The sequence below is a fragment of the Coenobita brevimanus genome, chromosome 3 (genome assembly GCF_032717465.1).
Source record: "Coenobita brevimanus isolate Jiangsu-jjx chromosome 3, ASM3271746v2, whole genome shotgun sequence".
NCBI classification, from domain to species: Eukaryota; Metazoa; Arthropoda; class Malacostraca; order Decapoda; family Coenobitidae; genus Coenobita; species Coenobita brevimanus.
Window position 1 is genome coordinate 9,820,785 of NC_136956.1, and position 144,179 is coordinate 9,964,963.

Consider the following 144,179-nt stretch of genomic DNA (forward strand, 5'->3'; position numbering starts at 1 on the left):
TATCTTTACGTAATGATGGCGAGCAATATAACAGCTGGGCTTGTTTAAATGTCCTGTCTTTCCCGGATGTCCTGCATGTGGGCTATCGTGTATCGTTCGTAATACTTGCGGTATCATGTCATTAGGTACGACTAACGGTTTATTATTTCTTCGGCATTTCGGTTGTCCTGGGTTCATCCTGTATAAGGCATTATTGATTATTGTGAATTGTCCGAGTGGTATATGTAGCTTGGGTAATTGTACGTCATATCCACTTTCTAACTTGCATATAACTTTAGACCACGTTGGATCAAGTCTCTGTGCTTTCTCGATTTCATGATGGTTTGGGATGTTTCCTTTGATATCTAATGCCGCGACATGAATTGTCTCTGGGTTGGTAGATAATGCATCAGCTGCTAAATTCATTTTGCCTTGTATGTAGTGAATATTTTCATTATAGTTTTTGACTGCACATTTCCATCATGCTCTCCTCCCAGACAGTTTTTCTTTGAACATACCCACTAGGGGTTTATGGTCGGTGAATAAGTGAATTTCGTAACCATATACCAAATCTCTCTCTTCCTTTTATTCATCAATGATCTTCAAAGCTGTACATGTAACCCTATCTACTCGTACGCTGATGAATCCACCTGTCACCTTTCCATTCGGTTCCCGCAACGTCCATCCCAGCAGTTGCTTCAACAAACAAGGGCTGAGGCTATGGCACACCTAATGTCTGACTTGGTTCGTATCTCTGACTGGGATAAAAATAATCTTTTTGTTTTTAATGCATCAAAGACTCAGTTTTTACAACTATCAACCCACCAGAATCTTCCATGGGAGTACCCACAAATGTTAAATAATATCCAGCTCAATCCTGCATCATCCTTGAACATGCTTGGGGTTTCATTCACTCGAGATTTATCTTGGAAAGATCATATTACATCTCTTGTAAAATCAGCTACCAAGAGATTAGGTGTGCTAAGCCGACTCCGTACCTTCTTTACCCCTGCACAGTTGTTGACTTTATACACGGGTTTTATTCGCCCCTGTGTAGAGAACAACTCTCAGGTGTGGGGAGGCTCCCCACATACAGCACTTCTCAATACGGTGGAGTCAAAGGCTTTTTGTCTCATTAACTCTCCTCCTCTTACTGGCTCCCTTCAACCTCTGTCTCTTCGCCGCACTGTTGCTTCTGTATCTCTTTTCTATCGCTACTTCCATGGTCACTGCTCCTCTGAACTGTCTGCTTGCATCCCTCCATCTCTATGACGGGCGTGTAGCACCCGTCTAGCAACAAACTCTCATCCCTTTTCTGTCCAACCCTCTAATGCAAGAGTTAACCATTACTCCCAGTACTTCATACATGCAACGGGTCAACTCTGGAACTGTCTCCCTCTGTCTATATTTCCTGCTTCCTGTGATCTCCAGTCTTTTAAACGCAGTGTGTCCGGGCATCTCGAAATGAACAGATCTTGAATTTGGCTCATTTTTGTATTGTTTTTGTTTTTTTCTTGGAAGGAATTGTTTGCAGGCTCCTAGCCTTTGGTTCCTTCTTACTCGCATTAAAAAAATCTCGAAACTTTGGTAATGCAAAGACTACTGCAAGTGCCTCTAAGTATGTAGTGCAATAATTTTTCTCTGCGCCTTTTATTTGTCTGCTGGCAAGTGCAATTGGTTGATTCTTTCCTCTTTTATCTTCTTGCGTCAATACAGCCCCTAATCCTTTAGCAGATGCGTCTGTGCAAATTATAAAAGGTTTTGTGAAATTAGGATAGGCCAAGCATGATGCATTTGTAAGTTTATCTTTTAATTTATTAAATGCTTGTTTTTGTTCTTCTCCCTATTGGAATATAGCATCTTTTTTGAGTAGCTGGAATAGAGGAAAAGCTATATGGAAGAATTGTTGTATAAAAGACCTATAGTATCCTGCCAGACCTAGAAATTGTCTAACTTCGTCTATAGTATTTGGTTCAGGGAAGTCTTTCATTGCCTGTATTTTATCATCGGACGTATGTGTGCCTTCTGCATCAGTTTGTGGCCTAAGAATTTTATTTCCATAAAGCAAAATTTGCATTTAGACAGCTTAATTTTTAAACCAGCATCACCAGGCTAGTGTAGGAGTTGGTCTAATTTGTGGAGATGTTCTTTTAGGTCATTATTTGCGATAATTATATCATCAAGATAGACGAATATTCCTTGTCCTAGAATTCCGGACAATACATAATTCATTAAGCGTTGAAAAGTGCCTGGTGCTGTCTTCAGTCCCATTAGCATTCTCATGTATTGGTAATGTCCTGTATTTGTGGAAAAGGCAGTGTATTTACGTGACTTCTCATCTAATGGTATTTGATAATATCCACTAAGCAAATCGACTGTGGAAAATACATTATTTTCTGGTCCAGTATTTTGCAGAACGTCACTTAGCAATGGCATGGGAAATCGGTCTGGGATTGTGTAATTATTTAGTTTACGTTAATCTACTACCGTACGCATTTCTACATTTCGTTTGGGCACGAAAAATAATGGGACATTGCACGGGGAGACTGATGGCTCAATAATGCCAAGTTTTAGCATTTCATCGACATACTTTCAATATTAATAATAACTATACAAGTCCTCTTTTTTAACTGTACTTCCCCATTCACGTGATCAATTAGGAGTACCTGAGTATGCCCATCGTTATTCATCTGACATAATGCGTTTTCTGCTGACAATCCTTTCATTTTACATAATTCTTCCAAGACAAGAACAGTACTAGTCTTCATTTTGCTCTTTATGGTGACTTTCATGTATGAGTTACGAGGAATAACAACCGTAAATCATTGGTGAGATGGGCGGGAAAAACTGATGAGTCAGTACTGTTACCTCGGTCTCTAGTGCCGGAGGCTGGAGGGGAGAGATGTGAATGGACCTGTACACTCGTCTATTTGTGTATGTTTGGTTAGTCCATTAATATTTCTGTTTTACTAATCGGTGAGAAATCTGATGGTAATTCTTCTGTGAATTTATTGTTAAAATCTATTCCATTCATTTGTGGGAGTAAAGTTATTTTCTCTGTTCTCATGGATCTTAAGCCCAGTAACATAAAAGCTTTTATTGCTAAGTTTTCAACAATATAGAAAAATGCAGAAATTGGTCTTGTAGTCTATGTGAAACTGATGTTAAACCGTAGCATGCCTTTTACTGTAATTTGTTTGCCATCTACTGTATGCAAACCCTTTTCTGTATCCTCCTACTTTCTCTTTACTCATTTCAAAGTCAAAGATGGCTGTTGTATATATATATGCAACGACTTATCTTGCTCTCGTGTTCCTGAACTTGATTCTTCTGAATTCTCCACACTCTGGCTTCGGCTTTCCTGTCATTCTCTGACTAAATATATATGCGCTGTTTACATATCCCCTAATCCTACTGACTATCAAAAATTCTTCGACTATCTTACTTCTACTATGGAACACATTCTATCCATTTCTCCCTTCTGTGAAATCTCAATTCTAGGAGATTTCAATGTTCACCACCACCTTTGGCTCTCCTCTCCTTTCACTGATCCACCTGGTGAACAAGCCTACACCTTTTTCATCCTTAATGACCTAGAGCAGCTAGTACAGCACCCTACCCGTATCCCTGACCGCCTTGGAGAGAGCTCCAACATACTTGACCTCTTCCTTACAACTAATCTTTCTGCTTACACTGTTAATCTTTTCTCTCCATTGGGTTCCTCCGATCACAACCTTATCACCTTAACCTGTCCTATCACTCTGGTAAGGCCTGTGGACCCTTCAAAGAAACGTCGTCTGTGGCACTTTGGAGCTGCGGATTGGGAGATCCTCAGGCAGTATTTCTTTGATTTTCCATGGAATGATTATTGCTTCCATGGCCGGGAGCCATCTGAGTGTGTCTCGTGCATTGTGGAGATTGTTCTCTCGGGCATGGAAGCATACATTCCTTTCTCATATCCTTTGACTAATGCAAGAAAGCCTTGGTTTAATCACGCTTGTTCTAGTGCTACCCGCAACAAGGAGAGGGCCTATAAAAGGTACCGGAGCCAACCCACCCCTGAATCACATCTTTTATACGTTTACCTGGAATTGTGCTAAGTCTGTTCTTCGCTTTACTAAAAATAATTTCATCCATACTAAATCGTCTCAACTCTCCAACTCGAATTCTTTCCGCTCCTTCTGGCACCTTGCCAAAAACCTTTCTAACAACTTTACTGCATCATCCTTCCCTCCTCTTTTCTACTCTGATGGCTCTGTAGCTGTTTCTTCTACTAATAAAGCAGATCTTTTCGCTCAGACTTTCTCCTCCAATTCCACCTTAGACGATTCCGGTGCTGTTCCTCCATCACTTCCTCCCACTGACTTCCTCATGGCTAACATTAAAATTTCTTCAGCCGATGTATTTTCTGCCACCACAGGCCTCAATCTAAGAAGGCATATGGGCCTGATGAAGTCCCTCCTGTTGTACTCAAGAACTGTGCTTCTGTGCTTACAACCTGCCTAGGTAAACTCTTTCGTCTTTATCTGTCAACTTGTACCTTTCCTTCTTGCTGGAAATTTGTTCTCATTCAGCCAGTTCCAAAGAAGGGTGACCATTCCCAGCCCTCTACCTATCGTCCAATTGCTTTAACATCCTGTATCTTAAAAGTTTTCGACTCATTTCTTAATAAGAAAAAAAATTAAAGCATCTTTCCTATCACAACCTTCTTTCCAATCGTCAGTATGGGTTCTGTCAAGGACGCTCCACTGGCGATCTTCTCACCTTCCTTTCAGACTCCTTGCCATCTTCCTTTCGGGACTTTGGAGAAAGCTTTGCCATTCCACTTGACATCTCAAAGGCTTTCGATCGAGTCTGGCAAAAATCATTAATTTCCAAACTGCCCTCTTACGGTTTGTATCCTTCTGTCTGCGCCTTCATCTCTAGGTTCCTTTCTGGTCGTTCTATAGCCGCTGTTGTGGACGGCCATCGTTCTTCTCCTAGATCTATCAACAGTGGTGTTCCTCAGGGCTCTGTTCTATCACCAACTCTCTTCCTTTTGTTCATCAATGACCTAAGCTGTACATCTAACCCTATCCAATCATACGTTGATGACTCCATCCTTCACCTTTCCATTCGGTTCCTGCAACGCCCATCTCAGCAGTTACTTCAACAAACAAGGGATGAGGCTATGCCACACCTAATGTCTGACTTGGCTCGTATTCCTGACTGTGGTAAAAATAATCTTGTTGTTTTTAATGCAACAAAGACTCAGTTCTTGCACCTATCAACCCAACAAAATCTTCCATAGGTGTACCCACTAATGTTTAATAATAATCAGCTTAATCCTGCACCATCCTTGAACATGCTTGGGGTTTCATTTACTCGGGACTTATCTTGGAAAGATCATGTTACATCTCTTGTAAAATCTGCTTCCAAGAGGTAAGGTGTGCTAAGACAACTCCGTTCCTTCTTTACCCCTGCACAATTGTTGACTCTATACACGGGTTTTATCCGCCCCAGTGTGGAGTACAGCTCTCATGTGTGAGGAAGTTCCCCACACACAGCTATTCTCAATAGGGTGGAGTCAAAGGCTTTTCGTCTCATTAACTCTCCTCCTCTTACTGACTCTCTATATCCTCTGTCTCTTCACAGCACTGTTGCATCCTTATCTCTTTTCTATTGCTACTTCAATGGTCACTGCTCCTCTGAACTGTTTGCATGCATTCCTTCACCTCTTCGACGGGCGCGTAGCACCCGTCTAGTAGCAAACTCTCATCCCATTTGTGTCCAACTCTCTAATGCAAGAGTAAACCGTTACTCCCAGAAATCATTTATGCAACAGGTCAACTCTGGACTGTCTCCCTCTGTCCGTATTTCCTGCTTCCTATGATCTCCAGTTTTTCAAACGCAGTGTGTCCAGGCATCTCGAAATGAACGGATCTTGAATTTGGCTCTTTCTTGTATTTTGTTTTTCTTTTGGAAGGAACAGTTATTGCGGGCTCGTGGCCTTTGGTTCCTTCTTCTTCACATTAAAAAAATGTAAGTCTAAATCAGATTCTTCCAGAAAAGTTTCTTTCTTCTTATTTCTAAAAATCCTATCTAATTCTTCTTGTGTTATTGAATTTACTGGAAAGCCTGTGTCTAAGCACAAAGAAACGTTTTGACCCTCACATACAGCTGGTATCAAGATACACTCACTTCCCAACAGGCCTCCTATGTGAGTTTAGACTTGGTTTTCTTTACAAATGGTCGTTTTTTGTCGTGACTTGGCCTTCCCCCATTCTGAATATGGAAACTAGTTTGTCTACTGTCTTATAACTGCTGGTCCAATGACCTTGAGACCAGTGATGCCTACAGTATGGATCACACCCTTGCGTCTTTTGTTTTTCTTTTGTTTTGATAAAGCATTCATTCTTTGTGTCCCAAGTTCTCACAATAATAACATAGAGTGGACCTATCTCCCAACTGTGATACTCGAGATGACCTCCGATTTTCAGTGATATCTGTGGTGTGGCTTCTGCTCAGACTGCGTGCAGTCTTATGTGACTGCCTGGGGCTTGGTGTGTGAGAATGCTGCCTCGAAGTGTGTGGTTGTTTGTTCTGTCTGGTTTCGGGTCACGATCGATTTTGTTCTTTGTTTTGGGTAGTTGTAGCTAATACTGTCATTCTAATTCTAGTAGAATTTGACTGTGTTTCGGTCACCCCTGCTTTGCTACAATTCATCTCCACCTTGTTCATAAAATCTAGCAAGCACATTCCTGGGGTGTAAGGAATCGTCTAAGCTATCTTGAGGACCCTATCAGGTAATTTACACAAGGCAGCCACATAACCAATGATGTCTACGACAAGCATTGGTAAGATTTTTCCATCCTCTGTTATCCAGTTTGAGTTTGCTAAAGTAGCTAATAATGTTCTCTTAATTGTGGAAACATCTGCTGTTATTTCACTCAATACAGGATTTGTTGTGTGTTGTCGTACAAGATCCACAATCTTATGTAATTCTGGGATTATACCTGGCAAAAAGTTTATACCTCCAGAGAATTTTTTCAGGAATTCTGTTTTAAACTCATTATATGTCTTAGCTCGAAGAAGCATATCTGACCTGAGCAAATCACCTGCTGGACATCTTCCTTGATCAATCCAGGAGGATAATATTGCTATTTTCTCCTGCTCATCTGTTACATGTCTCCTAACAAATAATTGTTCACATTGGTTGATGAGAGACATTACATCAATGCGGTCTTTATCTATGCCTAAGAAATTTGGGATGTTTTTATCCTCATGATAAACGTAATCATGAGGTGGGGTTGTCTGATTTGTGGCACTGCCTTCGTTATTCAGTTTGGTTGGTTGTTTTGTTAAGTTCACGTGGAGTTCTTCATTGTTGTGTGAAGGAATAGTGAAATAAGTTCTACCAGATCTATGTACTCTGTTAGGTAAATTTTCATAGATATGTAATGCAGAGCTAAAGTCCTCACTTGCTACATCAGATGGAGTCTCCCAATCATCTAGAAATTATGTGTTTGTTTCTTTATCTTTACTTTATGGAGAATTTTGTAGGGTCGGTGTGTTCTCCTGCTGTTCTCCTAATTGTGGATCTGCAGTGGCTGCTAACTGTGTATCATCTGGCACTAACACGGGCGGTGTCGAAAATATTCCTGTCATGTCACTCAGCTAAAATAAATTCATTTTGCTAGGGTATGGTGTTATGAAACACTTATTTTATGTATGTGTTAAATGAATAGATGAGTAAATGAGTATTAGTGAATGAAAGGTTTTAAGTATGAATAAGTAAAGGAGGTGATTGTACCTAATTTTAAAGCACTGGGAAGAAATTAGTAAGGTATAATCACCCACACGAATGGCAGATGATGTCACTCTCGGACACTCAGAGGCGTGTTGATAGAAGATGTCGCTCTTGGGAGGTAAGTGCAGTATTGATAGATGATCTCACTCTCGGGAACTCCAGGGCTGTGTTGACAGACGATGTTACCCCTGGAAATTCCAGGGCTTGGTGATCTCAGTGTTGATTGCAGTGCGAAATAGCCACTGTCACAGCCGAACCTCACCATAAGACGTCGAATTCCCACTCAGTAACTGTTGAGAATCAGTGAGTATGAGTAGGAATGTGTGAATAAAGATGAGTAGCAAGCAGTGGATGAGAGGTGTTTGGTGTCAGACACAAGTTGATTGACATGACGTCATCTCAGCAAATGTGCACAGCAATGTCGACTTCCCACACTCTGGTAGCTGTGGTGAACAATGAGTAGCGATGAGTAACCTGAGTGAAGAAGGGTGAATAAGATGAGTTGTGATTGTGGGCTTTGGTATTTGCTGCTGTCGTCTTGACCTCTTCACTCCTACGTCAGCGTGGTGACGGAGACAGAGGTGGGGGAGGGGGCGGTTGTCAAGAGGAGGGTTGGGGTCAGGTGGTCATATCTCGCTCTTTTGCTTGCTTGATTTGTGTTTCCTTCTTCTTGTGATTTATTCATTGTGGTTGTATACTCGCTTGTGTTTAATTGATTGTAGAAGTGACGGTTTGTAAGCGTTGGTTCTTACGTTACTGCCACCAACTATGATATGTGAATCTTGACCCTATAATATGTAAATCTTGAGACTGATTTAAGTTATCGTGTAATGAAGACAGGAGAAGTCTTTTGTTGATCAGTTATGCATATATTGTACTCATGGACATGCAGTAGTTATACATGAGTAGGTTTGTAAGTAGATAATCTTAGCTCCTTTTGTCATGCAATGACAGGAGAAATTAAAGTTAGATACTGGGTCTTGGTAAAACTCAAGTTGAAAAAACAGAGTGTAACATAAGAGCTAACTAACTTCTTGCTGGACCCCTCTTCTCTTTCCCTTTCTCCACAACCCCTCGCTCCTGTAGCTAGCCTCTTTCTCACTCTCTACTCCTTCCTTCCTTCTCTAGGAGGGCTAGTGTCACGTGTAATGGCCGTGTGTGAAGTTTCTAAAGCCTGTATGTCTGTGTGTAGGTAGCATTTCCAGTGCACCTCTAGCATTCCTTCACTAAAATCTTGCAAGCTCATTTCCTTTCCCCACCCCTAGCTTGACTGGTGTTCCTATCAAGTATGCTATCTATTATGAGTTGTATTATGATAATATAGATTCCTATATCTATCATGCTATCTATTATGATTTGTATTATTATAATATGGGGTCCTGACATGTCAGGCACTGCGGTCAGTTTTTTTTTTTTTTTTTTTTTTTTATGCGAGGAAGAAGGAACAAAAGGCCATGAGCCCGCAGTAACAGTTCCCTCCAAGAGAAAAACAAAATACAATAGAGAGCCAAATTCAAGATCCGATCATTTTGAGATGCCTGGACACACTGCGTTTGAAAGACTGGAGATCATAGGCAGGAGGAAATACAGACAGAGGGAGACAGTTCCAGAGCTGACCTGTTGCATGAATGAAAGACTGGGAGTAACGGTTAACTCTTGCATTAGAGAGTTGGACAGAAAAGGGATGAGAGTTTGCTGCCAGACAGGTGCTACGCGCCCGTCGTAGAGGTGGAGGAATGCAAGCAGACAGTTCAGAGGAGCAGTGACCATGGAAGTAGCGATAGAAAAGAGATAAAGATGCAACAGTGCGGCGAAGAGACAGAGGTTGAAGGGAGTCAGTAAGAGGAGGAGAGTTAATGAGACGAAAAGCCTTTGACTCCACCCTATTGAGAAGAGCTGTATGTGGGGAGCCTCCCCACACATGAGAGTTGTACTCCACACAGGGGCGGATAAAACCCCTGTATAGAGTCAACAATTGTGCAGGGGTAAAGAAAGAGCGGAGTCGGCTTAGCACACCCAATCTCTTGGAAGCAGATTTTACAAGAGATGTAATATGATCTTTCCAAGATAAGTCCCGAGTAAATGAAACCCCAAGCATGTTCAAGGATGATGCAGGATTAATCTGAATATTATTAAACATTAGTGGGTATTAGGAGGTATTATCTGAGGAGGGTAAGTAATTTTTTTCTTCCTATTTGAAAGTGAGGTTTGTGAATGAAGTACAATACAAAGTTCGCAGAAAGTGGTATATAATAAGGAATAGAGAAGTGAGCATGGAAGTTAAGAAGTCGCTGCATGACGGTACTTATTGTGATCCTCACCCTGACGTTCAGAAGTGAAACATGGATCTTGTTAGAAGGACGCAAGTCAAGAGTGAGAGCAGTGGAAATGAATTACCGGTACTTGAGAGGAACATATGGAGTTACATGGAGACAAAGACTGACAAATGAGGAAGTGAAGGAGTGCTGTGGCATTGATGTGGATTTCATAAAGTTAAGAGAAATACTGTATGCTGAGGTGGTTTGGACATGTGGAGAGAATGGAGAATGAAAGACTGACTAGGAGAATGTGACTGCATCGATCGCATCGGCTCATCTAGTTATACCACCAAGTTAGCTCTCAAGAAGGACTTCTGGCAAGTGCCTTTGACTGAACGGGCTAAGGAAGTCTCATGTTTTGTGGCAGACGGACAAACATATCAATGTAACGTGATGCCGTTCCAATGGTTAATGAACATGGTTGTCAGTGGTATGAAACATTATGTGGTATACTTGGATGATGTAGTAGTCTTTACCGATGATTGGGAAAGCCACTTAAGAGAACTAGGTGTTTTGCTGTCCAGGCTTTCCGAGGCTCGCCTTGTAGTAAATTAAAAGAAGTGCGAGTTTGTTTGTGCACAAGTTCAGTACCTTGGTTATGTGGTCAGTCATGGTCGTGTATGCCCACCTGACTCTAAGGTGGAGGCAATAAAGAGTTTTAAGGCACCACAAAACAGGCGCGAGCTTTGGAGATTCCTTTGCGGTATTGGTTGTGTTATACTACTGTCATTTTTTGAAGAACTTTGCAACAATAGTGGCCCCTCTCACTGAACTGCATAAGAAAGATAGAAAATACTTCCGGACTGATGTGTCTCAGAATATTTTGATGCAGCCAAGGAAATCTTATGTAATTATCCAGTTATGGCTGCACCAAACTTTAATAATACATTTAAACTTGCCGTAGATGCTAGTAATGTTGGTGTAGGAGCTGTGTTAATGCAGGATGACGATCATGGCGTAGAGCACCCTGTTTGTTATTTCAGTAAGAAGTTTTCTGTTTCTCAACGTAATTATTCTGTAATCGAAAAGGAACTATTAGCCCTGATCCTCGACCTGCGCACTTTTCTGTGATGTCCCTGCGTTTGGACCTACTGTCATTGTATATACTGATCATCACCCACTCAAATTCCTAAACGATTTGAAGATGAAGAATCAGCGATTGACACACGGGACTTTGTTCCTTCAGCAGTTTCATTTGGATGTTAGACATATTAAGGGTGTTGACAATATCATCGCTGATTGTTTGTCGCGTTCTTAAGAACGAATATTCCTAAGGGAAAATTCTTTCTTAAGTGTGGGTGTGTTATGTGTGTAAGAATATATATATATTTTTGTGTATATTGTGCATATATGTATAGTGCGTGCATGTCGCTGGGCGTGTGTGTGTGTGTGTGTGTGTTTGTGTGTGTGCATCAGCGCTGTGTATGCTGGCATCTACGCACATGCACTCGCTATCATGTTGTTGCCTGTTCGGTGCATACACATTTATAAAGTCTTAGTTCATTCTGTTTGCTCTCTCGACGCGGGTGTGACTAAAATGGTTTGTAATATCAGTGACTTCCAGTGGAGCTTAAACTGGCGACAAAAAGATTTGTATACACCAGCGATATTCATAACGTTTGGAGTATGGGGGAGAGATTAATTTGCTTAACTCTATTTTGTATATTTCCCGTCTGCCTGTAGCTGTGTGTTGATGCGTGCACACCGCTGGAGGGTATATAAGTGGGAAATTTCGGATCTGTGGGATTGGCGTCAGGAGAGGAAGTGTTTGGACTGGAGATCAGAGAGGGAGGAGAAGCAGTATTATGTGTGTTGTATATATTTCTGAACATCTTTTCACTTTGTATCAGCATCCAATCGCAAGTATTATTGTTATTATTATTATTAGTGGCAATTACAGAGTGCAGTGTATCTCTTTTTGTATGCTTTTATTTCTTCTGTCTGGCAAGTTTGTTTCCAGACTTTAGGGTGATTATTCAGAGTATTATCAAGTGAATTGTTTTCACATTCTTTTTGTTTTATTATCTTATTGTAAACTTTGTAAATATTATTAGCTTGTATTATATTATGTATTTTTTTCATTGTGTTTATTTTGCCCTTGCTAACGTCAGCTAATTTTATTAACTTTCGGACCTGTGTTGCGAGATTGGAGTTAGTGTTTGTACTGTTTTTCATAATTATTTGATCACTTCCCTTTTCACTTTGTTTTTCTTAGTTTTCTCATGCAGAGTTGTTGCCTACTCCCATCTCGTAACAATATATATATATATATATATATATATATATATATATATATATATATATATATATATATATATATATATATATATATATATATATATATATATATCATCATCATTAGCCGTTGAGGTCCACTGCAGGACCGGCCTATCCCTACCGAAGCAGGGACGATACAGCCAATGTATCTCTACCAAGTGGCTTAGGCTGTCTGGCAGAGACTGTATGTAGGGTGAGAAGTGCTTCTGAATGTAATTGTAGTGTTGGAGCGGTTTTGGATGTGTGTGTAGTCTGTGAACCAAGTGTAATCGGCCCGCCTTAAGTAGAAACCAAACGCACATTGTGATGGAAAACGTATGTGGGGAAGTATTACCAGAAAAGCCCTGTATGGTGATGATAGACCTTCAGTCGTTTCAGGGGGATTGAAAGAAAAACCCTCTATATATCCAACACCTTGATGTCTCCGACATCATTATTCACATCAATGGAACAGCGGCTTCTGCTATCAAGGGTGAATTCCCCCATAGATATGAGTAGTTATACTACACCACACTGGCCAGTCTCGGGCTCGAAAATGAGGGCTTAATAAACTATGAGAATTTTACAGAGGGGAGAAGAGTGAGTGTGTTTTCTTTCGTACCTGAACAATTACATGACACTGTCGCCGTGCAGATAGATGCAGACTTAAGAATCGAAGTAAGTTTGGGACAATTGGATTCAAGCAATAACGTAATTTTGCTTTTGGTGAAACACACGGCGCTATTAGAGTTAACTACGATAGGTCAATACAGGTGGATGTGAGAGCTTAAGTCACCCAAAGTATGAATTTGCACATACTATGCGGGTTTTGAAAGATAATCTGGGGCGCAAGGTTAAGTTTTGGGGTGTATTTAGTGCTGATGAGGTGGGTAAAATGGACTTTCGTAACTCCGCCAGTGACAGACCATATTTATTTATAGCTAATACTTCACCCAGTAACACCTATAGTTTGGGGCATTGGGTTGCGTTTCATGTAGATACAAAAATCAAGCAATGCTATGTGCTCAATTCATATGGCTTGAACCCTCGAGTGTATACACAGTATTTTAATAAATTTGTTAATAAACATCCTGGTTATACACTGCACTACAACATGAAAAGATTACAAAACAAGGAATCATACGTATGTGGATTATAAGCAGTACACGCATGAACACTGATCACGAACAAAGGCCTCCACTGTTTTATCAGCGACGTCATTCGTAACTGGTCATCTAATAATTGTCGCTCCAGTGACAGAAAAATAGTCAGATTGACTAATATCCAGACGATACCTAGTGACTGTCATCGAACATTTTGTCCGCACATTACATTCCGTGAGTGTCAAAAATTATATTGTTAATGATAAGGTACACACACACACACACACACACACACACACACACACACACACACACACACACACACACACACATACACACACTCATAAGAAGAGAAATGAGAACAGTACTAAGGGGAAATTACTCATCATGGAAAGAAGTGACTAGTGGAATACCACAGGGCTCAGTGCTGGCACCAATCATGTTTTTAGTGTATATAAATGATATAGACAATAACACTGGAAATGAAAGCTATTTAAATATGTTTGCAGATGATGCAAAAATACAAAGGAGAATTACTAACACAGACTCTTGTAAAGAGCTACAAGAAGAATTAAATAAACTTCATGAATGGAGTAATACATGACATATGGAATTCAATGTGGACAAGTGTCATGTAATCAAGTTTGGTAAAAGTGGAAAAAGACCTGATTGGGATTATACGTTAGGAACTAAAACTCTACACACATCAGAAAGAGAGAAGGACCTAGGTGTGATTATCAATAACAGACTATCTCCGGCTGACCACATCAGTGAGAAGGTACGGAACATGTATACACTGCTTGCAAATATACATTGCTTGCAAATATACATAAATGAAGACATGCTAAGAAAGATAATAGCATCATTCATCAGACCGACCCTGGAGTATGCATCAGTAGTCTGGAGTCCTCATCTCAAAAAACACATAGACAAGATTGAAAAGTTCAATGGGCCGCTACAAGATGAGTACCAAGCTTAAGGGATCTAAGCTACGAAGAAAGACTAAATAAACTGAATCTACCAACACTACAGGAGAGAAGGAAAAGAGGTGACATGATTATGATATATAAATGCATAGCGGGGAAGGAGAAAATAGACATAAATGATTACTTAACCTATGGGGAAGCATCAGCAAGAGGACACTGCAAAAAACTGCATAAGAAGAGAGGTGATAAAGACGTAAGGAAATTTAGTTTCCCAAATAGAGCAATTGATCAGTGGAATGCACTGCCGAATGAAATAGTGTGTGCCAAAACAGTTCGCAATTTTAAGGATATGTACGATAAATATGGTTTAAGACACGGGACAGTACGAGGTTGACTCATTCCTGTAAAGATACAATTAGGTAAGAACAATTAGGTATGAACACACACACACACACACACACACACAAGCCATCACCCCTGCCCATGTGATCCCGAGCTACCCTGATGCTCATTAGTACTCCTCCCTCCTGCCCCTCCACCACCACCCCCATCCCTGGTGGGCATATAACTCGCAAGCTGCCCATTAAATTAGCATCAGTACCGATTCTCCTGTGTGTGTGGGGGGGGGAGCCATGCCTACCGGTACTATTACCAACATGAGTGTAGGTATGTGTTATCATCTACACATAAAAACGGGTTACCGTAAAAATAATATATCCTGTGAGATACTCTTATAAGTGAGTGTGAGAATAAAATGCAATAGTTATCAAATTGCCTGCTTGAGGGAAAATGGCTATATTCCTGCCTATTATATTTCTAAAACACTCTGCAGTCAGCACATCCCGACAGACAGAGGCATCGTCATCAGCTCCAGTTTTCCAATCAGATGAGTTTACTTCATGTCTATGATTTCTACTTAAAAACATGGTTGACTATTGCAGTGAGTTTTCATCGCCCGAACCTCCTTTCCCACACTAGGGCAGGGCAGGGCAGGGTGAGGAGTAGCAACGTCCAGACGCCTCCCCCCCCACCTCCAATTCAATAGACCACAAGCCTCCGGAATCCTGGTTTTCTTTTAAAAGCTTTTTTCTTGTTTTGATTTTTTTTACGAGTTCATTACATGTAGGTTTTTTCCTTTTCTCCCACACAGGTCCCCCCACCTTATATGTGTAGATCGTCATCCTATCCCCCGAAATGCCCAACACCAATACACATGGGGGTGCGGGTGCTGGCAGAAGGTGCCCGTGTGCGAAGTCCAATATGCACTCGACCAGAATGTACTGGTGAATTTGATGGACCTCGCGGATAAGACAGTGGACAGTGGGTGCTTGCGGGCCCCCTACAGAACACGGACAAGGGAATTCAGGCGCCACCCACACACACATCCACCACAATGCAGACATCACACCTGCTCCTGATAAGCCAAGCACCCATCCTCAGAGAACAACAACACCCGCTTCAGCAGAACAAGGTATTCCAAGGAGTGGGGCCACTCCCATATGGGGGGATACTGAGGGGGCGGGTCAGGAAAATACGAGTACGAGGCAGAGCAGCAGCAGCAGCAACAGCAGCAGAAAATACGACAGGGATACCCAGCTCCGACTTCAAGACTCCTCCCAACCCCCTGGGGCAGATACGAATGCACCAACTGGGCGTGGGGGGGCATGGTAAAGGCATACGGAGGGTCAGGTCATTTCAGGATCACAATGCCCCAGCTGGCTCGACCCCAGATCCCCCTCTTCTGCGACGACTCAACTTCACACAAAAAACAACAACACCACACACACCTTGAACCTTCACCTAAAACACAAAGGAGTACCGAAGTCATTGATTTAACCAACCTCACAAAGACTCAAAGGTCAACCTCGGGATCCCCCCAACGTTCAGATACGTTCTCAGCGAAACGGATGCAATGGCTCAGTTTGCGGAGACATGGGACAGCAATGTGGACAGCCTGACGGAGGGTTCCCAAAATGCAACCCAAAATCTGCTGTCGAAAATTGACCCCGAAGTGTTTGATAAATCTCAGAGCATGGACTGAACTGAGTCTGACATATATCGAGAGGGTAATATTTTTTAGGATGGAATATATTTCTAGTCTTTTCGTGGCGTAGAAAAGTAGGACTAAGAGTAGTTCATTAAGTGCAGTGAGTTGTGTAGGTGGTGGGTAGATTTCAAGGTCTAGAAAGTAATTTTTATCATTTTTATGTCATTACTCTCTTCACTTTAACTAGGGCGCAAATCACAGTTTTGATAGCTGAGTTGTAGTATTGCCTTAGGCTAACATTGAGCTACAAAATAATATCCTGCAAAATGATGGAAATCATGGCCTAGTTAATACGAATGGACTATAGGGGTGTGTGAACTTTACCAGTATGTGTAATTTTCTCTGGTGTGCTGGCTTATAATTTTTAGATGGAGTCCCTCGATATTTCTTATGTGTTTGTGGTGGGACAAAAATACCCTCATATTATTAGTTTTTATTAGTGTGAGTCGTGATGATTTTCGCACCCATTACAGTTATGGATGATTTTGTTAGCTATTTTTAACTAGGTCTACAGTGTACACTTTCTTTGTACCTCACAACATTTCTTCCTGGGTGGATATACTTTGATAGTTTTTTAGTTGGTGCGGTGGAAGGGTAGCGTACGGTATTAATGATTTTCACTCAATAACAAATACGTGAACATTATGTTAGATATTTTTGACTATGATGCAGTTTATATACAATGTACTTTACTCCATATACTAACTACAAAATCCAATGGGGGTTTTCTTTCCTTTGAGTGTGTGTGTGTGGGGGGGGGGCGTGGGGAGCGCGCGTTTGACGTCACGTAACTCCTCTGTGTGTGTTCTTACCTAATTGTTCTTACCTAATTGTATCTTTACAGGAATGAGTCAAGCTCGTACTGTCCCGTGTCTTAAACCATATTTATCGTACATATCCTTAAATTTGTGAATTGTTTTGGCACACACTATTTCATTCGGTAGTGCATTCCATTGATCAATTGCTCTGTTTGGGAAACTAAATTTCCTTACGTCTTTATCACCTCTCTTCTTATGCAGTTTTTTGCAGTGTCCTCTTGCTGATGCTTCTCCATATGTTAAGAAATCATTTATGTCTATTTTCTCCTTTCCTGATATGCATTTATATAGCATTATCATGTCACCTCTTTCCCTTCTCTCCTGTAGTGTTGGTAGATTCAGTTTATTTAGTCTTTCTTCATAGCTTAGGTCCCTTAAGCTTGGTATCCATCTTGTAGCGGCCCTTTGAACTTTTTCAATCTTGTCTATGTGCTTTTTGAGATGAGGACTCCAGACTACTGATGCATATTCCAGGGTTGGTCTAATGAATGATGTTATTATCCTTCTTAGCATGTCTTCATTTATGTATGTGAATGCTATTCTCATATTTGCAAGCAGTGTATACATGTTCCGTACCTTCTCGCTGATGTGGTCAGCCGGAGATAGTCTGTTATTGATAATCACACCTAGGTCTTTCTCTCTTTCTGATGTATATAGGGTTTTATTTCCTAACTTATAATCCCAATCAGGTCTTTTTCCACTTTCACCAAATTTGATTACATGACACTTGTCCACATTGAATTCCATTTGCCATGTACTACTCCATTCATGAAGTTTATTTAATTCTTCTTGTAGCTCTTTACAAGAGTCTGTGTTAGTAATTCTCCTTTGTATTTTTGCATCATCTGCAAACATATTCAGATAGCTCTCATTTCCAGTGTTACTGTTTATATCATTTATATACACTAAAAACATGATTGGTGCCAGCACTGAACCCTGTGGTACTCCACTAGTCACTTCTTTCCATGATGAGTAGTTTCCTCTTAGTACTGTCCTCATTTCTCTTTTTATGAGAATGTCTTGCATCCAACAAAACAGTTTGCCTCGAATTCCTCCTTGATGGTACAGTTTCCATAAAAGTCTTTGGTGTGGTACTGTGTCAAAAGCTTTCTTGAAATCTAAATAGATACTGTCCACCCATCCTTCCCTTTCCTGTATTGTGTTTGTTACTCTGTCATAGTAGCTTAACAGATTAGTAACACATGATTTTCCTTTTCTGAAACCAAACTGTCTTTCTGTTATCATACTGTGTTCTTCTAGATGATTTACCCAAGCTTTTCTTATAAGTTTTTCTAATACCTTGCTTACAACACTGGTCAGTGATACTGGTCGGTAGTTGAGTGGATTTTGTCTATTTCCTTTCTTGAATAAGGGGACAATATTTGCTTTTTTCCAAATATCTGGTAGTTTACCTTGACTCAAGGATTTCTTGAAAATTAAAAATAATGGTTTACATAACTCCTTTGCACATTCTCGTAATACCCAACATGAAATTTCATCAGGACCACTTGCTTTTCCTCTGTCTAATCTACTTAACTTCTCCTGTATTACTTTTTCTGCTATTTGTATATCTGGTAGTTTGTGTGGACATGCGTGTTCCAGATAGTCCCTCTCAAAATTTTTTTCTTCTGTAAAAACTAATTGGAAATTCTTATTTAGTGCTTCACAAATATCTTTCTCTTGTGTATAAGTGATTCCCTCGTCCGTAATGGATTGTATTATATCTTTTACTTTAATTTTGCTTCTGATATAGCTGTAAAACAGCTTTGGTTGATCACTACTTTTATTTATTATATCCTCCTCAAACTGTTTTTGGGCTTCCCTCCTAATTCTTGTATAATCGTTTCTTGCCTGTTTGTAATTATTGTACGCCCTTTCACTATTGTGTCTTCTGTATCTATTCCACAACAAATCTCTTCTTTCTTTTGATTTTTTACATTCTATATTGAACCATTTCTGTACTTTCTTATCTGCTTCTTTGTGCTGTGGGATGTACTTCTGGACTCCTATTTCATAAAATTCACAAAATTTTTTATATACAGCATTTAAATCTTGTCCTCTAAGCTCATTTTCCCAATCAACTTCTAAGAAATACTTCTTTAGGTCTTGATAATTTCCCTTTTTATAGTTTAGGCTCTTTTTGTAACTATCATTGCTGTTTACTATGTCATATGCTATCCTGAAGTTATAGTTTAGTACTGCATGATCGCTTTTGCCGAGTGGAGGGTGATATATTAAACTGTCAATATCATTTTCTTGCCTTGTAAATATTAGATCTAGCACTGACGGTACATCAATTCCTCTTTTTCTGGTGGTTTCCCTCACACGTTGCGTTAAGAAAAACTCTTGTACGAGATCCAGGAGCTTTTGGTCCCAACAGCTTTCTTGGCTATTTATATCTAGAGTATTCCAATTTATATTTGTATTGAAGTCCCCAGTTAGTATAATTCTTTCCGATTTCTCTTCCATTTTATGTAGCAATGATCTTACACTCTGAATTGTACTCTCTGCCAGGTCCTCATATTCGTCTCTTTCCCATGTGTTTGATCTGGGTGGCATGTACATATTGGCTACAATTACTTTACCTTCAGATGTGTCGATCTCTACTGCAATCAGTTCTACTTGTGATGGTATATCTAGTTTTATTTCCTTGACTTTTAGATTTTTCTTAGTTAATATTATAATTCCTCCTCCTTTTTTTAAATTTCTGTCTCTTCTCCATATATTGTATTCCTCTAAGTTTATTATGTCATTTGATATCCTTGGTATTAATTTTGTTTCAGTTAGGCATATTATTTGTGGTTCATTTTGTCTGACATAATCATTCATCTCTAGTAATTTAGATACCATTCCATCCACATTTGAGCACATCAACTTTATCATCTTTTTTATATACTTGTCCTGACATGGTTCTACTACCTTCCTCCTTTTTCTTCTATCCTGTTTGTGTACCGCTTTCGTACCTGCAATCCTATTACTTTGTAAAAAAAAAATTTCTTCTTGTCCTCTTCTGATCTTCCCTCATTTTTTGTTTTTGCTTCCTCCCGTTTCTCTTTCAGTAATTCCATTTCCTCTTGTGTTAGACATCTTTTTATCCATACAATTTTGAACTCCTCTTTTTCCTTAAGATTCTTTGCATTTTTTAGTATCTCTTCCACAGTGTTTACACTCTAGAAAGTCACCTTTAGAGGTCTTGTCTTGCTTTTCTCGTATTTCCCTAACCTTTTGTGTTCCTCTATGTCTTTACTACAGATTTCCTCTGATACTTCTTTCAGTAAGCTCATTACATTTGCCATCTCCTTTTTGTCTCTTGTGATCTTGTTTTTAACTTCATCCTCTTCTATACCAGTGATTACTATTGATTTGTTTATCTCTACTGAATCTCTGACTAACTTTGGATTGTTTTGGATTATTCTTTTTACCTCCTTTTTAATGCTTTTTTCCTCCACCCTTGTTTCTAAGTCTTTCTTTACTTTCACCATTTCTGCATACGTGGTTTCTACATCATTTTTGTAGCTTTGCACAGCTTCATTTACTTGTGTTATCTTCTCCTCATTATCACTGCTCTGGTCCATAAGACTGCTAACTTGCCTAATTGTCTCTGTGTCATTTTTGAACTCTTCCATAACACTCTCGTGATTGACTACTGTACTTGCCATTTCACTCATTTTCTTCCTAAGTGTACTCAATTCCACTGTTAGTTCACTGATGGTTGTGTCTTTCTTATTGGCCTCCCTTCCTAGTTTTTCTATTTCTTCCTTTTGCAAGTGCATCTGCTTCTTTATTTCATCAATTTCATTTTTGAAAGCCATTTCTAGTTTGTTTACACGTTCAACCAGTCTATTGTGGGTCTCTACTTCAACCAGTTCTTGGTAGAAATCATCATTTTGCTTTTTACCTTTATCCCTTTTCTTTTCCAAATTTGTTTTACTGAAGTATGTATCCATTTTGCAATACTTAAAGTGCAAAGCATATACTTACAATCTCCGTCTTGTTGTAAACAAACCTCAGAGATGACTCAGCGTATTCTTTCGTCTTGGTTCTATTTCCTGTTTTTACAAGTCTTGTTGAAGCTTATTATTTTTTTCCTTTTTATAATGAACAATCATTTAGTCTAACCTGGTACTGAGCTTGACTCATACAAAGATACTATTTAGGTAATGCCACTGGCCGTGATTGGTACGGAGCGCCGGTGTCACACGTCCACCTAGCTTGAATCCCTGTGTGTGTGTGTGTGTGTGTGTGTGCGTGCGTACGTGTGGGGTGGGAAGTGTGCGTTTGATGTTACATAAGGGTACGTCCACATTAAGGTTACATAATCCACGTAACAGTAACATGTTACAATAACAAGGTTACGCGAAGTTACTTCACGTTCCGGAACACTGTCAGGAACAGTATGGAACCAACCCAGTCCACACTGGTTTGTGAGGTTACAGAACAGTTACAGTGAAAATGTCGACAGAGAAGGCGGTGTTAGCCAATGCATGCAACGTTGTCCTCAATATATTGATGAAGAAGAGAAGTAAAAGGAGGACATGGATGAGAAAAATGCTGCAAGAGAGACATGCATGCTGTGGACTGAAAATTATGAGTGATCTTTCAATTGACAGAGAGGACTCAAGACCACTCCATAGTAAAGGATCACTTGATACTGGCTGCACAAGTGAACAACAATTCACGTCATTACTTCTTGTGACGGTCGGGTTCGAATGTGCCAGTAGCCTTGCTAACTGGCCTCCTTATTATACTTTATGTAATAAATAATGCCCATGACATTTGATATGCGGGCTGTGGCCTGGTTACAGAACTCCATAAATATTCCGGAACTGTTACGAAACATGCCATAACATGTTACTGTAACCTTGTTTCGTAACACAAAGTTACGGAATATTCCGCAGGGTGGACATACCCTAACTCTTTGTGTGTGTGGGGGGGGGAGGGCGCATTTGATATTACGTAACTCCTCTGTGTGTGTGTGTGGGAGTGGGTGGGTGGGAGAGTGGGTGGGGAGTGCATGTTTGATGTAACGTAACTCCTCTGTGCGTGGGGTGGGGAGCGCGCTTTTGATGTTAAGTTACTCGTGTGTGTGTGTGTGTGTGTGTGTGTGTGTGTGTGTGTGTGTGTGTGTGTGTGTGTGTGTGTGTGTGTGTGTGCGCGCGCGCGTGTGGGGTGGGGAGTGAGCATTTGATGTTTAGATGTTACGTAAAGTCCTCTGTGTGAGCTGAATGCACTCGCCGCCGCTTTCCTGGAGACGCTCAATTCTACGCCTGTAATGTGTGCTTTTTGCCAAACACAGAGTCCCATGTTTGTTAGCGACACCCATCCCTAATCTTGCATGTAAATGATGTTATGTAACTCCTCTTTGTGTGTGTGTGTGTGTGTGTGTGTGTGTGTGTGTGTGTGTGTGTGTGTGTGTGTTTGTGTGTGTCAGGAAGCACACGTTTGATGTTATGTAACCTTTGTGTGTGTGTGTGTGTGTGTGTGTGTGTGTGTGTGTGTGTGTGTGTGTGTGTGTGTGTGTGTGTGTGTGTGTGTGTGGGTGGGTGGCGGGGAGTGAGCGTTTGATGTCTAGAAGTTACGTAAAATCCTCTGTGTGAGCTGAATGGACTCACTGCCGCATTCTTGAAGACTGCTCAGTTCTACTCTTGTAATGTGTGTTTTTTGCCAAACACAGAGCCCCATGTTTGTTAGCGACACCCATCCCTAATCTTGCATCTAAGTGATGTCATGTAACTCCTGTGGGGGGGGAGGCAGGGAGTGTGCGTTTGATGTTACGTAACTCCTGTGTGTGTGATTGTGTGTGTGCGTGTGGGGCAGGGAATGCGTGTTTGATGTTAAGTAACTCCTGTGTGTGTGTGTGTGTGTGTGTGTGTGTGTGTTCTCTGTATGTCTGACTCTCTCTCTCTCTCTCTCTCTCACCACAACTAAGGTAGGAGGGTGGGTGGGTGGTACGCCTTCCATCGGGGAATATCCCTGGCTCATCTGATTCGCTCAGTATGGGGCAGACAGGCCAGATCTTTAACCATTACAGGGATGATTCGGGCGGCGCAGGGCCGACGGGGCAAATCTTTTACCGTTACAGGGAGGGAGTGGACTGTCTAACTACATATAACCCATTAAACCATGCATGAAATTTTGAGATGAAACAAATATGTTTCGAGTACACACCTGATTTTTTTTTTTTTACCAATAGGATAAACATGGTCTGTGTTCAAACATCTCTGAACAGGATCCAAGGATTAACATACAAATAAAACACCATCTGTCTACAAACTGAACCTCTGTTTACCAAATGGGAATGCAATACCTTTATTCTCACTGGAACGTGTACAAACAGGATATAACATGTTTCAACCTGTATTTACCAGACATGATTCAATGCCTTGGGGGACCAACGTGTACAGACACGATGTAACATGTTTCAACCTGGATTACCAAATATGATGCAATACCTGGGGGACAGTTGAGGAGAGGGATACGTTCCGGATGTGGGTACGCTCACATAGCTTACCCTACATTGCACAGGGACAAGAGTCAGCCTCAAGCCTGACCCACCTTCAAGGTCACTCTGCACCCTTTCAAGGTCATTGGGTATGCAAAGATCAATGACTTTAGTTTAAAGATCAATGTCCTCTCGGCACCCTAAAGGGCAATGACCTCCCTGTACCCTATGACTTTCAAGGTCATGGACTAAGCAAGGGTCATGTCAGGGTCATACACAAAGGTCAATGACCTCTGGGACACTTTCAGCCTCAGTTTAAAGCTCAATGTCCTCTCTTTACCCTAAAAGTCAATGACCTCTCTGTACCCTATCACCTGAAAGCTCATTAATACAGTATGCATAGTGCATGTGTACCAAAAAGGTCAATGACCTCTCTGTATCCTAACACCTGCAAGCTCATTAATATGCAAAATGCGTGTGTACCCTAATGGTCAATGACCTCTCTGTAGCCTAAAACCTGTAAGCTCATTAGTATGCAAAGCATGTGTGTATCCTAGAGGTCAAAAGGTCAAGGTCATCACTCATGTGGCATTTGGTGGTGGTGGCTGTAAGAGGCTAATATTGGTAACCATCTGCAAAAGTATGGTAATGGTACCCTGCCAATAGCTATACTATGGCATTTTTAGTTTCCTGGGAATGGTACGAGTTAGAGAGAGAGAGAGAGAGAGAGAGAGAGAGAGAGAGAGAGAAAGATATATGTATATTTCCCATTGGAGCCCAGTGTCCCAACCATTGGAAAGAACTGGGATTTTTCAAGTCTTTATAAAGTAGGGAACCCCCGGCTAGGGACCTATGAGCTTTGCGACTATCAACCGATAGGTGGAGGGCGGTACGCTTTGTATCCTCCCAGCGCAATGACTCATCCAGCACCCCTGGGATCCAATGGCATAATGACTGGCAAACCCATAAGTCTCTTTAACCCATTGGAGCCCAGTGTCCAGAGTACTGGACAGAACTGGGATTTTCCAAGTCTTTATGAAGCAGGGAACCCCCGAGTAGGGACCAATGAGCTTCGCGACAATGAGCCGATAGGCAGAGGGCGGTACGCTCTGTACCCTGCCGGCACAATGCCTCACCCAGCACCCCTGGGATCCAATGGGTTAATGACTGGCAAACCCATCAGTCTCTTTAACAAATTGGAGCTCAGTGTCCCGAGTATTGGAAAAAACTTGGATTTTTCAAGTCTTTATGAAGTAGGCAATCCTCGGGTAGGGACCCATGAGCTTCGCGACTATGAGCCGATAGGCGGAGGGCGGTACGCTCAGTAACCTCCCAGCTCAATGTCTCGCCCAGCACCCCAGAGATCCAATGGGTTAATGACTAGCAAACCCATCAGTCTCTTTAATGACTGGCAAACCCTTCAGCCTCTATAACCCATTGAAGCCCAGTGTCCCAAGTATTGGACAGAACTGGGATTTATCAAGTCTTTATAAAGAAGGGAACCCCTCGGTAGGGACCTATGAGCTTCGCGACTATGAGCCGATAGGCGGAGGGCGGTACGCTCAGTACCCTCCCAGTGCAAAGCCTCGCCCAAGAACCATGGGATCCAATGAGTTAATGACTGGCAAACCCATCAGTCTGTTTAACCCATTGGAGCCCAGTGTCTCGAGTATTGGACCGAACTGGGATTTTTCAAGTCTTTATAAAGTAGGGAACCCCCAGGTTGGAACCTATCAGCTTTGCGACTATGAGCCGATAGGCGGAGGGGGGTACGCTCAGTACCCTCCCAGCGCATTGCCTCGCCCAGCATCCCTGGGATCAAATGGCTTAATGACTGGGAAACCAGTCAGTCTCTTTAATGACTGGCAAACCCATCAGTCTCTTTAACCCATTGGAGCCCAGTGTCCAGAGTATTGGACTGAACTGGGATTTTTCAAGTCTTTATAAGGTAGGGAACCCCCGGGTAGGGACCGACGAGCTTTGCGACTATGAGCCGATAGGCAGAGGGCGGTACGCTCAGTACCCTCCCAGCACAATGCCTTGCCCAGCACCCCTGGGATCCAATGGGTTAATGACTGGCAAACCCATCAGTCTGTTTAACCCATTGGAGCCCAGTATCACGAGTATTGGACCGAACTGGGATTTTTCAAGTCTTTATAAAGTCGTGAGCCCCTGGTTAGGGACCTATGAGCTTCGCGACTATGAGCCGATTTTTTTTTTTTATGCGAGGAAGAAGGAACCAAAGGCCATGAGCCCGCAGTAACAGTTCCCTCCAAGAGAAAAACAAAATACAATAGAGAGCCAAATTCAAGATCCGATCATTTTGAGATGCCTGGACACACTGGTTTGAAAGACTGGAGATCATAGGCAGCAGGAAATACAGACAGAGGGAGACAGTTCCAGAGCTGACCTGTTGCATAAATGAAAGACTGAGAGTAACGGTTACCTCTTGCATTAGAGAGTTGGACAGAAAAGGGATAAGAATTTGCTGCTAGACGGGTGCTACGCGCCCATCGTAGAGGTGGAGGAATGCATGCAGACAGTTCAGAGGAGCAGTGACCATTAAAGTAGTGATAGAAAAGGGATAAAGATGCAACAGTGCGGCGAAGAGACAGAGGTTGAAAGGAGTCAGCAAGAGGAGGAGAGTTAATGAGACGAAAAGCCTTTGACTCCACCCTATTGAGAAGAGCTGCATGTGGGGAGCCTCCCCACACATGAGAGTTGTACTCCACACAGGGGCGGATAAAACCCCTGTATAGAGACAACAATTGTGCAGGGGTAAAGAAAGAGCGGAGTCGGCTTAGCACACCCAATCTCTTGGAAGCAGATTTTACAAGAGATGTAATATGATCTTTCCAAGATAAGTCCCGAGTAAATGAAACCCCAAGCATGTTCAAGGATGATGCAGGATTAAGCTGAATATTATTAAACATTAGTGGGTATACATGTGGAAGATTTTGTCGGGTTGATAGGTGTAAGAACTGAGTCTTAGATGCATTAAAAACAACCATATTATTTTTACCCCAGTCAGAGATACGAGCCAAGTCAGACATTAGGTGTGCCATAGCCTCATCCCTTGTTTGTTGAAGTAACTGTTGAGATGGGCATTGCGGGAACCGAATGGAAAGGTGAAGGGTGGAGTCATCAGCGTATGAATGGATAGGGTTAGATGTACATCTTAGAAGATCATTGATGAATAAAAGGAAGAGAGTTGGTGATAGGACAGAGCCCCGAGGAACACCACTGTTGATAGATCTAGGAGAAGAATGATGGCCGTCTACAACAGCGGCCATAGAACGACCAGAAAGGAAGCTAGCGATGAAGGCACAGATAGAAGGATAGAAACCGTAGGAGGGCAGTTTGGAAATTAAAGATTTATGCGAGACTCGATCGAAAGCCTTTGAGATGTCAAGTGCAATGGCAAAGCTTTCGCCAAAGTCCTGAAAGGAGGATGACCAGGAGTCTGAAAGGTAGGTGAGAAGATCGCCATTAAAGCGTCCCTAACGGAACCCATACTGACGATCGGAAAGAAGGTTGTGATAGGAGAGATGCCTTAAAATTTTTCTATTGAGAATTGACTCGAAAACTTTTGAAATACAGGACATTTAAGCAATTGGACGATAGTTGGAGGGTTGGGAGTGGTCACCCTTCTTTGGGACTGGCTGAATGAGAGCAAACTTCCAGCAAGAAGGAAAGGTACAAGTTGACAGACAAAGGCGAAAGAGTTTGCCTAGGCAGGGTGTAAGCACAGAAGCACAGTCCTTGAGAACAACACGAGGGACCCCATCAGGCCCATATGCCTTGTTAGTACTGAGGCCAGTGATGGCAGAAAATACATCAACTGAAGACATTTTAATGTCAGCCATGAGGAAGTCAGAGGGGGGAAGTGATGGAGGAACAGCACCGGAATCGTCTAAGGTGGAATTGGAGGAGAAAGTCTGTGTGAAGAGATCTGCTTTATCAGTAGAAGAAATAGCTACAGAACCATCAGAGTAGAAAAGAGGAGGGAAGGATGATGAGGTAAAGTTGTTAGAAAGTTTTTTGGCAAGGTGCCAGAAGGAGCGGGAAGAATTCGAGTTGGAGAGTTGAGAGCATTTAGTATGGATGAAATTATTTTTAGTAGAGCGAAGAACAGACTTAGCACGATTCCGGGCAGAAACGTAAAGATGATGTGATTCAGGGGTGGGTTGGCTCCGGTACATTTTGCAGGCCCTCTCCTTATTGCAGACAGCATTAGAACAAGCGTGATTAAACCAAGGCTTTCTTGCGTTAGTCAAAGGATATGAGAAAGGAATGTATGCTTCCATGCCTGAGAGAATAACCTCAGTAATGTGCAAGGCACACTCAGATGGCTCACGGCCATGGAAGCAATAATCATTCCAGGGAAAATCAAAGAAGTACTGCCTGAGGGTCTCCCAGTCCGCGGCTCCAAAATGCCACAGACGACGTTTCCCTGGAGAGTCCACAGGCCGTACCGGAGTGATAGGACAGGTTAAGGTAATAAGGTTGTGATCGGAGGAGCCCAACGGAGAGAAAAGATTAACAGAGTAAGCAGAAGGATTAGTTGTGAGGAAGAGGTCATGTATGTTGGAGCTCTCTCCAAGGCGGTCAGGGATACGGGTAGGGTGCTGTACAAGCTGCTCTAGGTCATTAAGGATAGAAAAGATGTAGGCTTGTTCGCCAGGTTGATCCGTGAAAGGAGAGGAGAGCCAAAGGTGGTGGTGAACATTGAAATCTCCAAGAATGGAGATTTCAGAGAAAGGAGAAATGGATAGAATGTGTTCCATCGTAGAAGTAAGATAGTCGAAGAATTTTTGATAGTCAGTAGAATTAGGGGATAAGTAAACAGCACAGATATATTTAGTCAGAGAATGACAGGAAAGCCGAAGCCAGAGTGTGGATAATTCAGAAGAATCAAGTTCAGGAACACGAGAGCAAGATAAGTCGTTGCGTATATATACACAGCAGCCACCTTTGGCTTTGAAATGAGTATAGAGAAAGTAGGAGGATACAGAAAAGGGTTTGCTGTCAGTTGCCTCAGACAGCTGAGTCTCCGTTAGAAAAAGAAGGTGAGGTTTAGAGAAGGAGAGGTGGTGTTCAACAGAGCGAAAGTTAGAGGAAAGGCCGCGAATGTTGCAGAAATGAAGAAGAAGAGAGTAAGACAGTGGTTCCAGGCAACTCGAGTCGTCACCGGGAGAGGGGCGAATGGTGAGGGCATTTATGGTCCCCCCCCCCTGGGGACTCCGAGGCTTGATGAAGCAACGCCATTTTTGGTGAATTTTGAATAGGAAGTGTAGTGTGTACTGTGTATGTAGTTTGGTGTAGATAGTTAGAGAAACTTGTACTGGAGAGCATTCTGGCCTACTCTCTGTGTAACTGAGACACTGAAAAAGTTCAGCAAAGGGGGATGGTCAGGAACTAGTCCTGAGGGCTGATGAAACAGGAGCTCCAGCACTCCCTGTCATCAGCTTTCCATCCACCTCGGGAGTACTGCCCTGCCCGACTGGTGCTACAGTCTACTCCCCTGATTGGCGGAGAGTGGTATGCTCAGTACCCTCCCAGTGCAATGCCTCACCCAAGAACCATGGGATCCAATGAGTTAATGACTGGCAAACCCATCAGTCTGTTTAACCCATTGGAGCCCAGTGTCTCGAGTATTGGACCGAACTGGGATTTTTCAAGTCTTTATAAAGTCGGGAACCCCCGGGTAGGGACCTATGAGCTTCGCGACTATGAGCCGATAGGCGGAGGGCGGTACGCTCAGTACCCTCCCAGCGCATTGCCTCACCCAGCATCCCTGGGATCAAATGGGTTAATGACTGGGAAACCAGTCAGTCTCTTTAATGACTGGCAAACCCATCAGTCTCTTTAACCCATTGGAGCCCAGTGTCCTGACTATTAGACAGAACTGGGATTTTTCAAGTCTTTATAAAGTAGGGAACCCCCGTGAAGGGACCTATGAGCTTCGCAACTATGAGCTGATAGGCGGAGCGTGGTATGCTCAGTACCTTCCCACTGCAATGGCTTGCCCAAGAACCATGGGATCCAATGGGTTAATGACTGGCAAACCCATCAGCCTCTTTAACCCATGGAGCCCAGTGTCCAGAGTATTGGACCGAACTGGGATTTTTCAAGTCTTTATAAAGTCGTGAGCCCCTGGTTAGGGACCTATGAGCTTCGCGACCATGAGCCGATTTTTTTTTTTTTATGCGAGGACGAAGGAACCAAAGGCCATGAGCCCGCAGTAACAGTTCCCTCGAAGAGAAAAACAAAATACAATAGAGAGCCAAATTCAAGATCCGATCATTTTGAGATGCCTGGACACACTGCGTTTGAAAGACTGGAGATCATAGGCAGCAGGAAATACAGACAGAGGGAGACAGTTCCAGAGCTGACCTGTTGCATAAATGAAAGACTGGGAGTAACGGTTAACTCTTGCATTAGAGAGTCGGACAGAAAAGGGATAAGAATTTGCTGCTAGACGGGTGCTATGCGCCCGTCGTAGAGGTGGAGGAATGCATGCAGACAGTTCAGTGGAGCAGTGACCATTAAAGTAGCGATAGAAAAGAGATAAAGATGCAACAGTGCGACGAAGAGACAGAGGTTGAAGGGAGTCAGTAAGAGGAGGAGAGTTAATGAGACGAAAAGCCTTTGACTCCACCCTATTGAGAAGAGCTGCATGTGGGGAACCTCCCCACACATGAGAGTTGTATTCTACACAGGGGCGGATAAAACCCCTGTATAGAGACAACAATTGTGCAGGGATAAAGAAAGAGCGGAGTTGGCTTAGCACACCCAATCTCTTGGAGGCAGATTTTACAAGAGATGTAATATGATCTTTCCAAGATAAGTCCCGAGTAAATGAAACCCCATGCATGTTCAAGGATGATGCAGGATTAAGCTGAATATTATTAAACATTAGTGGGTATACCTGTGGAAGATTTTGTCGGGTTGATAGGTGTAAGAACTGAGTCTTAGATGCATTAAAAACAACCATATTATATTTACCCCAGTCAGAGATACGAGCCAAGTCAGACATTAGGTGTGCCATAGCCTCACCCCTTGTTTGTTGAAGCAACTGTTGAGATGGGCGTTGCGGGAACCGAATGGAAAGGTGAAGGGTGGAGTCATCAGCGTATGAATGGATAGGGTTAGATGTACATCTTAGAAGATCATTGATGAATAAAAGGAAGAGAGTTGGTGATAGGAGAGAGCCCCGAGGAACACCACTGTTGATAGATCTAGGAGAAGAACGATGGCCGTCTACAACAGCGGCTATAGAACGACCAGAAAGGAAGCTAGCGATGAAGGCACAGATAGAAGGATAGAAACCGTAGGAGGGCAGTTTGGAAATTAAAGATTTATGCCAGACTCGATCGAAAGCCTTTGAGATGTCAAGTGCAATGGCAAAGCTTTCGCCAAAGTCCTGAAAGGAGGATGACCAGGAGTCTGAAAGGTAGGTGAGAAGATCGCCATTGGAGCGTCCCTGACGGAACCCATACTGACGATCGGAAAGAAGGTTGTGATAGGAAAGATGCCTTAAAATTTTTCTATTGAGAATTGACTCGAAAACTTTTGAAATACAGGACATTAAAGCAATTGGACGATAGTTGGAGGGTTGGGAGTGGTCACCCTTCTTTGGGACTGGCTGAATGAGAGCAAACTTCCAGCAAGAAGGAAAGGTACAAGTTGACAGACAAAGGCGAAAGAGTTTGCCTAGGCAGGGTGTAAGCACAGAAGCACAGTTCTTGAGAACAACAGGAGGTACCCCATCAGGCCCATATGCCTTGTTAGTACTGAGGCCAGTGATGGCAAAAAATACATCAACTGAAGAAATTTTAATGTCAGCCATGAGGAAGTCAGAGGGGGGAAGTGATGGAGGAACAGCACCGGAATCGTCTAAGGTGGAATTGGAGGAGAAAGTCTGTGCGAAGAGATCTGCTTTATCAGTAGAAGAAATAGCTACAGAACCATCAGAGTAGAAAAGAGGAGGGAAGGATGATGAGGTAATGTTGTTAGTAAGATTTTTGGCAAGGTGCCAGAAGTAGTGGGAAGAATTCGAGTTGGAGAGTTGAAAGCATGTAGTATGGATGAAATTATTTTTAGTAGAGCGAAGAACAGACTTAGCACGATTCCGGGCAGAAACGTAAAGATGATGTGATTCAGGGGTGGGTTGGCTCCGGTACATTTTGCAGGCCCTCTCCTTGTTGCAGACAGCATTAGAACAAGCGTGATTAAACCAAGGCTTTCTTGCGTTAGTCAAAGGATATGAGAAAGGAATGTATGCTTCCATGCCTGAGAGAATAACCTCAGTAATGTGCAAGGCACACTCAGATGGCTCACGGCCATGGAAGCAATAATCATTCCAGGGAAAATCAAAGAAGTACTGCCTGAGGGTCTCCCAGTCCGCGGCTCCAAAATGCCACAGACGACGTTTCCCTGGAGAGTCCACAGGCCGTACCGGAGTGATAAGACAGGTTTAGGTAATAAGGTTGTGATCGGAGGAGCCCAACGGAGAGAAAAGATTAACAGAGTAAGCAGAAGGATTAGTTGTGAGGAAGAGGTCATGTATGTTGGAGCTCTCTCCAAGGCGGTCAGGGATACGGGTAGGGTGCTGTACAAGCTGCTCTAGGTCATTAAGGATAGAAAAGATGTAGGCTTGTTCGCCAGGTTGATCCGTGAAAGGAGAGGAGAGCCAAAGGTGGTGGTGAACATTGAAATCTCCAAGAATGGAGATTTCAGAGAAAGGAGAAATGGATAGAATGTGTTCCATCGTAGAAGTAAGATAGTCGAAGAATTTTTGATAGTCAGTAGAATTAGGGGATAAGTAAACAGCACAGATATATTTAGTCAGAGAATGACAGGAAAGCCGAAGCCAGAGTGTGGATAATTCAGAAGAATCAAGTTCAGGAACACGAGAGCAAGATAAGTCGTTGCGTATATATACACAGCAGCCACCTTTGGCTTTGAAATGAGTATAGAGAAAGTAGGAGGATACAGAAAAGGGTTTGCTGTCAGTTGCCTCAGACAGCTGAGTCTCCGTTAGAAAAAGAAGGTGAGGTTTAGAGAAGGAGAGGTGGTGTTCAACAGAGCGAAAGTTAGAGGAAAGGCCGCGAATGTTGCAGAAATGAAGAAGAAGAGAGTAAGACAGTGGTTCCAGGCAACTCTAGTCGTCACCGGGAGAGGGGCGAATGGTGAGGGCATTTATGGTCCCCCCCCCCCTGGGGACTCCGAGGCTTGATGAAGCAACGCCATTTTTGGTGAATTTTGAATAGGAAGTGTAGTGTGTACTGTGTATGTAGTTTGGTGTAGATAGTTAGAGAAACTTGTACTGGAGAGCATTCTGGCCTACTCTCTGTGTAACTGAGACACTGAAAAAGTTCAGCAAAGGGGGATGGTCAGGAACTAGTCCTGAGGGCTGATGAAACAGGAGCTCCAGCACTCCCTGTCATCAGCTTTCCATCCACCTCGGGAGTACTGCCCTGCCCGACTGGTGCTACAGTCTACTCCCCTGATTGGCGGAGAGTGGTATGCTCAGTACCCTCCCAGTGCAATGCCTCACCCAAGAACCATGGGATCCAATGAGTTAATGACTGGCAAACCCATCAGTCTGTTTAACCCATTGGAGCCCAGTGTCTCGAGTATTGGACCGAACTGGGATTTTTCAAGTCTTTATAAAGTCGGGAACCCCCGGGTAGGGACCTATGAGCTTCGCGACTATGAGCCGATAGGCGGAGGGCGGTACGCTCAGTACCCTCCCAGCGCATTGCCTCACCCAGCATCCCTGGGATCAAATGGGTTAATGACTGGGAAACCAGTCAGTCTCTTTAATGACTGGCAAACCCATCAGTCTCTTTAACCCATTGGAGCCCAGTGTCCTGACTATTAGACAGAACTGGGATTTTTCAAGTCTTTATAAAGTAGGGAACCCCCGTGAAGGGACCTATGAGCTTCGCAACTATGAGCTGATAGGCGGAGCGTGGTATGCTCAGTACCTTCCCACTGCAATGGCTTGCCCAAGAACCATGGGATCCAATGGGTTAATGACTGGCAAACCCATCAGCCTCTTTAACCCATGGAGCCCAGTGTCCAGAGTATTGGACCGAACTGGGATTTTTCAAGTCTTTATAAAGTCGTGAGCCCCTGGTTAGGGACCTATGAGCTTCGCGACCATGAGCCGATTTTTTTTTTTTTATGCGAGGACGAAGGAACCAAAGGCCATGAGCCCGCAGTAACAGTTCCCTCGAAGAGAAAAACAAAATACAATAGAGAGCCAAATTCAAGATCCGATCATTTTGAGATGCCTGGACACACTGCGTTTGAAAGACTGGAGATCATAGGCAGCAGGAAATACAGACAGAGGGAGACAGTTCCAGAGCTGACCTGTTGCATAAATGAAAGACTGGGAGTAACGGTTAACTCTTGCATTAGAGAGTCGGACAGAAAAGGGATAAGAATTTGCTGCTAGACGGGTGCTATGCGCCCGTCGTAGAGGTGGAGGAATGCATGCAGACAGTTCAGAGGAGCAGTGACCATTAAAGTAGCGATAGAAAAGAGATAAAGATGCAACAGTGCGACGAAGAGACAGAGGTTGAAGGGAGTCAGTAAGAGGAGGAGAGTTAATGAGACGAAAAGCCTTTGACTCCACCCTATTGAGAAGAGCTGCATGTGGGGAACCTCCCCACACATGAGAGTTGTATTCTACACAGGGGCGGATAAAACCCCTGTATAGAGACAACAATTGTGCAGGGGTAAAGAAAGAGCGGAGTTGGCTTAGCACACCCATTCTCTTGGAGGCAGATTTTACAAGAGATGTAATATGATCTTTCCAAGATAAGTCCCGAGTAAATGAAACCCCATGCATGTTCAAGGATGATGCAGGATTAAGCTGAATATTATTAAACATTAGTGGGTATACCTGTGGAAGATTTTGTCGGGTTGATAGGTGTAAGAACTGAGTCTTAGATGCATTAAAAACAACCATATTATATTTACCCCAGTCAGAGATACGAGCCAAGTCAGACATTAGGTGTGCCATAGCCTCACCCATTGTTTGTTGAAGCAACTGTTGAGATGGGCGTTGCGGGAACCGAATGGAAAGGTGAAGGGTGGAGTCATCAGCGTATGAATGGATAGGGTTAGATGTACATCTTAGAAGATCATTGATGAATAAAAGGAAGAGAGTTGGTGATAGGACAGAGCCCCGAGGAACACCACTGTTGATAGATCTAGGAGAAGAACGATGGCCGTCTACAACAGCGGCTATAGAACGACCAGAAAGGAACCTAGCAATGAAGGCACAGATAGAAGGATAGAAACCGTAGGAGGGCAGTTTGGAAATTAAAGATTTATGCCAGACTCGATCGAAAGCCTTTGAGATGTCAAGTGCAATGGCAAAGCTTTCGCCAAAGTCCTGAAAGGAGGATGACCAGGAGTCTGAAAGGTAGGTGAGAAGATCGCCATTGGAGCGTCCCTGACGGAACCAATACTGACGATCGGAAAGAAGGTTGTGATAGGAAAGATGCCTTAAAATTTTTCTATTGAGAATTGACTCGAAAACTTTTGAAATACAGGACATTAAAGCAATTGGACGATAGTTGGAGGGTTGGGAGTGGTCACCCTTCTTTGGGACTGGCTGAATGAGAGCAAACTTCCAGCAAGAAGGAAAGGTACAAGTTGACAGACAAAGGCGAAAGAGTTTGCCTAGGCAGGGTGTAAGCACAGAAGCACAGTTCTTGAGAACAACAGGAGGTACCCCATCAGGCCCATATGCCTTGTTAGTACTGAGGCCAGTGATGGCAAAAAATACATCAACTGAAGAAATTTTAATGTCAGCCATGAGGAAGTCAGAGGGGGGAAGTGATGGAGGAACAGCACCGGAATCGTCTAAGGTGGAATTGGAGGAGAAAGTCTGTGCGAAGAGATCTGCTTTATCAGTAGAAGAAATAGCTACAGAACCATCAGAGTAGAAAAGAGGAGGGAAGGATGATGAGGTAATGTTGTTAGAAAGATTTTTGGCAAGGTGCCAGAAGTAGTGGGAAGAATTCGAGTTGGAGAGTTGAAAGCATGTAGTATGGATGAAATTATTTTTAGTAGAGCGAAGAACAGACTTAGCACGATTCCGGGCAGAAACGTAAAGATGATGTGATTCAGGGGTGGGTTGGCTCCGGTACATTTTGCAGGCCCTCTCCTTGTTGCAGACAGCATTAGAACAAGCGTGATTAAACCAAGGCTTTCTTGCGTTAGTCAAAGGATATGAGAAAGGAATGTATGCTTCCATGCCTGAGAGAATAACCTCAGTAATGTGCAAGGCACACTCAGATGGCTCACGGCCATGGAAGCAATAATCATTCCAGGGAAAATCAAAGAAGTACTGCCTGAGGGTCTCCCAGTCCGCGGCTCCAAAATGCCACAGACGACGTTTCCCTGGAGAGTCCACAGGCCGTACCGGAGTGATAGGACAGGTTAAGGTAATAAGGTTGTGATCGGAGGAGCCCAACGGAGAGAAAAGATTAACAGAGTAAGCAGAAGGATTAGTTGTGAGGAAGAGGTCATGTATGTTGGAGCTCTCTCCAAGGCGGTCAGGGATACGGGTAGGGTGCTGTACAAGCTGCTCTAGGTCATTAAGGATAGAAAAGATGTAGGCTTGTTCGCCAGGTTGATCCGTGAAAGGAGAGGAGAGCCAAAGGTGGTGGTGAACATTGAAATCTCCAAGAATGGAGATTTCAGAGAAAGGAGAAATGGATAGAATGTGTTCCATCGTAGAAGTAAGATAGTCAAAGAATTTTTGATAGTCAGTAGAATTAGGGGATAAGTAAACAGCACAGATATATTTAGTCAGAGAATGACAGGAAAGCCGAAGCCAGAGTGTGGATAATTCAGAAGAATCAAGTTCAGGAACACGAGAGCAAGATAAGTCGTTGCGTATATATACACAGCAGCCACCTTTGGCTTTGAAATGAGTATAGAGAAAGTAGGAGGATACAGAAAAGGGTTTGCTGTCAGTTGCCTCAGACAGCTGAGTCTCCGTTAGAAAAAGAAGGTGAGGTTTAGAGAAGGAGAGGTGGTGTTCAACAGAGCGAAAGTTAGAGGAAAGGCCGCGAATGTTGCAGAAATGAAGAAGAAGAGAGTAAGACAGTGGTTCCAGGCAACTCGAGTCGTCACCGGGAGAGGGGCGAATGGTGAGGGCATTTATGGTCCCCCCCCCCTGGGGACTCCGAGGCTTGATGAAGCAACGCCATTTTTGGTGAATTTTGAATAGGAAGTGTAGTGTGTACTGTGTATGTAGTTTGGTGTAGATAGTTAGAGAAACTTGTACTGGAGAGCATTCTGGCCTACTCTCTGTGTAACTGAGACACTGAAAAAGTTCAGCAAAGGGGGATGGTCAGGAACTAGTCCTGAGGGCTGATGAAACAGGAGCTCCAGCACTCCCTGTCATCAGCTTTCCATCCACCTCGGGAGTACTGCCCTGCCCGACTGGTGCTACAGTCTACTCCCCTGATTGGCGGAGAGTGGTATGCTCAGTACCCTCCCAGTGCAATGCCTCACCCAAGAACCATGGGATCCAATGAGTTAATGACTGGCAAACCCATCAGTCTGTTTAACCCATTGGAGCCCAGTGTCTCAAGTATTGGACCGAACTGGGATTTTTCAAGTCTTTATAAAGTCGGGAACCCCCGGGTAGGGACCTATGAGCTTCGCGACTATGAGCCGATAGGCGGAGGGCGGTACGCTCAGTACCCTCCCAGCGCATTGCCTCACCCAGCATCCCTGGGATCAAATGGGTTAATGACTGGGAAACCAGTCAGTCTCTTTAATGACTGGCAAACCCATCAGTCTCTTTAACCCATTGGAGCCCAGTGTCCTGACTATTAGACAGAACTGGGATTTTTCAAGTCTTTATAAAGTAGGGAACCCCGTGAAGGGACCTATGAGCTTCGCAACTATGAGCTGATAGGCGGAGCGTGGTATGCTCAGTACCTTCCCACTGCAATGGCTTGCCCAAGAACCATGGGATCCAATGGGTTAATGACTGGCAAACCCATCAGCCTCTTTAACCCATGGAGCCCAGTGTCCAGAGTATTGGACCGAACTGGGATTTTTCAAGTCTTTATAAAGTCGTGAGCCCCTGGTTAGGGACCTATGAGCTTCGCGACCATGAGCCGATTTTTTTTTTTTTATGCGAGGACGAAGGAACCAAAGGCCATGAGCCCGCAGTAACAGTTCCCTCGAAGAGAAAAACAAAATACAATAGAGAGCCAAATTCAAGATCCGATCATTTTGAGATGCCTGGACACACTGCGTTTGAAAGACTGGAGATCATAGGCAGCAGGAAATACAGACAGAGGGAGACAGTTCCAGAGCTGACCTGTTGCATAAATGAAAGACTGGGAGTAACGGTTAACTCTTGCATTAGAGAGTCGGACAGAAAAGGGATAAGAATTTGCTGCTAGACGGGTGCTATGCGCCCGTCGTAGAGGTGGAGGAATGCATGCAGACAGTTCAGAGGAGCAGTGACCATTAAAGTAGCGATAGAAAAGAGATAAAGATGCAACAGTGCGACGAAGAGACAGAGGTTGAAGGGAGTCAGTAAGAGGAGGAGAGTTAATGAGACGAAAAGCCTTTGACTCCACCCTATTGAGAAGAGCTGCATGTGGGGAACCTCCCCACACATGAGAGTTGTATTCTACACAGGGGCGGATAAAACCCCTGTATAGAGACAACAATTGTGCAGGGGTAAAGAAAGAGCGGAGTTGGCTTAGCACACCCAATCTCTTGGAGGCAGATTTTACAAGAGATGTAATATGATCTTTCCAAGATAAGTCCCGAGTAAATGAAACCCCATGCATGTTCAAGGATGATGCAGGATTAAGCTGAATATTATTAAACATTAGTGGGTATACCTGTGGAAGATTTTGTCGGGTTGATAGGTGTAAGAACTGAGTCTTAGATGCATTAAAAACAACCATATTATATTTACCCCAGTCAGAGATACGAGCCAAGTCAGACATTAGGTGTGCCATAGCCTCACCCATTGTTTGTTGAAGCAACTGTTGAGATGGGCGTTGCGGGAACCGAATGGAAAGGTGAAGGGTGGAGTCATCAGCGTATGAATGGATAGGGTTAGATGTACATCTTAGAAGATCATTGATGAATAAAAGGAAGAGAGTTGGTGATAGGACAGAGCCCCGAGGAACACCACTGTTGATAGATCTAGGAGAAGAACGATGGCCGTCTACAACAGCGGCTATAGAACGACCAGAAAGGAAGCTAGCGATGAAGGCACAGATAGAAGGATAGAAACCGTAGGAGGGCAGTTTGGAAATTAAAGATTTATGCCAGACTCGATCGAAAGCCTTTGAGATGTCAAGTGCAATGGCAAAGCTTTCGCCAAAGTCCTGAAAGGAGGATGACCAGGAGTCTGAAAGGTAGGTGAGAAGATCGCCATTGGAGCGTCCCTGACGGAACCCATACTGACGATCGGAAAGAAGGTTGTGATAGGAAAGATGCCTTAAAATTTTTCTATTGAGAATTGACTCGAAAACTTTTGAAATACAGGACATTAAAGCAATTGGACGATAGTTGGAGGGTTGGGAGTGGTCACCCTTCTTTGGGACTGGCTGAATGAGAGCAAACTTCCAGCAAGAAGGAAAGGTACAAGTTGACAGACAAAGGCGAAAGAGTTTGCCTAGGCAGGGTGTAAGCACAGAAGCACAGTTCTTGAGAACAACAGGAGGTACCCCATCAGGCCCATATGCCTTGTTAGTACTGAGGCCAGTGATGGCAGAAAATACATCAACTGAAGAAATTTTAATGTCAGCCATGAGGAAGTCAGAGGGGGGAAGTGATGGAGGAACAGCACCGGAATCGTCTAAGGTGGAATTGGAGGAGAAAGTCTGTGCGAAGAGATCTGCTTTATCAGTAGAAGAAATAGCTACAGAACCATCAGAGTAGAAAAGAGGAGGGAAGGATGATGAGGTAATGTTGTTAGAAAGATTTTTGGCAAGGTGCCAGAAGTAGTGGGAAGAATTCAAGTTGGAGAGTTGAAAGCATTTAGTATGGATGAAATTATTTTTAGTAGAGCGAAGAACAGACTTAGCACGATTCCGGGCAGAAACGTAAAGATGATGTGATTCAGGGGTGGGTTGGCTCCGGTACATTTTGCAGGCCCTCTCCTTGTTGCAGACAGCATTAGAACAAGCGTGATTAAACCAAGGCTTTCTTGCGTTAGTCAAAGGATATGAGAAAGGAATGTATGCTTCCATGCCTGAGAGAATAACCTCAGTAATGTGCAAGGCACACTCAGATGGCTCACGGCCATGGAAGCAATAATCATTCCAGGGAAAATCAAAGAAGTACTGCCTGAGGGTCTCCCAGCCCGCGGCTCCAAAATGCCACAGACGACATTTCCCTGGAGAGTCCACAGGCCATACCGGAGTGATAGGACAGGTTAAGGTAATAAGGTTGTGATCGGAGGAGCCCAACGGAGAGAAAAGATTAACAGAGTAAGCAGAAGGATTAGTTGTGAGGAAGAGGTCATGTATGTTGGAGGTCTCTCCAAGGCGGTCAGGGATACGGGTAGGGTGCTGTACAAGCTGCTCTAGGTCATTAAGGATAGAAAAGATGTAGGCTTGTTCGCCAGGTTGATCCGTGAAAGGAGAGGAGAGCCAAAGGTGATGGTGAACATTGAAATCTCCAAGAATGGAGATTTCAGAGAAAGGAGAAATGGATAGAATGTGTTCCATCGTAGAAGTAAGATAGTCAAAGAATTTTTGATAGTCAGTAGAATTAGGGGATAAGTAAACAGCACAGGTATATTTAGTCAGAGAATGACAGGAAAGCTGAAGCCAGAGTGTGGAGAATTCAGAAGAATCAAGTTCAGGAACACGAGAGCAAGATAAGTCGTTGCGTATATATACACAACAGCCACCTTTGGCTTTGAAATGAGTATAGAGAAAGTAGGAGGATACAGAAAAGGGTTTGCTGTCAGTTGCCTCAGACAGCTGAGTCTCCGTTAGAAAAAGAAGGTGAGGTTTAGAGAAGGAGAGGTGGTGCTCAACAGAGCGAAAGTTAGAGGAAAGGCCACGAATGTTGCAGAAATGAAGAAGAAGAGAGTCAGACAGTGGTTCCAGGCAACTCGAGTCGTCACCGGGAGAGGGGCGAATGGTGGGGGCATTTATGGTCCCCCCCCCTGGGGACTCCGAGGCTTGATGAAGCGACGCCATTTTTGGTGAATTTTGAATAGGAAGTGTAGTGTGTACTGTGTATGTAGTTTGGTGTAGATAGTTAGAGGAATTTGTTCTGGAGAGCATGCTGGCCCACTCTCTGTGTAACTGAGACACTGAAAAAGTTCAGCAAAGGGGGATGGTCAGGAACTAGTCCTGAGGGCTGATGAAACAGGAGCTCCAGCACTCCCTGTCATCAGCTTTCCATCCACCTCGGGAGTACTGCCCTGCCCGACTGGTGCTACAGTCTACTCCTCTGATTGGTGGAGGGTGGTACGCTCAGTACCCTCCCAGTGCAATGCCTCACCAAAGAACCATGGGATCCAATGAGTTAATGACTGGCAAACCCATCAGTCTGTTTAACCCATTGGAGCCCAGTGTCTCGAGTATTGGACCGAACTGGGATTTTTCAAGTCTTTATAAAGTAGGGAGCCCCCGGTTAGGGGCCTATGAGCTTCGCGACTATGAGCCGATTGGTGGAGGGCGGTACGCTCAGTACCCTCCCAGTGCAATGTCTCGCCCAAGAACCATGGGATCCACTGAGTTAATGACTGGCAAACCTATCAGTCTCTTTAACCCATTGGAGCCCAGTGTCACGAGTATTGGACCGAGCTGGGATTTTTCAAGTCTTTATAAAGTACGGAGCCCTCGGTTAGGGACCTATGAGCTTCGCGACTATGACTCGATAGGCGGGGGGCGGTACGCTCAGTACCCTCCGAGTGCAATGCCTCGCCCAAGAATCATGGGATCCAATGAGTTGACCCCTACACCGCAGGCTTGTTTACCAATGTTTTGCGTGTCCCGCGGGGTTATTCGGGCTCCGACAGACTCTCAAAAATTATTTGCCAAAAATCAGTTATTAGTCTTAGAATAATAAAATAACATATGCTTATGGCACATACCTTCAGCTTTCTCCTGGAATGTTTGTTGAGCCTTCGTCGGTTACCGTAGGACTTGTGGAGATCTCTGAATTAGGGTAACGAAGTCTCCACTTTACACTTCCCGACAACCCGTAATATGATTACCACAGCCAGATACAAACACTATTAACACTATTCTATAATTTTGAAGTAGTTTGGGATCCATACTCCAAAAAAAAAACACTGTGAAAGCAATGGAAATTACGAGCGCGTCTGATCGTCGCACTTGCGCTAGTTCGCTCTTGGTACTCTGTCATTTATTATTCATAAAACCCCTCCCACTTTATATTTCTATTACTACACCACACTTATATATATCTGGAGTCTTTCTCCATAAGTTTCCTTCAGTCCTATTAGTTTATTGTCACTGAAGTCATTCAATTTTTCATTCAGTAAAATACGTAGAGAGCCACGGATTCACTTTCACTGTTATAACATAAATTATTTGTACTCATATTCTTTTATTACTAATTACTTACATTACTATTTACATTTTCTATTCTATTTTCAATATTTACTCTTCTATTTTACTTACACTATGTTATCCACTGTCACTTTCAGTAAGATAAAACTATAATACACTGTTCAATCATATGAACTGAACATCCATTGCTTTCACCTGCTATTTACACATTATTTACACATTATTTCCAAATCATTCTGCTTCCACACTTGCACTGTTAGAACTGCTTCTGGCTGTAGTAATCGAAGAAGCAGGTAACACAGAGGGGAACCTGGCACTCAGCGCACTGCCAAGAGGTCCGTTTATGCTCAGGTGTGCGGTGGGTGGTATGCGCACATACCTGACACCTGCGAATTGCAGCCTTCCTTTTCCCTGTGGCAGGCATAAGCTCAAGTCTGTGCCGATCCATATACGCCCTCTGCTCAAGTCGGTCGGGAAGTGTTACCGGATGGCGCCTTGGAGTTGCTGCTGTCACCCTACCATATCTTTCCAGCAGCTGCTGGACACAAGTCCTGGCGAACAACCTCAGGGAGAAGGACTTGGGTGGCTTGACCTTCATCTTGTACAGGATGAAGGCGTTCAGCATCGTCATATCTATGAGATGCAGAAAAACTTTCCTGTACCACCTAGTATTCTTCCTGAGGCAGTCGATCTCACCAATCATCATGTCGGACTTGTCCACCAGCCCCATGTTGATATTATAGTCCAACACAGCATCATGTTTCATCACAGGTTCGCCTGTCCTACGGTCGACCTTCCCACTGTCTCTCATCTCCCCCTTATGTACAGTGGTGAGCATGTGCACGACCCTCTTGTCATGCCACCGTATTGCCAGCATCTTCTCACACTTGCATAGGTGCACGTCTCCTCGCTGCGAGGTTCCCGCCTCTGGGAATTTGGGGAAGTGGGCACGATTACTTTTCACAGTGCCGCAGGAGCCAATGCCGTGCTCAGAAAGGTATTTGGCAAGTTTCGGTGCTGTATAGTAGTTGTCTGTATACAGCACATGATTCCCACCAAAATACTTTTCTAGGAGCACTTTCACTACACAGCCTGAGAAGCCAAGGGGGTGTGTTTTATCCAGATCGACAGTGCTGGCTGAATATATGACGAAGTCAAGGATGTACCCCGTCTTACAGTCGCACAGTACAAAGAACTTAATTCCAAAGCGATGGCGTTTGCTTGGAATATACTGAACAAACCGAAGACGTCCTCTGAACAAAACCAAGGATTTGTCAATGACAACCTTCTGAAAGGGGTGGAAGAATGACATAAACTTATCCTTCATTCTGCTCAGAATCTCCCGGATCTTCCAGAGTGGGTCGGTTTGGGAAGGTACATCATTGTCGGCAAAGTGCAGGTTTCCCATGATGTTCCGGAAGCGATCTCTGGCCATGTACTTATTGAAGGTGGGTGAGGGTAGTAAGGGGTCCATGGACCAGTATTCTTCCAACTCATGCTTCTTGGAGTGTGGCATGAGAAGCATGAGGGCAAAGAACACATACAGCTCCTGCACTCCCAGCATGGACCATTGTTGCATCTTGGCTGCACCTGTACCACTTGCAGCATGTTGTGATTCATACCTGTTGGTCTCATCACATATGTGCTGCATGACTTCGTCATCTAGGAAGGCCAAAAGGTAGTCGACACACTCAGCATTTTCGTCCATAGTGAAGGCAGGCTGAACTCCTGAGGAGCTCTCATCAAAAACTAAATTTTCTGGCACAAAATCTGACCTTTCCGTCCACGTGAAGGCATCCAGGATTCCCTGTCGTGGTGGTGTAGGGCGGGTGGTGGTGGAGGTTGGCTGTGAGGCAGATTTATCTCGGTCAAGGTCACTCGCACTGACCCTAGGTTGCCGTACAGCACTAGCAGCCCTTACCCTACTAGCTACACTACTTTTCACTCTCCTTGATTTACCTCTACCTCTACAGCCTGCCTTCACTGTTGATGCTGGTGGTGACTCCAACGACGAAGACTCCGGAGATAACTCAGCCGACGATGATGAAGAAATGAGTGAAGTGGTGCTTGGGGAATGGGGAGGTGAATGCACTCGTGACTCATGGTGGGCTGGGTCACGTGGGGACATTGTTCTGGGGCTAACACGCCGCCTTTTCACTCCCTTCCCAAATTCCTGTCCTTGCTGCACTAAAGGCTCTTTTCCCTTGGAGCTAGACACTGATTCACACACTGTAGCACTCGTTGTTGCTGTTTCTGGCACGATAACCTCACCCGGCTCATCACAAGATTCAGCTGAATCGTCATAGTCACTGTCCATCATAATCATGGACAATTCTGCCAGTTCACGTGCCACTGCAGAGTCACTAAGGCCTTTCCTGCTTGCCTCACTACTTTTCTTAGGAGTAGAGGTCACAGGGCCCTTTGCAATGGGCGCAGAAGCGGCAGGAATGGCAGGGCGTGAGTGCGATATCGTTTCTCTACAGCGGAGGACAAGGAACTAAATGCCGCGGCTTATCTGAGAAGGGAAGGGTTGACAATGACACTTTACGCTGACTGCTGCTAACTTACAGGCTAATTTTTTATAGGTAGAAAATCTCGGCAATACATAAAGAAATAGGTAGTTCCAGGTGAATGTAAATGTCAAATAGGATTCTCCCTTCCTTTCTGATATATATTTTTATTACAGACATCGATTACAAGGCATAAATCAAAGGGGAAATTACCGTGGTAATGTAGAGAATGAATGCACGTGAGGTTTTGTCAGGTGATAATTAGCCAATTTCTGGTGTATAACACTATCACTTACCTGTTTTATATATATATATATATATATATATATATATATATATATATATTATTTTGTATAAGTATAGGGCATAGGGCTTATTTCAATGGATGAAATCTGTGGAAAAATCCGGGGGAAATTTGCGTAGCGCAGCGCGGCGTGGGAGGTGAGAGGACAGGGTAATGGAGGGCAGGTAGGGAGGGGAGTCACGAAGGGGGTAAAATCGCTAAATTGTCAACAATGGATGGGAGTACAGATGAGATTTGGAGTGCTGACTAGTGTTGGACATTGGCAGTACTGATAGATGATACAAGCCACCACTTGACAGCCCGGGATAATTCAAAATAACACAGAATCACAAAAGTGACGCCCCGCGGTATGATCCATTGTGGCCGAGCGTCACGAAAGTGATGCCCCGCGGTTTAGGGGTTAATGACTGGCAAACCCATCAGTCTCTTTAACCCATTGGAGCCCAGTGTCTCGAGTATTGGACCGAACTGGGATTTTTCATGTCTTTATGAAGTAGGGAACCCCCGGGTTGGAACCTATGAGCTTTGCGACTATGAGCCAATAGGCGGAGGGGGGTACACTCAGTACCCTCCCAGCGCATTGCCTCGCCCAGCATCCCTGGGATCAAATGGGTTAATGACTGGGAAACCAGTCAGTCTCTTTAATGACTGGCAAACCCATCAGTATCTTTAACCCATTGGAGCCCAGTGTCCTGACTGTTAGACAGAACTGGGATTTTTCAAGTCTTTATAAGGTAGAGAACCCCCAGGTAGGGACCAACGAGCTTTGCTACTATGAGCCGATAGGCAGAGGGCGGTACACTCAGTACCCTCCCGACGCAATGCCTTGCCCAGCGCCCCTGGGATCCAATGGGTTAATGACTGGCAAACCCATCAGTCTCTTTAACCCATTGGAGCCCAGTGTCCTGACTATTGGACAGAACTGGGATTTTTCAAGTCTTTATAAAGTAGGGAACCCCCGTGTAGGGGCAGACGAGCTTCGCAACTATGAGCTGATAGGCGGAGGGCAGTACGCTCAGTACCCTCCCAGTGCATTGCCTCGCCCAGCATCCCTGGGATCAAATGGGTTAATGACTGGGAAACCACTCAGTCTCTTTAATGACTGGCAAACCCATCAGTCTCTTTAACCCACTGGAGCCCAGTGTCCTGACTATTGGACAGAACTGGGATTTTTCAAGTCTTTATAAAGTAGGGAACCCCCGTGTAGGGGCAGACTAGCTTCGCAACTATGAGCTGATAGGCGGAGGGCAGTACGCTCAGTACCCTCCCAGTGCAATGCCTCACCCAGCACCCCTGGGATCTAATGGGTTAACCCGAGGCATCCCATCAACATATGGGTATGTCGCAAAGTTTTGTCACAGCTAGACCTGTCGTCGTACTGGTACGTCGCGCATTTGCAAGGTTCATAATTTGCACAGTTTCCAATTTTCGCACGTGATTTTTGGTGAGTATACACGGGATACCTTCCACTATTCCTCTACAAGATGCCAGGCAGGGACAATGCCTTACCCTGCATCACCTCACCCCCCTGCACGCCATTGTCTCGGCAATTCACCTGTTACCAGTGACTTGGCCAATAAAGACATTCAGGGCCAGAGTGATTCCCCAATCGATAACAATGTGGAGGACAAAGAGTACATAGCATTAGAGGAAGAAACAGTCAGAAATGATGATCAAGTAATGTTGCCAAAAAAGGTCAGGTATGTTGATGTGTTAGTGAGTGAAACAATGCTTATATTGCCTATATTACTGTTTGAAAACCAATATACTCTCATACTACATACAAATTCGTACCAAATAAATAAATAAAAATCATTTATGAGTGGTGTGGGATAGTTACCCTCCCATAGAGCTCGTTTTCTTTGGAGCCAGCCTGATAAAAAACCCAGTAAGGTAAGGAGTACTGCTATCTGTATCGAGTATTTTAAACCTCAGGTGAGTTGTTTCTCTATGAATTTTCGATGTTTCTCACCAAAAGCGGAGGTTTGAGCCAAAAAAAAAAAAAATCCAAAAATTAGTCGGGACTGGGGGGTGTCAGCGGTGGAAAATCAGTCGGAACGTGTTGGGTTTAACCAAATTCTTTGCAACACTGCAACTACAACTGCTACTACTACTACTACTACTACTACTACTACTACTTCCACTACTACTACTATACTACTGCTACTACTGCTACTGCTACTACTACTACTACTACTACTACCAAACAATAATTATCAGTCCGTGTGTGTATTTACCAAACTGTCTTTGTATTTTCTCTCCTTCATTTCTTGTCCACTTACTTCATTGGTGGCAAATGGAAAGTAGGTTTACACCGATACAATATATATAGTTTTACGAGAGAGAGAGAGAGAGAGAGAGAGAGAGAGAGAGAGAGAGAGACGGTTTTTGTTTCAAAGCATGATCATAATTTAGTAACCCTTTCAGTACGATTACATCACAATAATTCTCGTTACATCAGACAACATAATCCATGTGGCAAACACCTCCAGAATGAAAAGACAAAAAAAAGAAAAAGAAAATGAAAAATGCACAACACATTTCAATGTCCAGTGTGATTGGCCATTTTCCCTTTGGTAGTAGTGGTTAAATCTGAATTCAGATATTTTTTTATGGAAGAGCAGTAGCCAGAGACAAAATCACATACAATTTTTTTTTAATCTGCTTTAAATACATGGGTGCAAAAAATTACTGGAAATATAACAATAATCAAGATAGCAAAACACATACAAACACCGCATGTGGAATTTCGCCATCATCCACCCATTTTGTGTAGCGGTACTCTATGTTAGGGTAGCTGTACATGGAGTAGCAAGCCAAATGATTTCCTGTAAAACAGGAAATCTTTTTCAGCTGTTGGTGGTAACTTATTATCAACCACCACGTGTTCACTGCGTCACAACATGTGGGTTGGCGGAGAGTTAGTGCCCCTCCCCGGAAAACAACTAACTAATAATACGAATCAGAAGCCTCAGACCAGGACTGACCAGCAGGTGTCGACTAAGGACCAAACAAAGGACATGGGACAGACTGCGACATGGAATGTAAATGGTGCAAATAATGAGGTGAAAGAGAGAGCGATCGTCCAGGTGCTTCGGGGTGCAAAAATGGATATATGTAGAATAACTGAGAAAAAACGGAGAGGTTAGACTGTGAGAGAATTGGAGTATAGATGGGGTATATGTGCTGGAGTAGGTGAGAATGAGAGGCCAAAGGAAGTTTGTATTGTTGTGTGCAAGAGATGGGCGGAGAATATAAGAGATTATGGATTTGTCAGCTCAAGGATTGTGTGGGTAAGACTGAAAGCTGGACTACAAATATGGACAGTCGTGTGTAATTCACCGGGGCAGTTAGGATCACTTGATGGTCGTGATCGTCAGCTTTTACCCTCCCGGAAGGGAGCTGAAAGCTCATATAGTCCGATCTAAGGGCAAGGCTGTGACCTTCACACACGCACACACCCGTCCCTTTCCTTAAGGGGGACAGTAACCACCCACTTCATCAGTGAAACTTTTCGCAACCTGAGCGAGGCGCGAACTCCCGTCCACCAGGTGGCGAGCGAGAACGTTACCACTGAGCCAGCGAGCAGTGTGTGTGTGTGTGTGTGTGTGTGTGTGTGTGTGTGTGTGTGTGTAATTCACCGGGTCGGTCAGGATCACTTGATGGTCGTGATGGTCAGCTTTTTACCCTCCCGGAAGGGAGCTGAGAGCTCATATAGTCCGATCTAAGGGCAAGGCTGTGACCTTCACACACGCACACACCCGTCCCCTTGCTCAAGGGGGATAGTAACCACCCACTTCGTCAGTGAAACTTTTCGCAACCTGAGCGAGGCGCGAACTCCCGTCCACCAGTTGGCAAACGAGAACGTTACCACTGCACCAGCGAGCGGTGTGTGTGTGTGTGTGTGTGTGTGTGTGTGTGTGTGTGTGTGTGTGTGTGCCAAAGCAAGATCGTGCAAGTAGAATGAAAGAAGAGTTTTGACAAATGTGGAAGTGTGTATGGAAAAGTTTGAAAGGAATGAGGAATTGTTTTTGATAGGAGATATGAATGGAAAAGTAGAGAATATGAAGGTGGATGGAACAGCTGGTGAGTGGGGTGTACCTGCAGAAGTGGATGAGAATGGCAGTGCTCTAATGGACATTTTGCAGGGAGGGGGTTGGTAATAGCCAATGCCTTCTTTAGACACATAATGATCCACCAGTATACGTGGTAAGTGATGAGAAGGGTGGGTGGTGAAGCTAATGAATGGAAGGCAATGATTGGTTATGTGTGTGTGGATGATAGAATAAGGTGTGTAGTCGTTACAAATGCATCCAGAGGTTGGGAGAGTGGACTTTCTGACCACCAAGTGGTGGTGGTGAAAGTCAAGGTTCAAATGAAATGGAGGAATTGAACTAGAGAAAGACAGGAGGAAGTAGTCCATACCAGGAGGGTAGAAAGGTTGCAAGAGGATGGAAAAAAAGACATAATATAAGAGAGAACTGGAGGAACGATTGGGTAAATATGATTTGGAGCAGATGGGGGACGTGGAAGGTGTGTGCAAGATGTTCACTGAAGAAATCTGTGCAGCATGTAAAGTCAGGTGGGATGAAGAGGAGACGAAAGGTGGTGCAAGGAACAGCAGGGTGGAATAAGTCGATGAGAACGGCTGTGGTGCAAAAGCAGAAAACATGAGTGGATGAGAAACAGAGGTGTGAAGGAAGTTGAGAGACGGAAGAGAGAGTTATATGAAGAGACGAAGAGAGATGTAAATAGATTAGTAAGTGAGAGTAGGAAGAGACTGGGTGATGAATCTGGAAGGAATCTGAGTATAAAGTGGAGGGAATGTAAGAAAATGTTCTGGAAAGAGATGAACAGGGTTAGAAAGGGTGTCAAAGAAGTTAGTCGGGAAGTGAAAGATAAAAATGGTAGATTGCTTTTGAAGAAGGAAGAAAAAGTGAACACATGGAGAGAACACTTTAAGAAATTGTTGAACAGGGAAAATGAGAGTAATGCGAGTATAAGTGAATGGGGAATGGCTAGGATAAGCAGGGAGGTGAAAAGAGAGGAAGCAATCAGTTGGATGTAAGTAATGGAAGCAATGAAGAAAGTCAAAATGGGGAAACCCCAGGAATTGATGGAGTGTGTGGTGATACACTGAAGTATGCAGGAGGGATAGTAGCAGAATGGATATGGATGATGTGCAGATTGGCCTGAGAGGAATGTAGAATCCTGGAAGACTGGAAGTCAGGTAGATTATTCCCCAGTACGAAGGGAAGGAGAGAATGAAGTGTGTGGTAATCCTAGGAGCATTTGTCTTCTAAGTGTAATAGGAAAAGTATATGGTAGGATACCTATTGACACAGAGAAATAAGAGAGGAATTCGTTGGACAAGAACAGGGAAGTTTTAGGAAGGGAAGAGATTGTGTAGATCAGATATTCATTCTTAGGTCTTCAGAGGAAAAGTTATTAGAGAAGGGAAAGAAGTTGATGTAGCTTTCATGGATTTAGGGAAAGCATATGACAAGGTACGTAGACAAGGAATGTGAAAAGTATGAAGACTATTTGAAATGAATGGGAAGTTGCTGAATGCCGTGAAGAGTATGCATGAGGGTGCTAAGGCTGTGGTGCGTGTGAATAGTGAACTGAGTGAAATTTCCTATTTGAATGCTGGGCTGAAACTGGGATGTGTCATGTCCCCATGGTTGTTCAGTCTGTTTATGGATGGCGTTATAAAAGTGAAACAAGGTAGGGCAGTGGATGTTAGAACAACCCTAATGAGAGAGGACAGTGTTTGGAAACTCCCTGCACTGTTGTTTGCAGATGATATTGTATTGTTAAGCGAAGACGAAGGGGAACTGCAAGGCTTGATGAATGAGTTTGGGAGAGTGTGTAAGAAGCGGAATCTAAAGGGGAATACAGGGAAGAGTAAAGTTATGGTCTTCGAGGGAAATGAATCCACTGAATGTCCATTGAGGTTGGATGATGAAGAAATGGAAAATGTGAGTGCTTGGGCAGTGTGATGAGTAAGGATAGAAGTTTAGAGGGTGCTAGAAAGGGTACAACAGGGAAGAAAAGTTGCTGGTTCTTTGAAAACAGTGATAAGGAGCAGGGACGTGAGCATGGAATTAAAAAAGCCATTGCTTGACAGTATTGTGATACCAACTCTAACGTATGGAAGTGACGCTTAGACCTTGTTGTAAGAACACAAGTCAAGAGTGCGAGCAGAGGAAATGAATTATTTGAGAGGAGTATGTGGAGTTACGTGGAGAGACCGACTGACGAATGAGGAAGTTAAGAAGCGTTGTGGTGTCGATGTGGATGTGTTTAGAAACCGTTAGGAGAAATACACTGAGGTGGTTCGGTTGGGCCATGTGGAGAGGATGAAAAGCAAGAGACTAACGACGAGAGTACAGTATATGCATTTTAGGTGGATCGGGGGAGAGGGAGGGGGAGGCCGAGGATGAGATGGAGGGACAGAATGGAAAGGTATATGAGAGAAGGGTGTGTGAGCTGGGAGCAAGACAGTGAAATGGCGTTGGACAGGGTGACATGGAGACGATTTGCTTGTGGCCACCCCTTACAGGATTGAGGTGTCTGTCCATAGATAGAGAGATGGATAGTTTTATGTATCGCTGTTTAGTAATTCTGTTTGGCTTTTCCTCTGATGGTCTCGTCAGTCAGCAACCTCGGCACGCCACACGAAAACTTGGATGAGGAGAGGAGCGACAATGACTAAGATAAATTGGTGAGGACGAAATGAAAGTAGAAGAGGGTAAAGGTTGCCGTGAGGGATGGGAAAGTGAGCGAGCGATGGTGCGAGTTGGGAGACAGTTTGGAGTGACAGGGATTTTCAGAGTCCGGGAGAAGGAGCATTTGTGTCCTCACCGGAGGCTGAAGGTACACAGCGTCGCCTTCACGTCACACTTGTGACTGCCTCTGCCCTCACCTCGCAACCCCTGTCCTCACACTTTGTGAACTCTAATCGACCCAAGCAGGGCACATCACCTTCACCTACAACAGTTCCCTCAGTAAATGTACAGTATATATATATATATATATATATATATATATATATATATATATATATATATATATATATATATATATATATATATATATACACTGAGCCAATGAAAATGAATTACTAAGTGAAAATACATATCAGTATAGATTAACGAACTGTAGGAACAAAAGTTAAATGCAGAAAAAGGACACAGGATTTAATAAACGTTTCGACTGTGACAGATTTTCCAGAAATTCCAAACATTTGTTACAAATGAGCATCTTAACTATTCTAAGTAATATTATTGGTAACAGAAGGCTACTGTATATTAAACATCGCCCGTGGAATGTATGTTATTTCTGCTGCAGGTAAACATCGCCCGTGGAATGTACGATTTTCTGCTACAGGTAAACATTTCCCGTGGAATGTATGTTTTTTATAGTGCAGGGTTATCATTATCACACACCACCTACACCTCAAAGTTCCTCCCTGCGACCTCCCTCGACCACCACCTTTTCTGGGGCCATCAGCAGGTTCTCCTTCAGGGGGAGTGTCGACCAGAAGTCCAGGACCTGAGGGAAAAAGGGAGGCGGTGAAGGGAGGAGAAAGCTAAAAATGAATGAATGAAAAATAAAAGAGAAAAGAGTGCTGTCAAATAACCCCCCCCCCACACACACACAAACACACACACAGAAACAGACACAGACAACTCACTTTTCACACCAACTAATCATAATTTTTCATGGGGGTCTCCCCTTAGCTATCAAATCACCCAATGACAGAAACACCAAGATACTGACGACACCATAAAGTTAAACATTATTTACAAGATCAATTTTCAAGTAGGTTGTAGAAGGATGGTGACAGCAGATGCTTAGGTAATAGTAATAGTAGATGCATCCCCAGGCTTATCTTAATGTGAACCCAGTATAATGCAAGCTGAAAGTTACCGTTCCTCTGTAGTCCACCATTCTTTATTTTGGGGTAGGAAGGGAACTAAGGGACGCATGTATGACCAGGCAGTAAAGTCACGGGGTCATAATAGTGCCATCAAGTGAAAACGTCCCTCTCCTGCACGGAAAGGTAAGAACTGATCAAACGCACGAGAGTACAGGACTACTGCCCTTGCTCAAACGGGATATTCAACGAGCCAATACACTGGCGCAGTCACCTGCCATACGCCATGCTATATACACTAGCGCGGTCACCTGCCATGCACCTTCCTAAATACACTAGTGCGGTCACCTGCCACACACCTTGCTAAATGTACTAGCGCGGTCACCTGCCATGCACCTTCCTAAATACACTAGTGCGGTCACCTGCCACACACCTTGCTAAATACACTAGCGCGGTCACCTGCCATGCAGCTTGCTAAATACACTAGCGCAGACAGCTGCCATGCACCTTGCTAAATACACTAGTGCGGTCACCTGCCACACACCTTGCTAAATACACTAGTGCGGTCACCTGCCATACACCTTGCTAAATACACTAGTGCGGTCACCTGCCATACACATTGCTCCCAGACTAGCCCCGTATTCTATCCTTCAGGGTGTGTTAATCTTACCTTCTGGAGGCGATCGGGGGCCATGGAAGGAGCCAGGTTAATGTCAAGATGGTGAGGGTCAGAGGGGTCAGAGGGGGTCCAGGTGAAGCCCAAGGAGTCATCTGGGGTTGGGTTCCTGCGAGGGAGATATTTGGGTTGAGTAGGATACAGCATTAAGGTTTTCTGTATCAATATGGCTGTCTCATTTCCACTCAGTACAGTAAAAACAGAAGGAAAAGAAGACCATAACGAGCGAGGGGAATAGGAGAAAACTAAGCACACACTGTTGCCATACACTTAAAAATCTTGCACATCTACTGTCAAACTTAGGTTCCTGATCCATCTTTTTTTTTTTCTGTAATGCAACTTCGCTTCACTCCGGCGCAACCAAAACCCTCTGTAACATACCCTTGCCTCCTGTAAGAAAACTAGGTCCTCTTTAATGTAATCCCAACCTCTGTAATGTAACTCAGTCCTCTTTGAAACAACCTGGTCCTCTGTAGCACAACCTGGCCCTCTTAAATATTAACCTGCCTTCTGTGCCACAACGTAGTCCTCTGCAACATAGTCTTTGGAACACAACATAGCCTTCAGTAACATAACCCAAATCTCTGTAAGACAATGTACTCCTCTGTACCATAATCCATCCCAGTGTAACACATTCCTCTTTAACACAGCAGAGACTATCGTAACTGGATCTATTTCTCTCTAACACAACCTAGGTCTCTGCAACACGCCCTAGTCCTTTGATATACATACTAGGTTTTCGCAACGAAAGCTGGGCCCTCGGTGATACAACCTAGCAAACTATACAACTATTTAGGTTCCAGTTAAACCACCAAGTAATCTGTACAACTCTTTAGGCCTCTGTGGTACAACCTAGGAATCTGTACAACTATTTAGGTCTTGGTGTACAACCCATAGCCCTTCACGATAAAATCTTTGTCTCTGTAGCAGAAACCAGATTGTCTTATTAAAACCTAGATCCCAGAGATAAAACCTCGGTCTCCGTAACACAACCTAGCCTTTTGTAGCATAACTGAGCCCTCTGTATCACAAACTAGGCTACTGTATCACGCTTTAGCTCTGTAATGTATTCCAGATCTCGGTATTAGGATCCAGGCCTTTGTAACACTTGTAACACTCTTTGCAACACCATTACCCTTCCAGAAGACAAACTAGTCTATGCAACGCAATCTATCCCTCTGCAACACATCCCTAAACACAAACTAAGTCACTGAAAAGGAATCTACCCGTCTTTGACATTACCCTGCCTTGTGTCCCATATGCAGGGGTCTCTGTATTATAATTTAGAATCCTCTTAACACGTTTTTTTCTATATTACACACACACACACACACACACACATACATATATATATATATATATATATATATATATATATATATATATATATATATATATATATATATATATATATATATATATATGGAAAACTTCCGGTGGGAATGCAGGAACAGGTTTCTAGTCCTGTAGACTTTGCTGGAATCTGAAGACAATGATATTAATCAAATGTGGAGAGAGGTAAAAGAGGTTTTGCATGAGAATGCTAAGGTTACTATTAAGAAAAAAGAGAAAGCGAGAAGGAAAAAGTGGATGTCAGATGAAACATGAATGCAATTCAGAAAAGGAAAGAGGCGAAGTTAAGAAGTGAATAACAACATGTTGATGGCCAGGTAGTTGAAGTACTTAGAGCAAAGTACTGGAGTCTACATTCTGAAGTAAAAAGACTCGTTAGACGTGATAAGAGGAGGCTATATGATGAAAAGGCAACAGATAAAGAAATTAAGTTATGTAAAAATGACGGTCAGGGCACAAAAGCAGCGTATCAGGCCATCAAGGAGTTAACTGGGACTGAAAAGAGAAGGAAGGAAATACCTATACGAGTTAGATATGATAACTTGATAACTAAAGATTTGGATATAAAAGGACGGTGGAAAGAGCACTTTGAATCTGTTCTGAATAGACCAATCCCAGCTGAGGAGGACATTTTGCCAGCCGAGAGAGATTTGTAGATAGAAACAGGGGATATAACCTTGGAAGAGGTAGCAAAATCTATAAGGAATTAAAGAATTTTAAGGCCCCAGGAGAGGATGGAATATTTCCCGAAATTCTTAAGATGGAAAATGATGAGTTGATGAATGCGCTTTTGAAACTTTTTAATGTGGCTTGAGATTATGGTGGAATTCCAGAAGAGTGGAAAAATGAAGTGATTATTAAAATACCAAAAAAAAGGGGAGATTTTAGTGTGTGTGGAAATTGGAGAGGGATAACTTTGACACCTGTAGCTGCAAAAGTCTTTTCCAAAATCTTGTTGAACAGAACAGAGCCAGTAATTGAAACAATTGTAAGAGAAGAACGAGCGGGATTTAGAAAGGGTCGAAGTTGTAATGATCAGATTATTATTGTAAGGCATCTAATGCAACAAGCTAATGAGATCAAAATGCCGCTTAGTATGTGTTTTGTGGACTTTGAAAAGGCATTTGATAGTGTTTCACGTCGAGCTATGTTGAAAATTATGAGATTCTATGGTATACCAGAAAAGTTCGTAAGTATTATTAGAAGCATGCATGAAGGTACTTTTTGTAAGGTAATGGTGGGTGGTTCTTTGAGTGATCCATTTGAGGTTAGGTCAGGAGTCATTCAAGGAGGAGTTCTTTTGCCTTTACTGTTTGTTTTGGTTATGGATTATGTTATGAGAAAGGTTGTAAGGAGAACAGGTGCAGGAAATAACTGGAAAGAAAATAAGAGGCTGATGGATTTGGACTAAGCTGATGATATTGTACTGATCTGCGGAAGTATTTACGAGATGCAGAGGGTGCTTGATTGTCTGCTGGAGGAAGGAGAAAAAGTGGGATTGGTAGTAAATTGTGGAAAGACTGAAATTATTAATATGAACGTGGAGAAACAAATCGATTGTGTAACTGGGAGTAATGAGGTGAAGAATGTAGAAAATTTTAAATATCTGGGAACAATTGTATCATCTAATGGATCAATAAACAATGAAATTGAGGAGAGGATTAAACAGGCTTGGCGAGCTGTTGGAATGCTGAAATTTGTTGGGAATAATTATATGCTTTCGGTACACACTAAAGTGAAAATTTACAAGTCCATGGTTAAACCAATTTTAATTTATGGGCATGAGTCATGGTACAGTACAAATGCAACAGATAAGAAAGTATTGGGATTTGAGAAAATACTGAGAAGGATTCTTGGGGCAAAGTGGCAAGACAGAGTTACAAATGAAAAAGTATGGGATACGACGAGAATGGAACCAGTTGATGAATATGTGAGACTGTCTCGCTGGAAATGGCTGGGGCACATATATAGAAAAGAAGGCAGTTTAATACAGGATGTGCCAGAGTGGGCAGCTAGAGGAAGAAGAGGCAGAGGTAGGCCGAGGGAAACATGGTTGAGGACAATGAAAACAGAAGCAGGAGAGGAGTGCTTGTGGGACCTGAAGGAGATGGCAAGAGACAGATATTGGTGGAGAGTTCATCGAGGCCTTATGCATCCCGTGGGGTGCCACAGGAAACGACTAATATATATATATATATATATATATATATATATATATATATATATATATATATATATATATATATATATATATATATATATATAGGATAGATAGATATCATTATCATCATCAGCCGTTTGAGTGTACACTGCAGGATATATATATATATATATATATATATATATATATATATATATATATATATATATATATATATATATATATATATATATATCATCAGCGGTTTGAGTGTACACTGAAGGACCGGACTATTCCTACCGAAGTGGGGACGATACAGCCAATGTATCTTACCAAGTGGCTTAGGCTGTCTAGAAGAGATTGTATCTAGGGTGTGCAGTGCTTGTAAGTGTAATTGTTGTGTTGGAGTGGCTTTGGATGTGTGTGTAGTCTGTGAACCAAGTGTAATTGGCCCGCGCAGGCCGACTGAGTGCAATCATACTTTATAGTATGCGACACTGGTTCAACCACAGCACCCCTGATGTCCGCCAAAGCAGTACGTGGCCATAAGAACGCTCCCAAAGTTTATTACCTTGGCGCGGCGCGAACGCTCGTTCTTCAGCGTATGAAAATGCACACTTTACCACTGTACCACACAGGCATATATATATATATATATATATATATATATATATATATATATATATATATATATATATATATATATATATATATATATATATATATATATATATATATATATATATATATATATATATATATATATATATATATATATATGTATCTGACAAAACTAAGTTACTCGAACAACTTAAAAATTTTGCAGTGGTTAAGTAAATTTCCATAAAGTTTAGTTATGAGGATGGAATGAGTCTCGTTCAATTCTGTAGTCTTTTCACTCCAACCTGGCCTAAAATTGCCAGTCCTCCATCTTGAATGCTGATCTTAAGAATGGATTAACAATGAAAAATGATGCTGGTTACAAAGAATTGCTATTGAAAGGATATAGAGCCACAGCATCGTCCGATCAAACCACAGAGTTAAGTGAAGTAAGCTGAAGGACGAAAATCTGGGCTAAGTTAAGGTGAAGCAAGAATAGTTAAATCGACCCCCTAGTCTGTGTAGATTTGACCATAACTAAGTTGAAGGGGGTTAGGATTCTTTGTCAGGTTAAAATAAACGCACTATATACTCCTCATACCTTAACCTGGCCTAATATTTCCATCTCTCAAAGTTGAATACCGAGCTGTAAATTACATTAACACTTGTTTAAGGCGTTAGTCAAGATAAAGTGCCTTGGAAACGATGTAGATTCATAGCACTGTCTTTTCCAGCCATTAAGCAACATGGATTAAGCTGCGAAAGGAAGGAAAGATGAGCCAAGTTAGGTAAATGAGTATAGAAAGTATACCCAATAATTGCAAAAAGATGTACGTTTGTAGTATTGTCGTTTTCCGTCAATAAACAACGTGGGGTGAGCTAGAAAAGGAAGGAAGAATGGGCCAAGTTAGGGTACAAGGGTGAACATACCCAGTGGATGCGAAGTTGACCCACAGCCGAGTCATGAGGTCACGCATGCGCTCGTCGTTTGGTGTTGTGGCTATGGACTGATTGAAGATGGCATTGAGCGGGAAGAGGTACAAATGGTCATCCCCGTGGCACACCCCTGATATGCAATGATGATAAGTGATAATATAAACAGTATTAATTATAAAGGTAGAGAAAAAAGTGTAACAACATTAATCATTAACATAATTATAATAATATTATTTAAATAATAATAATAACAACAACAATAATTATAATAATTATAATAAGAATAATCATAATAATAAAAATGACAGTAGTGCTAAGGACAGTGGGAAAGTCAAACTCTATATGTGCGCATCAGTAAAAATATGTCCTTGGTACAGAGACTAACGCAGAGAGTTTTGAGAAGTTAGGAGAGGAAGGAGCAATAAGCAAAACAAATCTCTTAGGAAGGGGTGTTACGGAACTTCCTTAATCAACGAGAATATGAAACTGAGAGACAAACTACCTTGCGTGTTCATAGAATTACGTCATTGGTATAGAACGCATGAGAGCTCTGAGAAGTTCGACCTGGCCAAAGTAATCCATCATGAAATTGAAAAGTAAGCCAGTTCTTTACTTCTCATGAGTTTCAGGGCTTTATTAATGTTACAATGTTCATTTTCTTTACTCTTGAAACATTGCTATTTCAGGCAGTAGAACACACACACACACACACACACACACGAGGCACCGAGGAAAGCGGACGCACGTCGACACCGCTCTATACCTGGCCAACTTGGCCAGCGACATTACCTAAATAAGTATCTTTATATGAGTCAAGCTCTATAGAAGGTCAGACTAAATGGTGTTTAAAAAAAAAAAAAAAAAAAAAAAAAGGTTTTAAGTAAGACTTGGTCAAACAGAAAAGTAAACAAGCAGCACAAGAATGCGCACAATCAGCTGATCGTTGTTTAGACAACAATCTGCCCCTGGGAATGCAAGTACTATATGCACTTTTAGTACTGCAAAATGACCACATACTTTAGTAAAGCAAATTTGGAAAAGAAAAGGGATAAAGGTAGAAAGCAGGATGATGATTTCTACCAAGAACTGGTTGAAATGAGGACTCATAAACAAATTGGTTGAACGAGTAGATAGGTTAGAGACGGCTTTTCAAAATGAGATTGATGAAATTAAGAAACAGATGCACTTGCAAAAGGAAGAAATAGAAAAATTATGAAAGGAAGTCAACAAGAATGACACAACCATAGATGAGTTAACAGTTGAAGTGGGTACACTTAGGAGGAAAATTAGTGAAATAGTAAGTACAGCAGTCAACCACGAGAGATTTATGGAAAAGTTCAAAAATGATACAGAGACAATTAGGCAAGTAAGCAGTCTGACAGACCAGAGCAGTGATAATGAGGAGAAGATAACACAGGTGAATGAAGCTGTGCAAAGCTACAAAAATGATGTGGAAACCACTTATGCTGAAATGGTGAAAGTAAAGAAAGACTTGGAAACAAGGGTGGAAGAAAAAAGCATTAAAAAGGAAGTGAAAAGAATAATCCAAAACAATCCTAAGTTAGTCAGAGATTCAGTAGATATTAACAAATCTATAGTAATCACTGGTACTGAAGAGGAAGAAGCAAAAAACAAGATCTCAAGAGACAAAAAAGAGATGGCAAATGTAATGGGCATATTGAAAGAAGTATCAGAGGAAATCTGTAGTAAAGACATAGAGGAACACAAAAGGTTAGGGAAATACGAGAAAAGCAAGTCAAGATCCCTAAAGGTAACCTTCCAGAGTGTAAACACCGTGGAGGAGATACTAAAAAATACAAAGAATCTTATGGAAAAGAGGAGTTAAAAAATGTAAGGATAAAAAGTTGCCTAACACAAGAGGAACTGGAATTACTGAAACAGAAGAGGGAGGAAGCAAAAACAAAAAATGAGGGAAGATCAGAAGAGGACAAGAATAATTTTTTTTTACAAAGCAATTGGATTGCAGATACGAAAGTAGTACATAAACAGGAGGGAATAAAAAGGAGGAAGGTAGTAGAACCAAATCATGATAAGTATATAAACAAGATGATTAAGTTGATGTACCCAAATGTGGATGGAATGGTATCTAAATTATTAGAGATGAATGATTATGTCAGAGAAAATGAACCACATATAATATGCCTAACTGAAACAAAATTAACACCAAGGATATCGAATGACATCCTAAACTTAGAGGAATATAATATATGGAGAAGAGATAGGAACTTAAAAAAAGGAGGAAGAATTATAATATTAACTAAGAAAAATCTAAAACACAAAGAAATAGAATCAGATATACCCTCACAAGTAGAAATGATTGCAGTAGAGATAAATGCATCTGAAGGGAAAGTAATTGTAGCCAATTTGTACATGCCACCCAGATCAAACACATAGGAAAGAGACGAATATGAGGACATGGCGGAGAGCACAATTCAGAGTTTAAGAGCATTACTACATAAAATGGAAGAGAAATCGAAAAGAGTTATACTAACTGGAGATTTTAATACAAATATAAATTGGACTACTCTAGATATAATAAGCCAAGAAAGTTGTTGGGACCAAAAGCTCCTGGATCTTGTGCAAGAGTTTTTCCTAACGCAACATGTAAGGGAAAGCACCAGAAAAAGTGGACTCGATGTGCCCTCAATGCTAGATCTCATATTTACTAGGCAAGAAAACGATGTTGACAATTTAATATATCACCCTCCATTCGGCAAAAGCGACCATGCAGTACTTAATTGCAACTTCAGGATAGCATATGACACAGATAACAGGAATGAAAGTTACAAAAAGAGCCTAAACTATAAAAAGGGAAAGTATCATGATCTAAAGAATTACTTCTTAGAAATTGCTTGGGAAAAGGAGCTTAGAGGACAAGATTTAAATGCTATATATGAAAAATTCTGTGAACTTTATGAAATAGGAGTCCAGAAGTACATCCCACAGCACAAAGAAGCAGAAACGAAAATAAAGACATGGTTCAATACAGAATGTAAAAAATCAAAAGAAAAAAGAAATTTGTTGTGGAATAGATACAGAAGACACAATAGTGAAAGGGCATATAATAATTACAAACAGGCAAGAAACGATTATACAACAATAAGGAGGGAAGCTCAAAAACAGTTTGAGGAAGATATCATAAAAAAAAAAGTAGTGATCAACCAAAGCTATTTTACAGCTACATCAGAAGCAAAACCAAAGTAAAAGATAAAATACAATCCACTACGGATGATGGAATCACCTGTACACAAGAGAAGGATATTTGTGAAGCACTAAACGAGAATTTCCATTCAGTTTTTACGGAGGAAAAATATTTTGAGAGGGATTATGTGGAACATGCATGCCCACACATACTACCAGATATACAAAAATTAGAAAAAGAACTACAGGAGGAGTTAAGTAAATTAGACAAAGGAAAAGCAAATGGTCCTGATGATAATTCATATTGGGTGCTACGTGAACGTGCAAAGGAGTTACGTAAACCATTATTTTTAATTTTCAAGAAATCCTTGGTGTCAAGGTAAACTACCTGATATTTGGAGGAAAGTAAACATTGTTCCCTTATTCAAGAAAAGGAATAGACAAAATCCACTTAACTACCGACCAGTATCACTAACCAGTGTTGTTAGAAGATATTAGAAAAGCTTATAAGAAAAGCTTGGGTAAATCACCTAGAAGAACACAGTATGATAACAGAAAGACAGTTTGGTTTCAGAAAAGGAAAATCATGTGTTACTAAACTGTTGAGCTACTATGACAGAGTAACAGACACATTACAGGAAAGAGAAGGATGGGTGGACAGTATCTATTTAGATTTCAAGAAAGCATTTGACACAGTAGCACACCAAAGACTTTTATGGAAACTGTACCATCAAGGAGGAATTCAAGGCAAATTGTATTGTTGGATGCAAGATTTTCTCATGAAAAGAAAAATGAGAACAGTACTAAGGGGAAATTACTCATCATGGAAAGAAGTGACTAGTGGAGTACCACAGGGCTCAGTGCTGGCACCAATCATGTTTTTAGTGCATATAAATGATACAGACAGTAACACTGGAAATGAAAGCTATCTAAATATGTTTGCAGATGATGCAAAATACAGTACAAAGGAGAATTACTAACACAGACTCTTGTAAAGAGCTACAAGAAGAATTAAATAAACTTCATAAATGGAGTAATACATGGCAAATGGAATTCAGTGTGGACAAGTGTCATGTAATCAAGTTTGGTAAAAGTCGAAAAAGACCTAATTGGGATTATACATTAGGAAATAAAACCCTACACACATCAGAAAGAGAGAAGGACCTAGGTGTGATTGTCAATAACAGACTATCTCCGGCTGACCACATCAGTGAGAAGGTACGGAACATGTATACACTGCTTGCAAATATGAGAATAGCGTTTACATACATAAATGAAGACATGTTAAGAAAGATAACATCATTCATCAGACCAACCCTGGAGTATGCATCAGTAGTCTGGAGTCCTTATCTCAAAAAACACATAGCCAAGATTGAAAAAGTTCAAAGGGCCGCTACAAGATGGGTCCCAAGCTTAAGGGATCTAAGCAACGAAGAAAGACTAAATAAACTGAATCTACTAACACTAGAGGAGAAAAGGAAAAGAGGTGACATGATTATGCTATAAAAATGCATATCAGGGAAGGAGAAAATAGACATAAATGATTACTTAACGTATAGGGAAGCATCAGCAAGAGGACACTGCAGAAAACTGCATAAAAAAAAAAGAAAGGTTATAAAGACGTAAAGAAATTTAGTTTCCCACATAGACGAATTGATCAGTGGAATGCACTACCGAATGAAATAGTGTGTGTCAAAACAATTCACAAATTTAAGGATATGTACGATAAATATGGTTTAAGACACGGGACAGTACGAGCTTGACTCATTCCTGTAAAGATACATTTAGGTAAGATCAATTAGGTAACACACACACACACACACACACACACACACACACACACACACACACACACACAAACCGGCATCAGTCAGCTCAGACAGTCAAGTAACATCTACTGAGTTTTGTGTCAACACCTACATTTCAGTCTATACACACAGTCAGGGAGTCATCAGATGCAGACGTCGGACATCGGCGCTCCGTACCAAACAGTGGCAATTACCTAAATTAGTATTTTTGAATGAGTCAAGCTGTGTACCAGGTTAGACTAAATGATTTTTCATTATTAAAAGGTAAAGAAATAATAAGTTTAAATAAGACTGGTTCAAACAACAAAGAACCACGATGCGTTGAGTCAGCTGGGTTTGTTTATACTACAGCAACACGGGGAAAGCGTGCACACTCTGTAAGTACATACTCTGTTCATTTAGTATTACAAAATGGATACATACTTCAGTAAAACAAATTTGGAAAAGAAAAGGGATAAAAGTAAAAAGCAAAATGATGATTTCTACCAAGAACTGGTTGAAGTGGAGACTCACAATCGACTGGTTGAACGTGTACACAAACTAGAAATGGCTTTCAAAAATGAAATTGATGAAATAAAGAAGCAAATGCACTTCCAAAAGGAAGAGATAGAAAAACTAGGAAGGGAGGCCAACAAGAAAGACACAACCATCAGTGAACTAACAGTGGAATTGAATACGCTTAGGAAGAAAGTGAGTGAAATGGGAAGTACAGTAGTCAATCATGAGAGTGTTATGGAAGAGTTAAAAAATGACACAGAGACAATTAGACAAGCAAGCAGTCTTATGGACCAGAGCAGTGATACTGAGGAGAAGATAACACAGGTGAATGAAGCTGTGCAAAGCTACAAAAATGATGTAGAAACCACGTATGCTGAAATGGTGAAAGTAAAGAAAGACTTAGAAACAAGGGTGGAGGAAAAAAGCATTAAAAAGGAAGTGAAAAGAATAATCCAAAACAATCCAAATTTAGTCAGAGATTCAGTAGAAATAAATAAATCAATAGTAATCACTGGTATAGAAGAGGAAGAAATTAAAAACAAGATCACTAGAGACAAAAAGGAGATGGCAAATGTAATGAGCTTACTGAAAGAAGTATCAGAGGAAATCTGTAGCAAAGACATAGAGGAACACAAAAGGTTAGGGAAATACGAGAAAAGCAAGACAAGACCTCTAAAGGTGACTTTCCAGAGTGTAAACACTGTGAAAGAGATACTAAAAAATGCAAAGAATCTTATGGAAAAAGAGGAGTTCAAAAATGTATGGATAAAAAGATGCCTAACACAAGAGGAACTGGAATTACTGAAAGAGAAAAGGGAGGAAGCCAAAACAAAAAATGAGGGAAGATCAGAAGAGGACAAGAAGAATTTTTTTTTTACAAAGTAATAGGATTGCAGGTACGAAAGTGGTACACAAACAGGATGGAAGAAAAAGGAGGAAGTTAGTAGAACCATGTCATGACAAGTATATAAACAAGATGATAAAGTTGATGTACTCAAATGTGGATGGAATGGTATCTAAATTACTAAAGATGAATGATTATGTCAGAGAAAACGAACCACAAATAATACGCCTAACTGAGACAAAAATAACACCAAGGATATCCAATGACATACTAAACTTAGAGGAATACAATATATGGAGAAGAGACAGAAATTTAAAAAAAGGAGGAGGAATTATAATATTAACTAAGAAAACTCTAAAAGTCAAGGAAATACACCTAGATATACCATCACAAGTAGAACTGATTGCAGTAGAGATAGACACATCTGAAGGTAAAGTAATTGTAGCCAATTTGTATATGCCACCCAAATCAAACACATGGGAAAGAGACGAATATGAGGACCTGGCAGAGAGTACAATTCAAAGTATAAGATCCTTGCTACATAAAATGGAAGAGAAATCGGAAAGAATTATACTAACTGGGGACTTCAATACAAATATAAATTGGAATACTCGAGATATAAATAGCCAAGAAAGCTCTTGGGACCAAAAGCTCCTGGATCTCGTACAAGAGTTTTTCTTAACGCAATATGTGAGGGAAACCACTAGAAAAAGAGGACTTGATGTACCTTCAGTGCTAGATCTAATATTTACTAGGCAAGAAAATGACATTGACAGTTTAATATATCACCCTCCACTCGGCAAAAGCGATCATGCAGTACTAAATTATAACTTCAGGATAGCATATGACATAGTAAACAGCAATGACAGTTACAGAAAGAGCATAAACTATAAAAAGGGAAATTATCAAGACCTAAAGAAGTATTTCTTAGAAGATGATTGGGAAAATGAGCTTAGAGGACAAGATTTAAATGCTGTATATAAAAAATATTGTGAATTTTATGAAATTGGAGTCCAGAAGTACATCCCACAGCACAAAGAAGCAGATAAGAAAATACAGAAATGGTTCAATACAGAATGTAAAAAATCAAAAGAAAGAAGAGATTTGTTGTGGAATAGATACAGAAGACACATTAGTGAAAGGGCGTATAATAATTACAAACAGGCAAGAAACGACTATACAAGAATAAAGAGGGAAGCCCAAAAACAGTTTGAGGAGGATATAATAAATAAAAGTAGTGATCAACCAAAGCTGTTTTACAGCTATATCAGAAGCAAAACCAAAGTAAAAGATATAATACAATCCATTACGGACGAGGGAATCACTTATACACAAGAGATATTTCTGAAGCACTAAATAAGAATTTCCAATTAGTTTTTACAGAAGAAAAAAATTTTGAGAGGGACTATGTGGAACACGCATGTCCACACATACTACCAGATATACAAATAGCAGAAAAAGTAATACAGGAGGAGTTAAGTAGATTAGACAGAGGAAAAGCAAGTGGTCCTGATGAAATTTCATGTTGGGTGTTACGAGAATGTGCAAAGGAGTTAAGTAAACCATTATTTTTAATTTTCAAGAAATCCTTGAGTCAAGGGAAACTACCTGATATTTGGAAAAAAGCAAATATAGTCCCCTTATTCAAGAAAGGAAATAGACAAAATCCTCTCAACTACCGACCAGTATCACTGACCAGTGTTGTAAGCAAGGTATTAGAAAAACTTATAAGAAAAGCTTGGGTAAATCATCTAGAAGAACACAGTATGATAACAGAAAGACAGTTTGGTTTCAGAAAAGGAAAATCATGTGTTACTAATCTGTTGAGCTACTATGACAGAGTAACAAACACAATACAGGAAAGGGAAGGATGGGTGGACAGTATCAATTTAGATTTCAAGAAAGCTTTTGACACAGTACCACACCAAAGACTTTTATGGAAGCTGTACCATCAAGGAGGAATTCGAGGCAAACTGTTTTGTTGGATGCAAGACTTTTTCATAAAAAGAGAAATGAGGACAGTACTAAGAGGAAACTACTCATCATGGAAAGAAGTGACTAGTGGAGTACCACAGGGTTCGTTGCTGGCACCAATCATGTTTTTAGTGTACATAAATGATATAAACAGTAACACTGGAAATGAGAGCTATTTGAATATGTTTGCAGATGATGCAAAAATACAAAGGAGAATTACTAGCACAGACTCTTGTAGGGAGCTACAAGAAGAATTTAATAAACTTCATGAACGGAGTAGTACATGGCAAATGGAATTCAATGTGGACAAGTGTCATGTAATCAAGTTTGGTAAAAGTGGAAAAAGACCTGATTGGGATTATAAGTTAGGAAATAAAACCCTATACACATCAGAAAGAGAGAAAGACCTAGGTGTGATTATCAATAACAGACTATCTCCGGCTGACCACATCAGCGAGAAGGTACGGAACATGTATACACTGCTTGCAAATATGAGAATAGCATTCACATACATAAATGAAGACATGCTAAGAAGGATAATAACATCATTCATTAGACCAACCCTGGAATATGCATCAATAGTCTGGAGTCCTCATCTCAAAAAGCATATAGACAAGATTGAAAAAGTTCAAAGGGCCGCTACAAGATGGATACCAAGCTTAAGGGACCTAAGCTACGAAGAAAGACTAAATAAACTGAATCTACCAACACTACAGGAGAGAAGGAAAAGAGGTGACATGATAATGCTATATAAGTGCATATCAGGAAAGGAGAAAATAGACATAAATGATTACTTAACATATGGAGAAGCATCAGCAAGAGGACACTGCAAAAAACTGCATAAGAAGAGAGGTGATAAAGACGTAAGGAAATTCAGTTTCCCAAACAGAGCAATTGATCAATGGAATGCACTACCGAATGAAATAGTGTGTGCCAAAACAATTGACAAATTTAAGGATATGTACGATAAATATGGTCTAAGACACGGGACAGTAAGAGCTTGACTCATTCCTGTAAAGATACAATTAGGTAAGAACAATTAGGTAAGAACTTCTTACACCAGTTCCCTCTCTCTCTCACACACACACACAGACACACACAAGGCACGGAGGAGACCACACGCACGCCGACATCGCTCCATACACGGCCAACTTGGCCAGAGGCAATACCTAAATTTGTATCTTTATATGAGTCAACCTCTGTACCAGGTTAGACCAAATGGGGTTCTAATATATAAAAAATAAAGAAGATGAAGTTTTAAAGCAAGACTTGTTCAAACAGAAAACAAATTAGAGTAAGAATGCGGACAGTCAGCTGATCGTTGTTTAGTCTACAATCTGCCCCAGGGAATGTAAGTACCATATGTGTTTTTAGTACTGCAACATGAACACATACTTTAGTAAAGCAAATTTGGAAAAGAAAAGAGATAAAGGTAGAAAGCAGGACGATGATTTCTACCAAGAACTGATTGAAATGGAGACTCATAACAAACTGGTTGAGCGAGTACACAGGCTTGAGACTGCTTTTCAAAATGAGATTGATGAAATTAAAAAACTGATGCACTTGCAAAAGGAAGAAATAGAAAAATTAGGGAAGGAAGTCAACAAGAAAGACATAATCATAGGAGAGCTAACAGTTGAAGTGGGTACACTTAGGAGGAAAATTTGTGAAATGGCAAGTACAGCTGTCAACCACGAGAGTATTATGGAAGAGTTCAAAAGTGATACAGAGACAAGTAAGCAGTCTGATAGATCAGAGCAGTGATATTGAGGAGAAGATAACACAGGTGAATGAAGCTGTGCAAAGCTACAAAAATGATGTGGAAACTACTTATGCTGAAATGGTGAAAGTAAAGAAAGACTTAGAAACAAGGGTGGAAGAAAAAAGCATTAAAAAGGAAGTGAAAAGAATAATCCAAAACAATCCTAAGTTAGTCAGAGATTCAGTAGATATTAACAAATCTATAGTAATCACTGGTATAGAAGAGGAAGAAGTAAAAAACAAGATCTCAAGAGACAAAAAGGAGATGGCAAATGTAATGGGCACATTGAAAGAAGTATCAGAGGAAATCCGTAGTAAAGACATAGAGGAACACAAAAGGTTAGAGAAATACGAGAAAAGTAAGTCAAGACCCCTAAAGGTAACCTTATAGAGTGTAAACACCCTGGAGGAGATACTAAAAAATGCAAAGAATCTTATGGAAAAAGAAGAGTTTAAAAATGTATGGATAAAAAGATGCCTAACACAAGAGGAACTGGAATTACTGAAAGAGAAGAGGGAGGAAGCAAAAATAAAAAATGAGGGAAGGTCAGAGGAGGAGAGGAACACATTTGTTTACAAAGTAATTGGATTGCAGGTACGAAAGTGGTACATAAACAGGAGGGAATAAAAAGGAGGAAGGTAGTAGAACCAAATCATGACAAGTATATAAACAAGATGATTAAGCTGATGTACTCAGATGTGGATGGAATGGTATCTAAATTATTAGAGTTGAATGATTATTTCAGAGAAAATGAGCCACATATAATATGCCTAACTGAAACAAAATTAACACCAAGGATATCGAATGACATCCTAAACTTGGAGGAATATAATATATGGAGAAGAGATAGGAACTTAAAAAAAGGAGGAGGAATTATAATATTAACTAAGAAAAATCTAAAAGTCAAAGAAATAGAATTAGATATACCCTTACAAGTAGAACTGATTGCAGCAGAGATAAATACATCTGAAGGGAAAGTAATTGTAGCCAATTTGTACATGCCACCCAGATCAAACACATGGGAAAGAGACGAATATGAGCACCTTGCGGAGAGTACAATTCAGAGTTTAAGAGCATTACTACATAAAATGGAAGAGAAATAAAAAATGATTATACTAACTGGAGATTTTAATACAAACATAAATTGGAATACGCTAGCTATAGTAAGCCAAGAAAGCTACTGGGACCAAAAGTTCCTGGATCATGTGCAAGAGTTTTTCCTAACGCAACATTTAAGGGAAAGCACCAGAAAAAGAGGACTCGATGTACCCTCAATACTAGATCTCATATTTACTAGGCAAGAACACGATATTGACAATTTAATATATCACCCTCCATTCGGCAAAAGCGACCATGCAGTACTAAATTGCAACTTCAGGATTGCATATGACATAGATAACAGCAATGAAAGTTATAAAAAGAGCATAAACTATAAAAAGGGAAAGTATCATGACCTAAAGAAGTACTTCTTAGAAATTGCTAGGGAAAAGGAGCTTAGAGGACAAGATTTAAATGCTATTTATGAAAAATTCTGTGAACTTTATGAAATAGGAGTCCAGAAGTTCATCCCACTGCACAAAGAAGCAGAAAAGAAAATAAAGAAATGGTTCAATACAGAATGTAAAAAATCCAAAGAAAAAAGAGATTTGTCGCGAAATAGATACAGAAGACACAATAGTGAAAGGGCATATAATAATTACAAACAGGCAAGAAACGATTATACAAGAATAAGGAGGAAAGCCCCAAAACAATTTGAGGAGGATATTATAAATAAATGTAGTGATCAACCAAAGCTATTTTACAGCTACATCAGAAGGAAAACCAAAGTAAAAGATAAAATACAATCCATTACGGACGATGGAATCACCTATACACAAGAGAAGGATATTTGTGAAGCACTAAACAAGAATTTCCAATCAGGTTTTACAGAGGAAAAAAATTTTAAGAGGGATTATGTGGAACATGCATGCCCACACATACTACCAGATATACAAACATCAGAAAAAGAAATACAGGAGGAGCTAAGTACATTAGACAAAGGAAAAGCAAATGGTCCTGATGAAATTTCATGTTCGGTACTAAGTGAATGTGCAAAGGAGTTAAGTAAACCATTATTTTTAATTTTCAAGAAATCCTTAAGTCAAGGTAAACTGCCTGATATTTGGAAGAAAGCAATCATTGTTCCCTTATTCAAGAAAGGGAATAGACAAAATCCACTTAACTACCGACCAGTATCACTAATCAGTGTTGTAAGCAAGGTATTAGAAAAGCTTATAAGAAAAGCTTGGGTAAATCACCTAGAAGAACACTGTATGATAACAGAGAGACAGTTTGGTTTCAGAAAAGGAAAATCATGTGTTACTAAACTGTTGAGCTACTATGACAGAGTAACAGACACATTACAGGAAAGAGAAGGATGGGTGGACAGTATCTATTTAGATTTCAAGAAAGCATTTGACACAGTAGCACACCAAAGACTTTTATGGAAACTGTACCATCAAGGAGGAATTCGAGGCAAACTGTATTGTTGGATGCAAGATTTTCTCATGAAAAGAAAAATGAGAACAGTACTAAGGGGAAATTACTCATCATGGAAAGAAGTGACTAGTGGAGTACCACAGGGCTCAGTGCTGGCACCAATCATGTTTTTAGTGTATATAAATGATATAGACAGTAACACTGGAAATGAAAGCTATCTAAATATGTTTGCAGATGATGCAAAATACAGTACAAAGGAGAATTACTAACACAGACTCTTGTAAAGAGCTACAAGAATTAAATAAACTTCATGAATGGAGTAATACATGCCAAATGGAATTCAATGTGGACAAGTGTCATGTAATCAAGTTTGGTAAAAGTGGAAAAAGACCTGATTGGGATTATATGTTAGGAAATAAAACCCTACACACATCAGAAAGAGAGAAGGACCTAGATATGATTGTCAACAACAGACTATCTCCGGCTGACCACATCAGTGAGAAGGTAAGGAACGTGTATACACTGCTTGCCAATATGAGAATAGTGTGTACATACATAAATGAAGACATGCTAAGAAAGATAATAACATCATTCATCAGACTAACCCTGGAGTATGGATCAGTAGTCTGGAGTCCTCATCTCAAAAAACACACAGACAAGATTGAAAAAGTTCAAAGGGCCGCTACAAGATGGGTACCAAGCTTAAGGGATCTAAGCTATGAAGAAAGACTAAATAAAGTGAATCTACCAACACTGCAGGAGAGAAGGAAAAGAGTTGACATGATTATGCTATATAAATGCATATCAGGGAAAGAGAAAATAGACATTAATGATTACTTAACGTATGGGGAAGCATCAGCAAGAGGACACTGCAAAAAATTGCATAAAAAGAGAGGTGATAAATACGTAAGGAAATTTAGTTTCCCGAATAGAGCAATTGATCAGTGGAATGCACTACCGAATGGAATACTGTGTGCCAAAACAATTCACAAATTTAAGGATATGTACGATAAATATGGTTTAAGACACGGGACAGTACGAGCTTGACTCATTCCTGTAAAGATACAATTAGGTAAGAACACACACACACACACACACACACACACACACACACACCGGCATCAATCAGCTCAGTCAGTCAAGTAACGTCTACTGAGTTTTGTGTCAACTACTACACTTGCATCATCTATACACCTGTTACACCTGTTCCCTCACACACAGACACACACACACACACACACACACACACACACACACACACACACAGCAATAATATAAATCCCATTCATAATTTAACTTCGAATTTTGTGTATTTAAAATATATATACATTTTGTACGTAGTTACAAAACATAATCCCAGACACTATGAGAATGTACTGTTGTTTTTTTCTTTTTTCTTCATTTTTTTTTCTTTTCACATGCTAACCAGGTTCTGACAGACTCCGCGCCCTGTATTCTGCTAACCAGGTTCTGACAGGCTCCGCGCCCTGTATTCTCGTCGGTTAAGGAGGCTCCCTTGCACCTCTTCCTTAGGGATTTATTTTTGGATATGGCTGGTTGGTATACTTTTGCACGCAATATCTGCAGAGTATTGTGCTATTAGAATAATTTTATAACACGAAAGAGGAGAGGAAGGTGTAAAATAAAGAGTGATTAGCTTAGGATGAGGTGTTAGGGAGCTTCTTTAACTGAGGGAAATACGAGCCCTTGAGGCAGCCACAGTTGGAATCAAGTTGTTGGTTAAGGAAGCTCCCTAGCACTTCATCCTTAGAGGTTTATTTTTGGATATGACTGGTTAATATATTTTTGTACATTAATTATGCAGGGTATAGCGATACTGGAAAAAATTATGTAGCACAGAAGAGGATAGTAAGCTGTAATAAACAAAATAAGTTGATTACGAAAATGTATAAGGAAGCTTCCTTAACTATTTAGGTAACACGGAAGAGGACAGTAGGGGATAATAAACAAAATAAATGGCACAGGGAATGGCGTTAGGGAGCTCCCTTAAACGACAAGAATACGAACCTTGAACTGCAAAATCATACGTGTTGGCACAGTATTGGCACAGTAAAAAAGAAATCTTTATGAACACACTAGACATGTTTACGACAGAACGAGTAATTGTCGCCCTGCTTTAGCAAGGCAAGGTGATATAGTGTGTGTGTGTGTGTGTGTGTGTGTGTGTGTGTGTGTGTGTGTGTGTGTGTGTGTGTGTGTGTGTGTGTGTGTGTGTGTTAGAGTTGTGGAAGAATTTTAACCAAATCTTCAGGAAATGGCAACTATGTGGATGTGCAGAAGCCTATTACTTTTGGTGAGGAATTCATCAGAGGAGACCGAATGCCAGCAGCCATATATTTTTACCACTTCCATTGCAAAGCGGGCGGAGTGGTGGTGTTTTCAGTTATGAGGTTGGTTGGCTGGCTTTGTTTGTGTGTACATAAACACAGAGGTGTAACTCACTTCTAATAGTCTGGGGGGACAGGGACTATGGACGAGAATTTTGAATGATAAAACCGCATGTACACATCATTGATATACTTCGCTCGAATGGTGCAGTTTTTGTTTATAAAGCTGAGTAAAGTTAACAGTTTGTGGAGTTGACATCAACATCATTAAAATGATTTTTTCCTATAGCTTGATTAATCATAAACAGCATAAAACATTTGTAGAACATAGACGCATAGAACATGTCAGAACCACTTGTCCTCAGTAGTTACTGAACACTTTTCGGCGAGTCTCAGCCGATCGATCAATGAATTCCCTGGCTACGGTAACGGCATCCAAGCTTGTCAGGCGACCTTGATGTATATGACACATGAGTGTGTGGTTGAGTCGATTATGCGTCATAGATCTCAAGTATGTCTTCAGTCTTCGTAGAGCACTAAAGAAACGCTCTGCTGAGCATGAGCTTGCTGGTGAGGTCATGACCAGTCTCAGCAACTTTTCTACGAGTGGAAACACTTCAGGCTTCATTTCACGGAACAGTTGCTGGCACTCGGCGATGGTGTCTGGCTGGTACTGCGATCTGAAAAACGCAAGTTGTAGTTTCACATTCCCGAAGTCAGCGAGTTCTGGGTATCTCTTGATCATGTCATTGTCAACAGTGCCAGTGACCAGCAAGTTGAACAGTCACTTGAATGTCAATAAGTCCGTTGATGAGAAGTACTCATTCAAATTCAACATAGCACTGACAATGACATGGAAGTATTCGGCTCAATAATGTTCTCCTTCCAATGCAGGGACATGATCAGTAGTGGGTGCAGAATCAAACTTTCTCAGAACCTTGGCAGACTCACTGATTCCAAATGCAACTCACCGCACTTTTCTTCAGAGTGACGATAAATGTAATGAAAAGCAGCATTGGTCCAAACAGACTGCAATTGTTTGGGGGAGCTGTCAACTGGCTCAAGCATACCGGACATGGCCATAGAGGATCCCTGTAGTGTTGTATTTAAACGCTCAAGAACATTCAACAGGGGAATGCTTATCAGCAGGCCGAGCATGGTGAGCGGTGAGTTGAAGGCTGTGTTAAGGCCATTGGCGCGTGACGCAGTTTTTGTGCCGATCTCTTTGGGAGCCTTGTGCAGACCTCAAAAAATGTTCTCATAGTTTTCAGCACAGATTTCACTGCCGGTGATTTACTGAGAAAGTGAGCCTGACAGATAGGCTTGAGCACACCAGGAGCATCTGCATCGTAATCAGACGTATCATTCAAGTATACACTGCTGAATTTTCCAAAGTCCTTGAACAGGTTCCCCAGTTGTCAGACGTTATCTAATGCATTCTTTGCTGTCTGCGATGCTTGCATCACCTTGGATGTAACCAAGTGAGTGGCGTGTGCACCGCAAATGGACGTATAACGCCAGTGGTTGCAACTGTTTAACTTTTGCCCGACAGCCCTTATACTGACGACTCATGCTGCTTGTGCCGTCATACATTTGGGAATGTAAGCTGGATGGCAACAAATTCAACCTGATGAGTACATCAAGCAACATTTTGCTCAAGGAATTACCAGTGGTAGATTGCACCTCGTACAAGCTGAGGAACTTCTCCTCTACTATCGATTCCTTGGTAACATATCTAATGCAAACGCATTGCTGTTCAACACATTGGATATCTTGAGTTCCATCCATTATTATGATGAATTCTGGGGACTTACAGTTCACTTCATCACATATACCGAGAAGAATGATTTTCCCCATAAGTCCGAGAATCTCATTTTGGATTGTAGTACTCATGTAGTTGATTTTCTGTTTCAACTACTTCTCAGAATCTCCAGCATCCTCAGCATGAAGTTTCAGTTGGGCTTGAAAATTTCCGTCATCCTCGTCATGTCCTCTTACCACTAGACCTTGCTTTGCCTGGAATTTCAATGATGAGATCAGCTTCAACAATGCTTGTCTTGAAGTGTTTTGCTCCGCAGATACATGTTGACTCAGTTGTGCATTCAAAGGTTGGTTCTGTTTATGGTACATCAGGTTGGTGACTGACAATTTGTGATGGTTAGATTTTTCTTGGCTTTGAAATTTTTCAATTACTCTTTTCAATTTTTAAATTCCGTTTAGATGAACGCTCCATCAGCTTTCTTAGAGAGCTGGTTTAGCATCTTATCGGATGCGTGAATGCAATGTATGCACATCACAGATTTCTACTTAAAGTAGTGATGTAGCCAGGGGTAGTCTTTGAACCTTTTCTGTCGGAAGGATAGCCTTCGCTGGTTCACAGGTTGCACAGGAATTATGCGTGTCTCTGGCTGAAACGGCTCGTTGGGAATGGGCGTCTTACAGTGTCCTGACCCAAATGGGTCAGAACCAGTCACATCTGGCTCATCAGACACTAGTGGCTGCACTTGATCAACTACTTCTGCTCCCACCACTTTTTTTGCGACCGAAAAACTGTCGTATATCCATTTTCTGCAAAAACAATTGATCAGATTTAGTTCCGTAGTTTGCATTTGGTATTGAAGTTCAAGTTCGTCAGTTATTTTGCTCAACAGCTAAATTTTCGGGCCCGTAATTATCAATTCAATAATAATGCTAGGCCTATGAGTATATGAGTCTTATTCAGGAGAAGCCACGTTTAATAATAATGGTAAGAGCACAACAACAGGAGTGCAGCAGACCCGTATAAAGGAACTTGTGGGGGGAGGGTGGCGAGCTTCGTTTTGCTGAACTTCTTAGTTATTAGTCAGAAGAAAGATTAATAATAAAGTACATAAATGACTAATCATTTTTTATACATATACAGTAAGCAGTCATGATAGCCTTACAAAATTAACTGAAAATCTATGTCTATCTATTGCCAGACGCCTTAATCCCGTACGGGGTGGCCGCAAACAAATCGCCTCCACGTTGCCCTGTCCCCCGGCATTTCACTGCCCTGCTCCCAACTCAAACTCCCTCTCTCGTATATCTCTCCATTCCATCCCTTCATCTCATCCTCGACCTCCCCCTCCCCCTTCCCCCTTCCCCCCTCCACCTTTCTTACATACACTCCTCGTCAGTCTCTCACCCTCCAGCCTCTCCACATGGCCAAACCACCTCAGTGTGTTCCTCCTAACGCTTCCTATCACATCCACATCCACACCACAACGCTCCTTTACATCTTCATTTGTCAATCTGTCTCTCCATGTTCTCCTCTTAACTAGCTCATTTCCACTGCTCACACTCTTGACTTGTGTCCTTTCAACAACGTCCAAGCTTTACTTCCATACGTTAGAGTTGGAATCACAATACTGTCATGTAGTAACTTTTTCACTTCCATGCTCACTTCCCTGTTTCTTATCACTGCTTTCAAGGAACCAGCAAGCTTTCTTTCTTGTTGTACCCTTTCAAGCACTTCACCCTCCAAACTTCCATCCCTACTCATCACACTCCCCAAGTACTTAAACGTACTCGCATTTTCCATTTCCTCACCAACCAACCTCACTGTACATTAACTGACTTCACCTCTCTCAAAGACCATCACTTTACTCTTCTCTACATTCACCATTAGATTCCGTTTCTTACACACTCTCACAAACTCATCCACCAAGCCTTGCAGCTCCCCTTCATCTTCACTTAACAACACAGTGTCAACTGCAAGCAACCAAACACAACCCTCTCTCACTATGGCCACTCCAACATCCACTGCCCTACCTTGTATCTCTTTTATTACCCCATCCATGTACAGATTGAACAACCATGGAAACATAACACATCTGTTTCAACCCAACCTTCAGAGAGAAAAATTCACTCAGTTCACCATCCACATGCACTGCAGCCTTCGCACCATCGTACATACTCTTCACAGCATTAACAACTTCCCATCTACTCCATAATTCTTAATAATTTCTACAATCCTTGTCTATCCACCCTGTTATATGCTTTCTCAAAATCCACAAAGGCCGCATACAACTTCTTTCCCATCTCTAGAAACTTTTCCACTAAAGATCTAAGAATGAATATCTGATCTACACAACCTCTTCCCTTCCTAAAGTCTTCCTGTTCTTCTCCAACTAATTCCTCTGTTATTTCCCTAACTCTGTCAATAAGTATCCTACCATACACTTTTACACTAAGAAAACAAATGCCCCTATGATTACCACACACTTCTTTTTCCACTTTTCCGTTGTACAAGGGAATAACTATACCTGACTTCCAATCCTCCGGGACTCTACCTTCCTCCCAAGCCAATCTGCACATCTTCCACATCCATTCTACTACTATCTCTCCCCCATGCTTCAGCATTTCACCACACACTCCATCAATTCCTGAAGCTTTCCCCAATTCGACTTTCTTCATTTCTTCCACAATTTCTATCCCGCAGATTTCTTCCTGTCTTCTCACCTCCCCCCTTCTCTCAGCCATTCCCCAGCCACTTATGCTTGCATTACTTCCATTCTCTATGTTCAACAATTCCTTAAAGTGTTCTTTCCGTCTGCTCACTTTATCTCCCTTCTTCACTAGTAATCTACCACTTTTATCTTTCATTCCCCTACTAACTTCACTTCCACCCTGTCTAACTCTCTTCACCTCTTTCCAGAACATTTTCTTACAGTTCCTCCACTTTACACTCAAATTCCTTCCAAATTCCTCATCCATTCTCTTCTTACTCTCTCTCACTAATCTTTTCACCTCTCTCTTCCTTTCTACATATAACTCTCTCTTCCGCCTCTCAACTTCTTCCACGCTCCTATTTGTCATCCATTCATTGTACGCTTTCTTCTTTTGTACCACAGCCTGTCTTACTTCTTCATTCCACCATGCTGTTCCTTGCACCCCCTTCTGTCCTCTCTTCACCTCACACACTACATCACATGCTGTACACATTTCTTCTGTGAATATCTTGCATACATCTTCCACGTCCCCCATCTGCTCCAATTCATATTTACTTAATCGTTCTTCCACTTCTCTCTTATATTCTGCCTTTTTCTCATCCTCTTGTAACCTTTCCACTCTTCTTGCAACTACTTCTTCCTCCCGTCCTTCCCTTCTTCTTTTTCTCCATTTTACTTAGATCTTGATTCTGGCCACCACCAAGTAGTGGTCAGAAAGTTCACTCCCCCAACCTCTATAAGCTTTTGCATCCATTACACATCTTCGCATCCTTTCATCCACACACACGTAATGAATCATTGCCTTCCTTTCATTCAATTCACCACCCACCCTTCTCATCACTCGCCATGTTTACCTGTGGATAATTTTATGCCTGAAGAGGGTATTGGCTATCACCAACCCCCTCCCAGCACAAATGTCCACTAACGCATTGCCATTCTCATCTATCTCAGCAGGCACACCCCACTCACCAACTATTCCATCCACCTTCACGTTCCCTACTTTACCATTCATATCACCAATCAAAAACACTCTCATTCCTTCCAAACTTTTCCATGCACACTTCCACGTTTGTCTAGAACTCTTCTCTCACTCTGCTTGCACGATCTTGCGTTGTTGCATACAGTACACGCACACAATCGCCCACATTTGTACTACAAAAGGAAAATGTAGTTCTGACATCAATATTAAGAAATCAATTCATAATTATTTTCTTGATACCTAACTTCCTTAACTTAAGTCTGCAGAACATTTATCAAAGAGGATGCTTTCCAATCAAAGTCTTCTACTGTGTTTCTAAGACTGTCTTCACGAAACGGAACGCCAAGCTTTGTGAGGGGGTGGCATGCCACCCCCACCTTCCCCCCTGACTACAGGCATGTGCAGTTCAACTCGGGCCATTTTAATCTCAGCCAATCTCTGAATTACCAACTCGGACCATCCGCCGTACCTAACCTAACCTAACCTATCTTATCTGAACCCAGCCTACTCAAACCTACAGTACAGTAACCTATCCTCCGACAACATTACTGGGTATTGGTATTAGTTGAGAAGTGCACCCAACCTGTGCAGGTGATTTATAAATACATTAATACGTAGATCTTGATGTCTACTTCAACTTCTCAGTACACATCTGTCTTAAATTACATTTGTGTTTACCTAGGTCTTATGTTAGGACTAGGCCTAAGTTAGGTTAGGTTTGTTGGTAAAGATTAGTTTATTATTATTATTATTGTTTCCGATGGATATCGACTGAGGCAAAGTTAAGGTAGACATCAGGCTCTACCTATTGATGTATTTAATAGTAACCTGCGTGAGTTGGGTGCACTTCTCAACATTAACCCATTACCATTCCACGCAACATTTTGTGAGAATTATTAAAGCACATCAGAGTTTAACATATAATGTCATGTCTTTATAATAAATGCTTTTTTCAAATGCATTGTGAAATTCATCACAGTTAATAACAGTAGGCCAGTGCGCCTCTGAGTTTTTGTTTGTTTGTTTGTTTCTAGCGACCCCATCACTCTGGATTCACCTATCGGATTCAGTACAACAGATCATTATAACAGGAGCATCCAGAGAAACCGAATACGAATATTTATAAAATAAATAATAAATAAAACAATCATGAACAAGTAAAATGCATTAAAATGTTCTCGCCTGCTACTTCCTGCTGCAGCGGCCTGTCTTCAAGCGTCTTGCAGTATCTACTTGTCATTTGTCAACAAACAAAAACGTTCCCAGACCAAGGCATGTGAGAAAGCAAAAAGAAAAGTTATACAAACAAACTGGGCTATCGTTTGTATAAAATAATAGAAATATTTAAATGATTGTTATGTAGTGTATTCTGCGCCCGACTCCAGATACGGTGCGGGCCTTGGGTTCTTTGTCCTTGACCAGGCCAGAATATGCAGACAAGGAGGTAAGGCTCAAACACAAACTGATCAAGCGTGCACTTATATTAACCAAGGAGTAAAGTACAACTACACACAGCAGTACATGACCAATCCTATACAATATAAGTGAGCTAAATACTGTAGTACAAAGCAATCTGAGTCACATTTACACTACCTATATATCACGGTGGCTGAATCGGTAGAGAGGCGGCCTGCAGTCCTGATGGACCCAGGTTCGAATCCCGGCTGGGGCAGGGAACAGTTTAAGGATTTGAATTTCATAAAAGCAGACTTTCCTGATCCACCAGATGACCCGCCGACATGTCATAAAAGTACCCCCGCTAATACCAATACAGCAGTCCTGTATCAGACAGTCCTAGCATGTATTCAATATGGACGGTGGGTGTTAGCGCCGAAGTGGTGACATGTAGAGAGGTGTATGGTATGTAGGAGGACTACTGGGCCTTGAGAGCAGGCTGTGAAGCCTATGCCCAGAGTCGGACACAAAAAAAAAAAAAAAAAAAAAATGGCACTTACAGTTCACTTGAAATGCCTTCTAAGAGCACACGTAGGACTAGAGGCACAATAGAACCTTCAGCACAGTCTATCTTGGTATGAACACATGCACATGACATAAACGGGATGCTACCGTACTTCACAGTACACTCACGTGACATGAACGGGATATACGTTACTTCAACATGTGCTCGCATGAAATGAATGGAACGTTATATCACTCATAATGCACTCACTTGACATGGACGGGATATATGTTGCCTTATAGTACACTCGCGTGACATGAATGGAATGGTATATCACTCATAATGCACTCACGTGACATGAACGAAGGATTGTACTACTCACAGTACACTCACGTGACATGAACACAATGGTACATTGCTTGCAGTATGCTCACATGACATAGGCGGGATATAACTTTCAGTACAGTACATTATACACAATCACCTATTGGGTAAGGACACAACACTTATACACCAAGTGGGGGACATGGGGTCTAGTTGACTGAGTATTGCACGGGGATGGAAACACACGTGTGGCAGCTGGGAGTGATTTCACTGTACCAATGATAGCACTCAACATATGGTGGAGGTGGGGTTCGATAGGCTTTCCCCATGGGTCACGATTTAGCAAACACTGGGGCCGGGGTGTCACTTAGGGCAATGTGAAGGAGGGGGGAGACACTTTTCACAGGGGTGTACACTAACACAATAAGGGGAAGCGTGGGGAATGACACTGACAGGGGGTTGGAAACACAGTTCTGAGCACTTCTACTCACGGGTAAGGGTTGGGCAGTGAGTGGTGCTAGAGGCGCTCCTGGGCCACTATACGGGCAGCCGCAGGTGACGGCCGGGAATAGGGCCATCAGGCATATGCTCCCGGTGGAAGTCGTAGTCGACGTTGCCTGAAGTCTGGGAGGAGATGAAGGGCGGAGTGGTGGGCAGCCCTTTCCTGGTTGGGGCCCTGGGAGAGTGGTGGCCCTCGAGACTTGGGCCGAACAGGGCCAGGAGGTGCTCAGCACAGTGCCTGCCCTTTATCGTGGTGGGCATCCTTGGGGTGGACCTGACCTGGTCTAAGCTGAGGGTCGGCCATGGGACTCTTGTTGCCTCCCTGGAGCTGCAGTCTCGCTTGAGAGAGGCGGCCAACAGGGGATGACTGCTGCCACCTGCACTGGGGGGAGTCCGGCAGCTGCTGTCAATGTTGAGGGCGGCTCGCTGGCACCTGGGGCTGTGGTCTCGCCTGGGGGAGGGGGCCATCAGGGGTGGTCTGTGGCCACCCGCTCTGGGGGAGTCTGTCAGCAGCTGTAGGTGATGAGGGTGGTGCTGCAGTGACAGGATGCCAGGCCTCGGGGTAGTCTTGCTCTGGCTGGTCTCTGGTAGAGTACCTGTGAGCGAGCAGACTCCACTCTCCCTATAGGAGGGGGGGCAAAAGGGGTGCCTCACTCTGCAACAGGATAGGCAGGCTAAGCTAGAGGTATTGCCCTCGAAGGGAGCCTCCAGAGTCATGGAGGAGGAGTGACCGGTGGTCTGTTCCCCTGCTTGGTGGACTTGAGGGTCCAGTCGGAATTCCGTGCCGGGACATGGGAAACAGGTCTGGAGGACACCCCTTCGGCCAGGCAGATCCGGTGGACACTGCCTAGGCTTCCGCCCAAGGTAGCAGTCAAAGGGGATACTCCTTCAGGAGACCGCTCATCCACGGGAGGACCAGAGGAGGAGGTCTGTGGGGTATCCTGGTGGGCACTGCAGATCCGATGGACACTGCCCTCTTGCCGTCGGGGAATGGTGCAGCTGGGGGACAACCGGTGGTCTGCCCCCCTGTGGTAGATCCAGTGGACACTACCACGGGGCCTGCTGCCCTCCTGGGGAGTACCAGCGAAGGTCGTCTGGGGGACGTGCCAATGTGCTGGCTCCCGGAGGTGGGTGGCAGAAGGAGGAGAACTGGTGGACTCTACTGTGCTGTTGCTTCACTGGGGTGAAGTAGGAACTAGAGCTCCAGTGGAGTCCCTTCCTCTTTTAGAGACAGGTCCAATGGTCTCTGCATCTGAGGGCCTACTTGGGACTTGGCTACTGCAAGTCCTACTCCGATTCTGGCGAGTGCTTGCTCTGTTGGAGTGTAACGCACTCACACTGAATGCTGCCTTGTAGTCCGGCTGCGTGGAAGAAGGGCATCGGGTCACAGGGTATGTATGTCCTTTCCACGCGGAACATGGAAATATCTCCCCATTGTCTCCTTGTGGGGTGAGGGTTACCTCCCTATGCCCTCCTCCTCGGGTGGTGGTGTCAGGCTTGCTCCACTGGGTGGATATTTCAATGATAAAATAAGTAACTTTGTATATATTGATATAATATAAATACTTCAATGATTAAAAGAAAACTGCAACATACCAAACTGAAACTGGTAACTATTCAATATTTGTTGCTCTGCCCCCCCCCCTCGTGACGCCACTGGAGATTAATTACGTGAATATCGTAACTAACTCTAACAGTTGCCGCCGAGTCATTGAGAAATCCTCCTCTGGTAACCAATCATATCACAGTTCAAAGCTGAGGGGGGATGGAATATATTATGTCCCCCTCAACTCTGAAATTGGGTGGGACAAGTCCTCCCCATCCCCCCCGGGAGTTACTCCCCTGCTTAAACACAATATCTCATGAATGATTTGAGCTATCAATATGAAACTTTCAGGGAATCAAGATATGGCCGAAACCTTGGACGAGTTCGAAAATGGGCACACGGGGTTAAGGTCAAGGTCACCAAAATAGCTACCAAAGGTCAACTAGTTGACCTTTGATGGCCTTGACCTTAACCCTGAGTACCCATTTTCCAATTAGTCCAAGATTCTGGCCATACCCTGATACTCTGAAAGTTTCATGTTGATAGCTCAAGCCGTTTATGTGATATCTTGTTTAACCACACACAAACAAATCCAGCCAGCCAGTCTCACAAATGAAAACATTTCCATTCTGCTTGCTTACCACTCGAGCGGTGAAGCGAATGAAATGGTAATGGTTTCATTAGTGAGGTCGGCTGGCTGGCTTTGTGTGTTTTTTACATCCTGAATTTGTGTCAGATCAAAAATGGAGGTGCAAGATTGTGCCGAGGAAAAACTTTCCGGTTACGCTGGTGGTGAGATCCCATTGCAGCTTGGCTTTTTGTGAAACGTGGTGACAGAATTCCTTAGAGTCCTGTTAATTTTCTTCAACTTTGGTTTGTAGGTATCTTTTACCTTAGTCAACAACATCTTTTGATGGGCGATTAGCATTCAGCCTCCAAACTCACTACCCTGAAGCCAGAAAAATCCCCTCAGCACCTCACTCTACACTCCCTCTTACACTTACACTGGCGTGGTAGTGGTGTGGAGCACAAGAATAAGAGAACTGTGGGAGAGTTTGGTTTGTAATGTGTAAACTCGTAGGTGAAGGTGGGCGCCATGCGGGAGTAACGGCGAGCCATCTCTTCCACACCCACGTTAAAGAGTCGATCTCCGTACATCTGGGAGTTACAAAAATGTGTGTACAAATTACTGCACATGTGAAGTGTCCAATAATGCAAATACTAGTTACTGAACATCTAAGGGGTACAGTAATCCATGGGGATACAAGTGCATGATAAATTAACACACGAAATGCACAGTCAGTATTACAAATGTGCGTCTTCCTTGAGAATGAAGGTGAGAGGCAAACGGTTCGTGCGAGAATCAGTGAATGACTATCAGCAAGATCAAGCAGCATAGACACGAAAAAAGTGGACAAATAACCAATGGAGTGAATAAATGAACACAGATGAACAGATAGATACATAAATAAATAGATGGATAAAGAATCACAACTGTATATAAAAACAAGCAACATCTTACAGTAAGTTAGGATAAAATGGAAAATTAATAAGATTAAGCAGCATGAAAAGATTAAGCAAACATCATTCTAAGTAAAAGTACCCACCGTATGTAAGAAGAAGTAATACCATAACTTTGGATCATACAAGCAGAAGTAAGCATCATCATAATCTAATCGAGGATTGGAAACATGACACTCCTGGCTAAATATTCTTCTGCCACCTCGTACTCCTCCGAACATCGTCCTATCTCAGTCACAACTATTCCTTCAAAGATATATCAATGGCTAATGGCTAATTGCTTAAGAAGATTTGTTGAAGGCTCTATTCGTCTTCCAGATCTCCAGTTTGGATTTCACGAAGGCCGTGGTACGTGTGACACTCATCTTACTCTGGTGTCTTTTCTGCAGGTTCCCTGCAAATGTTGGGTGGGGAGAGACACCAGTTAGAGCTTGATTTCTTTATTTTCTCCAACGTTTTGGGTTACACTGGGAGAGAGACACAGGCTACTGCTTGAATTCATTATTTCTAACGTTACTAGCTACACAAGAAGAAAGACACTGGCTAGAGATTGTTTTCTTTATTTTCACAAACGTTTAGGGCTACACAGAACTAAACTTCAGAGAGAATGAACAAGATGATGGGTTCTGTGTAATCCAAAACGTTAGAGATAATGAAGAATCCAGGCTCTGACCTTTGTCTCTCTCCCATTTTCAGAGAGAGTGAACAAGAAGACGGGTTCTGTGTAGCCCGAAACGACGGAGAATATAAAGAATTCAAGCTCTAACCTGTGTCTCTTTCCCACCCAACATTTCCACTTGTTGCAATGGATCATGTCCGTTGTCACTTGATTGTGGTCATAGGTCATGTGAATGGATTTGACCTGAGTTCTGCCTTTGATCAGGTGAATTATAAGACTCTGATTATTAAAATTATTGTATAAACATCAATATAGGTGGAGCAGTTCTCAATATAATTCAAGAGTTTATAGGTAACAGGACCCAGCGTATAGTTATTAACGGAAAATATAGAACATAATGATCATAGGAATGTATTTGAGGAGTTCCCCATGGTAGTGTCCTGGGTCCTTTACTTTTTAAAATTTATACTCATGATACGTGGAATGGTTAAGAAAATAAGTTAATGGCCAATGGGCCAGTGCGCTTAGTGGTCCTGTCATCTGGTGGGAGTCTGTGAACTTCTCCCAGATACATGTTTTGCGGGTGTGAGAGTTCCAGCTTCTAATATTTGATGTTACTCTACCCAGAACCAGCTAAAACTGAGTGTTGTTATGTTGAACAACACGTTCTCAACAACAAAACTAAGGGTTCTACAATATTCGTGACCTTATAAAGATGGTTTGGGAAAAACAGTATTCAAATGTATGTTCTACTCCTTTCTATCAGGTGATTTCTAGGGATGTATTATAGAAGGTTTATGTGGAAATATTGCCTTCATGCATGTATAAAGATGGTAAATAATATGAATAAGGGTAATAGGATTTCCATTTCTTAAAAAACAATGATGAATGATATGGATAACTTCGCCACGCGACATTTCCATTCGGTATTCAGCTCTACCACACATACAATTGTAAACAAACACTAGACTGGCGAGGTGCATCGGTGATGGTATGACTTGGTTGCATGACATTGACAATAAGAAGATTTGGCAAAATAACGAACTTTGTGCTGTGGCTAACTGCAAATCAAATTAAACTTTCAACACTGACCCGTGCACTCACTGCCTTGACCACAGTGACTGGCCATTGCTCCATTATATCCTAGATTGTCCTGCTACCGCCCGAGTTCGCTCCAGCCTGGGCGGATATCTAGATCAGGAGAGTGGACGATCATGGAACTGCTGCAAATATAGTTGCACATGCACCTACATCTGTTCTATTAGACGTTATCTCTTCCTACCCACCCCCTCGCTAGCTTTTAACGCCTTTTCTTATAGACTTTAACCCTGATGGGCTTGTCTGCCCGTGTCCTCCCTCACTGATGATAGCGGGGATGAATTTAAACAACAACAACAACAGACCAGCACCCATTCATGAAACAAGAAAGGATGAGCCAGGTTTCCATCAAAGAAAGACGCCAAACATCATAGGCTGTGGGAGACGTGATGGTGTTAAGTGGTGAGCAACCAGGAAAACATGTATATCACTCCGGCAGCGAAATTTAAAATATGGCAAAATTTTTGCATGAAAGCACTTCTCCATATATTTACCATGTTATTAGTCTTACATGAATTACATGGGATGTTTATTGTATGTAGAAGTTAATTCCATGGAGAAGATGATTCCTGTTTTACGAGTTTTATTTTTTTTTCTTCTAATGCCACTTACACACCAATAGCATGATTGTCAAAGGCATTTGAAAAATTTTGTGATTTGAGGAAACTACATGAAAGCGCAAAGAAAAATTCATCTTTGAAACCCGCAAAACATGTTTCTGGGAGAAGTTCATAGACACCCACCAGATGGCAGGACCGCTCAGTGCACTAGCCCATACTAAGGCCACCACCAGATAAAGGAATGAACTGTGGTAGAAAATGTGATACTCATTGGTTTTCAATGGGGGACTATTTAACTTCTATCGGGTAAACTAATTATATACTGTATACTGCTAATTATTTTTATTTTGCCTTCTTCTTCATACCTCATTCTCTTATTTTTTTATTTCCCTGATGGAGCCTTTAGACCAACACTCCAAACTTTTTCCACTATATCTAAAAATGATAAAAATATTAATAATAATAATAATAATAATATTATTATTATTATTATTATTATTATTAAAATTATTATTATTATTATTATTATTATTATTATTACTACTACTACTACTACTACTACTACTAACAACATGCAGTACCATAAGTAAGACGCCACCTTATTTTGCAACCATCTTGCATCTGCAGAAATGACCTGTAGAATGAACTTCCCTATCTCTGTGATGGAAAATGGGGTACTCTAAGATTTTAAACGGGGGCACTAATTTAATTCTTATCGGCTAGACCACATGAGGAATTAATTATCGTAAGCTATCTATCTGTCTATATATCTATTTATAGACAGACGCCTCAGTCTAAGCCTATTGTAAGTAGCTAGTAATTTTTTTTGTCTTTTTTCATACCACATTTTTTTAGTTGGGTTGTTTTCCTGATGAAGCCTCTAGGTCAACATCCCTGGATTTCTTCCACTATAATAATAATAATAAATTATTATTATTATTATTATTATTATTATTATTAAAGTAATAGTAATAATAATAATAATAATTATAATAACACTGCCACTGCAGCTACTAGTACTACTACTACTAGCACTTCTAATAACAATAACAACATGCAGTGCCTTAAGTAATATTAAGCAATGTCTTAAAACACAATCTACACAATTAACAATAGACAGAATAAGAAAGAATATTCAATTCAATAAGAAATACTAAGAAACACTACATCAAACTAAGGTCAGCATTCCACTCCCTTACCTCTGTCAACTCATCCAGGCGATCCTCTCCAAAGTGGCGTCCCCCAAGGTAGTGTGAGAAGATCCTGGTGGCGAGGGTGAAGGGATCCGTCTCATCCTGTAGCTCCAGCGACGCTTCCTGAACCTCCCTCTTCGTCAGTAGCTGGGCCATGGACGCATTGGCAGACATCTCTGGGGAGGGTCAACACACTGTCCTAAATGTGATAAATTTTGGTGCATTGTTTATGACAACACTAGATTATAATGTTATCTCTGGGGAGGGACAACACTTTCTCCTAGATGTTGTCATTGTTATCTCTGGGTAAGGCCAATACTTTCTCCTAAATATTGTCAATTTTCAATGTATTCCTTAATACATCACTCGATTATAATGTTATCTCTGAGGAGGGTCAACACTTTCCCCTAAATGTTGTCAATTTTGTTCTATTCTTTATGACAACACTCGATTATTATGTTATTTCACGGGAGGGACAACACTTTCTACTAGATGTTGTCAATTTGAGTGTGTTTTTTATGACCACCACACAATCATGTTAATTCATTTATCCCCAGGGCCGCTTCTCTTTGGAACTCTCTTCCCCTGATTAGTTCCTTCCTCTTCCCAAACTTCAACCTACAACAGTTTAAGGCCAACTGTTACAGATTTTTAAAATGAATGGGTGACAAGTATATTCTGGTACATGGATTCTTTTTATTTAATTTGTTTTTTTCTTCCTCTGTTCATCTTTTGAAGAAAAAAAAAAAAGCTTCTGAAAAGATTAAGGAAGAATGTTTCTTTACTTTTTTCACTCTAACATGACCTCAAATTATTGTCTCCATCTTGGATTCTGAGATGTAACAATAGATTAACACTGATGCTAGTCACGAATAACTGTTATGGCGTAGATGTAGGGTCGTAGAATTATCTCATTCTGCTACTAAGGTACGTGATATAGACTGCAAAAAGGACGAAAATCTGGCCCAAGTTCAGATGAAATTAGCAGAGCTCCTTCAAACCATGAGGTCTCCATAAGCAAAACTGTCACATCACAGTACCATGAGTTTAGTAGAAAGGATTGCACTGGAATGGCTTTATAATCGTCTTAGAAAATGTTAAACTTCGATGATGTTGGCTGTTTCTAGGCACTTCATGCACGCACACACACACACACACACACACACACACACACACACACACACACCGCTCGCTGGTGCAGTGGTAACGTTCCCGCTTGCCAACTGGTGGACGGGAGTTCGCGCCTCGCTCAAGTTGCGAAAAGTTTCACTGACGAAGTGGGTGGTTACTGTCCCCCTTGAGCAAGGGGACGGGTGTGTGCGTGTGTGAAGGTCACAGCCTTGCCCTTAGATCGGACTATATGAGCTCTCAGCTCCCTTCCGGGAGGGTAAAAAGCTGACGATCATGACCATCAAGTGATCCTGACCGACCCGGTGAATTACACACACTAGTGGACTACGGGACATAGCAGACGCGTGTCACTGCGCTCTGTGCTTTGGTGAGCTGCAGAATACCTATGTATATCTGATAATGAGTCAGGCTCGATACTAAGCTAAATTATAGACGATTGTAGATCAAGTACAGTAGAAGCGAACAGTGCTGTCCAAAGAAAGTATATCAAATAATCAGAACCCTAACGACTTCGCGGCTTTAGCAGATGACAGGCGCTGCATCAGGTGAACAGACGAGCGCCGGGTAAATTCCAGCACTGACAACGGAGATGCTAAACTGTAAGCAAAAAGCATATTTCTATTAGATGGTGTACTTTCAAGAAGTGCAACTATGTAAGAGGAAGGGAAACAGTATAAAATAAAATGATGACTACACAGCCTGGTGGAACTGGTTACATTTAGTAGATTAGCAGATAAAGTAAATAAACTGGAGGAAACTTTCAAACTGGAATTGGAGGAAACAGTGAATGAACTGTACCAAGAAAAAGAAAAAAATGAGGACCTAATAAAGAAATTAAACAGAAAAGATGCAACAATAGGTGAGCTACAAGCTGAGGGAGACATTCTGAGGAAGAAAATGTACGAAATGGACATCATAACGAAGAACCCAAGGCTAATAAAGGAAACAGCTGGGATTAATAAATCTATAGATATCGCTGGTAAAGACGAAGAAGAAATAAAGAACAGACCCACCAAAGATAACAAGATGGTAAATATAATGAACACATTGAAGCCAGTATCCGAGGAAATCTGTGAGAAAGATGTAGAGGAATTTAACCAGTGGATTGCGCAATTTTACCCTTTTTTACCTCACCCCGTGGTGTGCAAAAAAACGAAGTTTTTTTTTTTTGTTTATTATAATCTTGAATATAAACATCCAGGGCATCGTCTGATAAAAAGAAAAAAAATATCTCTCTCTCTCCGTCTTTACGTAGGGCCATGTGTAAGTTTACGTACGGAGTATTGAGAAAATGAAAAAATAAAGAAAATTGTTTTTTTTTTATTATAAACTTTAAGATAAACATCCAGGGCTTCGTCTGGTGAAAAGAAAAAAATTTCTCTCTCTTCGTCTTTGCGTAGGGCGATGCGTAAGTTTGCGTAGGGGTCGAGTTGTTTACGGTGATGCACGGCCAGCACAGTCTCAGCTGTGGCTAGTAACGTGACGCTACCCGGCCTGAACTGTGGCTTGCAATCCATGGGTTAAGAGATTAGGGAAGTATGAAAGAAACAAGTCAAGGCCTCTGAAAGTAACCTTCCAAACCGTGAGCACTGTAGAGGAAGTATTTTTATAAATGCTAACAAACGTAAGGAATCATAGGAGTACAAGGAAGTGTGGATAAAAAGGTGCCTAACTCAGGAGGAATGGGGATTACTAAAGGAAATGAAGGAAGAAGCATAAAGAAAGAATGATGCAAAATCAGATGAAGAGAGAAGCAATTTTTTTTTCACAAGGTAGTATGATTACAAGTAAAAAAAAATGGCACATAAACAGCAGGGACGAAATAAGAACAAGACAGTAGACTCAACCAATGTCAAATATGTGAACAGTACGGCTAAGTTGATGTACTCAAAAGTAGGTGGAATGGTATCCAAATTATTAGAGATAAAAGACTATATCACAGAAAATCAGCCTCATATTATTTATCTAGCAAAAAGAAAATTAATCCCAATGGTATCAAACGACTCTTTAAATATGAAAGAATACAATATTTGGCAAAGAGACAGAAATTTTGAAAAAGGAGGAGTTATGATACTAACAGAGAAAAGATTCCAAGAAAAAGAGATAGTAATAGACATACCCTCACAAGTAGAATTAGTTACAGCAGAAATTAGTACATCAGAAGGGATATTAATTGTGGCAAATCTATATATATGCCAACCATAACAAACACATGGGATAGAGGTGAATATGAAGACCTGACAGAAGACAATTCAGAGTTTAAGAACCCCACTATAAAGAATGGAAGAAAAATCTGAAGGAATTACATTACTGTAACGGAAGATTTTAATACAAATATAAACTGGAATACTCTAGATGTAAAAAGCTATGAAAGTTGTCGGATCAAACGCTCCTGGATCTTATACAGGAATTTTATCTAACACAACAGGTAAAAGAGAACACAGGAAAATGTGGACCAGAAGACCCCTCATTATTAGATCTCATATTTACTAGGCAAGAAAATGAAATTGACAACATCATCTGACACCCCCATTCGGCAAAAGCGACCAAGAAGTACTAGATTACAATTTCAGGATAGCATATGATATAGTTAGAGGTAATGAAAATTACAAAAAGGGGCTAAACTACAAAATGGGCAATTATCATGACTTAAAGAAGTACTTTAAGGATATAGATTGGGAAAAGGAGCTAAGAGGGCAAGATCCAAATGTTATATATAAATAAAAATCTGTGAATTTTACAAAACAGAAGTCCTTAATTATGTCCCACTGCACAAAGACACGGAAATAAGGATTAAGAACTGGTTTAATACTGACTGTAAAAATGCAAAAGAGAAAAAACATTTGCTATGGATCAGATACAGATAACATAGAAGTGAGAGAGCATATAACAACTACAAGCAGGCAATAAAAGATTTTACAAAGATAAGGAGAGAAGTTCAAATGCAGTTTGAGGAAGACATTATAAATAAAAGTACTGAGCAAACAAAGTTGTTTTACAGCTACATATTAAGCAAAGCAAAAGTTAAAGATAAAATACAATCCATCATAGATGAGGGGAAAATCTTCATCAATGAAGAAGATATTTGTGACGTACTAAACAAAAATTTCCAGTCAGTTTTTACTGAAGCAAGTAGATTTGCGAAAGATGAAAACGTACAAGCATGCCCACACATATTAACAAATAAAAGTATAACGAAACACGAGGTCCAGGAAGAGATGAGGAAATTAGACAGAGGAAAAGCCAATGGCCCTGATGAGATACCATGTTAGGTATTTACATGAATGTGCTAAAGAGCTGAGCAGTCCAATACATTTAATATTCAGAGAATCCTTAAGACATGGAATACTGCCTGATATGTGGATGAAAGCAAACATTGTCCCCTTTTCAAGTACGTAAATAGACAAAATCCACTTAATTACCAACCAGTATCACCGACCAGTGTCGTAGGTAAGATGTTAGAAAAACTGATAAAAAGAATTTGGGTAAATCACCTGGAGAAACACAATATGATAAGAGAAAGACAATTTGGTTTTAGAAAGGGAAAATCATGTGTCACTAACCTATTAAGTTACTATACTATGACAGAACTGCAGAAATAATACAGAAAAGAGATGGCTGGATAGACAGCATATATTTAGATTTCAAGAAGGCATTTGACAGACTACCACACAAAAGACTTTTATGGAAACTGTACAATCAAGGAGGAATCCAGGGTAATCTGTACGATTGGATGCAATATTTTCTCAGTAAAGGGGAAATGAGAACAATACTAAGGGTGAATTACTCATCATGGAGATAAGTGACAAGTGGAGTTCCACAGGGCCCGGTGCTGGCATTAATTATGTTTTTAGCATATATAAATGACACAAACATCAACACTGGAAATGGAAGCTACCTATATATGTTTGCGGTTGATGCAAAAATACGAAGGGAAACTACACACACAGGCTCTTCCACAGAGCTACAAGAGGAATTAAATAAGCTTCATGCATGGAGCAATAGATGGCAAATGGAATTCAATGTGGAGAAATGTCATGTAATAAAATTTGGTAAAAGTGAAAAAAGACCAGACAAGGACTATAAGTTAGGAAGGCCAACCCTACACACATCAGAAAGGGAAAAGGATTTAGGAGTGATTATCAATAACAGACTATCACCGGCTGACACATTATGAAAGTGTAAGAAACATGTGCACACTCCTTGCTAATATGAGGGTGGCATTCACATATATAAATGAAGACATGTTGAGAAAGATAATAGCATCATTCATCAGACCAAATCTGGAGTATGCATCAGTAATCTGAAATCCTCATCTCAAAAAACACAAAGATAAGATTGAAAAGGTACAAAGGGCCGCTGCAATATGGGCACCAAGTTTAAGGGACCTAAGCTATGGAGAAAAACTCGAAAAAATTAAACCTACCAACATTACAGGAGAGATAGAAAACAGGAGAAATGATTCTGTTATATAAATACATCACAGGAAGAGAAAAGAGACGTAAATGAGTATATAACCTATTGGGAAGCAACAATAAGAGGACACTGCAGAAAACCGTACAAAAAGAGAGGTGATAAAGACGTAGGGAAATTCAGTTTCCCAAATAGAGCAGTTAATTAGTGGAATGCACTACCGACTGATAAAGTGTGCCAAAACAATTCATAAATTTAAAGATATGTATGATGAAAATGGTTCAAAACATGGGACAGTACAAGCTTGACTCATTCCTGTAAAAATACAATTAGGTAAGAACAGTTAGGTAAGAACACACACACACACACACACACACACACACACACACACACACTTTCCTGAATATCATATAATAATTAGCATTACTTGCTAGCTCCATGCTGCCCTTATTGTTAGTCGGGTTTTCTTTCTCTCCTGTATTTTTTCTTACTATTTTGTTTAACTGTGGCAGACACTACTACCCTTGAGAAGTAACCGATCCCGGCCAAACCTGGACACAATGACCAGCCTATGACCTAGTTGTATCTGTAAGGTTTTGGTTGCTAGGCAACTACTCGTTGCTTAGCAACTACCTGTATAGCACCTACGTGGCTGTAAGTTCAGAAATAGTCCGGACCCAGTGGCCATCCCCAGCACCATTTTTTTCAGGTTTCGAAAATAGAATTTTTTCCTACTAAAGTGATGACAAACGTTTGGCGAACCTGGCAATGCAATTTTTAGCTTCCTAAACCCATCCTGTGCTTTACAATGAAACGCAAAAAAATTTGCAAAATGACCGAGTAGACACCGGTGAAAACAAATGAGAGAGCCTGCGGTTCACCGGGTTGACAATGCAGTTGAACCTGGGACTGCAACTCCTCCTCCTCCTCCTCCTCGTCTTAATACTACTACTACGACTAACGAGCAGTGTTGAGGGCGCCTTCGTGAGCCGTGATGCCAGTGATGAGGGGTACGTGGTGGTGCCGTCCGTCCCTCAGAAGGACAGCAGGTTCCTCAGGCAAATACACCCCGTCCACTCGAGGCGCCATCAATATAGGGTCCATCCCGAACATCTGTAAAGGTGGAGCAGCAGAATCATCATTAACAGTAAAGACAATAGTAGAGACAAGCGCTTAACGGCCCGGTCTTCACCCTCGATTTTAACATAGCATGAACCTGCTCTGACATACCGGGCATCTCCATGTGAAAATTCAGCTCATTCCACCCAGCGGTATGACCTGTAGAGGGTTCCCAATGGCTGGTGAAAAATTGGGAATAAAAGTGCGTGTGACTGGCGAACAACTTATAGCATGCAGTTATAATTTACACCATCGCTGTCAGCTCGTCGTTCCGCGTCTTTTAATGTATGGCACTTCGAAATCTGAGAGGGTTTAAATGTGGACACACACACACACACACACACACACACACACACACACACACACACACACACACAAAACGCTTACTCGCACATATCATTGATATAATTACTGTAGTTGCTGTTGCGGTAAATGTTAGCATCATTGTTCTCCTCCACCTCTTCCTCCTCGTTTCTCTTCCTCCTCCTCCTTATCATCATCATCATCATCATCTCTCCTCCTCCATATCATCATCATAATTTCTCCTCTTCTTCCGTATCATCATCATCACCATTTGTTACTATCATCCTCGCTGATGTAGCTGTATTCGTCATTTCATCATTGTTGTCATCATTGTTTCCATCATTGTTGTCACTGCCATCATTGTCATGTCTATAAACATCGTAATGAACTGCTGGTAAATTTAGCTTATTTAATCCCAAACTAACACTAAATATTGCAACAGTTTAAAAAACGGAAGGGGACTTGATCCTGTCCTTGGCCATTCACGGTTTGCACTACTATGTGTCCCTGAATACTGACCAAAAAGTGTTGCAATGCAATGGTACAACTAAAATAAGAGAGAAATGAATCCATCATGCCAGTGCATAATAAAACTCTTGAAATCGCTCGAAAGATGGATAAAATAGCCTCGTGGTAACAAGAGTAAGCGTTCATCACCCTGATGTCAGTGACGTAAGCTGTCAGTTCATCTGCAGGGGCTTTCTGGAGGCAGGTCACGAGGGCGGGGCTGTGGGTGGTGTCAGGACAGCTCAGGTCACGTCCAATTCTCTCCGCCATTTGCCTGAAGGAACCACCGCGCGCCCAGGGGTTGAGGGAGGACCCAGACTGCGCTATGGCTCGGGAGAACAGACCTGGCGATGATTGGGAAAGCTGTAGCCAATTCTGCTCCTAATAAGTGGTATAGTGAGACCTGGGTAGTGAAGGAAGAGGACATTCGTAGGCTTAAAGATACATAAATTACAATGATTTGATGGATGTGCTGTGCGTCATTGAACACGAGACCTGGGGGGGGGGGGGAAGAGGCCTAGGACTGTGGTTGGAGAGTTGAGAGGAAAGATGGGACTTGAATGTACTGGTGTTGTGATGAGGAGGGATAAACAGATGGGTGTAGGAGTTCTCAACTTTGGGGGTACCGTTGCGAGAGACAGGCCAATGAAATATTATATATATATATATATATATATATATATATATATATATATATATATATATATATATATATATATATATATATATATATATATATATATATATATATATATATATATATATATATATATATACATATATATATATATATATATATATATATACATATATATATATATATATATATATATATATATATATATATATATATATATATATATATATATATACATATATATATATATATATATATATATATATATATATATATATATATATATATATATATACATATATATATATACATATATATATATATATATATATATATATATATATATATATATATATATATATATATATACATATATATATATATATATATATATATATATATATATATATATATATATATATACATATATATATATACATATATATATATATATATATATATATATATATATATATATATATATATATATATATATATATATATATATATATATATATACATATATATATATACATATATATATATATATATATATATATATATATATATATATATATATATATATATATATATATATATATATATATATATATATATATATATATATATATATATATATATATATATATATATATATATATATATATATATATATATATATATATATATATATACATGTATATATATATATATATATATATATATATATATATATATATATATATATATATATATATATATATATATATATATATATATATATATATATATATATACATATATATATATATATATATATATATATATATATATATATATATATATACATATATATATATATATATATATATATATATATATATATATATATATATATATATATATATATATATATATATATATATATATATATATACATATATATATATATATATATATATATATATATATATATATATATATATATATATACATATATATATATATATATATATATATATATATATATATATATATATATATATATATATATATATATATATATATATATATATATATATATATATATATATAGATAGATATATAGATATATATATATATAATGTAACCCCAGGGATATGGGACTGAAAAGGGAGGCTGTCAGAGACTGAGCAGCTTGGAGTGTGTCCATTAGGTGACAAAGGCCGACACATGCAAGTATGTAGGAGCCTTTTTATACAATCCGATCCGATAGGAACTGTGGCTGGATGAATACAGTATGGAAGGAGTGCAGAGTCTTCCCTCGTTCCTTATGCACAATGTAATAAGAAAATATCGCCGTTTATATCAGAAGAAAAATAATTGTAATTTATATTGTAAATCTTAGTCGTGAGTGATGCATTTGGCTGGTCTGATTTGGCAGGAATCGGCAAAAGAAGAGCAGAAAAGAATGTAAATAATTTTCTAATAACTTTAACATACAAACCACCAGCGCATTCCTGGTCCGTATCAGGGTATGTAGGTCAGTTAGCATAGGCCTATGGACGCAACAACTGCACCACTCACGCTGTATGGAAGGTTGACTATCAATCCCCAACATCAGCCTTCGTACAAACCCCTCAGTGGTTCTACTTAACCATAAATCCCACAGTCGACTTACCGTAGGTGTTTTGTTCTGGCTGAGCTAACAATTGTATTCTGCCTTAACGCACCAACCTGGACATTTCATTATCTATTTGAGGCTTCTATCAAGTCAACAAGATCTCCAGCGGAGATTAAAATAAAATACCCAGGTTAGACGTACTCTTTCAGTTACATATTTTCTTCGTAAGCAAAAAAAATAAAAAATGGGGGGGGGGGAGATTTGACAACCAGAGACAATTCCTGCTTGACGGGCTAAAACAGACGGTTATAAGGAGCATCATGTACCCTTGGTGAGTGGTGACAGGAGGTGGTAGCTGACAGAGGCCCCGCCAGCACTTCCCCCGAAAATGGTGACTGCAGAAGCGTCGCCCCCGAAGTGGTGAATGTTGTCCTGCACCCACCGTAGCCCTGCCACCTGATCCAGCATTCCCATGTTCCCTGGCAGTACATCGTCCTCGGTCGATAGGAACCCTGGTTTGAAGAGTAACATTTTCAATATCACTGGTTAATAAAGTATCCCCTGGACGCAAGAATACAATATAAAATAGCTCGATGAGGATTTGTACTAGAAAAGCTGATAATTATCCTAATGCAGTTAATACCCTCGTCTCCCTTGTGTATCTACCCTCTATACCTCTCACCCACACACTCCAGCTGCTTATCTCACGCACTCCGTCTATCCACTTATCCCTCACACATCATAATCCCCCTCTCTTAAATCTTACTGTACCCTCCCACCCCCTTTGGTATCTCAATTCCCTCTCACACCACATCTCCAACCCCACACAGCTGACTCCTTATTCACCTTCCAATGTCCTATTTGCCCCTCATGCCAAAATCTCTCGTTCGCCCCTAACACCTTGGCCTGATTCTCTTCCGTTGAAGAAGCTCCCTAACACCATTTCTTTAGCGATTTGTTTTACTCATTACATCATACTGACATTCTTTGTTACATAAATCCTTCTAACATCGCCATTCTCTGCCTAAATGACATAAAAAAGAATAGTAACCACACACATAAAAAATACGTAGCTTAGGAAGAGGTGATAGGGAGCTTCCTTAACCGAGGAGAATATGAGCCTTAGGAGTACAGAGGAAAGAAGACAGCAACAGATCTATTAGTCCTATCTAGGCTGTTTCTTCCCCTCTATCTCTCACTCCAGCACCTCATCCCTCTTCTTACTCGCCTCCTTCGCTGTATCCCTCACGTCAAGCCTTTCATCCCTCGTCATGATCGTCCTACTTTTTCACTCACTCACCCATCACCCCCACACGGTACTGCAACACCACCAGGATGATATCATGGTCGAGAAGGATTGCGGGACCGAACATTGAGGCACTCCCGCCGAAGAAAGCACCGCCGTGGATATACACCATCACTGGCAGTTTTATGGCCCTGTCCTTGGCACCCTGGAATGTTTTTAATAGAAGTACTTTAATCTCAAATAATGGAATGAAATGGAAAGACATACAGACAAATGAGGAAGTAAAAGAGCATCAATGGGGAGTTCAGCGGAAAGTCTGACAGATAAATGAGGAAGTAAAAGAGCGCTGTGGTGTTGATGTGGAAGTGTTAAAGCGTTCAGAGAAATTATCTGAGATGATTTGGCCATGGAAGGAGGATGGAGATTGAGAGATTGACTAGTAGAGTGTATATGGGGAAGGATGGAGATTGAGAGACTGACTAGAGGAGTGCATATGAGTGAGATGGAGGGGGAGAGAGGAAAGGGCAGATCAAGGATGAGAGTTAATTGAAGAAATATATGAGAGAGGGGAATGTGAGGAGGAGGAAGGACAGACAAATGGCAGAGGACATAGTGACATGGAGGCGAGTTGTTTGTGGCCACCCCTCATGGGATTAAGGTGCTTGGCTGTAATTGATAGATAGATTTTTGTCGGTCATAAATTATTTGGTGCCAGTTTGACCTTTTCAGCAAAATGATGTTTTACATAGTTCATTCATGCGATATCTAGACAAGTTTATTTAGCTTGGGAAATCTAACTCCAGTAGCGAAGAAGTTAATTAAGGCGATATCCATCTCTACCAGTTCGAATAATATCCTTTAACTTAGAACAAAAACATCTTGGTGTTAATGAAAGAGTTATAAAACAAAAGCGTGTATGTCAGTCTTTAACCCAACGACAACTTTCGAATAAAAATAAGATACCACAGCGAAGATAAAGACGGTACACGGGAGAATCAGTAAAGGTACCACACTACTGATATTAAAACGCACCACAGGAGTGAAGACGTTGAGGTAAAGACAGTCTTCTGAGCCCATTATCTTTGGAAATCTGCCGGTCGGGTCCAAGACGGCAGCTTGGATGCACATTTCGGGGTCTTTGGCGCCATCCCTCACTCCCTGCCACCCCTGACTGGCAACAGGGGGCTGGAAGCAGAAAGAGTAAGTACTGTACATTACCATTATCATCATTATTGTTATCATCATCGTCATTGTCATCCATCATCATCAGCCATTTATCATCATCAGTCATCGTCATCAATCATCCATCATCATCAGTCATCCATCATCATCAGTCATCCATCATCAACCATCAATCATCCATCATCATCATCATCACCATCATTATCACTGTCATCATCAATTATCATCAACGCTGGTGATAAGTTCTTGGCTGGTATTCTCGTTGGTTAAGGAAGCTCCCTAACCTCTTCCTTAGCGATTTATTTTTGGATACGGCGAGTTAATAGTTCTGCACGATATTTAGAGTACTTAGATATTAGAATGATTCATATAACGCAGGGATAGCAAGGTGTAAGAAGCGAAATGAATTACTTAGGAAGAGGTGTTAGGGAGCTTCCTTAACTGATAAAAGGAGTGATCCTAGTGAGCTAGAGTAATACAGGGATCGCAAGGTATAATAAGCAAAAATCACACAGTAAAAGGCGTTAGGGAGCTTCCTCAGCTGAAGGGAAGAGGGTCCCTTGTGAGCTACGAGTAACACAGGGATAGCAAGGTGTAATAAGCAAAATAAATCACTTAGGAAGATGTGTTAGGGAGCTTCCATAATTAAATCACTTAGGAAGTGGTGTTAAGGAGCTTCCATAACTTACGAGCTACGAATGAGATGAAGACTGACATATTTGACACCCTCCTTTATCCCACATACTGTATGTGACACCGCGGTTTATCCCACATATTTGACACCTCGGTTTATCCCACATTTTTGACACCCTGGTTTACCCCACAGTTTTGACACCCTGGTTTACCCCACATATTTGACACCCCGGTTCATCCCATTTATTTGACACCCTCCTGTATCCCACATATTTGACACCTCGGTTTATCGCACATATTTGTTACCTTGGTTTATCCCACATACTTGACATCCTGGCTTATCCCATCTGACACCCATCCAACATATCTGACATCCTTTTTATTCCACATCTCTCCACCTATCTTTAAAAATTCCAATTCTCACGTCAACGGCAGAGTATTATATGCTGGATAATGTATTTTGCAAAAGATGGTGGAAAATACAAGGACGATGGCTTGTACTGTACCGGAGACCACCGTGCAGAGTGATAATATTATTACTGTTATGGAGATGCATCAAAGAGTAGATCAACAAGGGCTTGCTAAGTTTTCTGATGCTTTCGTAAAATTTCGTATGAGAATGCTCGTTCTCGTTATCGGTGGGTTACGAAAAACACGTCGCGCCTCACGCAGATGCTACGTCCCTACTGTTACCTCGTCCACTTCTTTGACACTGGTCTGGATGAAAGTGAGAAAGATAACGAGCAAGCACTCACCTCCTCCTTCCCCGGCACTTAGAGTTCAGGGAGTTTCTGTGTCCGACGCCTCCCTAATAACTCCACACTTTTATAATATTTCTCGTGCACATCCCTCCAAGCCATTTAGCTGTTTCCGTCAACAGGAGAGTTTAGCACACTCGCAGCCCATCTCTCGTCGCGGCAAGACCTCCCGGCGGGACCAGCTCTCCACAGCAGCCGTATCAGCCGAGGGACGGGCCCGTCGTTTCGATCTGAGGGAGTGCCCTGGTCTGCCCACCAGGAGGTCGAGGCTCCTCCGCCCTAGACTACCCGCCCGACAACCCTCCCTCCGCCACGACCATGGACCAGGGCTGTGCCATCTGTGACGACCAGGACCGGGCCTCCCCTCTATACTTCCACCTGCTGCTGGAGAGCTGGGAGAGTCTTTTTCGCCCTTTCCATCACGGGCGTGGGGGTTGAGGGCAGCGTCGGGGCGGCTTCCACCTGAGCTCTTCGGCGCCTCCTCCATCGGTGCCACGCTGTCTACCCGGCTCCCGTCCCGCCCTGCCCTCGTTTAGACCATTGTGCTGCCGGCCTCACCATCCACCGCCAAGCCCCGCCCTGCCTCGTCGATCATCGGGCAGCCGATCTCACCACCAACCATCGCACCTTCCCCTGCCTCTGCAGCCTTTCCCTTGTTCGCCAGTTTGTTGTCCCCGCTACGCTCTCATTGGAGAGCTTTATTCCTGCTTCTTCCCTGACGGCCTCTTTGTTTGCCCGTGTCCCAACAAGTGCGGGGCGAATATTACAACAACAACAGGAGAGGTTAGGTATTTTCTTTCAGTCTATTGGAGGGGAACCTATTAATACATTCTCTTCTCTCCGTCAACTGCGTCTTGCTCTCCAGGAGTCTAGTGACTGTTCTTGGACCCGATACAATTCATTATACTATCATTCATCATTTTCCGTAATAATCTCTGCTGTTTTTACTAGATCTTTATAATAGTAAATAGGATGAAGGTACAAGTATATTACCCACTAACTGAAAGATGGGTATAGACCTCCGTTTCCTAAGTCAGGTTAGGATCATTCTAATGTGTCTAAATATTGTCTCATTTGTTTGACAGCTTGGGTGTGCAAATTGTTTGAGAAAATAGCGTGAGACTTGTTTCTGATCTAGAGAAGAATGACTTCTTCTCTCCTTCATAAAGTGGGTTTCACAGAATATAGTGTACAGTCGTGGCCATAAATAATCACCTATCCTCCTGTACCCCGTGCCTCAGACTGGCTACTTTTTGCGCGGCAAGTCACAATGGAGTAAGAGGAGCTGAAAAGGAGGGGCCAGAGAGAGAGGGGAAGGTGGGTGGGGGGACGAGCTATGGTGCTGGGTGGAATGAGGGAGGGGAGGGAGGGTAGGTAGGGGAGAGAAAATGAAATGCGAAGTTGTGGCCACATAATTTGTCTATTTTCTTTCATTCAGAGCATCATATAGAGGAGTTACTATTCGGTAGATAATGCTGCATTACACATTGTATAGCGGCGTCAGATAACAAGCTTTAGATAGATGGTGATATCAAGGACTGGGTCGTGAGAGAAATATACTGACGTGACAGATCAAATATTTGTACAGAGCCAGATGTTTGTGTTTATCCGTGTATTTTGACTTGAGACACAGAATGGAATCTGGATGGCTTTGACTTCCGTAATGTTTGTGTAAGAAACGTCCTCTACCCTTACATGTAATTAATTTTTAGAACTAAATATTATATGCAACCTCTGACATGGATGTGTCCATAGCAAATATGACACCCTTGTGGTATACGTTCCGTCTATCCTTACATGTAATTAATTTTTGGAACTAAATATTATACGCAACCTTTGACATGGCTGTGTCCACAGCAAATATGACACCCTTGTGGTATACGTTCCGTCTATACAGTCACCATCATGTCAGGTCAATAAATATTAAATGACATCTTTATATGAAAAGGCTATTTAAAATGATTGGAGAAAAGGTAAATAAATTTGATGTCTGTGCTCATGGGTGGATATGATAACGGTATCTCTCATAATCTGTCAGGGGGAAAATGAAACGAAATCCTACCCAAACTCCCAAAATATATCCTTGTCAATGTTTACCGACACTGGTCAAGCCAAAGCAACCAGGAACGCCTTCCTAAGTAGACCAGTGGCCCCATGCCTTAAAAACCTCATGCAGGCTTCGCTGCACCGGGGAAACAATGTGGTTGATGGTTTGCTGGTTTCGTCTGAACAGCTCCCATTTGTCCTTGGTGTGCTGGAGGAGGGGGGCCCGTGTCCTTTCGTTCTCTTGTTTCCACACGCTGACAGTCTGAGCCCACACAGTTTCGATGGCTCTTCACTAATATTTGATCTGTCACGTCAGTATACTTCTCTCACGAGCCAATCCCTGATATCACCACCTATCAAAAGCTTGTTATCTGATGCCGCTACACAAGGTGTTATGTAGCTTTATCTATCGAATAGTAACTCCTCTATAGGATGTCCTGAATGAAAGAAAGTAGACAAATTATGTGGACACAACTTCGCATTTCATTCTCCCTCCCCTACCTACCCTCCCTCCCCTCCCTCACTCCACCCAGCACCGTAGCTCGTCCCCCCACCCACTTCCCCTCCTCTCTCTGGCCCCTCCCTCTCAGCCCCTCTTACTCCCGTGTGACTTACCGCGCATAAAGGAGCCAGTCTGAGGCACGGGGTACAGAAGGATAGGTGATTATTTATAGCCACGACTGTACATCAGGCAACCTGCTCAGTCTATTTACCACATAGCGCCATGACATTCCCTGCCAGAAGGAGTGTCTTCCTCTTTTTATGTGGATGATTTTGCAATTTGGTTTGCTGGCTTCTGGATGTCTGTTGTTGAGAGAAGAATGCAGCCAGTATTGGATAGGGTTGCCAGCTGGGCAGACAGAGAGTTTCAGTTTTCTTCGAACAAAAACATAACTATACACTTTTGTAGAAGAAGGGGAGTTCACACAGACCAAGATATATATCTAAGTGGTAGCCGGCTACCGTGCGTGGAGGAGACAGGTTTCTTGGCTAACGATTGACTGTCGGCTGACTTGGAATTTGCTTTTGAAAATTTTAGGAATCTTGTAAGCATGCAATGAAACTGTTGAGGGTACTCTCTCACCTAGTTCGTGGGTTGCCGACCTAAAGTCACTCCTACATCTATATCATACTCTAGACTTTGGCTGTGACATCTACTCCTCTGTGTTCTCGATCCTGTGCTTTATGCTGGTGTGCGACTTGCCACTGGAGCTTTCAGGTCCTCCTTGATTCATAGCTTGGTGGAGGCTGGAGTGTCTGTCTTAGATCTGGAGCGCAAGTCATTAATCATTCGCTGCTGGAACTGTGTGAGACATATGCCAGAATCTCAGCAGTTTGTGTGCCACAGCAATCTTCTTCTTTTTTTTTTTTTTTTGGTGTTATGATTCTCATCCTCGCACTCCGCATCCCTTTGGGTACAGGATCAGACAGATGATGGGGGACTAAGATCTCTCTGCCGTCCTGTCTACCTTGTTGGACTCCCAAGGATCGCTCCACGTTTCCTTCCAGAAATGCACGTTTGCAGAGATTTTGAAGGTACCAGGTTTTCAGCCTCTGCTCAGACTCTCCACCTGTAATTTTGGGAACATTCGGCTGTTCATAGAGGCACTGTCCCGATATATACAGATGGTTTGAAGTTAGACACAGGAGTCGGATTTGGGGTGGTGTTCCCAGATTTTATGAGGGAAGGAAGTCTTCCTCTTGATGCCTTTGTTCTTACTGCAGTAATTATTGCTGTTGCTGTTGCTTTTGCTCTTAAACAGTTTTTAGCAGATGAAGACGCTTCTTTTACGATTTTCAGTGACTCTCAAAGTGCCCTGTTGGCTCTTGAGTCTCTTAATTCACCTCACCCGCTGGTCCTCGTCGTCCTTGAATGGCTTTTCCTGATTCAGCAGTGAGTTATGCTAGTCCAATTTTGTTGGGTTTCTGCACTTGTTGGTGTAGAGGGCAATGAGAGGTCTGATACATTAGCTAAAGTCGCGCCTTTTTGACGACCCCCTGCCAACTACCCACTTCTTGCTACTTATGTGACATTTTCCTTGAAGTCTGCGATTCGAACCTGTTGGCAAAGGCAGGGGGATGCTGTTCTTAATAAAAAATTAAAGGAAATTATTCAGAGGGTGGGTGTACAGACAGTTCTCCCCTCCATGCCTTGGCGACTGGAGGTGGTTGTTGTTCAGCTTCACGTGGGGCACTCACGGCTTTCTCATGGATTCCTGATGTGTGTGGGACTCAGCCATGCTGCGATGAGAGCAGTGTTCCCTTAGTGTCCGTCACTTGCTGGTCGAGAGTCAGAGTCTGGGGGTCCTGCGTCAGAGGTGTTTCAAAGATAAAAGGGAACAGATTAGGCGTACCGTCTCTCTTCCAAGCTTGGAGGAACCTCTGGCTATCCGACTGACATTTTTCTATTTGTAAAGTGGGTCTCCTCCACATGTTATAGTAATAGAGTTTTCGATTTTTTTGTTATTTATCCTTGGAATCAGACATTACTTTTGTTTTAGCATGTAGGTTATATATAGATAGATAGATAGACAGATATATATATATATATATATATATATATATATATATATATATTTATATATATATATATAATTTTTTTTTTTTTTTTGCTCTATGTGACCAAGTTGTTGCGGTGCTAATTTTTAATATCGCAGTTCAGTAACCTAACCATATTCAGTTCTGTTTTACTTTACCGAATCAAATCTGGCATAACCATAATAAACTTTACCTCACCTACCCTAATCTAACATAACCCCATCTAACTGTAGCTTCCCTAACCTAACCCAATCATTTTTTCCCTACCTATCCAAAGCTAACATAACCATAATTATCCCCTGACCTAACCTAACATAACCTGACCATATTCAACCTCACTTTCAGGTAACAGTACCTAATATTATATCTACTGAGAGCTGAAAAAATAAAATCTATTTCTTACTCGATTCCTGAGTTACTGAGACAGGCTTAGTGAAGAGTATGGCACGATAGATTAGGTAATGTGTGCTTAGTTGAATTAAATTAGGTTAGATTAGATTAAGTAAACTATGGGATCTGATTAGTTGTTGAATCACTAGCTTAGTCGAAGTAGTGTAACTCTGACGGAGAGGTGGGATTAAGTCGGGTTGGTTAGTAAAGCTAGGTTAGGTTATTAATGATACTGGAAGATAAATTACGTTAAATGTAGCTGCTTCGGTAGGTACGTAATATTTATTGGATTTTTTTTTCATTCATTTTCTTCATCCTCTGTTCATCTTCTGGAAAGAAAAAAATCAACCCTCACCTACCTTAAACCTTAAGCTACCGACAGGAGGCTGGGCGAAGGGAATGGCACGATAGGACCAGAAGGGAGCGTCTTTCACGGTTCTTTCCACCACGCCCTTTACCAGCCCTCCCTCAGTCTTCACCACAGGGGCCTCTTCCACCTCACTCTGCACCGCCACCACCATCACCATCAGCAGCAGCAGGATTCGCATTTTGTGCTCTCCTTACAATCTGTTAGAGAGACGAGAAAGGGACATTATTATTGGGTGTCATTATCAAATTTACCACCACTTCCTATCACAGCCAAAACCATCGGTTACGTGATTATTAACATCATCATCATTAATCTCATCACTAGGACTCTCATCTTGATTTCGTATCTAAGAAAAAAAAATGAGAGAAAGGTATCAGTTATAAACACATTTTACTGTCATCACACTTATCATTCTCCAAACTTATTATCAATTTCATCAATGATGATAAGCCTCGGACAAGGACTGACCAAACGATGACGACCAAGGACCAGACAAAGGACATAGTTATCGGAACGTGGAATGTAAGGGGAGCGAATGATGAGGTGAAAGAGAGAGAGATTGTCCAGGTGCTTGAGGGTGCGAAAGTGGATGTATGTGGAATAACTGAAACAAAATGGAGAGGACAAAGTGTGAGAGAATGGGAGTATGGATGGGGTATATGTGCAGGAGTAGGTGAGAATGAGAGGGCAAAGGAAGGAGTATGTATAGTTGTGAGTAAAAGATGGAAGAAGAGCATAAGACAGTATGGATCAGTTGGGTCAAGGATTGTGTGGGTAAAGTTGAAAGTTGGAATACATATGTGGGCGATTGTGTGTGTGTATGCGCCAACGCAAGGTAGTGCTAGAAGAGTGAGAGAAGAGTTCTGGACAAATGTAGAAGTGTGCATGGAAAAGTTTGGAAGGAATGAGAGAGTGTTTTTGATTGGTGATATGAATGGTACAGTTGGGAATGTGAAGGTGGATGGAATAGTTGGTGAGTGGGGTGTGCCTGCTGAGATAGATGAGAATGGCAGTGCGTTAGTGGACATTTGTGCTGGGAGGGGGTTGGTGATAGCCAATTCCCTCTTCAGGCATAAAATGATGCACATGTATACATGGCGAGTGATGAGAAGGGTGGGTGGTGAACTGAATGAAAGGAAGGCAATGATTGATTATGTGTGTGTGGATGAAAGGATGCGAAGATATGTAATGGATGCAAGAGCTCATAGAGGTTGGGGGAGTGGATTTTCTGACCACTACTTGGTGGTGGCCAAATTAGGATTCAAGTAAGATGGAGGAATAGAAGAAGGGAAAGACGAGAGGAAAGAGTAGTTGCAAGGAGAGTGGAAAGGTTACAAGAGGATGAGAAAAAGGCAGAGTATAAGAGAGAAGTGGAGGAAAGATTGGGCAAATATGAATTGGAGCAGATGGGAGATGTGGAAGGTGTGTGTAGGATATTTACAGAAGAAATATGTGCAGCATATTATGTGGTGTGTGGAAGGAAGAGAAGACGGAGGGGGGTGCAAGGAACAGCGTGGCGGACTGAAGAGGTGAGACAGGCTGTGGCACAAAAGAAGAAAGCATACAATGAATGGATGAGAAATAGGGGCATGGAAGAAATTGAGAGGCGGAAGAGGGAGTTATATGTAGAAAGAAAGAGAGAGGTGAAAAGATTAGTAAGAGAGAGTAAGAAGAGAGTGGATGAGGAATTTGGAAAGAATTTGTGTGTAAAGTGGAGGGTCTGTAAGAAAATGTTCTGGAAAGAGGTGAAAAGAGTAAGGCAGGGTGGAAGTGAAGTTAGCAGGGGAGTGAAAGATAAAAATGGTAGATTACTAGTGGAGAAGAGAGAAAAAGTGAGCAGATGGAGAGAACACTTTAAGGAATTGTTGAACATAGAGGATGGAAGTAATGCGAGTATAAGTGGCTGGGGAATGGCTGGGAGAAGGAGGGAGGTGAGAAGACAGGAAGAAATCAGTAGGACAGAAGTTGTGGAAGCAATGAAGAAAGTTAAATTGGGGAAAGCCCCAGGAATTGATGGAGTGTGTGGTGAAATGCTGAAGCATGGGGGAGAGATAGTAGTAGAATGGATGTGGAAGATGTGCAGATTGGCCTGGGAGGAAGGTAGAGTCCCGGAGGATTGGAAGTAAGGTATAATTATTCCCTTGTACAAAGGAAAAGGGGAAAAAGAAGTGTGTGGTAATCATAGGGGCATTTGTCTTCTTAGTATAATAGGAAAAGTGTATGCGGCAAGAGTAACAACAACGAAGAAAGGTATGGCATGGTGGGATGATGAGGTTAAGAGAGCAGCAAGATCAATCTGAGAGTAGAGGTAGAACAGGAGAGATAGGAGAAGTCAGAGAAATACCGAAAATTGAGAAGCTGAGGATCAAAAAACAGGGAGATGAATACAGGACCAAAGTAGGGGAGGAATTAGAATCAGTGAATTGGAATGAAATGGATCTGGACAGCCTGTTGAATGCATATAGGAACTGCTTAGTTAGAAATGCTAAAGCGGTGTGCGGTGCGGCAAGAGTAACAACAACGAAGAAAGGTATGGCATGGTGGGATGATGAGGTTAAGAGAGCAGTGGAGGAAATGAGAAAGAAGTGGCTACAGTGGTTACAGGACAGGGGTTCAGTTGAAATAAGAACTGAATATACTGACAGCAAGGAGCACGTAAAGAGACTAGTGAAGAGGAAAATGGAGGAAGTAAATGATGATCTAGGACGAAAAATGAATGCAAACTACTCTGAAAATAGGAAGTTATTCTGGAGAGGTGCGGAAATGTAGACGTGAGAGCGGAAAGAAATGTGATGGTGTGGAGGATGTGGGTAGATTATTGATTGATTGACTGATTGAAAATAATGAAAATCTGGCAGCACAACTGCGACGGTCATATGCCGCCGGACAACAAGGTAAAGGACCCAGCAAAATATCTATCTATCTATCTATTGCCAGATGCCTTAATGACTTATATGGGGGGCCAAAAACAAATCGCCTCCACGGCACCCTGTCCCCCACCATTTCACTGCCCTGCTCCCAAGTCACCCCCCACCCTCTCATATACCTCTCCACTCCATCCCTCCATTTCATCCTTGGCCTTCCCCTTCCTCGCTCCCCCTCCACCTCACTCACATACACTCTCCTCGTCAGTCTCTCACTCTCCATCCTCTCCACATGGCCAAACCACCTCAGTGTGTTTCTCCTAATGCTTCCTATCACATCGACATCCACAGCACAACGCTCTTTCACATCCTCATTTGTCAGCCTGTCTCTCCATGTGACTCCACAGACTACTCTCAAATAACTCATTTCCACTGCTCTCACTCTTGACTTGTGTCCCTCCAACAACGTCCAAGCTTCACTTCCATGTGTTAGAGTTGGTATCACAATTCTGTCATGTAATAACTTTTTCAATTCCATGCTCACTTCCCTGTTTCTTATCACTGCCTTCAAGGAACCAGCAACCTTTCTTCCTAGTTGTACCCTTTCAAGCACTTCACCCTCCAAACTTCCATCCTTACTTATCACACTACCCAAGTACTTAAACGTACTCACATTTTACATTTCATCATCCATCCTTACTGTACATACACTGACTCCACCTCTCTCGAAGACCATAACTTTTCTCTTCCCTACATTCACCTTCAGATTGTTTCCTACACAGTCTCCAAAACTCATCCACCAAGCCTTGCAGCTCCCCTTCGTCTTCACTTAACAACACAGTATCATCTGCAAACAACAGTACAGGGAGTTTCCAAACGCTGCCCTCTCTCATTAGGGCCACTCCAACATCCACTGTCCTACCTTGTATCTCTTTTATAACCCCATCCATATACAGATTGAACAACCATGGAGACATGACACATCCCTGTTTCAACCCAACCTTCAAATAGAAAAACTCACTCAGTTCACTATCTACACGCACTGCAGCCTTAGCACCCTCATACATACTCTTCACAGCATTCAACAACAACCCATCTACTCCATATATTCTTAATACTTTCCACAATCTTTGTCTATCCACCCTGCCATATGCTTTCTACAAATCCATGAAGGCCACATAAAACTTCTTTCCCTTCTCTAGAAACTTTTCCACTAAAGATCTAGGAATAAATATCTCATCTACACAACGGCTTCCCTTCCTAAAGCCTCCCTGTTCTTCTCCAACTAATTCCTCTGTTATTTCCCTAACTTTGTCAATAAGTATCCTACTGCATACTTTTCCTATTACACTAAGAAGACAAATGCCCCTATGATTACCATACACTTCTTTTTCCCCTTTCCCTTTGTACAAGGGAATAATTATACCTGACTTCCAATACTCCGGGACTCTACCTTCCTCCCAGGCCAATCTGCACATCTTCCACATCCATTCTACTACTATCTCTCCCCCATGATTCAGCATTTCACCACACACTCCATCAATTCCTGGGGCTTTCCCCATTTTGGCTTTCTTCACTGAGTCCAAAACTTCCATCCTACTGATTACTTCCTCTCTTCTCATCTCCCTCCTTCTCCCAGCCACTCCCAGCCACTTATACTCGCATTACTCTCACTCTCCATGTTCAACAATTCATTAAAGTGCTCTCTCCATCTGCTCACTTTTTCTCCCTTCTCAACTAGTAATCTACCATTTTTATCTTTCACTTCTCTACTAACTTCATTGTCACCCTGTCTGACTCTCTTTACCTCCTTCCAGAACATTTTCTTACATTCCCTCCACTTGACACTCAAATTCCTTCCAAATTCCTCATTCACTCTCATCTTACTCTCTCTTACTAATCTTTTCACCTCTCTCTTCCTTTCTACACATAACTCTCTCTTCCTTCTTCCACGCCCCTATTTCTCATCCAGTCATTATATGCTTTTTGTCTTTTGTGCCACAGCTTGTCTCACCTCTTCCTTCCACTATGCTGTTCCTTGCATCCCCTTTCGTTTTCTCGTCACTCCACACACCACATCACATGCTGCAAATATTTCTTCTGTGAATATCTTGAACACACCATCCATGTCCCCCATCTGCTCCAATTCACATTTACCCAATCGTCCCTCCACTGCTCACTTATAGTCTGCCTTTTTCTCATCCTCTTGCAACCTTTACACTCTCCTTGCATATACTCCTTCCTCCCGTCCTTCCCTTCTGTTTCTCCATTTTACTTGGACCTTGATTCTGACGACCACCACTTCCACTTCCCCAACCTCTATATGCTCTTGCATCCACTACACATCTTCGCATCCTTTCATCCACACACACATAATCATTGCCTTCCTTTCATTTTGTTCACCATCCACCCTTCTCATCACTCACCATGTATACCTGTGGAACATTTTGTGCCTGAAGAGGGTATTGGCTATCACCAACCCCCTCCCGGCACAAATGTCCACTAAAGCACTGTCATTCTCATGTATCTCAGCAGGCACACCCCACTCACCAACTACTTCATCCACTTTCACATTGCCTACTTTACCATTCATATCACCAATCAAAAACGCTGTCTCATTCCTTTCAAACTTTCTATGCACACTTCCACATTTCTCCAGAACCCTTCTCTCACTCTGCTTGCACGATCTTACGTTGGCGCATAGCTTAAGACAATCGCCCACATTTATAGTCCAACTTTCAGTCTTATCCACACAATCCTGGAGCCAACTAATCCATACTCTCTTATATTCTCCTTCCATCTGTTACTCACAACAATACACACTCCTTCTTTTGCCCTCTAATTCACACCTACTCCTGCATATATACCCCATCTATACTCCCATTCTCTCACACTCTCATATCTCCATTTAGTTTCAGTTAATACACATACATCCACTTTCACACCCTCAAGCACTGGGTTAATCTCTCTCTTTTTCACCTTATCATTAGCACCCCTTACATTCCATGTAGCCATCCATATCATGTCCTTTGTTCGGTCCATAGTCATCATCTTTGGTCAGTCCTGGTCCAAGGCTTCTTGTCTGTATTTTTAGTTAGTTGATTTCCAGGGAGGGGAACTAACCCTCCTTCAACCCACTTGCTGTCATGCAGGGAACACGTGTCGGTTGGTTACAAGGTTACCACCCAGTGTTGTAAATGATTTCCTGGTTTACAGGAAATCATTTGGTTTGCCACTCAATGTAGAGCTACCCTAAAAACGGTGTAAGTATGTGGGTGGATGATGGGCGCCCCCACCTACCACCAAAATTAATTAAAAAGTGCATATTCAAAATAAAGTTAATATCTGTTAGTAGGAAAACACTGAAAATAATAAAAAATAATTTATATCACTTACTTATAAAAGCTGAAGGATGCCTGCCTCCTTAAGAAAACTAAAAACATCAGTAAAATCGCTAGAGGATGCACAACGCATCGAGGACAAACAGTAGGCACCGTCTGCCCTCTTATGCCTATGGAGGAATCTCTGACGTAGGTCAGACTCAGACACTCAACCAGCAAGTGACGGACAGTAAGGGGAACAAGGGAGTCGTCACAGTACGGTTGAGTCTCACAACACGAGGAACCCATCTGTAAGCTGAGAGTGCCCAGTGCAAAGTCTAGCAAGAGCCACATCTAATCACTGAGACATGAAGGGTAGCCTTCCTAGCATTACTTCAGTGTATACGGCGGAACTGACTGCAATTTTATATGCTCTTAAAATCATTTTTACTCTCCCCCAGTGCGTTTTTGTGATTTTTAGTGACTCGCACAACCACTTTCTGAAAGATTTCTTTTAGTTTATTATGAGAAACAGCATCCCAGAGTCTCTGCCAACATGTACGAATTGCGTACCGCAAGTAAGGTGTTACATCAGAAACAGGAAGTGGGTAGTCGGTTGGGGGCAGTTGAGAAGAAACAGCTTTAGCTAAAGTATTTGCCCTCTCATTGCCCATCACACCAACATGTGCGGGAACCCAACAGATGTCCACATGGTGGTCATGACGGCCAAGAAGAAAAAGCCACTCTAAAATTGATAAAACCAATGGATGGGGTGCATTAAAAGACTCCAGTGCAGACAGAGCATTATGCGAGTCACTAAAAATCACAAAAACGCACTGGGGGAGAGTAAAAATGATTTTAAGAGCATATAAAATTGCAGTCAGTTCCGCCGTATACACTGAAGTAATGCTAGGAAGGCTACCTCCCCTACTATAGGAAGGGAAGATAACACCAAATCCTACTCCAGTAGCAGTCTTAGACCCGTCCATATAGAGGGGGACAGAACCCTCATGAATAGAGGCATGTTCTAAAAAGAGAGAGAGGGACACTGAGAGGGAGTGAGCCTTTTTTTACAACCACGGACCTACAAAATGTCACTCGAGGGAGTAGCCAAGAACCCACCCTCGGGATCTGATATGGACAGACTGCCACTCTCGGAACAGAAAAGGATAACATAACAGACCGGACCCTGTATTCAAAGGGCTTTGGGAGATTAGGACGGGTGTCATAAACAGAAAATCGGGAATCCTGGGAGATGATGGCACAAGAAATTGAGTCTGGAATGCAGTGAAGATGATACCAAGACCTCATCAATAGCAACTGGTGTCGCAAACCCAAGGGGAGTACACCAGCATCCACCAACAAACTTGAAATTGGGGATGATCTGAATGCGCTGGTTGCCAGTCGTACACCAGCATGATGCACAGAATTTAACAACCGGAGATGGGCATCTGCTGCAAAGGAGTAGACCTCACATCCATATTCAAGTTTAGGAAGAATAAGACACCTATGCAAGAGGAGGAGGGTCTGATGGTCAGCACCCCAAGAGGTATCAGCCAAAACCCTGAAAAGACTCAAAGCTTTTAGACATCCCGCCTTAACAGAATAAATATGAGGAACCCAGGTTAGTCATCTATCAAACAGAAGACCCAGAAACCGCATCTCTTCCACAAAGGATATTCTCCTACCATAGGGATACTAGTCAGGGCCTGGGTGAACCCCTCAAAGATGAAAAAAATGCATTGCCACTGTCTTTGTTAAAGAAAAACGGAAACTGCGAGACTCTGCCTAGTCAGAAATTCTACTGAGAGCCAGCTGCAACTTCCTCTCTATCAGAGACATTCTAGATGCGGGAAAAGAAATTGAGAGATCATCGACATATAGTGATCCTCGTACACCGTCAGGAAGTACACTGATGATGCTGTTAATGGCTACAGCAAACAAAGTAACACTAAGGATACTCCCCTGTGGTACTCCATTGTCTAGTTCACAGGCATTAGAAAGCACTCCTCCCACCCTGACCCATGAAAAACGGTTAGATAAAAACTGTTGAATAAAAATAGACAAGTGTCCATGAAGACCAAACTCATGAAGAGAGAGTAAAATGCCAAGAACCCAGGCAGTGTCATATGCCTTTTCCAGATCGAAGAAGATCGTGACCTGGTGTTGGTTAGTGGAGAAAGCCTCACAGACAGAAGATTCCAAGGACAGTAGTGCATCAGAGGTAGATTGCATTTTTCAAAAACTATACTGGGCAGGGCATAAGAAGTCACCTCTCCGAAAACCACACAAGTCTAGCATTGACCATCTTTTCCAGAACTTTACATATACAAGACATCAAAGAAATAGGCCGATAATTCGCCGCCTGTAGGTGGTCCTTATCTGGTCTGGGGAAGAGGATAACTACAGCAACACCCCAACAAGCTGGAAACTCCCCAGAACACCAGATCTTATTAAACAGTGAAAGCAAAAACAACAAGGACTCATCAGACAGGTGACGTAACAAGGCAAAAGGAATATCATCATAACCAGGAGAGGAATCATGGCACTGTAACAGAGCCAACTGGAGTTTAGAAACTGGAAATGGAGCATTGTAAGGTTCTCCCCCAGAAGAGGCAAAACTGAGACCACGAGACTATGGGCGCCAATGGTGGCGAGCCAAAGGCATATCTGCATCCTTCTGTGACATACTGGCAAAATGATCAACAAGCAACTCTGCAACAGCAAAAGGATCAGCCACAGTTCTACCTGCTACAGATAAAACAGGAGGGGAGGGAACAGTAAATTTTCCTGAAATTTTCCTTTCCCACTTCCACACCTGGGTGATGGAAGTCCTCGAATTGATGGAGGAAACAAAACCCTTCCATGATGAACTCCTGGCCTCCTTTAAAACCCGCCTCATATGAGCTCATGCCCTCTGATACACCACCAAATACTGAGGATCCCCACGGTGACGATGAAGTTGAGAGAAGGCAACTCGTTTGGCTCTCACTGTGGAACTGCACTCAGAGTTCCACCAGGGAACCAGACGTTTAGGAAACTGACCCTTTGTTTTTTGGAATAGATAATAGGTCTGCTGAGTGCAACACGGTACTGAAATATGACACTGCCTCAGTAAGACAGCCAAACTCATTGGCAAAAAGAGAAATGGAACTTAATTCCCTGAAACGTGGCCAGTCAACCTTATCCAGAAGCCAGAAAGGAAGACGTGGCTGAGGTCCACCTGCACTAGAAGTTAAGAGCAATGGAAAATGGTCACTCCCATACAGGTCTGGCAACACATCCCACTTAAAATCCAAAACAGCATCAGCTGAACATAAGGACAAATCAATGGCAGTAAAAGTTCCTGTCTGACTATGAAAGTAAGTCATTACATTGGAGTTTAAAATGCCTAAATCCTCATCTTCTACTAAACAGGCCAGCATTACACCTTGAGGGTTGACCTCACTGTTTCCCCATCGTGGATGGTGACCATTCATATCTCCTAGTAACAGAAAGCGAGAAGGAAGGCCATGAATAAGGCATTCCAGATCTGCCCTTTCAACAATAGCTCTGGGAGGAAGATAAAGACTGCAAACTGTATACTGCCGGCGTAAAAACATCCGGACAGCAGCAGCCCACAGGGGAGTAGAGATGTCCAGGTGACTGTACGGAATATCCTGGCGAAGGAAGACAGCAGCACCTCCATGATGACCTTGGCCCAGCACAGGATCAGAATAAAAGGCATGGTAGCCAGAAGGACCGGAAGGAACAGCATCACCTACCATGGTCTCCTGGATGCACATGCACAGAGGAGTAAATTAAGAAACAAGATGACATGTATACCCTGGCAATTCCACTGGATGACAGAACCCATAATGGAGGAATGATGATTAAGTGCAGGACTGTACACCTAACAGGCGAGCGGGTTTAAACTGATGCTTATGAAGGCCCTTCACAGGAGCCTGTCCAGCACCAGAAACCCGCACCGTCTGTCGAACATCCGTGGGCAAACGAGAGGATGAAGAAGTAAGTTTTACAACATTCCTTCTTGGAGTGGGCATACCAGTTTGTTTGGAAGGTGGCTGGGGGCTGTCACTGGAGGTGTAGGATGCCCAGTGCCCCCACCAGGTGCCCCAGAAGTGGAAGTAAAGTCCACGGGACTCGAATTATTTGAGGATGACATCCTATGCTTTAGATCTGAAGCACCACCAAGTTGTCCAACAACATCCCCAGATGGGTACTGGACCTGAGGAGAACCATCAGCTTCAGCTGTCACCTGGCTAGATTCCTCAGCCTGTGGGGCAGAGGGAACAGGAGAGGGGTCGACACAATGGTCTACAACTGACCTTAGGTGGCCAGTCTTCAGGCTTCGAAGACTCTGACGAACAACGTTAACGTTTGCGAGGTACAGATGGAGCCTCAGTCATACTGGGTAAGACAGGAGATGGAGTCCAGTCAACGTGGATGTCAGCCACAACCACAGAGATGTGCAAGCCGTCAGCCACTGCAGTGGGGGTGGAACAGTTGTAGCAGCAGTTGGGCAAACAACATTCTCAGAATCAGTACTAACCACGAAGACAGCATCCTGCAAATCACGAGTTGAAGAAGTGGGTACAGGAATGGCTCGAAGCTGCCTCTGAGATAGAGGGTGACACACTGTTGTTTCAGAAAGGGCAGAAGCATAAGTAACTCCGGGCTGAAAGAGGAGAGTCTAGGCTCTCTTTTTTGCTTCAGGAAATGAAACCCTCTTACGTGTACAAATGGACAAAATCTCCTTTTCCAGACAGTATCTTGAACAGTTTTTAGAGGAGGCAGCATGAGGATCTCCACAGTGATAGCATTTAAAAGAGTCCTGTACAGTTACTGGTATGGCTTGGTCCACCACAGGAGACACAGACACCAGGAAGACCCGCCTGTGCTCAACGGCAAAAATGGCTAACGTGCCCATACCCCTGGCAGTGGAAGCAGCGCTTTGGGGTTGGCACATATGGCTTCACAGGAACCAACAGCCAAGCCAGTTTCACTGATATAGGCAACATTAATTTGTCAAATGTCAAAAGCAAGGTCGGGGTTGGGGTCAAAATTCCATCGATTTTCTTCTGAAGGCACTCAACCTTCACCACGTGAGACGACCATAGTTCCTCCAAAAGCTGTGCCTCTGAGTATCAGAGGAGGTCACGCGAAAATACGACACCCCTACATTGGTTGAAACTGCTATGAGGGACACATGTAATGGCTGCACCAGAGACAGAGGTCCGACCTAGTACACGGGAGCTCTCTTCAGGGGAGGGCACTTCAATAAGCAAGCTCCCATCGCCCTGGGAAAAGATCTTGAGCTCTCTTCCACAAGCTGACACTATAGCACAGTTTAATTCAAAAGTATCCATTTCTGGCACTGACTCTCCCACAGAGGGTTTCAGGACTAGATATTTGGCATAATGTGCCAGCACCGTTTCATCTTCTCTGAACTCTGGAGTCACACCAACCCAACGTGAACGTCTCCCAGCCCCAGCTGAATACTGCGGCAGAGGAGGATACTCAACAGGGGCCTGGTAAGGCTCCAGAGTCAAAATACAAGAGTGGCCACGGACGGTGTCAGAGTTGTCAACTGAAGATTTTCTTAAATTTCACATAATACTACCAGACAAACATCATTCCCCCACCCCTCCACCCACCATGGAGTCCAACAAGGGGAGGTCTTATGCCAGGGCCAACACCACTGGCGACCCCAGAGGTAGCAGGAGAGTATACGCAGGTAACCACCGGGGGACCTGGACAAGGGTGACTCCAGGATGATAGGAGCCACCAGGCCCCTCAATGCCCACTTGACCCTAGCCAAAGCATGACCAGCTGATTGACCTGGTCGGGCGCAACCAGGCCACCCACCTAGCCGGAATAAGGGACCAAAGAGGTGTATTGCTAGCTGCATTGTGCATCATGCAGCGTCACTCGACCCCCAGGACTCCCGTCACCCAGCATTACGGGACGCCATGCACGGCAAACACGTGGGGAGGCAATAGTCCCGCCCTAGATGGCAATGGGCAGAGACTAACGTCACCAGCAGGCCTCCTCCACCAGTGATGCAGGGGATGCTTGGTCCACATGGCCGACAAATGCCGAACCCTACAAAAGTAGGCATGCTTCCAAAGTAGGTAGCACCACCAACCACACTTCAAGCCCCGCCACCACGTCAAGGTGACCCCCCACAGTGGGAGTGGTAGATTATTAACCAATGGGAATGAAGCAAGGACCAGATAGAAAGAATATTTTGATGGCCTGATGAATCGGAATAGAGAAAGCAGAGCAGCTGTAAACATTACTGATTTTGGTTGTGTGAGGAGAAGGAACGCAGTTCCAGGAGACGTGATGCTAGTACAGGTGAAGAGTGCTGTGAAGCGGCTGAAAAATGAGAAGGCACTTGGGGTTGACGAAGTGTATGCAGTAATGATTAAGTGTAGTGGAGAAAGTGGAATGAAGTGCATGTTGGAGATATGTAAGAAGGCATGGATGAGTGAAACTGTGCCAGCAGATTGAAAAAAGGCAATGACTGTACCCCTGTACAAAAATAAAGGGCGTGCGACAAGGTTGTGTGATGTCCCGATGGTTGTTCTCTCTCTCTCTCTCTACAATATATATATATATATATATATATATATATATATATATATATATATATATATATATATATATATATATATCTATATCTATATATATATATATATATATATATATATATATATATATATATATATATATATATATATATATATATATATATATATATATATATATATATATATATATATATATATATATATATATATATATATATATATATATATATATATATATATATATATATATATATATATATGGATAGGGTGGTGAGAGAAGTAAAAACACGAGAAATGGAGGAGGGATTGCGTTGGTAATGAACGGTGATGGATGGAATATCTCAAATTTGTTGTATAGTATGCTCATGATGCAGTACTTTTTGCAAATACCGGACAAGAATTGGTAGGCTGGTGCAGAGTTTTGCTGATGCCTGTGAGAGTCGTGCCTTGAGGGTAAATGTAGAAAAGTGTGATAGATATTGAGTGAGAAGGTTACTCCCAATGCGATGTTACAGTGAATGGAGAGAGACTGGAATTGGCGAGAGAGTTCAAATATCTGGGCATAGTGATAGAAAAGAGAGGAAAATGTGCAAAAGAGGTGGAAAGTAGAGTGACACAAGGAAGAAAAGTAGTTGACGCAATGAAGGCCTTGATAAGAAACAGAGACTTGAGTGCTGCAGCTGCACGAGGCTTACATGAAGGAGTGTTAGTGCCAACTTTAACATATGGACGTGAGAGTATGGTGTGGCATGAAAATGAGAAGTCAAGAGTAAAAGCAATGGAGATTGGACTGCTGAGGAAGGTATGTGGAGTACAGAGAGTGGATAGGACACGAAATAATGTAATTCGCGAAAGCTCTGGAGTATGGAAGTTTGTGGACACGAGAATCGAAGAGAGTGTACTGTACTGAGATGGTATGGGCATGTGGAGATAATGGACAACAATAGAGGGGTGAAAAAGGTATATTTCAGCGAATTTGAAGGAGGGAGGAGGCGAGGTAGGCCAAGAAGGTGGAGAGATATGGTGGATGAGTGTGTGAGGAAGAGAGGTTTGGAAGTCGGTGAGGCTAGGGAACTGACAAGAGATCGAACTGGCTGGATGAATGTTGTGAGAAGAAGTGCATGGTCAGGGATTTGACACCCCTTTATAATGTGGCAGCGTTCGAATTGACTCTATCGGATACGTTTATGTGAAGTTACAAAATGTAGTGAATGTCTTTGGCGTATCCGATAGAGCCAGGATTCCGGGGGCTTGAATGATGAGTGAATGGAAGCGTGGCCCATTGGACTGGGCAAATTTGGGCTGTCTGGACATTGCTACTCCTCACCCTGCCGTAGGGTGGGAAAGGAGGTGCGGATGATAATGATGATGATGACTTCCATCACCATTATTGTTTTGCTGCAGTTTGGCTGTCAGAATTAGGAATGCTATGTGGTGGTGCAAATCTGATTGTCTTGGAATCAGGTTAGACTGTTTATGTTACCAACAGCAAAGATCGTCTCCTTATGGATCACCTCCTTACATGTCTATTTTTTATTTATTTATTTATTTATTTTTTTTTTGGTGCGTGGCTGTTAGTATGACCTTTCACACACTATAAACAAACTAGTGGCTGCCCGCTTAAATTAGCGGAGCAACTAATAGCCCTTCATTTAGTCTTCAGAATGTTTGCAAATACCATTATCTTTGTTTCCATTTCGCTATTCAGCCCACATTGACCCACTGTGACCACGAATTCGAAAAAATTATTTTTTATTTTTTTCGAGTGTCGCGATTTCCGATAATTTCGCCCCGTTGTATCGCGCGCAATTGCCAAAATTTTTGTTTGGTATTTTTCTGACATTCCTTGCACTTACCCCGACCTAATGCGAAAAGAAGTAGCTCGATATCGATTACCGTTTTCGTGAAAGAAGCGAACAAACGCACAGATACACACACACACACACGCACACAGTTTGACTTTATTAAATTCTGCCTCACGGAACGAAACTACAACTTGATTTAATAATTCCTGCTCTGCAGTTTGTCTGTAGGTTTATAGCGTTATTCGACTGTGCCTCCCTGTTAAGTGTAGAAGCACGTACCTTGCCTATATGTGTGGCCTGTTTATTTTGTTTGTCACACTGGTCGTGATTCTGTCTGCTTTTTGTCTTCCTGAGGCCTGGGAGTTTCATCAACTGTGGCTATAGATTTTCATTAATTTACTTCTGCCTTACTACATATGAGTTCCACCCCATATAGCAGGTTAGTAAGATTCTTTCCTGGTAAATCCGAGGCTGTTTTCACAAACTTCAATGTTTTCTCTGGTAATATACACTTTTATCATTCTTTTTGTTTCTGCTCTCCTCTCTTCCTATTTTTCCTATCTTACCTGTCACTTTTTATTACTCTTCTCTCTTTTTCGTGTGGTTTCATATTGAGTAACAAGCCGAATTGTTTTCTGTAAGCCAGGAAACCATTTACAACGCTGGGTGGTAACCACATAACCAACCCATACCATGTACAGTTGCCTCCACTTCTAACGAGTACAGCGGGTGGTGTGTTTGGTGAAATGTGGCACCACTGTGTTTGTTTACATCGTAGTGATAGTAAGTGAATGGGCAGACCCGGCAGAACTTCCCCTCCACTACAGTAACTAGTACCCACAAAAACAATGTTTTATCAAGTCATACTCTTTCTGCTAATCCAAGTGTTTCCCACGTATGTATAGTGGAAGGTAGAGAGAAAAACAAATAGTAATGCCAGTGGATCCCATTGTTTCTGACATGAGATGACTGTGAGGCGAGGTGGGACAGAGGGGAGGGGGGAGAGGTGGTGGGGGCGCATGTATCGAAACTTTGTCGTGTTTCGTTTAGAAAGATGAAGGGTGTGATTATACAGATGTTCTGAGGTGATCTGGAACTCGGTATGCAATAATGTGTGTTGGATGAATGTCGGAGTCTTACTGTAGTGTTCATCATACAGTGTGATGAACAACTGTAGTTCAGAATAATGATTAGAGGGTGTGATGTCCGCTGTCTTGAAACGTGGTTCACCTGAGTCTAGTGAGTGTGCGACTCAAATGCTGTAACATTTTTGTGGCTGAAGCAGGATGGCCATAAATGATTTATGATTAAGCATGTGACAAACCGGTCATGCCATGTTGGGCATCATCCAGTCCGTTTTATTGTAAGAAAAAACAATCATTATATTCGCAAATCAAGGTATAAGTAGATGTCCTGTTGCATGGGATTATAGCTACTTTGAGTGTTGGACAGCTGTTAGGCTTACTGTGCGAAAATGTTGTGCAGTCATCATACTGATGGGTGACGCGGAGGTAATGAGATACTGTTTGCATAATGACTGCATACCTTGTATTACAATACTTGAAATAATGGTGTTAGAGTGACCAGTCCACAAATGATGTTGCTTTCCTCGAGGTGCTATTTCATTAGTCTGGATACTTGTGACAACATCCATAAACATTGATCATCGTATATTATACTCTCTTTAAAACATTCATACATTAGTTTTCATGCAAGTATTACGCATTCAGGCCGTCCTTAGCTCCAGACGCATTATACTATTTAATCGTGCGTCTGTACTCAAACACTGTTCATCCAGAGGGAGCAATATTTCCTCTGCCATGCATGTCTGTACGTTGTCTGCCATTATAACACAAGGTTTTAGTATGTGGTCATGGCTTCACAAAATATATCGGAGGCGTAGTGCTGCTGGGAGAGTGTAAAACTGCATATAATCTACGTGTGTTTGTGCAGAAAGTCTGGCAATACACTTCACCAACTTCTTCGCACTCATGCCAAGATAACAGCCAAAGTCGCGGTTTTGCTTACTATACTGACTGAGCATTGAACATACTTTCACCTCCCAGCAGTCTTAATGAGGTCCTGTTTTCAAGCAATAGAAACATTAAGTAGTGCAGTAAACAATACAGTTATATATATAAAGTAAGGAGTGTTTTATGCACCGTGTCATCATACAGACTTATACAGCATAACACAGCCAAGAAAAGTAAGCAACATTGGTGCACCAAAGCCTGGATGGTAAAACGCAACCACCGCGCTAAGGCAAAATACCCCCGGGTTCAGAAGCTATCCCACGTCATCCAGTAGATTTACACAAGGTTATTGTCAAGGCTGTCGTCTCCTTGTAGTGATGCGAAATTATAAGGAAATGAATATCAGGTCTCGTTACCCATTATATGAGGAAGGGCCGGATTTTATAGAATATATATATATATATATATATATATATATATATATATATATATATATATATATATATATATATAAATATATATAAATACATATATATATATATATATATATATATATATATATATATATATATATATATATATATATATATATATATATATATATACAGGGGTTTTATCCGCCCCTGTGTGGAGTACAACTCTCATGTGTGGGGAGGCTCCCCACATACAGCTCTTCTCAACAGGGTGGAGTCAAAGGCTTTTCGTCTCATTAACTCTCCTCCTCTTACTGACCCCCTTCAACCTCTGTCTCTTCGCCGCATTGTTGCATCTTTATCTCTTTTCTATCCCTACTTTAATGGTCACTGCTCCTCTGAACTGTCTGCTTGCATTCCTCCACCTCTACGACGGGCCCGTAGCACCCGTCTGGCAGCAAACTCTCATCCCTTTTCTCTCCAACTCTCTAATGCAAGAGTTAACCGTTACTCCCAGTCTTTCATTTATGCAACAGGCCAACTCTGGAACTGTCTCCCTCTGTCTGTATTTCCTGCTGCCTATGATCTCCAGTCTTTCAAACGTAGTGTGTCCAGGCATCTCAAAATGATCGGATCTTGAATTTGGCTCTCTATTGTATTTTCTTTTTCTCTTGGAGGGAACTGTTACTGCGGGCTCATGGCCTTTAGTTCCTTCTTCTTCGCATAAAAAAAAAAAAAATCAGTATGATGACTGCACAACATTTATTCTCAGTAAGCCAGTAGCTGTCCAACACTCAAAGTTGCTATAATCCTTAGCAACAGGACATCTACTTATACCATGGTCTTCGAGTATAATGATTGTTTTTCCTCATAATAACACAGACTTGATGATGCACAACACGACATGATCATTGCGTCACATGTTTAATCATAAATCATTTATGGCCACCCTGCTTCAGCCACAAAAATGTTACAGCATTTGAGTCGCACACTCACTAGACTCAGGTGAACCACGTTTCAAGACAGCGGACATCACACCCTCTAATCATTATTCTGAACTACAGTTGTTCATCACACTGTATGATGAACACTACAGTAAGACTCCGACATTCATCCAACACACATTATTGCATACCGAGTTCCAAATCACCTCAGAACATCTGTATAATCACACCCTTCATCTTTCTAAACGAAACAAGACAGTTTCGATACATGCACCCCCACCACCTCTCCCCCCTCCCCTCAGTTCCACCTCGCCTCACGGTCATCTCCTGTCAGGGAAACAATGGGATCCACTGGCATTACTATATGTTTTTCTCTCTACCTCCCTCTATACATACATGGCAAACACCTTGATTTGCAGACAGAGTATAACTTGATAGAATATTGTTTCTGTCGGCATTAGAGACTGTAGCGGAAGGGAAGTTACTACGATGTAAACAAACACAGTGGTGCCACATTTCACCAAACACACCACCCGCTGTACTCGTTAGATATGGCGGTAACTGTACCTTACGTGTCAACAAGTGGGTTGGGGAAGGGTTAGTGTCCTTCTCCGTAAAACAACTAACTCAGAGACAAACGGCCACCCCTTGCCGGATTATGGCGTCTGTCTATAGATAAGGCAGGAAAAGAATTAATTATATCCAGTACCTTTATTGATGTTATGTCCGTTGTCATTTAAACAATCTAACTCTTCCGTACTACTGTACTTAAAATATAATGCTGGACACATCATCAGTTATGTCCCCAGACTTATTGTTTGCATGATGAAGCCTACAAATTTAGCCTACACACGTCTGGTACTAGGCCTGCTAGCTTGTTTGAACTTCCACTAAACTATCTTGGATTTTTTTGTGTATTAACATGTACTGGCTCTTATAAGTAAAAAAAAAACTTTTGAGCAGTTCACCAGCCGAACGTTCTTCCTCATTTCTTCAAACTAGAAAAAAAAAAAAAAAAATGGTGTCTTCTGTTTCTAACGATGTATTTTCCAAACTTCCTGACTCATGGCTACAGGGTTTCTATATATATTTCATTTTCATTACTGTCGTTATATAAACCGTGAATTATTATTATTATTATTATTATTATTATTATTATATTTGTTAGGATAATGATCATGATGATGATGATGATGATTTCTATTATTTTTATTTTATTATTATTATTATTATTATTATTATTATTATTATTACTGTTTTCATCATCATCATAATCATCATCATCATTATTGTTACAATCATCATCATCATCGTCATCATTATTGTTATCATCATCGTCATCATTATTGTTATCATCATCATCATCATCATCATCATCATCATCATTATTATCACGATCGTCATCATTATCATCATCATTATTGTTATCATCATCATCACCATTATTATCATCATCATTATTGTTATCCCCATCATCATTATCATTATTATCATCATCATCATCATCAGTATTGTTAACATCATGATTATTGTCATCATCATCATCATATCATCATTATCATTATTGGTATCATCATCAGTGTTATCATTCTCACCATCATCATCGTCGTCATCATTATTGGTATCATCATCTTCATCATTATTGTTATCATCCTCGTCGTCATTGTCATCATCATCATCATCATTACCGTTATCATTATTGTCATCATTATTGTTATCATCATCGTCATCATCATTATCGTTATCATCGTCGTCAATATTATTATCATCATCATCATTTTTGTTATCTACTTCGTCGTCAATATTATTATCATCCTCATCGTCATCAACATTATTGTTATCATCGTCATCAACATTATTGTTATCATCGTCATCAACATTATTGTTATCATCGTCATCAACATTATTGTTATCATTGTTGTTATCATTTTTGTTTTCATCATCGTCGTCAACATTATCATCATCGGCGTCATATTATTATCATCATCGTCGTCGTCCTCCGTTGTCGTTGTCATCAATCGTTGTCAGTCGTCCTCCATGGTCAGTCATCCTTGTTGACAGTCGTCGTCATCAGTCGTTGTCAATCGTCCTCCATCGTCAGTCGTCCTCCATCGTCAGTCGTCCTTGTCGACAGTCGTCGTCAGTCATCGTCAGTCGTCCTCATCAGACATCGTCAGTCATAGTCAGTTGTCATCAGTCATTGTCAGTTATCATCATCGTCAGTCGTCGTCAGTCGTCGTCGCCCTCATCATCAGTCTATCTATCTATCTATTGCTCACACCTTAATCCCGTAAGGGGTGGCCACAAACAAATAGCCTTCAAGTCGCCCAGTCCCCAGCCAATTCTCTGTCCTGCTCCCAGCTCACACACCCTCCTCTCAAATACCTCGCCACTCCATCCCTCCATCTCATCCTTGGCCTCCCCCTCAGTCTCTCACCCTCCATCCTCTCCACATGGCCAACTACCTCTTCCCCCAACACTTTCTAACACATCCACAATCACACCACAACACTCCTTCACTTCCTCATTTGTCAGAGTGCCTCTCCGTGTATCTACACATATTCCTCTCAAATAAATAATTTTCTCTGCTCTCATACTTAACCTGTGTCCTTTCATCAAAGTCCAAGCTTCACTTCCATACGTTAGAGTTGGTATCACAATACTGTCATGCAGCGAATTTTTTACTTCCATGTCCACTTCCCTGTATCTTATCACTGTCATCAAAGAGCCAGCAACCTTTCATCATCATTATTATTATTATTACTAATATTATTATTATTATCATTAATAGTAGTAATAGTAGTAGTAGTATCATTGTTATTAAACTTCTGCTATTATCCTCATGGTGAAAAAAAAAATAAATAACAAAAATTAATTTTGGTGCTTTGTGAGGTGCCATCCTCTGACGAGTTCCAGCAGTCGTCTTTATTATTGGCGGTTCCAATTTGTAACAAGACTGGCACATATATACATTTCAGACCTTATTACCAGCCATGATAGCGAAGCTGGCGTTGTTTTCAGTTTGTCTGTGTGTCTGGTAACACGATAACTTTGCAACCGCTCAAGATATCATCACAAAATCTTGCAGGTGTGTAGTAGGGATGAAAATCTACAAGTTCACATTGGTGAAAGTAGGTCAAAGTCTAGGTCATACTCCAAGTCACGCTAGATATTTATGGCTTGCTGCTGGTGTGGTTCCTCTCTTGGGGGGGCTTGTATTTTTTTTTTTTTTTCCTGCATCTTTAGTTGTTGTGATGGTACTGGAGCCTAAATATATAGAAGACCACCTTTCAGTCTCTGAATATACAACATGAGTATTATTAACCGCACTCTGCGCCTCACACAACACTTTACCCAAAGGACTGCCAGTCAGCAATTTTAAGGAAGAGACTCTGTTACACCCCTACAGCTTCATGATTCACTTCCTAATGTTTCACCTCGTCTGACAGTCAGTACCAGCAACTAATCTTTTTCGTTTTCGTTTTAGAAGGCTGCAACATGCTTGCATGCATCGGCCCTGGTCACCTAATGGTGGCTTTCCATGCTGCTCGATTTCTGGCAGCTTCCCTATATTGTCCCTTAACCCTGAGGTCACACTCAGTGACCTTGTCCCAAGTCTTTTTTGGTTTATCTCTCACTACCCTACCCCCAACTTTAACACTTATCACTTTCTGCACCCAATTATCATCCCCAATCCACTCCACATGCCCAAACCACCTCAATCTACCTCTCCTCATCACACCAATACACTCCAGTCCCATCCCACCTCTCAACTCTTCCATCGTAAACCTAGTCCCCCCAGGCCCTGCACTGTACATCCACTTAATCATTGTAATTTCTGTACGTTTGAGCCTGAGAATATCCTCTTCATTTGCTGCCCAGGTCTCACTACCATACAGCATTACACTCCTGACACATGCTACATACAAAGATCCCTTAGCATGGAGGGAGAGCCCATCAAATACTTTACTGATATTTTTCTGATGTCTTATACTGAAAAAATAACAACGAATGTCATTATGTCAATCACATTGTTGTTACGACAACGACTGTGCCATAAATCCTCCCACCTATGGACATGGAAGCATGAGTGGTTAACGATTCTGATCCCTCTCTTGTCTTCATTTGTCTCGCTGTTATGCAAGAAAGATGGCACTATTTATTTCTGTATTGGGAATATAGACTGGAACATGCAGCATTCAAAGATGCATGACCATTCCCTTGTACTGGTGATTCCCTTCTGTCACTACAAGGCTCCTCCTTTCACACTAGATCTGTTTACAGGTACGAGTAACAGGTACCACCTCATCCAAAACACAAATACAAGTCGGCTTTCTCCACCAGCAAAAGAAAACTGAATCCGTTAAAAGTATTAGCCTTTGGCAGTTTTAATACTCCTGCCATCTACACGTGGCTATTGGACACGCCTATTCTATCTAACACAGCGTTCCTACATAATGTTACCTAAACTAAGTCATGGACTTCGCATCATCTTGGCAACAGCTCTTACCACACAAGCACATGACGGAAGTCTTTATTTAAATACTAATTATAAGGCTTCTACATAACTCTACCAAGTGCCTCCTGGCAAGATACTTCGTCCACTAGTGGAATACCACTTTAAAAAACGACATTAACCCCGACTCTGACAAAACATCTGCAGCTATGTTATGTCGAAAAAAAAGATAATTTCTGGTGCTGGTTTCCTACTACCATTTTGCCGATATTGCTACATGGTTTCATAACCTACCATAGAGGCACATCAATTTATCTGATGTGCCAAGTGCCAGAAAGAATCACCCATTGTAAAGACATCCATTACGCCATCCCCTGTGTTTACTTACCGCTAGTTCTCAAAAGTATTCAACTATCGTCGTATACAGGATGCTATATATGGAACCACGACCGTCTTATCTCAGAAAGGAGCGCATAATAGCTTGTGTAAACCAGATTTTTACAAAGTCGAGACAGCACTACAGCACCACTTAGAATGTTTCAAGTTTTCTAGGCATTGCAGTAGTTCAGTCATACATCAAAGGATCCCATTTCAAAGTTATTAGTGCCTACTTCGTCCTAAAACTATCATGGAAATCAGAAAAGGCAAGCCCTTTCTCAGTCAAGTGGAGTGAAACTCTAGATGAGTTTATTTCCAACTTCATCCACCGCCCAAACAAGCATTTTAACACTAACCCTCCCCTTGTACCCACTACCCACTACATTCGCCAGCTCCACTTTCGACCACCACCTTGACCAAACCATGCAATTTTAGAGGAACTGAAAGGCTTACTATAATCAACAGACGTAGGTCATGATCCATATTGGTTGCAAAATCACCAAAGAGAGAAAACAGTGGTAGTGGGTGACAGACGACACTAACCGGCATTATGTCTTATATTTTTGCTTATCCACAGAGTCTGCTTGTCACTGATCATCAGTGTCTAATACCATGACCTTTTTCGATTTGAATCTATATCAACTATGCTGATGTAGTGCGTAAACATTTTGCCGACTCATCCATTCATTCATAGTACCTGAGGACAGTTTACTCTTTCGAATTAGATCGTTGATTCCCGAGTATCCCGTGAGAGTATTATCATATATATATTACTTAACAGACAGCACTTGTGCATTTTTTCTGCATTCCTAATCCAAATCGTTGATCACAGAGTATCCCGTGCAAGGATTTTAATTTAACTGACAGGGCGTGTGCAATTTTTCTTGCATTCCTAATCCAACTACTGATTTCATGTTCATAATAGCTGTTACGAATCGAGCGTCATTTTTAAGTCAGGCTTGTTTGGGTAAAGGGCGATTTGACTAGCTTATCTTGCTAGAATATCATCGATTTTATTTGTCTTTAGTTTTCAGGAGTTGATAAATACGAGTAGCAATATTATGCTGCCTACACACTTTGTCTGTTCACTCCCTGATATCCTTCATTTAATGGTTGTTGTAGCTTCGTACCCTCACCACAGAATGATTGGTATGAACCACTAAAAGCCTCGTCATACATTCCAACACCCTCAGAAATCAGAACGCTGTCTACAAACTCATTAACTTACAAAATGATTATCAAGAATGCTTCAAATTGTGCATTGCTCGTGTGAGATGTCTGAATCAGAGAGATCGCTCGGAGGACCTCAAGCAGGGTATGAGAAGAGGCGGTTAATATAAAATGAGTAACATAGCCTTCCCAGTTGAAATAAAACACACTAATAGATTTGAGAGCCAGAACGATGCAGCAGTCAAATGTATAAGGCTTAGATGATGAAGTGTAGTACCCACTGAGAGTCACTAAGCACTGAAAGGGATAAATTTCACGAATCAAATTCGTGACATTACCCTTTTGTGAGAAGCCACGAACTATTAGTGGAAAACTCACTGTTTATCGTTCAGTTAACCGCTCATCGGCGGGAGTCCTTTCAAATCAATTTGTCAGTGTCATAAGTGATCGTCCTTGTGTGAGACATTGGCGCTTCCGCTGAGCGATTTGTTTTGAGCGCGTTTCGCTCACTCGACCCTTAGAAAAATGCGGCCTAGTGCTCTGGTTTTCTTTCCCACGACTTTTTTAGTCCAGTTGTTGCTGTGACGGAGAGAGGTCCTGTGCCAGCAGTGTGAGAGGTCAGCTAGTACCCAAACTCCACTTCACAGCTCCCCAGTGCTCCCACCTTGAATTGGGTGATCCAAAGCATTCATCGACCAGTATTTCTTTTCGTTTTCGTAGTCTTAAGAGTTTAATTAAGGTGTTTTTCTTAGGCGTAAGCATTTAGCTTTTGTGTGAGTGAGTGAGTGCGATCTCATTAATTTGATTTGAAATGTAACGTTAAATTTATTTTTGTAATCAATAAATTTAACAGTTCTTTTTCTTGAGCTTAATGTAATGTAAACTCTTGTTTCATTTCTCCATAATTAAGCTTATTTCCCACATAGCTCCTAGCTTGCATAAACGTTTTGCTATTCATAACTGGTACTTAGGCCAGTCTTGTATTAAACTTAAAATCCGTTGTGCCTCCTAGGAGTTAAACATCAGCAAGAACCTGATGTTAGTATTAGTTATTTATTGTCAGGGGTGAGGTAACTTTCTCCAGAGGCTAACACAGTAACAGCAATTGAGTAATTAGTCTCTGCTGTGTACTGTTGAGAAAGTTTATCAATTCTCGTTCTTAGAGAATCGTGCGAAGCAGGCCAGCGTAAAGTAATCGTTGCTTGATTTAGCAAGTCAATCATTGTCCCTGCTCTGCAATATTACTGAATATTATTATCGATTAAATAATATTTAGCATTTATTTTAAAAAACCCCGTGATATTTTAAAAACCCCGTGACAATTGGCGACCTCATTCCAGGATATTAACTCCTAGCTCTAAAGCTATTCACGAGATAGTACTCACTCGTTCATATTTAGGAATTTATCATTAAAGTTTATAGGCACAAGTTTACTGGTGGTTACCGTTAATTTAGCAAGTGAATTTTTGCTTTATTAATCATTAGAGTACTTAACTCTAGTTTATTCTTGGTAACGCCAGACGATTTTATTCGCTCCTGGGTAGCCGCCGTACCCATTGCGTTAATTATTGAGTCTTCCCAGTCATTTGCATTTTTGCTTTATTCTTTCCCAGTTAACTAGATAAGACTGGTCACCACTAGCTTGTGTCTGTACTCTTTACTTGTGTTTATTAGCATTCGTTTGCGAAGCAGTCAGTACTCAGTTTCGGTTTGCTTAGTAAATTAGCGTCATGGCTACCACCATATTTTTACAGGAAGCCAAAGATATGGGTCTTACAGACCCAACCGAAATTAAAGAGTATATACTCTCACCGCATAATCAGGAGCAGCAGCGTCAGAATGATGCCCGTGAAGAACGTAAGATTCAGCGCGAATACGAGCGAGAACAGCGCGAACAACGTGAAAGAGAGTGTGCATATGAACAAGAGCAGCGTGAGAAAGAGCGCGAAAACGCGAGAACAGCACGAATACGAGCAGAAACAACGCAAGCTCGAGTTAGAAAAAGAGCGACAACAGCGCGAACACGAGCAAAAATAGCGCGAACTCGACTTGGAACATGAGCGAGAACAGCGTGAGGAACGAGAGAGAGAACGAGAACATGAACATGCCAAGCGAGAAGCACGCGAAAAACATGAACTTGAAATGATGAAGCTCAAGCGAGATTCCTTGGCTTCAGACACGTCTGGTGCAGTTGGTCCAAGCTGCACGAGCGTTCCCCCTGCACATGTCCTGGCGACCCCATGCATCAAGCTTCCTTCATACAAGGAAAGCGAGCGAATCGAGCTGTACATAGCTCGTTTTGAGGACATGGCAGACATGTATCAACAGGATGAGGCAGCTAAGCGGATCCAATTTCTTAGTTTATTTGAGGGCCCTGCCCTCGATATTCTCCACAGAATTCGTGGAGACAATCTCACATATGAGATGATGAAAGCTGCACTCATTAAGGCGTATGGTCTCACAGTAGACGACGCCAAAGTTCAGTCCATGCGAGCTCGTCTCCAAGACAAGGAGACAGCTGTTCAGTTCCTCGATCGTCTCACTGCTTACTTAAATGAGTGGATGGAGAAAGATGAAACTCCTTTCACGTGTGAGGGGATAATTGACCTTATGCTGCGTACACAGCTAGAGAGGTCGTGGCCTGCTGAGCTCATAGCACAGCTTAAGTTCTACCAGGTGAAAGATGCCAGCCAAATGGCAGAAAAGGCTGACGCATTCTTTACTGCATACGGGTATCAAACTCGTAAGCAAAACACCTGGAGCAGAAAAGATACTGCCAAGTCTGGGAAATCATCTCAGACTGAATCCCAGCACCAAGGCCGTTCTCAGAGTAATGGCCAAGGTCCAAGCAAACCGCAGAAGGACCAGGGGCAAAATACACAGCAGCCTGCTTGGAAGCGGTACAACAAGTACCCTAACCAGCAGCAGTATCAGCCACGCAATCGACCTTCGGGACAAACTTTTTCACCACCAGCTCAAAAGAGGCAGGAAGCGAATGCAGCCTTCATTCCTCAGCAGCAGCACGGTGGTCACGTCCCTACCAGTATGGGTCACTAGTCCCACAGTGACAGTGAACCCCCCTCGACAGATGGCCAATGTTCCATCTCCTCAAGGCACAATGTTTGCCGCATCAATTCAGCAGCCTCATGAGTGGCTAGCTGCTTCCTCCACAGGCCCTCCCACAGGTGACAGTACCTTCCTTGTTCAGCCAGGGTTTGTGGGAGACATTCCTGTGAAGGTCCAGAGAGATAATGGTTCCTCAGGTTGCTCTGTCAAGCAGAGTTTAGTTCAGCCTGAGCAGTATACAGGTCGACAGATCCATGCAAACCTTATTGATGGATCAGTGAGATTGTTCCCTGAGGCATGTATCCAGGTGGCATCTCCATTTTATACTGGTACGACACTTGCAGTTGTCATGCCAGAACCTTTATTTGACCTCATTGGCAATATTCACAGAGTCAAGGATAGTTGTTCCGATGATGCTACTCAGACTTTGGCTGCTGTGGTAACACGAGCCATGGTTGAGGCTCCAGACTGTGTCACCCCAGTGATCATTGAATCGCCGCAAGATCTGATGTGTAGTCAACTTGTTGTACAAGAACAACATTCTGACCCGACATTTGCTGCCGTGCGGAACAAACAAAAGGGTCGAGTGATTAAGTATTCACGGGGAGGTCGAGCCAAGTTCCTTCGCAAACAAGGATGGCTCTACCGTGAGTCACGAACACCCGAGGGCGAGGTTCGACTGCAGTTTGTCGTTCCCGCCAAGTACCGCCAAGCAGTGTTACAATGGGGTCATTGTTCAGCCTCAGGAGGTCACCTGGGCAAAAGGAAGACCCAAGGCCGTATCCGAGCTGACTTTTTCTGGCCAGGGATGGGACGGGACATAGATAGTTTTGTCCGTTCCTGCAGTGTGTGTCAAAGTAACACCACTAATCAGGGATATGTCCTTCCTGTGCTGTTCATAACCACACCTGTAATCTCTGAGACAGTTGAGAGACAGGGCTGTGGTGAAGTGGGTGCAGATCTGACGTCTCGCCCATTGGCCCCACAGGACACAGTATGTCCAGGGTCTGTACATACATATTATGTACAGTAGTTTAAGGGGGAAGTTGAGAGGCGACTCAAGGCTATGGAAGACCAGAGTTTGCACAAGGATTCTCAGCTCCCCGATACTAATATAAGTACTGTAGGTTAAGGGGGAAGTGAGAACTCCGCAGAGGCGACTTGAGGCTATGGAAGACCCGAGTTTGCACAAGGATTCTCAGCTCCCCGATACTAATATAAGTACTGTAGGTTAAGGGGGATGTTTGAGAGAGAACTCCGCAGAGGCAACTCGAGGCTATGGAAGACCTGAGTTTGCACAAGGATTCTCAGCTTCCTGATATTAATATAAGTACTGTAGGTTGAGGCACAGGTTGAGGACCCGTGTGCAGTTCGAGGCTCTGGAAGACCCGAGTTTGTACAAGGATTCTCAACTTGCCGACCATAATCGAGTGCTATAATTAATGGCGACCTCAAATGTACGTCGTAGCACTGACTGCTAGGCAGAGAGAGTAATTGTAATGTAATAAGAATTTTGTCTCATTGACACTTTTGATGCTTCACCTTAATTGGTTTTGCAGGTACAGCAATGGATGTAGCAGTTTTGCTGTGCGGGCCAGCTGATCATCTGCCGCACGCTGCCGCCTCTTCTCCTCTGCCTTCGTCGTCGTCATATTATTATTTACTGTGTCATTTTACACGTAGGTACAGTTACACTACAACTGTCACACCTACACCGTTTATTACATACACCACGCTACACAACAATTAGTTGTCAGTGTAAATGTAGCAAATTTTCGCTCAGTTTGACCTGAGTACAGGATTTTCACCGTCATCACGGAGTTTTTCCCTCAAGCTTGCTTCTATTAACGTAAATACGAGGTTTTTTCGCTCACTGGCGACTGTGACTTTCTCCTGTAGCAGGATAGCACACACACCACAGTGTGAACCTTGTGTGACTGAGTTAGGATGTGTACATATATATATATATATATATATATATATATATATATATATATATATATATCCACAAATTTTTTCCCATAAGGAAAAAATTTAATTTTGTAGGGGCGTAATGTCACGAATCAAATTCGCAACATTACCCTTTTGTGAGAAGCCACGAACTATTAGTGGAAAACTCACTGTTTATCGTTCAGTTAACTGCTCATCGGCGGGAGTCCTTTCAAATCAATTTGTCAGTGTCATAAGTGATCGTCCTTGTGCGAGACATTGGCGCTTCCGCTGAGCGATTTGTTTTGAGCGCGTTTCGCTCACTCGACCCTTAGAAAAATGCGGCCTAGTGCTCTGCTTTTCTTTCCCACGACTTAGTCCAGTTGTTGCTGTGACGGAGAGAGGTCCTGTGCCAGCAGTGTGAGAGGTCAGCTAGTACCCAAACTCCACTTCACAGCTCCCCAGTGCTCCCACCTTGAATTGGGTGATCCACAGCATTCATCGACCAGTATTTCTTTTCGTTTTCGTAATCTTAAGAGTTTAATTAAGGTGTTTTTCTTAGGCGTAAGCATTAGCTTTTGTGTGAGTGAGTGCGATCTCATTAATTTGATTTGAAATGTAACGTTAAATTTATTTTTGTAATCAATAAATTTAACAGTTCTTTTTCTTGAGCTTAATGTAATGTAAACTCTTGTTTCATTTCTCCATAATTAAGCTTATTTCCCACATAGCTCCTAGCTTGCATAAACGTTTTGCTATTCATAACTGGTACTTAGGCCAGTCTTGTATTAAACTTAAAATCCGTTGTGCCTCCTAGGAGTTAAGCATCAGCAAGAACCTGATGTTAGTATTAGTTATTTATTGTCAGGGGTGAAGTAACTTTCTCCAGAGGCTAACAGTACAGTAACAGCAATTGAGTAATTAGTCTCTGCTGTGTACTGTTGAGAAAGTTTATCAATTCTCGTTCTTAGAGAATCGTGCGAAGCAGGCCAGCGTAAAGTAATCGTTGCTTGATTTAGCAAGTCAATCATTGTCCCTGCTCTGCAATATTATTGAATATTATTATCGATTAAATAATATTTAGCATTTATTTTAAAAACCCCGTGATATTTTAAAAAACCCGTGACAATAAACAAGTGAATATCCTCCTCATATCAATTCATGAAAAAGGTTACTATATCCTTATACAGGTTTGAGCTCATTCATCAATAAACGCCATAAACAAAGAACTTACCCTTGCCCTTACTGCCTTTACAGTGTCTACATGCAAAGGTGATTGAGAAGCATAAACCGAACCCCAGGGTTTGCTGAGGGTCTGGTAATATTTCAAACTAATGTACACAGCTTCATATATTAGTTATTTATAGTGACTTGGAAGTACCCTGGGGAAAAAAAAAAGTCACTCAGTCCACCCTGATCCAAAGAATTCCTACACCATGGACTGAAAGTAAATCAACCGAATAGCTGGCGCTGCTATAGAACATGCAGTGGAAGTAGTGCACATCCCAAACTAGAGACCTTGCATGGAGTGCATGCCTTCAAAACATTCGTCGACTTCCTTACCAGAGAGAGCTGGAGGATCAATGAATGAATAAACACACCAATGGCATTAATCGAATGTTCTATTCATACATATGAGGTAGAAGGTAACATATGCATTAAAGAGAGTATAGATGAACACAAAAAACTCTCTTGCATTACTGAAGAAGCTTACGGACTGGTAACAAGACAGCAACTGACAACATTCACTTGTACAGATACGAACTCAGGTATGGTTATGCAAAGAAAAGCCAACATAAGCAGACGAGACACGTAAGGTCAAGAGCTTAAACATATTCCGCGCACACAAACAGAGGGCAGCACACACACGTACAAACTCCCTATACACACACACACACACACACACACACACACATTAGACAGATAGATATAGAGCGGAGGGAGAACGCATGACCATGAGCACCGGCTGCTGAGGGAGGCGCGGCTCTATAAAGGTTGAGAACCACTATTCAAGTGGGTTAAAGAGACAAACATTACAGAGCATATTCCTGATGGCTCGAGGAGTGTTATATCATAAAGGTTGACCTAGAGTATCCGAAGAACCTACATGACCACCATAACGGCTATCCTCTAGCAGCGTAGAAGAATGAGGCTGACAAAGTAACAAGTTCGTGCCAAATCTATGTGACAAGATGACCTATGAACCGTAAATAATTATCGGGGTGTCAAGCAATGCCGAGTGTTAAGAGTTCGATCAGAGCCCGTAGATGAAGACCTACATTGGGTTAAATACACAAAAACGAAAATCTATCAGTGTATTTGAAAAAAGATTTTTATAAGCTCTTGAACAACTAGGTCTTTGCTCGTTAGGAAACTCAGCTGTAACAACTTTTAAATCTTTACAGACCTGATAGCCATCCACAAGAAAAAAATGAAGCTGATATTCAACAGACCGATTTACATGTATGTTGGTATGTCCATCTTAGAGCTGAATAAGACCTTGATTTATGATTTCCACCACTGGTAAATGAAAAACGTTCATGAAGAAGGGACACAGTTCTTATCCAAGGACACAGATTCCCTATGGTGCCACGTACTGTCCAAACGGCTAACTTGTACTAGGCCATGATAAAGGGAATACACATATGTCGCTCACAATCATCGCTACCCACACCACCAAAATCTTACATGAGAGTAGTACGACAAACTGGGAGATGAGCTTGCCCCCTTCTTCCCTGCTACTATCATCTACCGTTATCACCATCCACTGTAGCCTACTCTTAATCTATGACCATCATTATTATCATCACTACTAACAGTAACATCAGCACCATCATCACAGCACCATCACTTTACTCTCCCTCTATCATTCATCATTTCCATTCATCATCCAATCCTACATTGCCCCATAAGGAGCGTAGAAGCCCGGGGCTAGGCAAATTGGTCCTGACATTGAAGATGAGAGTGAGCAGCCTCACCCATCCCTGGGTGGCAGTACGTGAACAATAAACCCCAACCATCCCTTGGATATAAACCTTCACCGGCTCAATCCGACTGGAGCTCCGTAATTACCCACAAAAACCACCAGGCGCCAAAATTTGGTTATATGGTTACCACCCAGCGTAGTAAATGGTTTCCTGTTGTACAGGAAACCATTTGGCTTGTCACTCAGTGTAGTCACCTACAGGCAGAAGGAAGAGGAAAGAACGAAGGAAAGAAAGACAAGAGGGAGTGTAAAGTCACCCATAGGCAGAAAGAAGAGTTATCATCACCACAACAACTATCCATCACCATCATTATTTTCAACACAACACCATCCCTCCAGTTCACTTTGTGGTCCACATTCTCGTTGGATAAGGAGGCTCCATAACACCTCTTCCTTAACGATTTATTCTTTAAACTATCCACTACTGTCCCCTAGTTCGCTTCTTACGTCCATTCAGTATGGACACAGATTGCATGAATAACACACAAGAATACAGAAAGGAAGCAGAATCAGAAATAAATTGGTAAGTACGAGAAATAAATCGGTAAGTACGAGGAGTTAGTAAGCTTCCTAACCTTACTAGAATACCGCCCTCTGTCATCACATCCATCAATAGCATCGTCACCACCACCACACTCACCACCAGAAAAAAAAAAAAAGAAATTTTCTACCGTTACCATCTCCATCCTCATCACTACCTCCATCACTCAGCTCCACAATCCACCCCCACCGTTATCACCACCACCACCACAGTTTCTCTCTCTCTCTCTCTCTCTCTCTCTCTCTCTCTCTCTCTCTCTCACCATCAACATTATCAACATCACATTAATATTAAGAACATCATCACTACCACATAACCACTCAACACAGAGCATCCCTTCGTCACCACCCCCATCATCGTCACTATCACCACCACATACCACAGTTGCTTCTACTATCACCACCACCACCGACATGACTATCACCACCATCCAACCTGCATCAATATCACCACCACTCTCTCTCTCTCTCTCTCTCTCTCTCTCTCTCTCTCTCTCTCTCTCCATTATCACTACTATAATTAACCAAAATCTCTCCATCCACCATCAGTATCACCATCACCACATTCATAATCATCATCATCACAATATTTATTTGTACTCATCTCTAGTACAGCATTATCATCATCATCACCATCATCACCAACATCACTACCCTCACCACACACCATAGCTGCACCCCTCTGTTACTGTTACCACCTCCACCATCTTCAAAATGAACTGGTTGACGGTCGATTTTTTTTTTTTTTTTTTAGTAAGCAGTTTACTTGGGTGATAAATGCGCTGAATTATCCTATGATATTGTTCATTTGACAATCCAAAGTAATATTTTGGATATATCATCCTTCAAAGTTGCACAAAAAGAGGTTGATGGCAGCGCGAGTCGAGTGGCCGTAACGTCATACACCCGTCAAGCCGGGAGACAAAAAGTTGTGTGATCGTAGTTTTGCTGATTAGCCAAGCTTTGCATCGTCATGGCCAAGTCAGCAAATAACCACCATTGGTGCTTTGTTCCACTGTGCAAGAACACAAGTAGAACCACACCAGAAAAAAACATTCATCTCTTCCAAGAGACAAGAAAAGCGTCGGGAACACCCCGCCACAGAGGGCAACTCCTACTGCTGTGAAGCGCTGCGAGGAAATACCAAATCAGCGGTCATTTACCGAATCGACACTCTTAAATGAAAATATTATAATTTTTATCGCCATGTATGTTCATGCACGCTGAAATCCGGTCAAAAATCTGTGCCTAATATGATTATTAATAAACAATCAGGTGTCGGAGCTAAAATGTGCTAATGTTAGCGCATATTTACCATTCGTCAACACGCATTGACAGACCTTCATTTGCACAGATATTTATATAAACCACAAATGTATTTGCATTGTAAATCAATATTTACATAAAACAAGTCTATCAAAGCGAATTGTCAAGCTACAGATAAAACACTTCAGCTAATTTTAACGAATTTTTGTTCTGGATAGTGAAGTTTTATTAATAGTTAAATTAAACACATTTTTGACCGAATTTCCGATAATAATGTGTGTATGAATCTATATGATGTTATAATAGCCTAACATGTACAACTTTCCCCAACCTACCAGTCACCTGCCAAGCAAAACCAGCCTAACTATTGGATTAAGCCGTTGGCAGCGATGTGAAAATCTTATTCTCCAGATCAGACTGGCTGTTACTAAAAAGATGTTCAAACATCACCGGTACATAAGACCAAGAAATGAGATAACCAGATATTCCACAGAGGTATAGCTGTCCACGGCCAGGCCTGTAAAAACACTGAATTACAGTATATCGGTCTTTGTGACATCTTCCCTATGTATTACTGCCCAGTTTCAAGGCTATATGCCTCTGGAGTCAGGACCTAGCAATACTTATACTGATTCAGTTCGTAAATCACTTCAATACGATTTTATCACATCTAATATTTGTGTTACCTAGTTGTCCTACAGGTATGTGCCTGGTTGCCGCAAGGTTCGCCCTCACTACAGTACAAGTCTCTCTAAAACAACAAAATTCTTCACTAAAGCACAAACGTAGCATATTTCATCTTTTAGAGGGATATCACACTAAGTCTTACATACCTAGTATGATAATAACTGCTGAATATCACAAAAATCTTACCTGTATCAGAGTATGATTCCCAGACATTGTTGTGAGCGGCGGTCGGACAGGTTGTGACGTCACAGCCAGGATGCATGTTTCGCGCGAGGTACGACAATCTCCAACTTTGTTTTAGTTTTTTTTTTTTTTCAAAAATATGAAATCGGAGAGAAAAATTATTGATATTCCGATGATTACGAGTGACCATTTTATTACTTTATGTAACTTGTACACGACCGTCAACCAGTCCATTATCAACACCACTATCACCAACACCAGTGGCTTCCCCATCACGCTCATCACAACAACCTTTCTTTGTCAGCACTTCCACACCGTTCGTTCGTTTTAAGATATCCTTCACCTGTAGTGAAGGTCGGGCCATACATTAGCCCGGTACTTCCACACCACTACCATTATCATCATCAAATACATCAATCCCAGTGTCATCACGACCACCATCACTATCACACTCACCATCCTTCTATTCACTCTGTAACCATCAACACCACTTTCATCATTATGAACATCATCACCAGAAAAGAACACCAATATCATCATTACAAGGCGCTATCATGGTCATCACTGTCACCACAGCCACTATCATCAACAAGTACACTAACACCCGCATCACCATCACCACTACCACACTCACTACAGTTTTTTCTGTCACCATCATCACCATGACCAAACAACGTCCGTATCATCACCACATTCATCACCATTATCACCACTACCACACTCTTCATCGTTCTTTCACTGTCATCACCATTACCATACTCTGTTCACTTTAAGTTGGCGTAAAACTGCTGCAACAAGATATTAACACTTGAATATGATGCTAGACACGAAGAAGTGATATGGAATAGATGTAGAGCCAGACCATCTATTTTTCTGTCATTGAGATACGTGAAATAAACAGCAAAAGGACGAAAATATCCGCTTAGGTAAAATGAATGACGTATATAACCGATCACTAACGCCACTAAACACCACCACCATCACCACCACAGCACTAGCATACTCACCAAAGCTTCTCCCACCCTCTCTCTGTCACCAGAACCACTAGTTGTAAGCCACACCCCTCAAGTGATGGAAGATGCCTGCATCACGCACCCCAACCACCGCCACCACCACTATCGCTCTCTCACCATGACTCGGAGCTTCTCTCTCTCTCTCTCTCTCTCTCTCACCATGACTCGGAGCTTCTCTCTCTCTCTCTCTCTCTCTCTCTCACCATGACTCGGAGCTTCTCTCTCTCTCTCACCATGACTCGGAGCTTCTCTCTCTCTCTCATCATGACTCGGAGCTTCTCTCTCTCTCTCTCTCTCTCTCTCTCTCTCTCTCTCTCTCTCTCTCTCTCTCTCAGTACGTTTGATCTGTTTTTATTTTTTTTTTTATTCAGGTGAGAAAATACCCACCTCGCTGGTCACATTCTTTTTTTTCCGGCGAGGGGCCATTCTACTATTTAAATAACATAATTCGTACAAGACATTACTTCCCATAATTCCTTTTACTACTCCCAGACAAGACGAATTTACTCCGTTAGTACTATGCTCTCTTATGTGAATTATTGCTACCTTAAGCTGATTTACTTCATCTGGAGAGATTTCAGGTTGTCAAGGATTTAGGTGTAAATTTCAGTAACACGTTTGGTGCTACAGGTCCTCCCATAGCAGAATAAAACCGTTTGCCTGTAATAAGGAAAAAGTTGGCATATAGGTGCGGTTATCAGACATTGTTTTTAACCTTAAATCACTAAATACCTCTCCTGTTGTCAATAAATTCGTCTGGGAGCAGACTTATCAACAGCAGACAAATAGTCATCCCTGGAAGGCCATCCCATTCAGCAAACCGATGCTTCCCTGCGAGACAGTTCCTCGCCACATCGGGAAAGTGTGTTAAGGTTTGGTTCCCGGGTGTACTCCGCATTTGCATCTTTACCCAGTTAGCAGGGGCACCATAGTATTCACATCACCCCATTTTGTGGTTATATGGTTACCACCCAGCATTGTAAATGATTTCCTGGACTACAAGGAACCATTGGTCTTGCCACTCAGTATAATGCCATCTGACGTGGAAAGAAAAACAATAAAAAGTGACAGGAAGACAGGAGGGCACACATAAAAAGAATCATAAGGGTGAGGGAAGAAGTCGGCAGCACCACATCCTTGCAGTCATGCTGTTCAAATATGTAGAGTTATCGCAGTTATGGTGTGCAGTTGCTGAAGTGGTTGGTATGATACTGGTTGAAAAATATGGTGCCACAGTTTAAAGACGAACTCATCATTTCTTCACCACACTAGGCCACCTCCCTTCATGTAATGGCTTTTTCCTGTGATTCATTATTAGTTCTGCTCTCCTCATCTCCTATTCATAGCAGACCACTAATATCGTTTTTGCTCTTCGTCTGCTCTTTCGTATACAAAGATTGTTATTTCGGTAGGGAAGCTGGACTGTGATTCTGCATTTACTCGCATCTGTATGCTCGTTTGCCAGTGTACAAAATTTCT

The 144,179-nt window shown here is 41.8% G+C and overlaps 1 protein-coding gene across 1 annotated transcript; it reads right to left on the reverse strand.

Annotated features, from left to right (window-relative positions):
* Positions 1-52,522: 52,522 nt before the first annotated feature.
* LOC145393036 (cocaine esterase-like) lies at positions 52,523-107,289 on the reverse strand. The gene is made up of 11 exons (XM_080267373.1): positions 107,101-107,289; positions 100,227-100,379; positions 99,249-99,399; positions 98,275-98,460; positions 95,859-96,052; positions 94,742-94,892; positions 88,242-88,411; positions 84,249-84,402; positions 58,643-58,778; positions 53,614-53,728; positions 52,523-52,618 (listed from the first exon to the last, which is right to left on the reverse strand). Exons 1-11 carry the CDS (start codon positions 107,287-107,289, stop codon positions 52,523-52,525), a joined length of 1,695 nt encoding a protein of 564 aa, XP_080123499.1.
* Between the last annotated feature and the right edge of the window lie 36,890 nt (positions 107,290-144,179).

What these genes read in the sequence shown, in the direction of transcription:
- LOC145393036 (XM_080267373.1), bottom strand. Translation starts at nt 107,289, where the DNA reads ATGCGAATCCTGCTGCTGCTGATGGTGATGGTGGTGGCGGTGCAGAGT. An exon ending in AGGCGCCCTCAACACTGCTC is followed by an intron (nt 88,412 to 94,741) that starts GTTAGTCGTAGT and finishes GACCCTCCCCAG; the next exon opens with AGATGTCTGCCAATGCGTCC. An exon ending in GTCAACTTCGCATCCACTGG is followed by an intron (nt 53,729 to 58,642) that starts GTATGTTCACCC and finishes TCTCCCTCGCAG; the next exon opens with GAACCCAACCCCAGATGACT.